Genomic DNA, 142,468 nt, shown 5'->3' on the forward strand with positions numbered 1-142,468 from the left:
TCTGATTCTGGGCTCTCACCTCAGGGAAGCTGAGCCCACAATAAGCGCCAAAGAATCACAGAACTTCAACAGGGAAGACAGTCTAACCCAGGGTCCCCCAAAGAATCCTCTCTACTAGAACGTGTCCTTCCCATGGCCCCACCAGTATTGACCTTCCCCATCTTGTGTCGTCTTTATCAGTTTGCTAGGTACAACCTCATAGTTGTTTTCATTTGCATTTCACTTATTACTTAGTGATATGGAGCATTCTTTCATATGGCTGTTATCAGGTTGGAATGAGAACTACCTACTCAATAAAGTAAGACATGAGGTCATCTGCTGGAGTGAGGCTTAAGAAGGGAGAAGGTTTCCAAGAGCTACTGGGGCCATGAGGACACTGCTGATAATAGCACCAAGGGAGAAAGATGGGAGTATTAGCCTTACTTTATAAATGAGGACACTAGGGCTCAGAAAGCCCCAGAGTGGCTTGTGCTTGGGGATCACACGTAGCACATGAACCCAGGTCTTCCCAACTTCAAGTTCCACTCTGCCCACTCTCGTCCCATGACAAAGAGTCAAAAGAAATTTCAAAAGAAACTCTAACAATTTTCACAATCATCTGGCGCTGTTTACAGCACTTACCCAGTGCAATGGGATCATTGCTGAGGCCTGGGGTGGCTACAATGATCTGATCCAGTGATTCTTTATTCCCCAGCATCTTAAAAACCTGTCAAAAAGAAGATAGCTATGTGTTCCGGACATCCAAAAACAATCAGCAAACACCACCACCCTGCATGAGAACAGTCTTTTAACAATCTTGCTTTTTAAAAGTGGTTCTTGCAATAAACTCCATACATTATCTGATCTGAATAAGAGCCCAAGTAATAGCTCAGGTAGTGGCTGCAGCTTTCTCTTTTTTTCTAAGAGAAATAAAAGGTTGAGGGAGGAAGACTAAACAATAAGGAGAGAATGACCACAGTGGATCCCTCTGGTCCTGCCCCTAAATCGATACCTCTCTGGCGATAATGATGTCTGAGAACAAATGCCCTGGTTCCATGCCCAAGGACAAAAGCCTCATGCACACCAGAATTCCTTCTCAGTCCCCAGCCAGCTCTAACTGTCCATTTATAGAACCCTTTCTCTATGGGGAGACCTTTGGATTTAGATTTAATTCTGCTAATCTACCCGGCAGGCAGGATGAGGGCCATTATACAGATTAAAAAATGGGTCCCAGAGAGCTGAAGCAAAGTGAAAAATGAACACCTGGGTTTCTGCCCTGGAGACATGTAGCAATTCCAGTGGACCAAGGCTGGCACTATGTCATTAATGCTGACTCTGTGTAACTGTACCCAAACCTCTCTCAGGAACACAAAGGATCCCTTGATGCCCAAAGACATGCCAAGAACACCCCAAGCACAGTTTGGTTGCCATGACAACAGTTCCCAGATTCCACAAGCCTGGTAATCCAACAGGTGATAAGAAATCCCAGATTTGAGCCTATGCCTCATACTCACTGCATCTCGGTAGGCAGGACTGCTATGCAAGGCAGTATGCAAAACCCGGAACTCCCTCTGGGCAGCCACTTTGTCCACAGGCTCTAGGGATGAGAAGTCCCCAACAGACAGATCAGCTCCAGGCAGAAGCACAATCATACAAGTTTAGAGCAGGGCCTCAAAGAACATTCAGTCCAGCCCTTCATTTGAGATGAGGACCAGAGAAAGGCAGGATCTGGTTGAGGTGACAGGGCAGTGTGCTCACCGCCCTCCCTCCCTGGGGCTACTCTCTCCCAGAGTGGGCTGGGGCTTCAATTATTATCACTCAGGATCTCAGTTTCATCCTTGGTTACATTCTTGCCCACTTACATACACAACCCCACACGGTCCTGGCCATGCTCATGATTCTTGGCCCTTCTTGACCTCTGAGAGACAGTCTGATTCCAGAAAGGAGAGGGAGGTATGGAACTCAGGGTCATTTCCCCATCACCCACCAATAAAGCAGATGCTTCTTTTAAAGAGTAAGTTAGGAAAACAGTCATCTACTAGCAGCTTATGAGAGCCATTAGTGGCAAAAACCTTGAAGATTTGGTAGATGGGAGTGTTGTGACAAGGAAGCAGACAGTGGTATCAGACGATACTGTCTCCTCTGCTGCAGGCACAGGAACAATCCTCAAATAGGGACATTGCTAAGCTCTAAGTGATATAACAAAAGGTTTAAAAACAACTATTCTTTCCATGTTTCTAATTTAATGGGTGGGAAATTTTCTACCCTTTACACTTAACATGAGTAAATTCATTTTAAGACCTTTGGCTCTTTAGGACTTGACAAAAAAAGAAAACATTTTTGCATCTAAGTGCACAAAGGGACTAGTTTTCCCCCTAAATGAGGAACTCCATTTAAATTTAAAAAGATTTTTTTTTCCAACATATGGAGGTCTAGAATCAGGAAAGGATGGAGGGTCATACTTTTCTATGGTTTCTTTTTTCTTTTTTTTTGGTGAGGCAGTTGGGGTTAAGTGACTTGCCCAGGGTAACACAGCTAGTAAGTGTTAAGTGTCTGAGGCTGGATTTGAACTCAGGTCCTCCTGACTCCAGGGCCGGTGCTCTATCCACTGTGCCACCTAGCTCCCCTCTATGGTTTCTTGAAAGGACATATGACAAGGATTATAAATTCACAATGTTGTCACAGTTTACTCAATTTGGTTTCACACATGTATTTCTGAAAAGGGAGATACTCATGTCAGACCCATTGGAGTAGTAGGGATTGTTTCATTTTTTTGTTTTTGTATCTGCATTGACCAGGAAATTGCCCAGCATGTGGTTCGTGCATCTTCAATGCTTGTTGAATGTTGGAGGAAATTCAAGGAAAACGGGCCCATTAAGGAATGCATGGATGACAGACCTGTGAAATGGCCCTACCATCCTGGAAAATGATTTGGATCCATGCCCCTAAAGTTACTAAACTATGTTGTATCCTGTGACACAACTATATAATTACTCAGCTTATAGTCCAAAGAGATCAAAAAAAGGGGGAAAGGTCCACATGTACAAAAAATATAACCAATCTTGGCCTCATAATCAAAAACTAGAAATTGGGGGCAACTAGGTGGCACAGCGGATAAAGCACCGGCCCTGGATTCAGGAGTACCTGAGTTCAAATCTAGCCTCAGACACTTGACACTTACTAGCTGTGTGACCCTGGGCAAGTCACTTAACCCCCATTGCCCCGCAAAAAAAAAAAAAAACCTAGAAACTAAGGAGATGCCCACATATTGGGAAATGGCTTAATTGTGGTATATGGATGTAATGGAATATTACTGTACCCTACCAAATAACAAAATGCATGGTTTTCAGAGGAAACTAGAAAAACCTTTATGTTTTGATGCAGAGTTAAATGAGACAAGCTAGGAGACAATTTATACCATGGCAACATTATAGAGAAAAACAACTTTTAAAGACTTTGGAACTCTGATTAATGCAATCCTTAACCAGGCCAGGGGACTGAAGATGAATCATACCACCCACTTCCTCCCAGAGATGTGATGGACTTAAAATCCAAAATGAGACATGCATTTTTGAACATAGCCAATGTGGGAATTTGTTTTGCTAGACCAGTATGTTTGTTGTGAGGGTTTTGTTTTTTGTTTTACTGCTCAATTGAGAGGGAGGGTATTCGGACTAAGAGAGAATGTTTTTAAAAATAAGCAAGTTTACAAAAACACTGAATGGGTGTTGATTGATTAATTGCCTGCAGAGAGGAATGAAGAGCCATAAATTTCAAGCTAATAACCATGCACTGTTACCACTGCAAAACAGTGTAAAAGTACCTGCAAAATGTGTTCAGTTTTAGACAAAACAATCTTGAGGCCCAGTATTTTCTAACCTTTTGGTAAATAAATTCTCAATAGATCCTAGTTCTATGGTAGCTACAAGTCAAATCATCACCTGATGGATGTAATCTATAGATATATTATGTTTATCAATGCTTTAAAAAAAGCATAGCTGTTAAAGAGTTCAAAAATGAATTCCATATTTTTTTTCTAGTGAGCATAAAACACAAAGACATGAAATCAAAACTAAGTTCCAGTCAACTAATCTACTTGCTGTTCCCCACCCATGACATCCCATTTCCTACCTCTGTGCTTCTGCACAGGATGTTCCACATGCCTGAACACCCTTCCTCCTCACTGCCACCTCTTCAAGTCCCCAGGTTCATTCAAGCACAGCTCAAGCACTACCTCCTCCAGGGGACCTGTCCTGATTCTCCCCCACCCCCAGGTATTGGAAATTCTCCCCTAGTCCCTACCCCTACTATTACTTTGAATATGTTTTGGTTTTACTTATTTCTTTGTATCCCTAGCACTTATCACATAGCAGGCACTTAAAAACTTGCAAAGTGATTTGAAATGTCAAGTACATACTTGCCCAAGAGGCCAGAAATTAGAGAAATGCAGAAAGGAATGACATTACAGAAAGAGACAAAGTCAATATGGTTTTACTCAGTGATGGGAAATTCAGAAGTGAATAACAGATAACTCTTGTAACAGTGTCATTAAGTGATGTCTCTAAGCCTCGACCCCATCAGCTAGCTCACAGCATGTTTCTTCCCTTACAAGATACAATTTCTGAAAATATGTCTGGCTTCCTGAGAGCACCAAATTCTCCCTCACCTGCTTTCTGGTCTGGCTCGGGCCATGACTTTCGCAGAACATGGACGGTGGATCCAGGCTGTATGCCATAGAAATCAAGGGTCTGGTCATCTTTTAACTTTCGGCCACAGTAGATTAGATCTGAAAAAGAAGGATTAGTAGTTATCCCTTAGAAGGACCAGAATACTTCCAAACAAGCTATATTAGCTGACACAGTACATTGTTTATCCATAAAGCAAAGAAAAGAGAGATAGGATGAAAACTTCTACTTCAAAGTAAGATTTTTTTATAAAATGTTCACGTCAATTGACATGCCTAGTCATTCAAGTATTATGCCTGTCGACTATTTTATTTTTCAGACTATAAATCCTTTCACTGATTTATGACTAAGATCTCAGAAGGAACAACATTCTATCATGAAAAGAGCATTAGATATGAAGTTGGAATTAATCCAAAGAGTTTGGTTCAAATTCTGGGTCTGCCGCTTTCTACCTGTATGACATTGGACAAGTCACTGCCCCGTCTGAGGTTCACTTTCCTCATCTATAAAATAAAGGCATTGGAATAATCTCAGCTCTAACTCCTATGATCCTAACAGCAACATCTATGGTTTATAAAGCGATACATATATGTAAGTCTCATTGTCATAAGTATATTTCAATTATGAATGGTAGCATGTATGAGATTTGTCCCACTGGACTGAGAGGAGTCCCTTGGGGACCCAGGCTCTTGAACAAAGCACAAATCTAATTAGATGATGTCACAAACACTGGGCACACAACTGAACCACAGAGCTAAATTTGGAAGGGATATCAAAGGTCCCCTGACCCAACATATTCCTAATGCTGAACTATGGGAGATGGACAGACAGCTTCAAAAACTCTCTTCTACTAGCTGTGTGACCCTGGGCAAGTCACTTAACCCTCATTGCCCCACAAACAAAACAAAACAAACAAAAAACCTCTCTTCTGAGAGAGACAACAACGGGATAGTTCAACATAACTTTGTGATCTGTTTGCCAGATATTATTAGGCTTTAATCTTCTGGAGAGTCTTAGGAGTCTCACATGATCCCTAGTTCTATTTCCTAACTATTCAGTTTACCCAAAGTAGCAGTACATCATTTCTGATATAAGAAGCAACAAACAGAATGAGTAGTCCACCTTGACATATCTGAGACGTTCAGAATCCTGGAATTGGATTAAATGGTTTAAATTGAGACTCACCAATCAGCTCCGGATCTGGGACTGACTCCTGCAGTTTGCCAGCAATGAGCTGCTTCAAAAATGATATGCTGTAGGCACCCAAGGAATATTCCCCCAGTTCTGTCTCTGGCAAACGAAGAATGGATTTCGGGGCCAAGGGCTGGTCAGCCAGTTTCACTGCAAGGTGCCAATCCGAGAGAGACATCCTCTCTCTTTCTCGTTCTCTCTTCCTCCCTGAAAGAAAACAAACTCTCAAACAAACACTTAGAGGCTGAAACAATAAATATTCATTTCTCTCTCTGCCTCTAACCTGAACAGGTTATCCCTGATACCAGGACAGTAAATCTAGATGATTCCTATTCCTTGTGGCCACCCTAGTTTCCTACCTAATCTGGTCATTATTATGACATCATTTCCATGACCTGTCACCTTTTTTTGCTAACGAGTCAGGATAGAACAATGGTGAAATCTGAGCCTGAAGTCGCTAATTTGCTCTGTGACTTTGGGCAAGTCATTCCAGCGCCTCTGTTTTCTCATCTATAAAACTGGGGCAATCCTTGTACTTTCCACCTGTACTATGTGCCTGACACACAGTAGGCGCTTAATTAATGTTTACTGGATTAAATTTAACTTAGTTTTAGCGAAAATGGGGAATGCTTTATAAACTACCTGTAAAGTGCACAGGGGCCTGAGAGTTCACGAAGCTCTTTGCTCTCATCATTATTATGACTCAGGAGATTACAAGGCTTCGGCCTGAGCAGACCCTCCCCTGGAGGGTTGGGCCTCTGGGATGAGCAGGGTGGGGGTCAGAGGGCGCGCCCTGGACCCCCGGCTCTCGGGTCCCTCTCTGGGCCGGTCTCTTCGGCTATGCCGAGGCCTCGGGGAGAGCCGATGACCGCCACCATCCAGCTTCATCTGTCCTGGGGCTCGAGGTCAAAGCCTTCCCCGCGGGGTAGGCCCCGCACTGGGCCCAGGCCCGCACCCCAGGAGGCCGAATGGTGTGCGAAAGGAGGAGTATGGGGACTGTCGTCGGTGTCACTGCAGAAGACGGATCCCAAAGCGCAGGACCCGAGCCCACCCGGGGCCCGTCCCCTCACCCGTCCCGCGGAAGGAGCCCGGCCGCGGAGGAGCCGGGGTAGACACTCACTCTGTCCCTCACGCCGGAAGCCGGAAGCTCCGCGTGGCATGCTGGGAATTGCAGTTTTCTATGTCCCCGTCCTCCCCATCCCCCCACCCTTCCCACTTATCCATGCATCCATCCACCCACCCCTCCGAATAGTCCCCCAGCCCGCCCCTTAAGGAACACGCTGTGCGCATGCTCACTCGGGCTCGAGGCTCCTCCTCCTCCTCTTCTGGGTCACCCGCGCGCAGACTCGAGCACGTGCACGGCCGCGAGCGCGTGCGCTCCAGGAAGGCGGGGCCGAGATGGTCCCAGCGCGGGTCCGTTTGAAGCCGGCCGGTTCGAGGGCCTGGAGAAAGGCCGAAGGGAAGGGAGGGAGGGGAAAAGAAGTGAAAGAAAGGACGGAGCGAGGAGACGGGTCCCGGCTGGGCAGCCCTGAGCTGAGCCGAGGGTCGGAGCACCGTCAGCAAGTTCTCAAGTAGCTCAAAGGCCCCAGAGCCGGGGAGAGGAGGGAATGAGGGAGAAGAGCGGGGGAGGGGAGGACAGTCTCGCGTCGGTCTCTCCAGAGTTCTCGCGAGATCAGCGCTCTGAAGCTGACTTCCTGGTGGGCCTCGCGCCTACCTCAGAGGGGGGCGAGGCGTCCAGCCTAAAGGACTGGGAGGGGAGGGGGAAATGCCTCGGGGTCTCGAGGCCACGCCCATGCCTGGGCCGAGAGCTGGTGGGCTTAGAGAGCCCCATTATGGTCTTTTTGTCCCTTGCTTCCCGTGTGACTTTGGGCAAGTCACTTCCTTGCCTGGGCCTCAGTTATGTTTGTCTGTAAAATGAATGAGGGCTTCAAATCCGGTCTCAGACACTTGACACTTACTGTGAGACCCTGAACAACCCTCATTGCCCCGCAAAAAATTAAAAATTAAATTTAGAAATTAAAAAAGCATAATGAATGAGAGCTTTGGAATAAAGGCCTCCGAGGCCCCTTCGGCTCTAGATCCAGGATTCAATTCAATTCAATTCAATTCGACAAACATTTATTAAGCCCTACTATATGCCAGGCACTCATCACCTAAGGTTCTAAAGAGGCAAAAGAATCCCCTCCCTCAGGGAGTTAGAATCTTACAGTCTGGGGAGGGGGATAGCTGCCGCTTTCCTGGGGGTGTCTGGAGTGGTCAGGGAAGACCAGCCCCGCCCTGGTGTGAGGGAGGACCCTTTTCTGGGCTGCTCATGTACCTTCGGTGTCTGCCCTCACCCAGCTCTCACCTGTGGCTCCAAGAAACTCAGGCAGCAGCCACACCCTGATAAAAGGGTCTCAGAGCACAGGCCTAGCCCAGGCTGAAGGTCACCAACAACCCCCCCCCAGTGAGTTAGGGGGTCGTCTACCCGTTGGAATGGGCAAATGAGAACGATTTGTTCCAACGGCCATGGAGGCATTTGAAGCAGGTGTGGGGGAGAGCTTAGAGCTTGGTCAGGTGTGCCTGACCAAAGAGATGCCCAGGTCACCCACTGCATCCTGGGCCATCGTCCCTGCCGCTAGATATAGATGGCTCTGGAAGAGAGAGTGAAGCCTACTATCTTGTGCAGTTATGCCTAGAATAAATCCAATTCACACCTAAATCAAGACATCACCCCATGATACCTTTGGTCCTCTTCAAAAATTAAAAACAAGGCTTTTGTCAAAAGCCTGAAACTAATTGGATGATAACCTCACACACACTCTTACACCCGCCCCCTGAAATACATTCTTTAAACATGAAAACGCAGGTCAGGGAAACCCAGATATAGTGATGCCCAATTGATTGGAGAGAGAATAGCTGAATTGTGATAAGATAATAAATAGCATTGCCCAGGAGCTCTCTGCCTTGTAGGCCTTCTGAGCTCTCTTGGGTCTCCTTGAGACCACATGCTATCTCTCTGAGAGACAGCATGGGTCTTCTGGGGCCTTTCTCCTGCTTGGGCTACCTGCCATGCTGAAGCTCTCTCCCTGCTTTCTCTACTATGTATGGCCTGAGCCGATAAGAAGTTGGGGAGACATGTGGTCAATCCTTTACTGGTATTATATTAATAAATATATGCTTACCCCAAACTGACATAGGAATAGTAATTATTTTTAAAAACACGGTTTTGGTCAACCACATTAAGGGTATTCAAAACCTGAAACTTCTGATTTTGCTCTTCAATCAATCTTCTGGCAGAAGAAACTGGAGACTCTAACGTTGTAAGTTTCAGAAGGTCAGGAGAGCTAGCCTCCCCAGATCCTGATATTCTAGTGTTCAGATTTTGCAACCATCTCCATTGATGCCCTGAGGAGCAAGCAGTGCCTTTTGTGACCCAGTCCAGAAGTAGCTGAGACAAAGACTCAACCAGTAGCAATGCCAAATTTAAATCTGAACTTGGTGGTATCAGTGCTCTGTAGTAATCGAGCCAATTCTAAGCCCACTTTCCCTAGAGACCAAGATGGGATAAGAGAAAATGTGCCCCTGAGGTGTTGGTGAAAATGTGCTTTTGGGGAAAGAATTCAAGAGGTATATATGTATTTATATATACACACATAAATATATATATATATTGCACACATGAGTTATTTAGGTCATTTATATAGTAATTATATTTAAACAAATTTGTCATATAAATTGATATGTATGTGTTATTTATAAAACAGTTATTTAAAGATTTTAAATAAATAAGTTATATGTATTATACATAGGTATGTCTAAATGTAATAATGTAAAAAAATTACATTATATATGTCATGTGTGTGTATATCTATGATATATGTATAAAATATAATTGTATATCACAAATAAATAAAATTTTAAAAACACAAAAAAGAAAATGTACTTTTATTATAACTATATTTTTGAAGTAAATATCCCTTTATAAAAATTAATTGAGGTTAGAGTAAATGGAACTGGGAAGCAAGGATGCTAGGAAGCCCAGAAGCTAGTTTTCCTGACCTTTCCACACTCACAAAGATGGAGCATCTAATACCTTCACTTAAAAATGAAATGAACAAATACATAGGAAAAGGAACAAGACCTATTTCACAGGATTCCATCAGGCCTTAAAAGCGAGAAGGCCCTCAAGCCCCTCCCCTTACAACACTCTTTCTCACCATACAAGCCATCACTGGAGCTAAATCAAGAGAAAGCAGCTGAAGATAAGGGCCAAGTCTGACTATGGCCACTCCCTGTGACACAGTCAATGAAATAAACTCCTCCTCACCATGTGATCAGCAGACCAGAACAGTTACAAAATGTGCACTCCAAGTCCTTTCCATTACACATTACCTCTACTGTCCTGGAAACAGAGGCCCCAGCTTCTTCACTTAGGCAGATGCTGTAAGAGGGATTCTGAGTATGTGGCAGTGCCTGATAACATAAATAGGTATTATTTAAGGTGCATCCCCACCTGTATTTATGCTATCAAGAAGCTAAGTGGCATAATGAATAGTTTACTGAACTTGGACTCAGGCAAATGAGTTCAAATTCTGCCTCAGACACTTCATTGGTAAGTCATTTAACCTCAGTTTCCTTTTCTGAAAAATGGGAGCAATAATAGTACCTACTGGGAGCAGTTAGGTGGCACCGTGGATAAAGCACAGGCCCTGAGGGGCAGCTAGGTGGCACAGTGGGTAGAGCACCAACCCTGGATTCAGGAGGACCTGAGTTCAAATCCGGCATCAGACACTTAACACTTACTAGCTGTGTGAGCCTGGGCAAATGACTTAACCCCAATTGCCTCACCAAAAAAAATATATAATAATAAAAAATTTTAAATAATAAAAAAATAAAGCACTGGCCCTGGATTCAGGAGGACCTGAGTTCAAATCTGACCTCAGACACTTGACACTTACTAGCTGTGTGACCCTTGGCAAGTCACTTAACCCTCATTGCCCTGCAAAAGAAAAAAAAAAACAATACCTAAGTAGCATGGTTGTTATAGGATCAAATGAGATCACATATATGCATATATAGTGCTCTGAAAAGCTTAATATACAATAAATGCATATATATAACCTATATCGGATTGCTTTCCATCTTGGGGAGGAGGGAGGGACGGGAGGGTGGGAGAAAAATTTGGAACTAAAAATTCTGTGAAAATGAATGTTGAAAACTATCCTCACATGTAACTGGAAAATAATAAAATACTTTTATTTTAAAATAAAATATAAATGTTAGCAATTAGTATTATTTGATAAATACTGAATTCCCACTTAAAATAAGTAAATAAATGAATAAATAAATAGATTAATAAATAAATGAATAAACAAATAAATAGCATTGCCCTGTAATGCAAGAAGACTAAGGAATTCAGAGAAATATGGGAAACCTTGTATGAAGCAATGCAGAAGGAAGAAAGACCCTGAACAACATTCAGAATTGATCAGAATACAGCAGCACAGGGATCATTTTAAACACCATGGCCGTTCTTGGTTCCAGGGGAAAGGTGTTAAAAGAGGGGACTGCCAAATGTATTGAACACTTCAGATGTGGCCACTGTGATATTAAGTTTGTTTTGCTTAATGGTTTTTCTTTGCCACAAAGAACTATACTTTGGAGGTGGAACAGGAGATAAACCTTGAAGGAAGTAGCTCATTCTAAAGTTGTGGGGACAGCCTGTGTCCAGCAAAAAGTCTTTACACAGTCATGCTAAAACACCCAGTTCTGTGATCCTGAGTCAATATATTGCCACTTTCTTTTTGATAGGTTAAACTTCGTAGTGTCAACACCTTACACATCCATTTTACAGTCTTTTCCTGCAGAAATGAGCAAGTATCTTCCTCCAAAAGTTTTTAATAGTTTTAAGTTAAGTTGTGGGGACAGACTGTGTACAGAAAGACAGTCACAAGTTATGGGAACAGGAAGTAGTGGTATGAAGAATGCATGAAGGGGAGTAATGTGAAATGAGTCTGGAAAGGCGGGCCAGAGCCAGACTGTGAAGGTCTTTAAATACCAACCTGAGGAAGGAGTTTCTATTTTGTCCTGAAGGCAACAGGCCAAGCCTTAAGATTCTTGAGCAGGGGAGCATGTCATTGCTTGTGCTTTAGGAATGTTGTTGGCAGCTATGTGGAAGACAGATTGGAAAGGAGATTGGAAGTATGTCAATTAAGAGGCTATTTAAAATTTCCAAGCAAAAGGTGTAGAAAGCGTGAACCAAGGGTGGTAGCTATGTAAGTGGAGAGGAGACAGATATAAGATATGTTAGCTGAGGAAACAAGAGTTTAACAGTCAAATAACTTATCCAAGGTCATAATAAATGTTAGAGGCCTTACTGGGATCCAGGTCCCCTACCTCCAGATGCAATGCTTTCGGCACCACGTGGTGCAGCATCAGGAAAGAAAACCACCAGGCATTTTCTTTCCTCCATTTCCACTGCTGCTGTCACTTCAGCCCCAACTCATGGTGCCTCTGAACTGGCTATCCTGCTTCCAGACTCACCTCCTCTGAGCCATCCTTCAGAATCATCTTCCTAAAACACCATTTTTATGATGTCACTCCCCCATCTCACTGATGTTTGGTTCCTCAGTCGCTACAGAATATCAAACCCTCCCCCCACCATAGTCTGTTCCCAACTTAGATGTCCAATCTTACCTCCCAATACTCTCCCTAAGGTGAACCCCACTCCAACCCAGTTGGTCTCAATGTCCTCCAAACCTACAATATTCATTCTTTTCTCAGTTATCTTGTTCCTCTATCCCATGTATTCTTTCATTTGTCTGTCCCTGCAACCCGCGGCCTTTCAAGGGAGAGCTATCATTTTAACCAAACCAAAACAAGCTCTTAAAGTGTTACATTGTATTACATCCATATGTATACCGATACATTTTTATACTGAACAATTATATTTTCTATTAGCATCATCTGTTTGATATCTAAAATGATTATTTAATTTTATTCACACAAGTTATTACAGTGTAATAGAAATACCAAGTATTTAATTTAAGATCCAGAATGCATTTATTTCTAGGCCTTTCTGTAACCTAGGAACTAATGAAGACTTCCTGTTGTCTTCTCTCAGAGTACATTCTTAGAATAAATCACAAAATCTCAGCAGAGGGCATCTAGTCCAACTCTCATTTCAACAGGAATGAACAAGGAGCCATCTAGTCTCCACTTGAAAACATCCAATGATGAAGAACTCACTATGATAGAAGCCCATTTTAACTTTTGAAATGCCTTATTTGTTAGGAAGATTTTCTTTCTATCAATTTGGAATCTGACTGTCTACAACTTCCACCCAGAGTTCCTGGTTCTTCCCTCTGGGGCTAAGAAAAATAAATCCAATCTCTTTTATAAGACTTTCCTCCAAAAAAATCAGAGTATCCTCATCATAAGGTTGAATCCCTCCAGTTTCTTTGACTTTTTTATATGATTTTTTTTTTGGTGGGGCAATGAGGGTTAAGTGACTTGCCCAGGGTCACACAGCTAGTAAGTGTCTGAATTCATATTTGAACTCAGGTCCTCCTGAATCCAGATCTGGAGCTCCATCCACTGTGCCACCTGGCTGCCCCTATGATATGATTTTGAACAACTCTACTGCATATATTCCATAATACTCCAGATATGTTTTGACAGGGGCAGAATACTGTGAGAACATCAGGGATCCTAGGTTTCTTTATATCTAGACTACTGATGTCCAACTCAAATGGAAATGTGACCACTAAACCATACATAAGCATCCCTGATAGCTGCATATTGACTTAGAAAACCAATGTTAGCTCTAAGAAATGATGAGCCAGATGATTTCAGAAAAACCTGAAAAGCCGTTTGAACTGAGGCTAATTGAAGTGAACAGGACCATGAGAACATTGTACACGGTGACAGCAATATTGTATGACAATCAACTGTGAATAACTTAGCTCTTCTCAGCAATACAAAAATCCAAAACAATTCCAAAGGGCTCATGATGGAAAATGTTCTCCACCTCCAGAGAAGGAACTGATGTCAGAGTTAAGTTACTTACCCTAGTCATGCAGGTGAGTGATAAAAACTAGCTAAATCAGGAAAACCTGAGTTTAAATCTAGCCTCAAATATTAGCTGTGTGACCCTAAGCTAGTGGCTTAACTTCCACCTCAGTTTTCTCAACTGTAAAATGGGGATAAACAGTGCCTACCTTGGGGGCAGCTAGGTGGCACAGTGAATAAAGCACTGGCCTTGGATTTAGGAAGACCTGAGTTCAAATATGACCTCAGCCACTTGACACTTACTAGCTGTGTGACCCTGGGCAAATCACTTAACCCTCATTGCCCCCTCAAAAAACAAACAAACAGTGCCTACCTCACAGGGTTGTTGTAAGTTTTAATGAGATAGGGGCAGCTAGGTAGAGCAGTGGATAAAGCACTGGCCCTGGATTCAGAAGGACCTGAGTTCAAATACGGCCTCAGAGGTTTGACACTTACTGGCTGTGTGACCCTGGGCAAGTCACTTAACCCTCATTGCCAAAAAAAAAAAAAAGGCAAAAAAAAAAAGATTTAATGAGATAATGTATAAAGTGCTTAGCACAGTTCCTGGCACATAGTAGTCACTTAATAAGTGCTTGTTTCCTTCCTTCCTTTGAATGCAAGTCTCCAAATTCATCATTCTTTCCACTATGCCACATTACCTCTGAATATTATACTTCTATTGATGCAGCCTAAAGTCATATTAGCATTTTTGGCTGCCATGTTACATTCTTGACTCATACTTAACTTGTCTTCCAGGCTTTACATATGGACTGTTGTTTAGCCATGACTCCCCCATCTTGTTCTTGTGCAGTTGAATTTCTGAACCTAAAAATGGATGTTGAATTTCTCTCTAAGCCCTAAGGATACAAAGAATGGCAAAAGAATCTCTACTCTCAAGGAGTTTACAGTTGAATGGGGAATACAACATGCAAACAACCGTGTGCAAACAAGATATATACAGGATAAGTTGGAGATGATCTCAGAAGGAAGGCATTACAGGACAAGCAAAAAAGGACAAGCAAAGGCTTCTTCTAGAATGCAGGACTTCAACAGAGACTCTAAAAAAGCCAGCAAAGCTGTGGAGAGAGAATTCTGGGCACTGTGGGTCAGTCAGTGAAATTGTCCAAGGTAGAAGGAGAAGGAGTATCTTGTGCCAGGAATAGTAGGTTGGCCAGTGTCACTGGATTGCAGAACACATGATAGTGAATAAGGTGTAAGAAGACTGGAGGAAAGATTTGTATTTGATCTTAGAGGTAATAGGGAGCCACTAGAGTTTATTAAAGGGGTGGGGACAGGTGACATGGCCAGACTTGCTCTTTAGGAAGATCAAATTGACAACTGAGGGGAGGATAGACTGGAGTGAGGAAATACTTGAAAAAGGGAGACTCACCAGCAGCCTATTTCAACAGTCTAGGTGTAGGGTAATGAAGACCTACACCAGGATGGTAGCAGTGTGAGGGGAAAGAAGTAGGCATATTCAAGAGATGTTTGAAGGGCTTGGCAATAGATTGGATATGGGATGAAAAAAGAGTGATTAGTCAAAGAAAATATCTAGATTTTGAGCCTAGGTGGCTAGGGAGATGGTAACAGAGAATAATAGCTATAGAAAAGTTAGGAAGAAGGAAGGTTTTGTATGGGAAAAGAATAATTTAAGTTTTGGACATAATTTAAGATGTCTACAGAACAGTCCAGTTTGAGATGCCTCACAGGCATGAGATTCAAGCTAAAGGTCAGGAGAGAGGTTATAAGCATGTCCTGTTCTGCCAGGGATTTAAGGCACTAGTGAGATAGTGTAACCAAAAAGCATGTCATAAAAATAAGCTAGTTAGGAGAATATGCCAGGATGGACCTAAAAAAAGAACCCTGGAATCTAACCATATTAGGCCACTTTGGGAGTAGTTGATACCTGAGGGTTGACTGGATAAACTTTCAATGACTACTCCTGAGCTAATTTATCTACAATGAAAACGTGAGTCAATAGATAGTAACAACCTAGAAACTGACCACCCAGGATTTTCAGGTTCTGACATCACCATGTTTTCCCACAGTCAGGATGTTGTTCAGCAAGTTACAGTGGGTTGTGTTCAATGTCTCACCTCTTTCCCAAACACTAGTTCTTTTTCTCTCATCTTTTAAAGGAAATTTCTATTTCCTCCTTGATATAGTTATACTGGCCATAAAAGTTGATTTAAGATTAACGAGATTATGTAATTTGTCTAGACTTAATTGTTCCAATCTGGCTACAGTTGATTTCCATTTGGAAAGAAGTATAACCAGTCCCTGGAATGTAACACCTCCCCGAACTCCACATTTCTGGCTGGCATTTTTCTCTGCAAGCTAAAAAAGAATTTGGTTTTTTTCCTTGGCATTGGAGTTAATCCACTCATCACCAGCTGCATTATAATACCACTTACTTCCCCCTTAGTAGATGAAATCACAGTTGAATGGAATTTTAAGGTTGGAAGGGCTTGTTAAGGGCAAACAACCAAGCGTTTGCTAGGATTTCTTAGGTGCCTACTTTGCCTGGTTTAGGCGTTGTTGAGACAAAAGTGAAAACAATCCATGCCCTCAAGGAGTTTACAATCTAGCCAGGGAAAACAAAAGGAGCCTGTGTAGATACATACAAAGAAGTTATAAAGTAGTTTTGATGGAAAGAGAAAACACTAGCAGCTGCTAGGGGAGGGGGAAATCAGGAAAAGCCTCTTGTAAAACATAATTTGACCTGAGCTTTGAAAAGAGGAAACTAGTTGGTAGAGTGGGTAAGACTTGCGTTCAAGTGTGACCTCAGACACTTAGTTCTGTGACCCAGAGCAAGTCACTTATTCTCTGCTTGTCTCAGTTTCCTCATCTTCAAAATGGGGATAATAACACCTACCCTACAAGGTTCTTGTGAGGATCAGATGAGATATTTTCAAATGCTTGACAAATTTTTAAATGCTACACAAACACAAGCTATTAATAACAGTAATAAAACTTGGGAATCTGAGAGACAGAGCTGAAGAAAGAATATATTTTGTACATCACATTGTCACCCCCCAGTAAAGAATCCCTCCTGGCACACAGTGGATGAATGCTTAATACATGTTAGTCAATTGATTGACTACAACATACAAGGGTCATCCAGCCTCTGATCAAAGACCTGCAATAAGGAGGAACCCACAGTGATGGGAACTAATCTATTCCACTTAGGGATAGCTCTAATTGTTGGGAAGTTTATCCTGGTGTCAAGACTACATTTGCCTTTTCTAAACTACTACCCATTTCAAAGTCCATTCAAAGAATGGGGCACAAGAAATGGTCTATGCATATCAATCAGTAAGTAAGCATGTATTTAATACATAATAGTTGCCCTGAACTGTGCTGGAGATACTTATGCAAAGATTAGAATAATTGGTACTCTCAAGGAGCTTACATTATAACAGTGGAATTAAAATACACCTATGAGTATATATAGAAGAAATCTAAAAAGAATAATTACAAATAAATACATTGGAATTAATATAATAAATACAAGATGAAAAGCACTAGCAATTGGGATTAGGACAGGCTTCCAGTAACAGGAAGTGCTTGAGCTGTGTCTTGAAATAAGAGAGCCACATTCTAGGAGGAGGAGGTGATGATATATTCACATACTTAGATTTCAATTGGGAAATTTTCTAGAACAGTGAGTGGCCAAACTATTCCTCTGACTCTATGTCCAGTCTGGACATTGCACTCCAAGGAAATTAAAGATAGTCTCTGTCCTGGATTCTCTTCTTTTTTCTCTCTTACTGACTTCATCAACTCTTTTTCTTTTTTTTTTTTTTTTGGTGAGGCAATTGGGCTTAAGTGACTTGCCCTGGGTCACACAGCTAGTAACTGTCAAGTGTCTGAGGCTGGATTTGAACTCAGGTCCTCCTGACTCCGGGGCGCCACCTAGCTGCCCCAACTTCATAAACTCTTAAAGATTTAATTATCATCTCTATGTAGATGACTCCCTGATCTTTATAGCAGTCACTCAACAAGCATTGATTAAGCACTCACTTAATTATCAGGCACTCTGCTAAGCACTATGTATACAAAGGAAGGCAAAAAGCAGTCCCTGCCCTCAAGTAGCTTATATTCTATCAAGGGAAATAATATAAATAAATAACTAAATGAAGAATGATGAATGAACTAATTAACTAATCAATCAATCAATCAACTAATTAAAATGAATGAGTGGACAAATAAATAGATAGATAGATAGGGGGCAGCTAGATGGTGCAGTGAATAAAGCACCAGCCCTCAATTCAGGAGGACCTGAGTTCACATCCAGCCTGACACTTGACACTTACTAGTTGTGTGACCCCTGGGCAAGTCACTTAACCCCAGTTGCCTCACCAAAAAACAAAACAAAACAAAACAAAAGGTAGAAAGGAACCAGCCAGGTCATGAAGAGTGTTGTGGCAAAGAACTTTTTTTTTTAAATCAATAATAGGAAGCCACTGGAGTTTTGTTTTGTTTAATAAGGGAGCAACCCAGTCAATTATATGCATTAAGAAAATAATTTTGACCGTTGAATGGAGGATGGATTAGAATGAGGAAAAGCTTAAAGCAGGGAAACCAATTAGAAGGTTATTGCAATAGTCCAGGAAGGAGGTGCTGGGCCTGAATTTTTGTCGTATTCAGTCATATCTGACTCATCATGAGCCCATTTGGAGTTTTCTTGGCAAAGATATTGGAGTAGCTTGTCACTTCCTTCTCCAGCTCATTTTACAGATGAGGAAACTGAGGCAAACAGGTCTGAATGAGTTGCTCAGAGTCACACAGCTAGTAAATGCCTGAGGTTAGATTTTTTGTTTTGTTTTGTTTTGTTTGTTTTTTGGTGAGGCAGTTGGGGTTAAGTGACTTGCCCAGGGTCATGCAGCTAGTAAGTGTCAAGTGTCTGAGGTCTGATTTGAACTCAGGTCCTCCTGAATCCAGGGCTGGTGTTTTATCCACTGCGCCACCTAGCTGCCCCTGAGGTTAGATTTTAATATAGGGAGATCTGCCTCCAGGCCCAGCACTTTAACCTCTGTGCCACCTAGCTCCCTAAGCCTGAATTAGGGTAATATATAAGTGAAAAGAACCCTAGTGTCTCTCCCAAACTACATTCTCAAATAATCACCTGTCTATTAGACATTTCTAACTAGATATTCCATTGGCATCACATTTAAAGCCAAGGGAGAACTCTATCTTTTCACCAAAACCTGGTTCTCTTCTGAATTTGCCTGGTACAACCATACTTTTAGCACTTAAGTTCTCAACTCCAGTGTCATGTTTAACTCCTCATTTACATCTCACATATACAGTCAGTTGCCAAATATCACTGTTTTTACTTCCATAGCATCTCCCACATCTGTCTCCACTCACCTCCCATCATCACCTCTCACCTGGACTATTGTGATTCTAAGAGGCAGATGTCAGGAAAGAGTAAATTCCAGCATGAGAGTCAGACATGGGAATGCCAGTAATACCACTACTAGGTCTATATCCCAAAGAGATCATAAAAAAGGGAAAAGGACCCACATGTACAAAAATATTTCTAGCTGTTCTTTTTGTGATAGCAATGAATTGGAAATTGAGGGGATGCCCATCAAATGGGGAATGGCTAAACAAGTTGCGGCATACAAATGAATGGAATACTATTGTGCTGTAAAGAAATGATTGTAACAATTGGAATGACGCCACCTGCTGGAGACTTACTATAGAAGAGTTCCACCCATGAAGTGAAGGTCTTTAAGGGCAAGACCAGGAGTCTTTTCTCTGGTGTCAGGAAGTGATGCGGGCTGGTGGGAGGAGGAAGGAAGAGACTGAGGACGCTGGTGGAGAGGGGAGCTAGAAATGTGCTCTCCCTTTAATAGATAGGAATCTAGGTCTTTTCTTCTCTCTTTAGCAAACTCTTATTCTCCTTAATAAATGCTTAAAAGTCTAACTCTTGCTAAAGCTTATAATTTATTGGCAACCACTCATTAGATATTTTACACAGTTTAGCTAGAATTTTAGCCCTTAACATGATAAGCATATGGATTTCAGAAAAACATGGAAAGAATTACATGAACTGATGCTGAGTGAAATGAGCAGAACATTGTACACAGGATCAACAACACTGTGTGATGATCAACTGTGATAGACTTAACTCTTCTCACCAATACAATGATCCAAGACAATGCCAAAAGACTCGTGGCGGAAAATGTTCTCCACATTCAGAAAAAGAACTATGGACTCTGAAGCATATTATTTTTACTTTTGTTGTTGCTCTTTAGTTATTGTTCTTGTTTATTCTTTCTTGCATTTTTTCCTTTTGTTCTGATTAATTTCAAAATATGTTTAACATGATATAGGTGTATAACCTATATCAGAATGCTTGGGGGCAGCTGGGTGGCACAGTGGATAAAGCACTGGCCCTGGATTCAGGAGGACCTGAGTTCAAATCCAGCCTCAGACACTTGACACTTGCAAGCTGTGTGACCCTGGGCAAGTCACTTGACCCTCATTGCCCTGCCCCAAAATAAAAAATTCTTTACATAAAATTGAGAAAAATTTAAAAGGAATAGGTATCAGGCACAGGATAGACGGCAAAGGATAGACTATCATGGGTGAAGAACAGCAAGGAGGCCAGTTTGGCTGGACTGAGGAAGTTGTGACAGTCATATATAATAATGTATACAATAAGGTTGAAAAGGAATTCAGTAACTAGATTAGTCTTATCCATCCGGCTTGGGCATTTTGCCATTTGCCTTGCTGTTTCTCTCTCTGTCTCCCTGCCTCTGTCTGTGTGTGTGTGTGTGTATGTGTGTCTTTCTCTCTGTGTTTGTCTCTCTCTGTGTCTCTGTTTCTCTGTCTCTGTCTCTCTGTCTGTCTCTGTCTCTGTGTCTCTCTGTCTCTCTCTCCTCCCCACCCCCTTGCCCTGGAACACCAGTACCCTTTGAACCTGACTTCCAGAGATTATTGAAGCATTTAATCCACCTAGATTTGGAACTCAGGTTTAGGACTGAGTTGTCCAGATTGGTGAATGAATGAATACAAATTTACTATCTCTAGTGATATACATTGGCTACAAACTGACTATATCTAGCTAGGCCCAGACCATGCTTTACATGTGTATCCACCCCAGACATCCCTCCAGGGGATCCTCCCTCCTCCACTCCTCCTTCACCTCATTACTCAGATCAGCTCTATCTAGCTTTGGGAAAAGTATGACAATCAACCACACTAAGGCTTCAGTCAACATTCTTGTGACTCCCTGAACCAAAACTCTCTTCACTAACCACCATTCCTTAATATGTATCCCTCCCACATCTAATTGGAATGTAAGCTCCTTGAAGGCAGGGACCATCTCACAGTAAGCATTTAATAAATGTTGTTGGGTTTTTTCCATTCCTTCAATGGAGTTGATATGGGGGAAATGGAGTATGGGGTTGGATTAGGGGTAGGGTTAGGGGTTCTTAGGAATTCCTCTTTAAAGAATTACACCCGGGGCAGCTAGGTGGCGCAGTGGTAAAGCACCGGCCCTGGATTCAGGAGTACCTGAGTTCAAATCTGGCCTCAGACACTTGACACTTACTAGCCGTGTGACCCTGGGCAAGTCACTTAACCCCCATTGCCCCGCAAAAAAACAAAAAACTCATGAAAGAATTACACCCTCTTGCACACAAAAGTAGTTAGAATAAGGTGATAGTTTATTTAGGGGCAAGGGAAGGGAAGGGGCGGGGGCGGGAAGGGAAACCATGAAAGAAATCCTTGGACTCTTCATGGGGAGATAGGCACAAAGCATGTGGCTCAGAGGTACCAATCTCCTCGAGCAGGAGACTGGCAGGTACTTTTATAGAGGACTGATGGGGGGAGGGGTGACCATTTGACTGTGGAAAGTTCTTTTAGTGAGGGAGGATCATCCCCCATTGGTGGTAGCTGGGGGAATTGGGTGAGGAGTGGAGGACCATCCCCCACTGGTAGTGACTAGAGGAATTGGGTAAGGGGTGGCTACAGATCTCTCTTTAGGACACAAAGGCCGAAGCCACACCCAAATTTATCTCCAGGGATAAGGGAGACCAGAATGAAGGGTGGAGGTCCCAAAGCTAGCTCAGTCCAAACTGGTTCTGCTTATCTCTCTAGGGTATCTGTCCTCTGGTTTAGTTTCTCAAGGAGAAGAATCCTTGATGTGCCCCAGAGAACTTCTGGGGTGCTCTGCACCCCAAGACAGAGTCAAGTTGTAAAAGGCTTTCAATGTCAAAAAAGAAGAGATTGTATTTGATTTTAGCAGTAATAGAGTCACTGGAGTTTATTGAGCAGAAGAGTGCTATGCTCAGACCTGTATTTTAGTAAAATTTCTTGGGCATCTGTGTGGAGACTTAAGCAGTTCCTGACACATAGTAGGTACTTAATAAATATTGCTTGACTGGAGGATGGCTTGGAGAGTGAAGAGAACTGAAACAATGACTAATTGGAAACTGTCAAATAGTTTGAGCAAGAGGGGATGAGTGAAATGACAAAAAAGAGGAATTTAGGAAAACATGGGATGATTTATGTGAACTGATGCAGAATGAAGTAAGCATCACTGAGAGAACATTATAGACATTGACTACAATGTAAATGAAAAGATCACTAAGAGGAAAATGAATTCTGAGTAACTAATAATATTCTCAAGGAACAAATAATGAAAAATGCCTTCCCCTCCTGGTAGAGAAGTACAAGACTATTGTTGTTGAGTTGTTTTAGTCCTGTCTTCCTCTTTGTGACCTCATTTGGGTTTTTGTTGTTGTTTGCAGAGATATTAGAGTGGTTTGCCATTTCCTTCTCCAGCTCATTTTACAGATAAGGAAACTGAGGCAAACAGGGTGAAATGACTTGCCCAGGGTCACACAGCTAGTGTCTGAGGCTAGATTTGAACTCATGAAGATTAGTCTTTCTGACTTCAGGCCTGACAATTTTTCCACTGTACCAATTACCTGCCCCTATTTGACAAATATTACCCTACAGAATAAAAGTCAAATTACTTATCTTAGTATACTTGAGTGCTTCAGGGGTACAAGGAAGTGTATGATAGGAACTGAAATTCTTTGTGTCAGAATGGAACAGCAGTAGTGAGAATGAGCAACCAGCCAGTTGACAAGCAGCAGAAAGACGGTCAGGACTAGGGGATATCAGCTCCTGTCACTCATTTCTCCTTTTCCCTGAGGCAGCTGAATTGTACTAGAATTGACACTTCTCTACTTTCTGCCCTTAGGCTACCTCCAGCTTTGCTTTCTGCCAATCCCATCTACCAGCTCTCAGCCTCAGTCTGCCAGGTCAACTAGTAGAGCCCTGAAAATGCAATGCTCGTTCCTATCACTTAGTCTTTGCTCACCTTCCTCTCTAGTTTCTTCCTTCTATGAAGCCCTCCTCATTCTTCTTTGTTTACTTCAATCATGGCATCTTCGAGAGACTAGCTCGAATCTCACCTCTTCTGTGAAGACTTCCATGGCCACAATAGACCACAGTGATCTCTGCCCCCTCTGGTTTTCTTTAGTACTTCCTGCTTACACCTGGTACTTGTCAAGATAGTATGATAAAGGGCTGCTAGGTGGCACAGTGGATAGAGCACCAGCCCTGGATTCAGGAAGATCTAAGTTCAAATTTGACACTTGACACTTAATAGCTATGTGACCCTGGGCAAGTCACTTAACCCCAATTGCCTCACTTAAAAAAAAAAAAAGTATGATAAAGCAGAGGAGAAGAAAAAAGAAACTTTTGTACAGAACGTTGGGCTTTTTAAAGTGCTTTCAAGTATATGGTCTCATTAGATCCTCACAACAGCTATGTAGACAGGCAGAGAAGGTCTGATTTTCTCCAAATACTTCAATGTTTTCAGTTATCTTTTAATTTTAGTGTATTCATTTAGTTTATAGCTTGGTGGATAAAGCACTGGACTTACAATCAAGAAGACTTGAGTTCAATCCTGACATGAATACTAGTTTTGTAATTACAGGAGATATTTTTGTGACATTACTTTCTCTTTATACACAGTAAGTACTTAGTAAATGCTTTCATTCATTCATTCTTCATTCATTCATTCAGCAGCTAGGTAGCACAGTGGATAAAACACAAGGTCTAAAGTCAGGGAGACCTGAGTTCAAATCCAGCCTCCAGACACTACTGTGTAACCCTGGGCAAGTCACTTAACCTTTGTCTGCTTCAGTTTCCTCAGTTGTAAAACGAGGGTGGTAAGAATACCTACCTTGTAGGGTTGTTGTGAGGAACAAATGAGGTAATATTGGTAAAACACTTAACACAGTCTGGCACATAATATGTACTTAATAAATGTTTATTTCCTTCTTCATTTCATTCATTCATTGCTTATTCTCCTACCTGTCTGACCACTCCTCACTTTCTTTTGATGGATCATCATCCCAATCATTACTTCTAACTATGGGCAATAATAATAGTACCTACTTTATGTGTATGAGTATATCCCGGGCCTCTGTCCTTTACCCTCTTCTCTATACTCTCTTTTACTGACCTCATCAGCTCATATGGTTTAATTAATCATCTCTATGCTGATTATTCAGATTTACGCATCTTAGCCCTAGTCTTGCCCCTGAGTCTTAGTCCTCACATCAATCATTTAAGTATTGAACATTTTTTTGTTGTGTTTATTGCGAGGCAATGAGGGTTAAGTGACTTGCCCAGGGTCACACAGCTAGTAAGTGTCAAGTGTCTGAGGCCAGATTTGAACTCAGGTCCTCCTGAATCCAGGGCCGGTGCTTAATCCACCAAGCCACCTAGCTGCCCCCAAGTATTGAACATTTTGAAGTAGATGTTTCATAGGCATCTCAAGTTCAACAGGTGCAAAATCTAATTTATTATTAACCCCAACCCCAACCCCTGCTTCCAAAACATGCAAACAAAGAAACAAAAAATCAAAGTCAGGGCAGCTAGGTGGCACAGTGGATAGAGCACTGGCCCTGGATTCAGGAGGACCTGAGTTCAAATCTGACTTCAGACACTTGACACTTACTAGCTGTGTGACCCTGGGCAAGTCACTTAATCCTCATTGCCCAGCCAATATATATCAAAGTCAAAGGAAAAACAAAAACTCCTCTCCTTTAGATTTTCCTATTTCTATCCATCCATTTCTAACCATCATTCTTCCAGTAACCCAAGTTCACCACCTCATTTTCATCCTAGACTCCTCACTATTACTCATCTTCCATATTCAATCTGTTTCCAAACTTGTTATTTCTGTTCCCTTATCTCTTATATCCATTCTTTCTAAGGGGAAAACATACAAGAGGAGCTGTGGAGGTCAGTATGGCAAGATTGAACAACTGACTGGACATGAGAAGTGAGAGAGACTTGAGGAGTCAAAAATAATGCTGAGGTTATGAACCCAGACATACTAACTTGGAAGTGTTCATTGAAATGTCCGTTAGGCAGTTGGTGAAACAAGACTGAAGCCCAGTATGGGAGAAATTAGACTTGTCCTGTTTGGCACAGGAGAGTAGAACCCAGAGAAATAGGTGGAATTTTTTTTGGCAGGGCAATGACAGTTAAGTGACTTGCCCAGGGTCACACAGCTAGTAAATGTCAAGTGTCTGAGGCCGGATTTGAACTCAGGTCCTCTTGAATCCAGGGCTGGTGCTTTATCCAATGTGCCACCAAGCTGCCCCCAGGTGGAAATTTTTAAGAGGAAAAGGTAGGCTGTATGTATAGAAAAGCCTCCTGGTTGAAACTTCCCCAGAGTGGAATGGGCTACCTTGGAAGTCTTCAAGTGGAAGTTGAGGGTCACCTGATAGGTATGGTGGGAGGTATAACTGATAGTAGAGTGGAAATTCATTTCATGTACAAGTTGGACTAGCTGGCTAAAGTCCCTCCCAACTCAAATTCTGTGATTCTATGAACCTAGAAGACTGGAGGGATGGTGTTGCCTTCAACAGTAATAGTGAAATTTGGAAGAGGGATAGCTGGGTAAAGAATTCTGTTTTGATCATGTTGAATTTGATCTCTCTCTATACTTCCCATAAACAGAAATATGATGACTCTAGTCAATGTTGTTTCAGAATCTTGCACGCCTTCCTTACATAAAAAGTTGAATATTCCTGCAGCTAACCAATTCTGATATGTATTACTTTATCGGTTTGGTTCTTTTAGCTGCCTTCTCAGTCTTTAAATGTTTGCAGAGTTATTCCTTAAACTATGTATTACCTGCATCATCTACAAAGTCTATAGATTCCTTCCCCACCCCCATTTTGAGGAACAGTGACTTTTCTATGACTCATAAGTGACATCTACAGGAAAAAATCCAAAGTGCTTAGTCTGGCATTCAAATTGTCTCAAGAATTGGTTCAAATCTCTCATTCTAGTTTCTTCTCCCACTTTCTAACATAAATCCTTTATTTCAGCCAGACTGGTGACTCATGATCTCCACCTTCATTCCTGTCTCATGTGTGACCCTACCCATTCATAGTCTTTTTTTTTTTTTTTTTTGCGGGGCAATGGGGGTTAAGTGACTTGCCCAGGGTCACACAGCTAGTAAGTGTCAAGTGTCTGAGGCCGGATTTGAACTCAGGTACTCCTGAATCCAGGGCCGGTGCTTAATCCACTGCACCACCTAGCCGCCCCCTATTCATAGCCATAAGGTCAGAGACTGGAAGGGATGTTAGAGGTCATCCAGTGCACCCCCCCCTCACTTTAGATGTGTGGAAATCAAGGCCCAAAGAAATTCAGTGACTTGGCTAAATTTACATAGGGGGTTGGGGTAAAGCCAGAACAAGAATTCAGGTCCAAATTCAGCACAATGTTCACTGCAACAAACTATATTCCATTAATTCACTTATTCATTCTTTCAACAAGTATCAACTGAGCACTTAATAGATGGTAGGCATTACGGTGATTCAAAGATAAATAAGACATAACCCTTGCCCAAAAGGCTGGTGCAGTCTAATGTGTGTGTGGAGGTATAGAATCGGTACAAAGTTCTTTAGCTGTTTAGAGGAGGGAAAATTCATATCTGGTTGGGCAGGATCATGAAGGGGGCAATTGGGCGAGGCCTAAAAGTATGGATGTGAACAACTTCAGTAGACATAAGAGGGGGAGAGACCACTCTAGGCAAAGGAAACAGCATGAGCAAAGGCATGGAGGTAGGAAAGAATGGGTTGTATTTAAGGAACAGGATGGACCAATTTGGCTTGACCACAGGATGCATAGATAGATATAGGGGACTCCCAGGGAGTTTAAGTCTAGTTAGGTATATTCTCTCACACTAACTAGATTATAAACTCTTCAGTGACAGGGACTACATCCTCCACATTCATTCCCCAGAGTGGCCTAGCACAAAGTTAAGTATATGAACAAATATTTGTTGAAAGAACATTCTGTCTTTGTGGACCAAGATATATTTCTATTCTCTCCATATTGAGTCAATGAGATAAATTGTGCTTTCTGTAATACATTGGTTTTTTGGGGGGTGGAGGGAGGATAAAAGGAGTGTCATTTGAAAGGTTTAGTTTGTAGAAGCTGTAAAGAATTGTTATTTGAGGTTTTTATGCCTCGGGGAGTACTGGCCTGGGGCTCCGAAAACTGCAAGGTGCTCCACCCACTGGTTGTAGCCGTTGCCATGGTGCTGGCACCTCATGTCATCACAACTCGCTGACGCCTACATGGGCTGGACAAAATTATAATGATTGGAAGCCTAGTGAGGGCAGTCATGTGACTGTCAGAGCGGCCAGACAATTGGTTGGGGGCTGTGTGGGGTTTCTGGGAACAGGAAGAATCCGCCATTCTAGCTGGAAGCTGGAAGGCGACAGTAGCGCTGCTGTGTATTCTCAGCTGATTCCTGGGCGGTGGTGTTATTCAGGTTGTACAATTTCCCTTTCCCCATTTTATTTCCTTTCCCTTGATCCTACTGATCCTGTTTGCGGTTTTTTTTTAAAGTTCATTCTTGTTAAAATAAATCCTATTCTGTTTTGAGGAAGGCTGCCGGTCTCCTTCCTTGCCCCAATATTGCAGCGAGCCACTTAGCTAACACTCCCCAATTAAAAATTGGTCTCCACAAAGCTTAAGGACAGACTCATAGACAATAATTGTCAGTTTCCTCATCTGTAAAATAAAGGGTTTCAAATGATCTTTTTTAGATTCCTTCCACGTCTAAATCTCATGATTTTATTTTCCTTAAAATGTTGGAGCAGGAAGGGACTTTAGAGAACTATATCATAGATTTAGAACTGGGAGATGACCTTAGGGGTCATTAGAGGTTAATCCTCTAATTTTGCTGATAAGGAAATTTTGCTCAGAGAGGTTGTGGCTTACCTATGAGGCACACACAGTAAGTGTCTGAGGCAGTGTTAACACTCAGGTCTCCTGACTCCCAGTTCAACCCTCATAGAATCATCATCCTACCCTACCTCAAAAGAGGGAATGGAGGTACAGAGAGAAAGGTGAAGCTGTTTAAGAAAACAATAGCTTCTTTCAAATGAAGGGCAGGGCTAATATTTGGAAGGAGTTCTGTGTTGTCTCTCACAGGAACAGAACTATAACTAATGAGTGAAAGGTACAAAGAAGCCGATTTTGACTTAATACAAGTATAGTAAGACTCTGGACTTACTCTCCCAACCAACTCAAGGTGGGTCCCCAAAGGGGCTGGCTACAGTTCCACCTTCAGCATCTAAGGGAAAGAACTTTCTAACATTTAAGGCTGCCACAAAAGGTTCTAGATTCTTTGTCACTGCAAGTGTTGATCAAACTACCAGTTAAGGAAACTGTTATCCAAGAGATTTCTGCATTAGGCAGGAAGTTAGACTATCACCTATCAGGAATGTCATAGAGAGGATTTACTGGAAAGTGAAACTAGACTACCTCTACAATGCCTTCCAATTCTAGACTGTAGGATTTGTGTATTTACTATGTGATAGATTTGACTTTCTTGTCTTTTTCCTCTCCTTCTCTGGTGACTTATCCCTCAGTCTCTGGGCTCTGACATCATATCATAAACAAAAAGGCCAATCTCAAAGTGACTCATTCCCTTTGGTAACATTCAGCTGCTTCATTTTTCTAATACTTATTTGAAAGATGTCTTTACAACCATCCAAATTTGTGTGAAAGTCTGTCTCAGTAGAATAGTCCTCTAGTCTGCCAAAGAGCAAGCGAGATGCTTTGGACCATGGGCTTCAGGACAGCACAGCTGAGTTTGTAAAGGCACTATTTATCAGGGCTCTCTTAAAGGCCATATGGACCTCTCTACCAAGAAAGTTATCATTAGCCATATGATTTCAAGTGTTCAGGAGGCCACAGAGCAAAAGCCCAAGCAGAAGCACATCTGTGTTTAGGTTGGCTCAAGTAGACTTTCTTGATTCTCTGGGAATCACAAAGCCAACTAATCTTTTTCCCACTCTGAACATTTATGAGTCCACAAACATGCCCAGTACATTATTCATCTTTATATTTGCCAAATACTCCTATTATATATTTTTCAACTTAAGTCTAGTCCTTAAAGTCGAGTTGTTGGGGAATAGGATTGTGAATATTCCTCCACTGGGTTCTCATCCTTTAGGGTGTTGAGCGTCTCCTGTCCTTAGTCTTGGATAGGACAGCTATGTATTCCAGCCGGAGAGGAAGAACATAGAGCTAGAACATTGTGGACACCAAGAGACCAATTTGAAAGTGGGAGTTCAGGACACTGGGGATGGTGGCAATTATAATTTCCTAAAAATGTTTGGAATTTAGAAATCGCTTTAATGTTGGGATTTTACTAATTCCCTGGCTTCTGCTTCTTCTTCTTCTTCTTCTTCTTCTTCTTCTTCTTCTTCTCTCTCTCTCTTTTTGTGGGGCAATGAGAGTTAAGTGACTTACCCAGGTTCACACAGCTAGTAAATGTCAAGTGTCTAAGGCCAGATTTGAACTCAGGTCCTCCTGAATCCAGGGCCGGTGCTTTATCCACTGCTCCCCCTAGCTGTCCCTGGCTACTTATTCTTATATGCTGCCTTTCTGACATTGCACAGCAGATAGATAGCTAAATGTTGTAGGTAATTCCGAGTTTTTTGTTCACAAAATATGATGGGCATCTGTAAGATTTTATATTGGTGAACTGCAATGAGTGACAATGGAACATAGTGGGTAGAGGGCAGCCTTGGACTCAGGATCACCTAGATTCAAGCAAGCCCCTGCTATACATACTGGCTATGTGACTATGTGTATGAGTCACAACTGTTCGGTGCCACAGACATCTAAGAATTGCAGAAGGTACTGATCTGCAACAAGAGAGTGTTTCCTTACCAGTTCTCTACACTGATGAAATCACAGGACCAGACCAAAAAAGAAAAAGCACAATGCCTTCAAAAGTGGGATGTTTGGAGCACTTCTAGTTCTGATACACTGGTCTATGGCAATGTATTAAATACTTGGTCTAATCTGTTGAATTCAAATCAAATTATCCAAAGCTCTTTTGTTTCCTGTTGCAATTATGTATACTTTTTTTTTTTTGGGTGAGGCAATTGGGGCTAAGTGACTTGCCCAGAGTCACACAGCTAGTAAGTGTTAAGTGTCTGAGGCTGGATTTGAATTCAGGTCCTCCTGAATCCAGGGCCAGTGCTCTATCCACTGCGCCACCTAGCTGCCCCTCCTGTTGCAATTATGGAGAAGAGAGCACCTCCCTTATGGAGTTAAGACTCAGTCTCACCTTTGAGAATTCTGAGGTCTTAAGTCTCTCCAGTCAGAGTGTGAACTAGGTAGCTCAAATGAAATCTTCAGGGTTTTGGAGTGTTGTCATTAACAGTAATAGGAAGGTAGATAACCAAGCTCAGGAATTTTTGAATCCTTAATTCCTCAATTTGAATTTCTCATTATTTACTAAACAACGAAGAGGCCTTTGCAAATGATATTATTTAGGCATTAGGAAATTGAAAAAAATCCGTCTTAAAACTGTGAACATGCCAACTGTTTACCATACCACACACTTTTTAACACATATTATCAAAACACTTATTGACTCAGCATCATTTCTCCTAGGATCTATTCCTTTTACAAACTACAGGCAAAGGGCAGAGTTTCAAATTATTTCAAGTAAATCAGTGAAAGGCCAGCATTAAATTCGTGGCCTGTATTCAGTACAAAGAGGTCAGACATGCTCCCTTTTTGAATGCATTCTTTCAGAGAACTGGCTATGGCATTTTAATACAATGAACAGCTTAGTTCAATGCTTTCAACTGAATTAAGATCGACAATGCAGAGGATACACAGAATAAAGAGCAATACAAAATGTCATCTTTAGCTAACTGATGATTCAATACCTTCCTGCCCCATGGGAAAGCCAAACTGCTTATTCCATTACTATAGTCATGAAACAGTTATTTCCTAATATGGACATAAAATGCTCATTTCTCATTGTTTTTGGAATTGAAGTGCTGGGAAAATATACTTGTATAAAGAGCCCCTAGTTTTTACAAACCTATATATGTTATGTCCATTGGTCCATCATGACTACCTAAGAAGTAGCATGCCACAGTGGAGGAATGGACTTGGGGGAGTCAGGGAACTTGGGTTTGAATATTGCCTTAGCTACTTCCTTCCTGTGAGACCACTGGCAAAGTTATTGAGCCTCTCTGGTTAAGAATAAACATAAAGATCAGGACTCAGAGGTGTGAATTTTTATTTTACTTACTATGTCAAATCTTGCTAATACAACACATTACAAAGGAAGATGCCATCTTAAGATAGTTTCACTGAAGACCAGAGACCAGGAAAACTTTCTCTGGGTCTGTTTTCTCATCTGTTAAAATGAGAGATGGAGAGTGGCTTAAGGGTTGGGCTAGTTGACCCTTAAGGTCTCTTCCAGCTCTAAATCTTAGTTTAATCATACCCTGCATGCTGCCCTGTGTACAGATTTCTCTTTTTTTTTGGGGGGGGGGGCGGCGCAGCAATGAGGGTTAAGTGACTTGCCCAGGGTCACACAGCTAGGAAGTGTCAAGTGTCTGAGGCTGCATTTGAACTCAGGTCCTCCTGAATCCAGGGCCAGTGCTTTAGCCACTGTACCACCTAGTTGCCCCGAGACTTCTCTTAATCAACTGGATTCCTGTGTCCCCTAAAGCCAGGTTGGTAAAATAGAATTGGTCTTGGAGCCAGGAAGATGGAGTTTTTAAGCTCCATCTGACACTCTAAAACTGAATTTTGGAGGTACTAATTTGCATTGATACAGGGAGATTCCCCAGCCCAGTTCTAGATAATCACAGGTAAAGACCCCACCTCCTTAAAACTCAATTCAAATCTCAAGTCCCATGTAGCTGTTAATGACTTGTTTTATCCACCTAAATGACTACACTTGAGGGCAGCAAAAACTTTGTTCCATTTAGCCTGGCATCAGTGTTGTTGCCTAGTTCAAAGCACGATGCATGCAATAGGTACTGAAATGTTTGCTCAAGGAATGAGACATACTATTCCTATTACTTTCACCTGGAAAATTTAAATGTATGGGAGAACTCATAACTTATCTCAAGTAGGACAATTTCCTTTGTGAAAATTAATCACATATCCTAGAGTTGAAAAATAAGGACAATCTGGAAGAATACTTTTAGCCTCATGCTCAGGCCTAATTTTATTTATTTTTTTTCATGCTTGTGTTTTATTTTTCTGTAGCATACAAAGTGTATCAAGAAGCTGCTACTCCAGTTATTCTGAGTCCTCTCTCCTGGAGTGTCTAGGTGTCTCCTGGGAACATCCAATGGTTGTTCTAGGTTTGCCCTAGCCATACTAGGTATGTAGAACACATCTGTTAAGAGAATGTGTTTTAGTGACATACTTTTTTTCCCTCTGCAGACACTTAATAGCCAGCTATAGAAATAATGCAGAAGGCATAGGACATCACATTAATCACTGGGCATGTGATTAAACACCACTGAAAATAACACCAAATTCCTCACAAAATTCATAGGGTACAAGAGAGCACCTGATATGTATTGCAGACTTAATTTTATATAAGGGTTAACACACTGCTTTTTAGAAATACTAATCAATATTTTTAAAGCCCATTACAGGTTCTAAGAATATTTTGTGAATCCTTAAAATGACTTTAGATTTTCATGTAATAAACTTTGTTTTTATAGGGGAAAAAAGTCTGTGATGCCCTGCTATAATGGTAAATGTTGGCAGAACAGTACTTCTTTAAGGTAAACCTAAGTTAGGAATTTGATTGGCAGGACACAACAGACCTTTCCTTGTTAAAAGGAAAGGTTAAGGAGCTAAAATTTACTAGCTTCTTACTTGCATTTATAGGGAAGCAGCTGAAGGAGTAAATACATATAATATTTAGAAAGGAATAGCTACTGTATCACACTCAGGGCACTTTCAGTGCAGGTGGTAACAATTTTATTTTGACAGATTTCTCTTTATAAAGGAATTAAAAGTAAAAACTTCAAGACTTAAGGTAGATCATGCAAAACTGTGATTTTTAATTGCAGAATTTTTATTTTGCATTAACAGAACAATGTTAATTACAGTTCTATTTAGAGCAATATTTACCATAGTCAAATCTAAGTTCCCCAAACTTCAGTTTGCCAGGAGCAATATCACAAGCATGTAACAAATTAACAATTATCAACAAGACACAAAAGTTAAACTTGTAGCTTAAATAATCTACCTGTATTGATGTACTAAATGTACTTTGAAAAAGTAAACAAACATCACAGGAAAGCCAAATAAATAAATAAATAAATAAAGTTAACAGAACAAGCTTTTCATGGGCATTTTCACTAACATTTGGTCCTTTTGTGGTCTATGTAAACATCTGACCTGGCACATTTACACCTGAAAGTAACAAGGATTAGGCAACCAATAATTAATTAAAAGCATTTCCTGTGGACAATAGAAGGACCAGACTCATCATATTCTTGCTTGCTGATCCACATCTGCTGGAAGGTAGAGAGAGAGGCCAAAATGGAGCCTCCAATCCAGACAGAGTATTTTCGTTCAGGTGGGGCAATGATTTTGATTTTCATGGTGCTTGGAGCCAGGGCTGTGATCTCCTTCTGCATTCTGTCAGCAATGCCAGGATACATAGTGGTACCACCGGATAACACTGTATTAGCATACAGATCCTTTCGGATGTCAACATCACACTTCATAATGGAATTGTAGGTGGTCTCATGAATCCCACAGGACTCCATTCCCAGAAAAGAAGGCTGGAAGATAGATTCGGGGCATCGGAACCTTTCATTGCCAATGGTAATGACTTGACCATCAGGTAGCTCATAACTCTTCTCCAGAGAGGAGGAAGAAGCTGCAGTGGCCATTTCTTGCTCGAAGTCTAGGGCAACATAACACAGCTTCTCTTTGACATCCCTCACAATCTCCCTCTCAGCTGTTGTGGTGAAGCTGTAACCTCTTTCAGTCAAAATCTTCATGAGGTAGTCGGTGAGGTCTCGACCAGCCAGGTCTAGACGCAGGATAGCATGTGGGAGGGCATAACCTTCGTAGATAGGGACAGTGTGGGTGACCCCATCCCCAGAATCCATCACGATACCTGTGGTACGACCAGAAGCATAGAGAGACAGCACTGCCTGGATGGCCACATACATTGCTGGAGTGTTGAAGGTCTCAAACATGATTTGTGTCATCTTCTCTCTATTGGCCTTTGGGTTCAGAGGGGCTTCAGTGAGCAGAACAGGGTGCTCCTCTGGGGCTACTCTGAGCTCGTTGTAGAAAGTGTGGTGCCAGATTTTTTCCATGTCATCCCAGTTGGTGACAATACCATGCTCGATTGGATACTTCAGGGTAAGGATTCCCCTTTTACTCTGGGCCTCATCACCCACATAGCTATCCTTCTGCCCCATGCCAACCATGACTCCTTGGTGCCTGGGGCGGCCCACGATGGAAGGAAACACAGCCCGAGGGGCATCATCTCCCGCAAAGCCAGCCTTGCACATGCCAGAGCCGTTGTCTACCACAAGGGCAGCAATTTCTTCATCAGCCATTTTGAAATGCACCTGTAAGAACTGGGGTAGAGACAGTGGAGAATGAGTCAGACTCAAGGCTGGAACCTGCTCATCCCCCACCCCGAGATAACTCGGCCTCCCGGATTCACCCCGCATCTACCCTGCCTACGTTAAGGATGCAGAGAAGGGCCCTACGGGCCTACTGGGGGATGCAGAGAGGAGACTCTGCGAAAGGTGGCCACGGATGGCACGGGGCCTAGCGTGGGCATTTCTCCAGCGGCAGCGCCGGGGGCCGAGCGGTCTACGGACGTCCGGGCCTCCGTGGGGGGGGAGCGGAACGCAGGCCTCAGACTCGCCAGTTCCTCGGCGCGGCGCGAGGCTGATGAGTCACCGGCTATGGCGAGAGGACGCAAGAGACCAGGCGCATCGGGGCTGCCCGTCCCCGCCCTCCACCCAGCCCTTCCCCTCCTTCCCCGGCCGCACCGCGTCTCAGCCCACTGCCGTTTACCTCAAGCTGGCACAGCCCCCGCTCTCTATCTCGTACCCGCCGATGACTGCGACTGGTATGTCACTCAGCTGGGGCGCGCGCCCCGCTTTTAAACTCACCGCCGGGCGCGCTCACACCGGAACCGGAATTCCATCCTACCCGGACCTCCCATTGGTCGAAGAATTTACCGTCCATTTCCGCTCCAGACCCCGCCCCCATGCCCGCTCCTCCCTTCCCTTTTTTCTTCCACTCCCTCCAGAGGAGGAGTCACTTCCGGCCAGGCCTCCCTCTGCCACCCCTTCCGGCCTCGGGCCCCACCTTTCCCCCTCCTCCCCCGCCCTCCCCCTTGCCCCGCCCCACTCCTCCTCCCCTTCCCTCCCCTCCCGCCCCTCCTTCTCCCTCCCCCGCCCCGCCCGTCGGCCCCGCCCCGGCCCCCCCCGGGGCCGCTTCCGGTGCGGGCCCCGCCTCGCTGCCCCAGCCGCCGCTGCCGCCTGCGGGGCTGGAGGAGGAGGCGGTGGTAGAGGCAGAGCCGGAGCCGCAGCGGTAGCGGCAGCGGCGGCCGGACCGGGGACCAGAACTGTGGCAGAGCAGGGCCGGGCTGAGGCCGGAGCCTCCAAAGGTAAAACCGCCCTCTCGTTCTCTCCCCCCCACCTCGCCCGAGGGACTCAGTTTCCCCATCTGTAAAATGAGCGATTGGGACGAAATCAGCCCTCAGTGGCCCCCGCCCCGCTGTGAAGAGGGAAGGAGAGAAGTAAAAGGCGGGGACCCAGAAGAGTTAATGGGGAGAGGGCGAGATGGGAAAACGGGGAGGGGGGGCAGGGGAGACGAGAAGAGTCACTGGGGTGGGGGCGAAATGGGAGCCCCGGGGGGGGGGGGCGGCCCAGTCACTGGGGAGTGGGCAAGATGGGAGAATCTGGAGTAGGGGGTCGAGAGGGGTCAGTGGGGAGAGGGCGAAATGGGAGAGCCTAGGGTGGGCAAGCTGAGTCAATGGGGAGGGGGCGAGATGGAAGAACTTGGGGTAGGGGGACGACAGGGGTCAATGGGGAAGGGGGGTACTATGGGAGGACCTGGAAGTTGAAGCAGGTTAAGGGGGAGGGAGGTGTAAATTGGGAGAATATTAGGGGTGGGGGGGGGGGGGAAAGTTATTGAAGGAAACCGAGACTAGTTAAAGGGGGTTGGGGGTAAGTCATGAGATGGGGCGGGGGGGAGCAAGTGAGAGAAATAGCCCACCAGAGTTGCTGAGTTAGGTTAAGTGTGTGTAATGGGGGGGGGGGTAAATTGTAATTGCCTGAGGAGTGAAGGGAAAGATGAGGGGATAAGGGTAGTAAATGAGGGGGGTTAAGGTAGGTTTAAAGTGGTCATTCTTGAAGTGTGGTCCTAGAGACAGTCTTTGAAGTCAAAACTTCATTAATACTCTAAAACGTCTTAGGTGTTTAGGACAGTGAATATCCGTTGATAACAACCCACGTAAACAGTAGTTCTCATGGTTTTTTGTTTGTTTGTTTGTTTTTAAGTATGTGAGGGGTCCCTAAGACCAAAAAGTTTTAAGAACCACTGGATTGAAGATTGGGGTTTATTGTATGGGGAGGGGTGTATTGTGAGCATTAGGGGTAAGGAGAAAAGGCAGTGTGACATGAGGAGAATAAGTGGGGAGCGGCTGATGTAAGTTAAATGTGGATTTAGCTATAAACTGTTGAGGGGGAAGATGGGGGGAGATGTAGGGTTAAAGGTAGGGAATGAGGGCTGTTAAATATGGGGAATCACAGTGGGGTGAAGATAAGACTGAGAGTCAAAGGAATAGGCAAAGTTTGGGTCCTGAGGTCAGAGTTTAGATGGTGTGAGGGTATTAAAATAGAGGAGGGCTCTAGGAGGTGGGCAAGATGTGTGTGTGTGTGGGGGGGGTGTCCAGAAATGCAGAGTCTCCCAATGGGCATGGCAAAAAGATAACAGAAAGTGGCTTCAGATGGGGGTTTCTGAAACTGGGGTTTGCAGAGATAGGGAGCAAGAGGGGACAGTGGAAGTGGGTCAATAGGATGTAGGTGAGATGTAAATGGGGGGGGGGGGGGTGTGAGGAGGGAGTTGAGAGAGATAAAGGGGTTTGGAAGGGCCTGATTGGGAAGGATAGGGGAGAGTTTGGGGAGGGGTGTTGCAGTTTAAGGAAAACATGGGGGGTGGGGGAGTAAGGGAAAGGGTGGGGAAAATCAGGCTCAAGAATGTAGTAATAAAAAAATCAGAGTCCAAAATTAGTGTGTGGGTAGCAGTTAGGGGTAAGGGGAAATTATGTGGAAATGGGGGTGTTCAGTGATATGGGAATGTATGAAGAGGGTTGGGGTTTTTTTTTAGTTTTTAGAGCAGGATGAGTTCCCTAAATACAAGCAATATTGTTTTTCTGGACAGACTGGTTGTTTTCTGTGTGAAGGCTGGTAAAGCCTGCAGGCATCACAAGGCAACTACATTTTTTGTAATGTGAAGTCCCCATCCATAGTCCCACTCTATGTAAGGTGGCAGTTGTTAAACCCTTAGTAAGAAGGAATAATGGGTGGCAAATAGGGGCACTTGCTTGATAGACAGTTCACTTGTAATTTTCTGTTGATTATTAAAAGGAAATTTTAAAACCACCAATTCCATTGACCCCTCCCCCATCCTTGAAGTTACTTCATTACTGGATATTAAATATCTTAAATCCTTTTTGTCTCCAGATCCTGATGGGAATAGAAAACTTAACAAGATTATTTTTTTAAGTGAGAAATGAAATCGATTGCATTTCTTTCTCTTTAAGTATCCAAAGCAATGATGGCAGTGAGAAACCACTTGGAATTTAAAAGTTCTGTAGAATGTAAGAAGCAAAGACGCTATTCGTAAAATAAACATAGAAAATGAGGATTCTTAATCCATCTCTAATCTTTTGCTTAGCTTTAAATATCCCCCTTTCTCACTCTAATCCATGAAGAATGTTCGGTGTCCAAACAGGCTTCACCATGAGGGTTGACTTTCTTCCCAGGGTTTTTGGGGGATGCTAAAGACTTTTATTGGCCTGTCTAGCCCCTCAAACATTAACATGTATCAAGTCATGACCTGTCCAGTGCTTACATATATGTGGAAGCCATAATGGGAGCTTCCATTTGCCTGAAATGTACATTTCATCTACTCACTTACCTAGGCTTAGGTGAAGCATTATTCCATCTGAGGCACATGAGCCTTTGTGTATCACCCCTGTAACCCATACCGTGTTTGTTGTGAGGATTGGCTTGGGGAACGGAGGGTGTGAAAGGGGGTGTGTGTTTGAAGAACGATTTGTAAGAGGAAGAATGCTGCCAAACCTGCCCCAGGATGCTTCTCTCCTGAAAGGGCCCTTCATTTTTGTGCCGGTCCTGCAGCATCAGAACAGATTCTCAAAGAAAGAGAATGTGGTGAGGATTACCTGGCAGTTATTTTTTAAAAAGAGGAGAAATTAGCCTGTGCTGTTTTTGGACAATATTGATATATTTGCTTCAGATTAATTAACTTTAAAATCGCCAGAGGAATTTCTCCTCGTTTGTTTTGAGTGATGATTGCAATTTGAGACCCCTGCATGTTTCTTTCATGCTGTTGAAATTGGATTCTTTTTAAGGATTTGGTTTAGTGTCCAGTTAACATTGCTCAGTCCTCTGAGCAAGCAGGCCATTGGATGGTGGCATTTTGTGAAGCTTAACCCCAAAGAGCAGCTTGCTTGGTTTTCCTTTCCTTCCAAAGGTGGGGGAGGTGGAGGGGGGAGGGGGGAGACCGAATTCTCTCTGCTTCCTCTCTATATATGTCCAACTTAGCTGAGACATTCCTAAGGTTTTTTCAATTCTCTCTTCTTCAGCTTGACCCACTGTTGCCCTTGTGATTCTGGTTTTAAGAGTCACAGACTTTGTATAATATAGGTCTAGTTGCATTTCTGCAAAATCAAAAATTAATATCTGAGAATGTTAAGGGGGGGAAGATCGGAACTCAGACATTAGGAGAATGGAGCCTTTCTAGATTGATTTATTTTTAAATGTTTAGAAGAGAACAACACCCTCTCTCCCTGCCCATTAAGTGCGTAATCTGAAATCTCAGCTCAAGACACTGAAAGTCTGCGTTTATATTTAGTGGGAGTTCAGAGATCAGAGCAGGCTTTGGTTTGTCATGACTGTTGGAGAAAAGGTAGAGAGGAAAGCCTGTCAGTCCATGCTTTATATGACTGTTTTTCCTTTTTAGCCATCCTTGAGACCTGAAGGATCCAGTGTGGATCCCGTGTGCTTCCTTGGCAGTGCCCCCCTTCCCAGCCATGCCAACCGGCGGATGAGACTTGAGGCTCTGATGGAGCAGCTGCAGAAGCAGCAGCATCCTGCTCCTGTACAAATGGATTCCAGGGAAAGGCAGGAGCGGCAGATGAGAGAAGCCCAGCTGCTGTATGCTCAGCAGCTGGCAGCCCAGCAGGCCAGTCTCACCTCCCCATCTACCAAGGCTTCCTCAAGTTCTGCTCTGGGGCAGATGGCCAGAATTCCACCAGCAACAGCAGCCTCTAGGGTCCTGAACTCGGAAGCTGATGAAGAAGAGGAAGGGCTACTGGAAGATGAGGAAGGGAATGGGGAAGAGGCAGAGATCCCTGAGAAAGAAGCCCAACGTTCTTCTAAATATTTCCACATGCAGAAAGTGACTCGTCATGACCCCAGAGCTACCCCTATGTCAAATCCTCCTCCTCTTCCAGCCCCGGGGCTACAGAGGGGGCTGCATATCAAAGAGGACCATGCTAAAGATGCTCCAAAAGCTTCCCCTTCTGTCTCAGCATCTGGCCACCCAACCTGGAACCTGGAGGAGCAACTTAAGCAGGTCAGTGTCTGTTCCAGTGATGCTATAAGCCTTCATTGAAAGGGCCTGAGATAGATTGATTGGGGGGCTCTGTTGCTTTCCTAAATACAGCCTTATTTTCAGATCTACTTTCTCACCTATCTCCCTCCATTGAGAAAGCAAGAAAAACCAAACCTTTAGTGACTCACTCTTTTTTTTTTAAGCTTTTTGTGTGTGGGGGGGTGGGGCAGTGAGAGTTAAGTGACTTGCCCAGGGTCACACAGGTAGTAAGTGTCAAGTGACTGAGGCTGGATTTGAACTCAGGTCCTCCTGAATCCAGGGAAGGTGTTTTATCCACTTCGCCACCTAGCTGCCCCCATGACTTACTCTTTAAAGGCAAAAGCAGCAATGCCAATTTCTTCTTCTTTGCCTTAGTGAACAAAGGCCTGGAAATGTAGGGGCTATCTATTCAAATCCTAAGTCTGCCAGGGACTTCCTTTGTGACCTCTCTTTTCCCACCTCAAAGAAGATAATTAAAAGTTATTGTAAGTTAAGTGACTTGTACTTTACAGGAGAAGGGAATGGGATAAGTGTTTGTATAGGGCCTGCTGTGCTAAGCACATTACAAATATTATCTCATTTGATCCTCACAACAACCCTGGAAGGTGGGTACCATTATTATCACTCCCATTTTACAGTTGAAGAAACTGAGGCAAACAGAAGTTGAATGACTTTGCCCAAGGTCACAGATAGGTACATGTCTGAGGTGGGGTTTGAACTCGGGTCTTTCTGACTCTAGGCCCCACTGTGCCTCCTAGTGGCTTTTAACAAGATATTCCATGATGAAAGAGTAATGTTAGCCAGGCCCCCCATTCTACTGTATTCTTCTTTTATGCACACTTATAGAAGCATACTCAGAGTTGGAAGGAACCTTAGCAACCATCTAGTCCACCCCTTTTATTTTACAGATGGGGAAATTGAGCCCATGGAGGCTAAATGACTTACCCAAGGTCACACAGTAGGACTCAGAGGCAGGATTTGAACCCAGCCCCCTTGAGTTTGGAGCCCTGGCTCTTTCTGCTATACCCCAGTGGTCTCAGATTGTCATATGTTGATGCTTTTACATTGGTCGAGAAGTCTGTGTCTTTGTGTGGGGCAGGGATAGAGCAGAGAGAGTCATAAAATCGGTTCCTTGGATCACAAGCTCTCCTGGAGTTGGAGATGACATCTTTTCCTGTTCCATGCATGGTCTGCAGGATCATAGAACCAGGAACTCTTCTTGTCTGTCGCCCTCATTTTTGGGGTGGCAGAATGGGAACCCAGAGAAGCGATGGGACTGATCCAGGGTTACACAGGTCGTAGGACCTGGGCATCCAGAGCCAGCCTTAACACTGCACCTGCCGGGCTATTGTTTCCTTCCCTTCGCCCACACACCATGCGGTGAAAATCAGGAAGGAACCAAGGTGCCGAGAGGCCAGCCCTCAAATCACTGAGTGATTCGGTAGCAGAGCTGGGCCCCGGGCCAAGGAGGCTCAGCTCCCACAGCAGCACCTTGGCCGCAAAGCCAGACCCTCCCAGTTGATTTAAATGTGATTTAGCACTCCAGGGTTGTGAATTGCCAGCAGCCCCTCCATTACCGTGTGGTTGGCAGAGTTCCATGTTGAGTCAGCATGAAAAAGGGATCCCTGACAGCCGTGGGGGGAGTTCAGGCAGGAGGCGACAGGGCCTTGGCGGCCAGCCAGCCTCTGCACACGAGCTCTTATTCCTCGAAAGTGAAGTTGTGTGTGAGGAGTGACTGGCGGCGCTTCCCGTTCCAGCCTGCAGGAAATCAGGCAGGTGCCGAGGTCAGGCCACGGGAGTTTTAGCAGAAGAAGGCTATTCCAAAGTGACTTGTATTGGCTAGAAGAATGAATCAGACGCCCTTATGACAGGCACCCAAGTGCACACAGTAGCCCTAGTCCGAGACCGGCGGTTCCATCGTGACCAAGCCAGAGTCTAGGCGGTCTTTGAATACTCAGCCACTTTTTTAATTAGCCACCCAGAAGAGGGAGTTCCTTAGACTAAAGTTCCCCCTTCCCTGGATTTGACAAAAGAATCAGGGAACAACAGTCTCACCCAGACCAGTTTTATTGATCCCTGAAAGAATTGCTGACTTTGAAAAACCCTGGTTTGTGTGTCTGGTGGATATAAACCCCACCTGTTTTCGTGTCCTTTCCCCTTCTCATTTCTGATGAGCTGAATAGAAATGGATTAGCACTGATGCTATCACTTGTACCCTGCCAGAAGGAGTGGGGGGGTGGGGGGGGGGAAGAGGGTGGGAGACATGATAGTTTGGGGATGTTTAGAAAAGAGGTGTGTTTCTTTTGTAGATCATTCAGAAAAAAAAACCCGCAAAGCTTTTTCTCAACTTGTTTCACAGAGACCAGTGGTGTTTTCTACAGTGTTGTTAATGATATTGGGGGGGGGGGGCTATTTGACCTTGCCCTCTCTGAACTTGTTTTCTCTTTGTATGATGGGGAGAGCAATGGTCATATTACCTACCTTCCAAGATTGTTGGGCAGCTCAAAGAAAACAACATATGGAAAATGCCTTGGAGAGTTTAAATCCTTGGGATGTCAGTTAACATGTTTGTGGAGGTTTTATTTCCTGGCTTTCAGCCAGGACGGTTTTTCCAAATCTGGCTCATTTTCTGGAGTGCCAGCCCAATTTATGTTTCAGGTAGGAAGTCAAACATAAAATCACCGTTTGTTTAAAAAACATGCAGAACGATCCACTTGACAAGTTGCTTGTGTCAGAACATTGAGTCATTTGGCAAACAGACATACCTGAACAAAACCTTTTGAAAAGCAAGGTACCTGCCATTCACCACTGAAGAAACCTTTGCAAAGACTGCAATTCTCTAGAGAGCATGATTCAAAGTGTCTGCTGGGGAGTTACGCTTATTTTTTCAGGTTTTCTTTGTTTCTCTGCTCCTAGAAAATATTTGCTTCTCCAGAGTTGGGTATTTGTAGGGTCCTGGTGTGTATGGGGCTGGGGTTGGTGGTGGTTGTTTTGTTATTCCCAATAACAGAGTGATAGGAAGATGGATGACACCATTGAGCCTGGCTTTCTGAGCCACATTGGGCTTGGATAACTGAGTAAATAATTGTAAAACCAGGCAACAGAGACAAAGGCCCTGAGCTGATTTTGATGACCAGAGGGGGAAACCTTGTCAACACACAGTGACTGGGAGGTGTGAACTGTTTGGGGAGAAGTTTCAGGCTACATTGTGTGGAGGGGAGAGAAAAGGCATAGGTGAGTCCTGGTTACGATGAAGGCATTTGCCACCATAGAGGCCAAAGTGGGAAGATCTGCGGCGCCTCCTAAAAGAACAGAAGAGAAATAAGATTTTCAGACTAAATGTAGCCGCTGCAGCTCTGTGTGAGCCAGAGTGTGTATCGAGTATTCTGCATACTTGGGCAGGCCCTGTGGTTACTGGGAGTGGGGAGTAGGCCGTGGTGGATGCTGACGGCCAGCTGCTTGTACTAGCTAGCTAGTCCCCTGGTCTAGGAATATATGGAAGAAGCAGGCCCAAGGACCTGGCAGAGAGCAACAATTGTACTTTCTCACGATCCCCATCCTTGTAGGGAACTTAAAGAGAAGCAAAGGCTACCTAAGGCTCAGAGGGGTTAAGCCGTGCCGGAGCTAGTCACTTAGTCCTCTCGGTCAGTCCACAACTCTTACTACTTTACCATAAACTGGATTTTGGGATGGGTGTTTAAATTCTCCACATTTGGGGGGGGGGTTGCGGTTTTGGGGGGCAGGGCAATGAGGGTTAAGTAACTTGCCCAGTGTCACACAACTACTAAGTGTCAAGTGTCTGAGGCTGGATTTGAACTCAGGTCCTCCTGAATCCAGGGTCAGTGCTTTATCCACTGCACCACCTAGCTGCCCCTATATTTGTGTTTTACTTTGCTAAATACTATAGAGAAAAACCCAAACCACCAACAGCCTTTTCTTTCTGTGTCCGTGCTAGGGAGAGCATGGTGGTTCCCTGGCTTCTCTGCTGACCTGGAAGAATACTTGAGAAGCTCTGGGATGGTTGGATAGACAGACAGACAGTGAGCTGAAGCGTTTGTTCAGTACTCGCTATTACCAAGCACGGCATTAAGAGCTGTGCATACAAAAAACAAGGAAACGAAACGGTTTTAAGTCTCAAGGAACTTACAACATTCTAAAGGGGTGAAACAGCACCTAAATAGAAGGTGTGGAGGGAGGTGGGAAATGGGGGACAAGGAGCCTCGTGGCCAGCGCTTCTGATGATGTGGCAGTTCTGGACCAGAACTCCCTGATCCTCTAATCAGCCCCAAAGTGAGATTATCCTCTGGGAGCCAGATAGTCAAAGGGAAGGGGAGCAGAGCAGATCAGAGAGTGAACTTAATTTTTTTTGACAATGTTTTGGAGATATGTGACTGCCTCTGTTTTATGTATAGTGGCTAATACTTAAAAAACAGTAGTGGCTGGAACAGGATAAGCTTCTTACAGGCACTGGCCCCATCACAGGCTGCTTTGGGATGCCTTGCCTCCTTTTTATTTGGAGCTCTTGCTTCTAGGGCATGGATCCCAGGAACAGTTTGAAGAATTGGATAGGCTTGTATTTTATTGCTGTTTTTGTTGACTCTCCTATTGAATTCATTTAGCAGCTTTCTTTTCTTTTTTTTTTTTCAAAAAACAAAACAGATTTATTAATGGGAACAAGTTCAAAACACAAGTGAGGTTAATAGAGCTAGGGAATCTAAATCTCTGGGGTAAAAAGGCCCCAGGCACCCCAAACCTTCCTCCAAAGAGCTAGCTTTGCCTCAAAAACACAAACTCACCAAACACCCAAAATCTGTAGCTCTAAGGAGAATTAGCTGTGTAGTCTCTTCTGTCTTTGTCTGAAGGTCAAACACCAACAGTTTCTCTGTCTCTACCTTCCTTCCCCATTTCCCTCAAAACCAACTCTCTAACTGCCTCTCAGAAAAACTCCCCTCACCCTCTTCCTGCAACTACCTCTAAATGTCTCTCCCACAGGAAGGGGCTGTTCTTAGTCATGCTGAATCTCCAACTGGCTCAGCATACCCACATGGGCTGTCCCCATTATAATCTGGCCAGGCCCATGTGGATGTAGGGGAGCTATTAGGGAGGGCTTAGTTACTTAATTTGATAATTTGACTCAATAAATGTTCCCTGTAGTCAGAGTTCCTCTTGTTTCTTCAATTATCTCTCAAAGTACACACCCACCTTCTCTTAGGCTTTTAAGCTTACATTTTTTTCAATCTGACTATAATGAAGCAAAGATAGGGTTATGAAAACCCCAAATCACAACTTTTCCCAGTGAACCAAAAAAACCCAAACAAACCCCAAAACAAGCAGAAAACAAAAACTGGGACTTAAATTCTAGCCTTTTACCTCCCATTTCATTGCTCAATTGACACCACATTAACATGAGCTTCATTTAACTGAAAAATTGACACACACACCCCCCATAGTCTCGAATAAATGCAATGTTATCATTCTTAGCAATTTCATTTAGCAGCTTTCTAAGTGAACAAAGAGTAGAAATGCTGAGATGTAGAACCCAAGAGATGCTATATTGGGTCAAACAAGGGGTCTTTCCATCCCAGTGTTCTGTCTTTGACAATGTGAACAGAGGGATGGTTTGGGAAAGAGTGTGGTTTCCCCTCTTGCAATCTAACTTTCTCCTAATAGAATACACCTAGAACTGAGCCTCCCCTTCCTTTGCCACCCATGTAGTTAACTTTGACTAAGTCGTGCCACCTTTCTGAACCTCAATTTTCTCATCTGTAAGAAGGGGATTAGACCAGATTTTCACGGAGGACTTTCTACCTCTGGAGCCTTAACCCCTTGAAATCTGGCTTCTGACCTGGCCACTCTCTAAAAGGTCACCAAAGAGAACTTATCATCATTGGCTTTTTGCAGTCCTCATCTACCTCCTTTTCTTTTTTCTTTTTGTTTTTTTTGTTTTTGCAGGGCAGTTGGGGTTAAGTGACTTGCCCAGAGTCACACAGCTAGTAAGTGATAAGTGTCTGAGGCTGGATTTGAACTCAGGTCCTCCTGAATCCAGGGCCAGTGCTCTATCCACTGTGCCACCTAGCTGCCCCTACCTCCTTTTCTGATGATATTTGACACCTTGGATAATGTCTTCCTCTTGGATGCTGTTCCTTTGTGTACTACTAGCCTCTCTTCTTGGCTGTCTGACCATTCCTTACCCTCCTTTCTTGGTTCATTTAGCTCTTCCTACTGTCCAAGGGTGGTGGGTGTTCCCAATCCTTGTCTTAAGCCATTTTATCTCTCCATCCTGTGGCAACAGAATCCATTCACACTGGTCCCCTTGGTGCAAAAGATGTCAATGTCTTCTGGGGATCCAGTCCTGCTTCTCCAGCTAAATCCTGGTGCACTTCAAACACAGCACAATTACAGATAAGAAAATACACCGTCTGTACAAATCAAATGTAAATAGAGGAGTGGTGAGGAAGTTCTTGGTGAGGATGTTTCCTTTAGGCTGTTGGCAGTCAGCAGACACAGCTTTAAGAATCACCTGCCTAGAGGTGGTAGTTAAAGGCATGAGCATAAGTGAGATTGCCAACAAAGTGAAGTACGGCCTGGGGAAGGTGGGGAGGGGGAGAGACTGAGACTGAGACCAGAGGAGCTCTTGCCTTCCTGGGCTCAGAGGGGAAGACATAGGAGTGAGTGTCACATGGGTAAAAGAACTACAATATGGACTAGAAGAATGGGCCATTTTTAAAGTTAAGGAGAAGGAGAATAGGGAGTGCCTGTGGTGGCCCTCCTAAGTATTATACAGAACTCTAACCAGCTCTCCTGACTGTAAAGGAAGGAGGTTTAGCACAGAAAACAGGATTTGTTGATGGGCTGGTCTTCCATTGTTATTGATTGTTCCATTGTTGTCAATTGGTCTTCCATTGGTTATTGGCCAAGGGGGAATTGGTGACCTTTGAGAGAGCAGTTTCAATGTAGTGGTAGGAAAGGAAGCAGGATTGCTGAGAATTAGAGATAGCCAGTGATTGTGAGGCTTTCATTTGTAAATTTATGTAAACCTTTTCTTTTTTTTAAGATAGGAAATTTTTGGCCTGTCTTGCTTCTGGATAACCGGTTCATATCATATAGTGGTAGCTTGCTTTGAATTTGAATCCGAGATCTGCTGTTTTCCACCACTGTGACCTTCAGCAAGTCCCTTCTCTGAACCTCAGTCCCCTCATTTATAAAATGAGATTGATGGATTGGATAATCTAGAAGACGCCTTTCAGTGACAATCCCGTGTGGGCTTCCACCCACTGAGTCAAGTAGTGCTTTCTATTCATTGCACTAAAAATTATTTTCCAAGCAATGCATTTTGTTGTGGAATCTTGGAATTTCATGGAAATTCCAGAAATTCTTTCAGTCTAGTCATACACATCAAAATTTGATAAGCTAATTTTTCAGGACTGATAAAAAATTGAACTCTTCAAACTGATTTGAAAATACCTCACTCTTTATTATAATTACTCTGCTACACCTGTGGTTTATTTGGTACAAGGAATTTTGAGGAGGAAACTCTCCCTGTCAACACTTGCAGGAGCCCTGAGAGGTTAAGTGACTTACTTAGGGTCACCCAACCAGGATGTGTCAAAGGTGGTACTTAGCCTAGGTCTTCCTGACTCTATGGCTAGTTCTCAAGCCACTCTTCCCTTCCTTCCCTCCATCACTCACTGACCCTCTTCTTCTTCCCTCTGTCTGCCCTAAATTGATACCTTGAAAAAAGTTTTATTGATGCTTTCACAGAAATCAGTTGTTTCTGGAAATAGCCTTGTCTGTCTCCACCCACCCGCATGCATAGTTCAAACCTTCCTTTGTAACAAAGAAAATTCGTTACAGGCCAACAGTGCAGTGACCACATGTGACACTGTATGCCTCATTATGGCCTTATACTCTCCCCCCCTTTGTCAAGAGGAAGTCAGTATGTTTCAGGATCAATATTGGTTCTTCACTTATTCAGAGTTCAGCTTACTTTTAGTGGCTGATTTGATTTATGTGGTTGTAGTCATTGTGTATATTGCTCTCATTTCCTTATTTTGTGTTGCATCAGTTCATACAAATCTCATGTTTCTCAGAATTTCTCATGTCTGTCTCTTAGAATCACCCAGTACTACATTATTTATATTCACATACATTCAGCCATTCTTCAAATTAAAAAAAAAAGTTAACATCCTTTGTTTTTATATCACCTTTATTTTCCCTTCCACCCAAGGAAGCTACCCCTCATAACAAAGAAAAGGGCCTAGGGTAGGAGGTGCAAACAGTTCAGCAAAACTGTCCAACTTGATCCATCTCGTCTGAGAGCAAGGCAACTGTCCACCTGCCTGGTGTGGTACAGAAGGAAGGAAGTGCCTTTTAACATCTCTGCTTTACATCTTGGTCACTGTGGATATTGTCTTTCTGTATCTGTTTACTTCACCCTTTTGGGGGGGGGCAATGAGGGTTAAGTGACTTGCCCAGGGTCCCACAGCTAATAAGTGTCAAGTGTCTGAGGCTGGATTTGAACTCAGGTCCTCCTGAATCCAGGGCTAGTGCTTTATCCACTGCAACACCTACCTGCCCCTACTTCACCCTTCAATTCATGCGAGTCACCTCATGCTTTTCTAAATTCTTCACATTCATCATTTCTTACCATAGAGTGAATATCCCATTCCATTCATGTCCTGCCTTTGGTTTAGCTGGTCCCTAATCAATAGATATTTACTTTGTTACAATTCTTTACTCCTGAAGAAAAGGGCTGCTATTGATTTATGGGGAACCTTTTGGTCTTTGACCTCCTGGGGATATAGGCCTAGCTGAGGGTTTTCTGGGCCAAGGCATATGGGCATTTTCATCACTTTCTTAGTACAATTCCAGATTGCTTTCCAGGATAGTTGGGCTGCTTCACGGCTGCACCAACAGTAAACTTGTGCTCCTGTCTTTCTGCAGCCCCTCCAAGCCTGACTATTGTATTTTGTTATCTCTGCCAATTTGCCACTGGGCAGGGAAACTTCAGTCAGTGTGAGCACTTTAGGCTAAAATCGCTGTCTGAATTTATGTCAGTTGCCCAGTTCTCATGTACCTACTCCATCTAAAACATGAAATTTGTAGCATGCCAAATAATGATCAAGAAATCCAATGAGAAACCACTAGTAAGGGCTTATTGCCCCTCCAAACTGCACAAAGGTCAGCCTACGGGCAATATGAAAGAGCCTTCAGCAGGGTTAGCATAGGCAAGCAGCCATCAGCTTCCCATCTTGTCCTGAGATGGACCAGAGACATATGTACCCTAGAGGGCTTCTGCCTCTGCAGGCAGCAAGAGCACAGTTTCCTCAACAAAGTCCCAGGATGCTTAGCTAAGCTCTAGTGTGGCTCTTGGAAACCAGAAGAGCACGAGGACTGGGGTAGCAAGGCACCATTTAGACCAGGACAGCCCAGGTGCATGGGGGACTCTCAGATCCCCACCATTCTAAGGTCCAGTGCTCTGAACTTTAGAGACCCAGGAGATTCCAGGCCCAAGAAGTAGAGGGCAGCTCAGGGACTCGGGGCAAGACTGCTCAGTGGGGGCTGAGGCGGCCCCAGCACAGAGCCTCAATTCAGGAGCGAAAGCTGGAGAGAGGAATAAATCAAAGAAGAGACTGACCAGCATAGATAATTATTGTAGATCTAGAGGTGGCCCATAATCCAGTCTAGCAAGAGACAGTAACCTTGTGACAGCACAAGCCAAGACTCAAAGACAAAGGTGTGTTTTAGGCAGCACCAGCCCCGAGTCAGGAGAGCCTGCTGACTTCCCTGGCCTCCCTTAAGCCCCAGCTCCAATCCCACCTTCTACAAGAATCCCTTCCTGAACCCCCTCAATGCAATATTAGCCCCTTCCCTTGGTCAGTTATTTCCTCTTGGCCCTGCATGTATCTTGTCTACAGATAGTGACTTTCATGTTGTCTCCCTCATTAGAGGATGAACTCCTGAGAGCAGCCAGAGTTCAGCACAGTGCCTGGCAAATAGTAGGTGCTTAATAAATGCTGAGTGACAAACCCACCAATTAGTTGGAGTCTTATCTGAAACAGAGGCAGAAAACTAAACATACACACGGTTTGGTGTAGAAGGAGATCAGATTCCACAAGTGGGATAAGGAAGGGTGGTTTACTGGGAAGGAGCCTTCAAAAACAAAAAAAACTTCCTGATCTCAAAGGGGGAATGAAAAAGGAAAAAAAGAAGACAAAGAACTAGCCTCTAACCCGTTGCTCATCCAGTAGGGCTGGCTGGACAAATTAAGTTATGTGAATAATGCAAGATTATTGCACTATAAGCTTGGATAAAAGATGGTTTCAGAGAATCTTGGGTTTCATGACCTGATACAGGGTGAAGGGAGCAGAACCAGAACAATTTCTTTTTTCTTTTTCTTTTTCTTTTTTTTTTGCAGGGCATTGGGGGTTAAGTGACTTGCCCAGGGTCACACACCTAGCTGCTCCCCAGAATGATTTCTACAAAGACCACAATATTGTCAAGAAAAACAGCTTTGGGGGCGGCTAGGTGGCACAGTGGATAAAGCACCGGCCTTGGATTCAGGAGTACCTGAGTTCAAATCCGGCCTCCCATACTTGACACTTACTAGCTGTGTGACCCTGGGCAAGTCACTTAACCCTCAATGCCCCGGAAAAAAAAAGAAAAATAGCTTTGAAAGACTTGAGAAAGAGCTCAGATGGGCTAGGCAATCAGCCTTGTCTCTGCAGGACCCAGGATGAAGCAGGCCACCCATCTCCTGATGGGATGGATTCAAGGTGCTGAAAAACTAGATGGTTTCGGACATGGCCACCGTGCTCATCTGCTGCTTCCTCTTCGTTTTTAATTGGGAGTGAGAGGGGAGGCTAGCCACAGTGATGATTTTTAAAAAAGGAAGGCCATTGAAACATTTTTTTAAATGCACAGAAGAGAAAAGAAGTCAAGAAGGAAGCACAGACAAGCAGGAGAGTTTTGGAAATAATGTGTGAAATGGATTATATATTTTCTTCACCAAACAAATGAGTGAAATGGAGATTATGGTTTTATGTATAGCCCTCTTTTGTATTTTTCTTTTCTGGAAATGCATATTTGGGGGGGGCATTTAATTTCCAAGTAAAAAAAAAGTGGGAAATAATTTTCATTCAATCAACAAGCAATTATTAAATACCTGTTCTATGCCAGAATGACTAGTAGGATCCTTGACAGTATGTGAATAATGCAAGATTATTGCACGATAAGCTTAGATAAAAGCCCTCCGAAGAGGGATGAGTTTGTGGGGAAAGATAATGAATTCTGGTTTGGACAGTTTGAGATGGTTCTGGGACATGCAGTTTGGAAATGGAGAAAGAGACACAAACTGCTAGACATTAGGCCTCCATCTACTATACCTTGGGATCATCCGAGTGAGAGAGTGCAGAGAGAGAAGAGTTGAGTGCCCAAGGCAAAGCCTTGAGGTCCATCCACAATGAGTGGCCATGATGTAAATAAAGATGGAAGAGCAGACAGGTAGGAGACTAAGAGTAAGCATAGATCAGAAGTTTCCCTTACCTCCATTGAGAGTATTCAGAAGGTGATGGTCAGCAGTGGCAGGGGCTGCTGACGTCCAGAAGAAAGAGCATTGAGAAAAGGTCGTTCAGTTTGAGTCAGGAGAACAGGGGTCACTTTGAAGAGAGCAGCGTCAGTGTGCTGTTGGGGTTGGAAGCCAAATTGAAGAGGGTTTAGAAGAGAGGGAAAGGATGGCAAATGATGAGCATGGAGAGCTTTTCCCAGGAGTTTAGCGAAGAGGGGAGGAAAGAAGGACAGTGGCTGCTGGGGATCTTTTTTAATCACTGCAGTAGTTCCCTGTCGAATTAAGGTGGTTTCCTTCAGTTACTGGTATAAATTTCTCCCAAATCTTCTGTTTTTAAATAGCTGTTTCTTATTTAAGGGAGAGGGTCTGAACCTGTGATTTCCTCAGTATAGGAAAACTCCCAAATGAGGAGATTCTTTTCCTGTGTAGGTCACCACTTTTTCTGCAGTTTATAGTCTTAGGAAGTTGCCTGAAGCATTGAAAAGTTGTGACTTTTGGGGCAGCTAGGTGGTGCAGTGGATAAAGCACAGGCCTTGGATTCAGGAGTCCCTGAGTTCAAATCCGGCCTCAGACACTTGATACTTACTAGCTGTGTGACCCTGGGAAAGTCACTTAACCCCAATCCCCTCACCCCCCCCCCAAAAAAAAAAAAGTTGTGACTTTCACAGGGTCACTTAATCTGTATATGTTAGAAGTGGGCTTTGAACTCAAGTCTTCCTAGCTCCGTGGCCAGGTCTCTATCTACTATACCATGTTGCCCCAAATGTATTTGCTTTCAGGTAGAAATCTGCCATTTCTTTGTCTTTTTTATTTTTACTTTTTGGCCTTTCTCTTGACCTATTTCCAGAGAGTCACCAGAATTGCATGCAGCAATCCAGGTGTAAAACTCACTGAGTTAGCTTGTGTTTTCTGATGTTGCCTGGAATTTCCTTTGCTTTCTTGGCCATCCCACTGGACTGGGACCTTTAGGGAGTAATTCATGGTGCCTCCTGTATCTCTTTCCTGGGTCATTACAGTGTCTTTTGAGCTCATCTGCCTCTAAATAGTCTGTTATTTTTTCCTAAATGCTTCATCCTGTACTTGCAGGTGTTGAAACATTAAAACTCTTGAAGGTGAGTTGATTCCTGGTCCTACCATTGGTTCACTCAGTTGTTTTTTCTTTAAACTTTTTGAGTTCCAAATTCTCCCCCCCCCCAATTTTGTTGTTGTTGTTTGTTTGTTTTGGGGGGGGTTGGGGGTTTTTTGTGTGTGAGGCAATTGGGGTTAAGTGACTTGCCCAGGGTCACACAGCTAGTAAGTGTCAAGTGTCTGAGGCTGGATTTGAACTCAGGTCCTCCTGACTCCAGGGCTGGTGTTTTATTCACTGCAATACCTCCCTCCCTCCCTCTAGTTCTGCCCACCCCCATTGTGAAGGCAAGAAACGTGATGCCCATTATACACACGAAGTCGTGTGAAGCATAATCTCACATTAGCTGTGAGCAACAGTGCCTTTGAAACAGTTTACTGTATTGAACCTCTTACGCCAGCTGAGAAATGAGGGGATTGTCCCCAGTGTCCTCTGAGACCCTGCTTCAGGTCTGTAACCCTCTGGTCTCTGAGCTCCTTTCCACCTCTGAAGTCTTTGTTGTGTGAAGTGTCCTGTGGTTGGTAACTTAATGAATGGGCAGCGAACTCTCATGGAGCAGCAGTGCTTTTCTTGTGTGTGTGTTGAGGCATACACATCATAGATGGAGATCTATGGCTATTTCTTTAACGGAGTGGCCATGTCCTGCTTCACTTCTCGGGGTTTGGCGTTAGCCCCAACCCATTCTCTGGACTTCACACCCAGACTCAGAGGAAGCTCCTCACTGCAGTCTTAAATGGATGAAATCCCAGGCCAGGCCCCTTCCCTCTTTCCATGTGGGGATCATCGAAGAGTCCTGTTTAACCTGGAAAAGATGACGTGATAGCTGCATTCAAGGATTTGAAGGGGGTTGCTGTGGAAGAGGGAGTAGACTTACTTGATTTATCATCAGGGAACAGAACCAGGAGCCAGTGGGTTCAGAGAAACAAATTTTGGTTGGACATAAGGAAGACAGATTCATGGATTAGAGTTTGTCCAAAAGTGAGATGGGCTCCCTAAGGCTGGAGGCCTTCAAGCAGAGGCTGGGGGACCACTTTCCAGGGGAATTCCTTTGGGGTCTTTGTTGGCCTAGATGCCCAGCGAGGTTCTGTGATGAATGTTGCTAGGGTGCATAAGGGCAGGGATTGCGTTTTATTTGAAGAACAACTTCTCTGCTCTAGTACTGGCTAGGGTTCTGCACATGGTAGCTAATTAAAAGTGTTTGCCACCTCTGTAGATTTGCCTGAGTAAAACGGAAGTGTTTTAGAAAGGCTGTTATCATGTAATCAAAATACAGGTTGTTTGAGCTGCCTGCCTTCCTTCCCCAGCCCCCACCTCCTCTTCTCCCCCTCAATTTGAGTTGTATTTCCCAAGCTACAGACTTTGAATTGATCTCTTACTGGTCACAGGTAGGCAGGATTGTTGCTAGTTCCTGCTGGGGTTACCTGAAAGGAAGGTGTGCATCTGCTAATTATGACTCCCGGGTTTACAGTGCTTCACTGCCTGCAGCACAGCACCAAATCCCGACCTTATCACGAGGGTTTGGGAGTTCTCCAGTGTTGGGTATATCAGCATCTGTTTCACTTCCTGGGTCTCCACTCCACCTACAGAAGGAATTTCTGCTGATTCTCCTGTAATCCCTGCCCTGGCCCCTTTATACATCTCATTCACTCCAACTGTTTGTGGTTGGAGCTGGTGGGAGAGCAAAGAGCATTCTTGTTTTTCTCTTCACACTAAGATTTGCAAAATGGACTTTTGACATTGCAACATCAGACCAAGCCTGGGAGAACTGTAATCAGTTAGAATTGCAGAACTGTGTGCCTGGCTAAAGGCAAACTAGTCTCTGAGCATCTCTACAAATCCAGACATTCATCTAAAACACTAGGGAGATTTGAATTTCAGAGCAAATACTCATCTTTCTAAGCTTATAGGGTGTCTCAGCCTAATAGAAACCCAGAAATGTTCTCCCTTCCTTCTCTCTAAGGGAGACTGTCCTATAACTGTGAGGCTTAATGCCCAGGGATACTTAAGAGCCTTTATCACAGGGTTTAAAAACTGTCTGAAGGACATAGGAAGGAAGAAACTAAACATTATGTGTGATGACTTTTTCAGGACAGGCTGAGCTCATAGAGGGTGACAGACTAAAAGGGTATGACAGAACACACAAGCACCTTGACTTGGTGACCCGTTCCTTGTATTATCATAGAATTCTAGAACTAGAAGGGACCTTTAGAGAGATATACCTTCACTGAGAGGAAATCTACTTGCTGAGGGGTCAGCCCATTCCATTCATCCTTAGACTGTGCTAATAATCACTGAACATCTTTATCTTTACAACGACCCCCAAAGCAATCTTATTGCTATTCCTTGTTCTTCATTCAGGAGTCAAGTGGAAAACTACTAACCAAGCTTACAAATGCCAGTCCTTTTTAATACTAGGAAGAGGTGGATTGGGTCACCTCTGACTTCTCCCCTCCAAACCAAACATCCTTTTAAGGAAAGGGTTAACTCTGGCTTTGGGGAGAGGTGGGTGGGGAATGAGAAGCTCAACTTGCTTTGGACATCTGAGCTCTGCTTTAATAAGATATTTCAGGTGGTCAGAGAGCAATCCTAAAATAGCCTGGATTCTGAATTGCTTTTAAAGTCAGGGCCTCTGGTCTCCAGGGAGAGAGAACTCCAAGGAATATTGAGCTGGCTCCTGAGACTCTCAGAGCTATGGCGAGAATGCTTTTTAAAAAAAATCACAGGGAAGAGCAAGTACTGGAGTCATGTGGTCCAGCCCTCTTGTTTTAAAGATGGGGAAACCGTGTTCCATACAGCTGGAGTGACTTGTCCACAGTTGCTTGGGAAAGTGAGTTAGAGAGCTGAGATTGGAACCCAGGGCCATTAGCTGGCCTCAGGCTGGCACTCTTTTCACTGCACCAAGCTCTTTTTCCAGTGGAAAGATTAAAGAGAGGACTCCCCTCCTATCACCTTTTCTCCCCAATGGAGGGCTGACCCAATGAGGTTTTCAGTTCTCCTGCCAGACCCTTTCCTGAGCCAGATCTTCAGCTTCCCTTAGGGCAGTGGGATCAGCCTCCTCCTCTCAGTCAGACAAGCACTGAATCGGGAATGCGGATGTTTTTTCCTGCCAGTGGCTTCCTGGCTGAGCCATCTCTCCGTTTTCCTATTTTGGTCAGGGCCGGCATCTTCTCCCAGAATCTGCCCAAGGCTCTAAACCTGGAGTGATGATTTACTCTGCCCTATTCATCATCCCTCTCCCATCCCTCCTTTTCTTTTCCCATTATCACTGTTGTCCAGATGATGACCTTTTTCCTGGATAGCCTCCTGATTAGTCCCACTGCCCTCCTCCCTCTCCCTCCTACCACCATAAAAACCATCCCCCCCATTCATCTTCCATAGCAGTTATTTCATCATGTCTCGAGTATACACACACACTCAAACACACTCACTTACACACACACACACACACACACACGCACACGCACGTGCGCGCACTCTCTCTCTCCCTCTCTCTCCCTCCCTCCCTCCCTCTCTCCCCATCCCCTAGAAATCTCTACAGCACCCTCAGTACTCCCCACTGAACTCAGCTCAGCTTCTTGGTGAATGTGCCAGGCCATTTGTCTGATTGTAAGCCTTCACATTGTGTCCTGCCCCTCCCCCCCCTCAAATGACAGCCCAAACCCCTAGTGAGAGGAGGTTCTTGTGGCTAAGGGGAGCTCACCTTCCTGGGGTGGTGGGGCCCTAAGAGGCCATCCAACCCGGTCCAGAGCTTAATGGGGATTTCCTCTACAGCAGGTTTGCCCCCCTCCACATTCAGAGCTCTTTTTTTCTTTTTTTTTGGCAGGACTGGAGACTTAGAATTAGAAAACCTGAATTCAAATCCCAGGAATGTTGATTACTCCTTGTGTGACTTTGGGCAGGTCTGGAATCTCCCTTTCTGAAATCCTCTAGACCTTGAGGGAGAATCTATGAATCTAAAACACATTTTATCGATACCTTCTGTTTTTACACTGCCTAAGTTTCCCCCAGCATTCCTCCCTGTCCTTGTTCTCAGAGAACTATTCCTTTTAATAAAGACTTTTTAAAAAAAACAAATTAAGAGGAAAAAGGGAAAAAATCAGCAAAATCAATCTGTTCACTGAAAAAGTAAAACTACCTTCAGTGTTGTGTACGTCCATAAAGGGGTAGGGAGAGAGGTGTTTTCGTTGTGGCCAAGCTGGTTTTGTTGGCTTTTGCAACACTCATTTTCAGTTGTTTGGTGGTGTTGGTTCTTTGCACTTACATTCTTGTTGTCCTGACATCTCTCTTGTTTTCTCTGCATCACTTCATGCAGGCTTTCTTTCCATGCTTAGAAAAGCTGTTTTAATCAGGAGCAGTATTTTCATGAAAGATTCCCTTGACTAACTGTAGCATCATAATTAGTAAAACAAACGTTTGTACTTGTTTTGTTACATTTACTTTAAACACGTTTCTAACATGGTTTCTCAAACTGGGCCTCTCCTTGCTTGGTGGGTGGAAGAAGCATTGATTTCTCCAGTTCTTGCTGCTAACACAGAAACGTCCTCCCAGCTGGTGTGCATGGAATAATTGGACTTTCTTCCAGCAAAGTGGATTTCCCCACCTCCCAGCTATAAAGCATAGTCTCATGATTTCACTCTCCCCAGACAAGAATATTTGTCTTGTTGGGGTCTGGCAGAGGGGATTAAGGTTGGGTGCTGCTGAGGTAACTCTTGATCCCAAGCATTTCTTCACTAAAGGTTGAGTAAGAACCTTATTCCTGAAAGGGGTCTGGAAATTTAAAGAGCACTCAGGAATTGTAAATAATAGAAAGCTGGACTTCTGGATTTGGCCTGAGATTCATCACCTTTCTGGTCTCACATTCCTCATCTGATGAAGTAGACTGGATTAAATCAGGTGACCCACCAAGGACCATGCACCCTCTAATATTCTGTGATGTCATGATTTGAGCCACGGGATGAAAGAGACTCCCACTTAGAAACCTCTTCTGGTTTGAATATTTATTTTGGGCAAAAAGCTGTTGATTCTGACTCCTTTCAGAATGCATATAGTTCCCCCATATATGCATGAGTGTACATACACACACTTTCTCTCTCCCTCCCTCCCTCCTTTGCCACCAAGCCTTCTTTCTGCACCATTTTGGAAAACAGTTTGTATCTCCCCCTTGGTGGCAGTTGAGCTGAATGGAAGTACAGAAGCCAGGGCCAACTGCAGCTGGGGCCTGGGTGGGTATTTAGTGACAAACTGTCAGTTTCCTGTGGACTCCTGGTGAGATCAAAGATTTAGGAAGAGAGTTCTCAGGGAGGAAAGACTGAAGGGGTTGTAAATGGCAATAAGAGACCAATCGGTGCTGTTGTGGGCTTTCCTCATGCATTTCTAGGGTAATTCAATACTCTTGCTGACAGGGCATCAAAGACTATTTTCCCCGGACAGGTTATACCTTGTGCTCAGTGGCCAATTCAGCTACACTTGCTTTCTTTTAGACCCCTTGATCTTTAAAGTGTCCAGAGGCTTTTTTAGGTTGCTTTTTCCCAGAAGACTGAGTGTGAGGTGTTTTGTTCCCTCTGCCTCCACTACCCACCTGCCTCAGTCAGACTCATTATTCAGTATTTTTCTGAGCCTGTAACTTTCCAGTAATATAACCTGCAGATCAGCCCCTGTCAGTTCCTCTTGCTTGTAAAAATCTGCATTGCATAACTGGACCAGCTCTCATAAAAGTTGATCAGGGTGAAGAACCAAGCAAATACTTGCTAAAACCAGTCATCCAGAAGTGGGGGGGGGGGAGGGGAGGGAAGCAAACGTAGAGAAGCTTTGGTGGTGAGAAGATCCCAAGCCTTGTCTTTGCTCTTGGATGTCACTGTTAATCCTGAGCTAGAAAACAGCAGATAGTTCACTGAGAGTTAGAATTTATTCATATGCCGGGCTACCTCTGAGGAAGAAGTTACACCCCCCCACCCTTTCACCCTGAAACAGTGAAGTTGATGCATGGTGAAGATTTTCCCACCATTTGCATTTATAGTATTTGAAATTTGGTCATATATGATCTTAGGATTTCAACTGTCCATAGCCATGAGTAATTATTGGTCCATTTTTACCCTAGGCAAGGAGCAGCCTGTTTTTCACTTTTCCTGGATGAGGCAAACAGTGAGATCATTCACATAGCCCCACCTCCCATTTCTTTGCAGTTGTTTTCTGGGTTTTGATAGACTGATTCCTGAGCTTATTGGCATTTCAAGTTAAAATCCCATTGTGAAACAGATTTTTAAGTCTCGTAAGCAGTTGGCTTTTAGTGGCATGTATTCAGCAACAATACCATTCTTTTATTTTTTATTTCCTAAAAGTTTTCTGTTATTTTCTAGTTACATGTAGAGAGAGTTTTCAACATTTGTTTTCCTAAGATTTCTAGTTTCAAATTTTTCTCCCTCCCCCCTCCCCAAGACAGTAAGCAAGCCGATATAGTTTATATATATACAATCACATTAAATACATTTCTGCATTAGTCATGCTGTGAAAGAAGAATCAGAGAAAAAGGGAAAAAACCTCAAAAAAGAAAAACAAAAAAAAAGTAGAAATAGTATGGTTCAATTTGCATCTAGATGCCACAGTTCTTTTTTTCTGGATTTGGAGAGCATTTTCCATCATGAGTCCTTTGGAACAATCTTGGACCATTGTATTGCTGAGAAGAGCCAAGTTTATCACAGCTGATCAACACACAATGTTGTTTATACTATGTACAATGTTCTCCTGGTTCTGCTCATCTCACTCAGCATCAGTTCATGCAAGTCCTTCCAGGTTTCTCTGAAATCTGCCTGCTCATCGTTTCTTACAGAACAATAGTATTTCATTACATTCATATAGCACAACTTGTTCAGCCATTCCCCAATGGATGGGCATTCCCTCAGTTTCCAGTTCCTTGCCACCACAAAGAGAGCTGCTATGAATATTTTTGTACATGTGGGTTCTTTTCCCTTTTCAATGATCTCTTTGGGGACAAGACCATTCTTAAACAGCATCCTAGGTTTGGGTGGAGCCAAAGGAAGCCATTGACTCTTGAGGGTCCAGGTGTCCTCAGATTAAAGAATCTTCCCTTTCTGTGTCCTCTCTGCCGAGCCCTCTCACATGGGTGCTTGTTTTCTCATGAAGGCCTTCAGGTCTCGGTCATACAGACGTTTGTTTTTATGCACCGTCTCCTGCTGTTGAAAGCTAGGTAGAAATATTCCCATTTGTGTGTTCTGGTCCCTCAACCCAGATGAGTATTAAATGGGTTTCTAGGTGGGCATTTCAGAGCAGCTGGAAGTTACGGTAATTAACAAAAAGCTGTGTTTTAATCTCTCTTAGTGACAGCTCCAAAGAAGAATTCTCCTGTGAACAAAACCAGCGTTCAGATCTCTTGCTAGAGTGAGTTAGAAATTGACCTGCCACAATAAACAGCTGACATAACAGAAGTGGCAATAATCCCCCATTAAATGTCTTTCAGCTGATGGGGGCTCACAGGGTAATTGACTTTCCAGCAGGAATTACCAGCTCAACCAAAATTACTGGGCATTAGAGCAGCCCCCTGCCCTCCTGTGAAAGGCCTACTACTGCAGCTCAGCCTGCTTTTGCTGATGCTATTCATCTTTATCATTCATTGTGTTTGTTACTACCAGAGGACACCAGAATGCTGGGGACTCTGTGTGTGTGTGTGTGTGTGTGTGTGTGTGTGTGTGTGTGTGTGTGTTTATGGGTGTCTTCTTGCTTTGTCATTGTCTTTCCTGAGCTGATGGTGTTACAGTGGGGCTTATCACTAGGCCTAGCCCATCTGATGAGTGCAGTCAGCATTTCCAGAGCACTCTCGAATGTGCCCACTGCTGTACAATCCAGAGACGACGCCCTGAAGCACATTTCATTCTACCAAGGGTGGTATTTGGAGGACTTTGCCTCGCCGCCACCACCACCACCGTGCCAGAAAGTGCTCTAGTGTGTGGATGGGTGTGTACACACACACACACACACACACACACACACACACACACACACATCTCTGGATGTGTCTCTGTCTTTCTCTATCTCCAAATTCACTTCCTTCCAGGAGACCACCCCAGAGAGGTCACTGAAGCAGAGCATCACAGTGGGCTAGAATGTGATTTCCTGTTGAGCATCTTCTCTTCTCACTCTGGCTCAGCTCGTGGAGCTGATCTGTTGTCAGTGCTTGTTGTTCCCATCTTTATGACTTCTCTCCTTTCTGTGCCTTTCACTTACACAGACTCATCCTGGTTCAGGTCCTTGTCCCTCTCGCTCGGACTCTTTAGATAAAGAACCTTCTAATTAGTTAAACTCCCGCCTCAAGCCTTTCCCAGCCCAGTCCATCCTGATGTCCCAGCAGTACAGATCAGGCTGTGTGCCCCTCCTTCCCTCTGCTCAGTAAACACCACTGGCTCTCTGTTTGCTCTAGAATAAAATAGAAGATGTAATCTCTGGCTGCCATTTAAAGCTCTTTACAGCCTGGCCTCCCCCATCTTCTTACACATCTCCTCCCCATGGAGTAGCCATATGGGCTCCAACCATACGGGCTTGCTTGTTATTCCTTGCACACGGCACTAGCCCTTCCATCTCCAAGTGTGGGCTGGTGTGTCCCACTCCTAGGGGTCTTTCTCTCCTAACCTCTGCCTCTTTAGTCCCCAATTCCTGAAAGACTGCGCCTAAGCAGTGCCTCCTGTAGAAGGCTCTTTCTGCCCATGGTCTCCCCACTCCCAGGGTTACCCTGTGCTCTGTATGTATCAGTCTGTCTAGGTGTTCTCTCACCCATTAGAATGTAAGCTTCTCGAGGATGCAGCTTTCTCGCTTTTGCTTTTTCTCAGTATCTTTAGGACTTGGCACAGCACTTGACACATAGTAAGCACTGAAATGCTGATTGGTATTTACACTGGAGTTGTGGGTCTGAGCCCACTTACAGGGCATTAAGCTTCTCCTAGAAGATTCTGCTCCTTAGCAATAGATTGGATCCCAGGCACCAGCAGCAGTCTTACAAATGCGTGCCCGGAGTTAGTTAGGGGATGGAGATTATGAACTGGACAGGACGCAGGAGAAAGAAGGGGGACCCAAATTCAACTGATCTGGAGCAATCAGTCAGCAAATCTTTATTAAGCACCTACTGTATGCCAGGAATTGTGCTGGGGCTGGGGAATCAAAACAGTCCCAGCCCTTAAGGAATTTACGTTCTACCAGAGGAGACATGGGAGGGGGGGGTTATGTTGTATATGTATATATTAAACACACACACACATGCACATATATATGTGATGCATTATGGCGTGCAAAATACTTTACATATTTTATCTCCTTAGTTCCGTATGACAGCTTTGTGAGGAAGATGCTATTATCATCCCCACTTGACAGGTGAAGAAGCTGAAGAACAGAGAGGATGACTTGCCCAGGGTCTCCCAGCCTGTCTGAGGCAGCATTTGAACTCCAGGCTTTTCTTTCTCCTTCCAAATACATATAAAACATATTGAGACACTTAGCTGACAGAGTGGCCAAAGTGCTGGGTTACGCGTTACATAAATGTTTTCATTCCTCGTGGTTGTTCTTAATGACGATGAAGATGACCGTGATGATGATGCCAACTCCAGCAATTTTTGAGGAGTGTGCCCTAGCAGCTGGGGAGGGGGAGAGGGCTGGGGGAAGGGGGCAAGGGCCTGAAGGAGGGCGAGTTTGTGCGAGTGAAGAGATGGGGCCAGAAAGGGGAGATGTTGGAAAGGAGAAACAACAAGGTTTGACGACAGATTGGCCATCTGAGGCGAGCGGGAGAGAGAAGAGGAAGATGCTAAACCAGAAATCAGGTTCTAGCTCATCATGGTGGGAGAAGCCTCCTTGAGAAGGAGGTACCCGAGCTGAGGATGCAGAAGGGGCTTGTAGGAGGCAGCAGTGAGGAGGGGGCTCATTCTAGGAACAGTAAGAAGACCAGGGGGGCTGGACCCAAGAGGACACAAGAGGCAGTGTTTTGTAATACTGGAAAGGGGGATTGGGGCCAAGTGACAAAGAACTTGGAGAACCTTGGGTTTGGTTTTACTCCTACAGGCCCTCATTTCAGTGGCTTAGGAGTGAACAGCATGTTACCTTGTCACCCCCTTCCCCCACCCCTGCCCCAAGACTCAGTGTCCTCATCTCTAAAGTCAGAATCTCAGAGTTGGAAGGGACACAGTGGCCATCTAGTCCAACCTGTTTTCAAAAAACTATCTCCTGCAAGATACACGAGTGATGATCCAGCCCTTGGGTAAAGAACGCCCGTGAGGGACCAGCTGTCGCTTCCGGAGCCGTCCCATTCATGTCACCTTTGCATGGCTTTAATGTCTGATGTTAACTGTAAATCTGCCTCTTCACAACATCCTCCCATTAATGGCTCCTGCCTCCTTCTCTGAGGCTGAGCAGAACAAGCCTATCCTCTAGGTGGGAGGAATCTAGGGCTTGCTTTTCTTTAGTTGTTTGGACAACCTTCCTTGGCCTTCCTAAGACGAGGCATCCGGACCGGCTCACAGTGCTGTACGTGTGGTCTGAGGAGAGGAGTGGACAGTAGAATTGGGGCCCCCTTCTGGCTTCATGCAGCCCGAGGTCTCATGTGCTTTCTTAGCTGCTCAAAGTACACAGTTGACATTGAGCTGGCAAGCCACCAAAACACCAAGGCTTTTCCAAATGACCCCAGCACCCCCACACCTTGTACTTTTCAAGTAGACATTTTGAATCCAGTTTTAAGATTTTTTTTAAGTGACTTGCCCAGGGTCACACAGCCTAGTAGGGTTAAGTGTCCGAGGCCCGGATTTGAACTCAGGTCCTCCTGACGTCCAGGGCCGGTGCTCTATCCACTGTGCCACCTAGCTGCCCTAAGATTTTTTTAGACTGAGCCCTATTTTAAAGGTTTGATTCTGCCCCAGTGTTCTAACTTGTCAAAATCTTTTGAATCCTGACTCTTGTCATTCTGTGTATTAGTTATCCTTCCTTGTCAGGGCAGAATTTTGATAAGCAGAGTTATCTGTGTTTGTCCCTTTGTTTTTGAAGACATTATGGTTTTGGACTTGCTCAAGAAGTGGATTTAAATGAGGCAGAAGTGGCACAAAGGCAACAACTCATTCTCTCGTTCTAGAGTCACTGAAGTTCAGTGTCATAGTCTCTATACCTCTATCCAAGTCATTGTTACAGACTGGGCAAAGTACAGATCCCTTGAGCACACCACTGGAGAACCCGTTACCCCGGTACCGATGGTGCTACCTTGAACTCATTCAAGGACCACTCTTTGGGGTCTGGCTGTTCAACCAGTGTGAGATACCAACTTGTATGCCTAACTGGCTCACATTCTCTCTCTTTTCTATGAGAGATTGTTATCTCTTTTTTGCTAAGATGTCAGATTATACAACAAGTTTGTGTAACATTCTAATAGCTGTCTAGACAAAGTAATTGTCATAAAGAAATGGAAGCAGTGTGGCCTAATATCATGTATTCTGATTTGTCCCTACACTGGTTCCTTTTGGCGTATTACTGTTCTAGATGGACTTGACTATTTAAAAACTGGCATAGGGGCAGCTAGGTGGCGCAGTTGGTAATGCTCCACCGGGCCCTGGATTTCAGGAGGACATGAGTTCAAATGTGCCTTCAGGACACTTAACACTTACTAGCTGTGTGACGTGTGTACCCTGGGCAAGTCCCCTTAACCCGCATTGCCCTGCTCTCCCCCCCCCCCCCCCCCCCCCCCCCCCCCCCCCCCCCCGCCAAAAAAAAAAGCCTGGCAAAAGGATCTCTTACTGTGCCCTTCCTTTCTCTTAGGGGTCGGGGTCAGCTCCTTCTCAGTCATTTGGGTTGTCATTTTTCTGGCCCAGAAACCATTCTCCTTGGTAGAGAAATGAGAAGCAGAACTGGAGCCCCTTTGTCTCCCTGAGCTCATCTGGCCCTTCTTTGATACCTTTTCCCCTAATGTAGTTTTGGTTTTTAATCCCCTTTTCTCATCCTTGGCTCTCCCTTCCAGTAACTAGTCACATCCCATTTTTGCACTTACTCTTTCTAAAGCTCTCTTCATCCTCCTTAGCTTTCCTCACCTTATTCTGACCCTTGTGGCCCTGCCTTAAAAAAAAAAAATCTAAATTGGTTGGTCATTTCCCTGGGCAGCCACATTAGTCTTTTTACTGTAACTCCCCCTTTTGCCTATCAGAGTTGTGTCTTCAAATGTTCATCTTTTCATACTTTCCCAGGCTGACATTTTCTCCATCTCTGCAGTCACTTTTAGCTTTAAGATCCTGTGATATAAAGAGCTTATAAACTTATGGGTGTGTAGGTCTGTAGATAGACAGACACCATTATTTATAGACTGCCCATATACAAAAGACGGCGATTTAGTCAGGAAACATTTATTAAACACCTCCTGCATACGAGCCACTGTGCTAGGTACCAGGGGACATAATAGAATTTAGAAAAAACTCCTTATGAATGGGGATTTTTTTTTCATTCGTTGTATTTTACAGCATCCCCAAGTGCCTAACTAGTCTGGAACATAGTAGGTGTTTAATAAATGCTTGTTGTTTAATTTGTGACCATGAAGTAAGGGAATAAAATGCTTATACAAATAACTATAATGCCCAGTAATGTTTGGTAGGTGCATTAGAGAGGTACAAACAGTGGTTTGCGAGGTCTAGTTCAGTTGTTCCTGATCTCCCTTCCCTTTGCTACCCCACCCACACATCCCCAAACTTCATTAAGAACAAAATAACACAATTTATGGTACTCTGTAATTGACGATTGTCAGCATTTTAAATAATCTAAACAAAAATCGCCTCTAACTAGTTTTCTTTAAACTACAGAAAATAGAAAATGGATTTCAGCCTTACTGGCAGCACACAAATCTATTGGAAAATGTAATGTATATTTAAATACTAACTGCTTGGAGGATAGGTTACAGCCTCTGAAATCACAAGCTTTTTTCTTGAGTAACCATTCCCTCTGCTGTGGCCAGTTCCATGGTCCCCTCCCTCAAGAGTCTCTTTTGCTTCTTTTGAGATGCTTTGTAGCCTCCTCCACGAGCCACTGTAAATAACTCTGAAATTTCCATATCCTTTCAGCAGGAATTGGAGCTATCGATGGATTAAGTCAACTAATCATGCAGTTGTACTTTCCCTGTCTCTTTGAAAATGCCATTTCAAGCATAGATACACATCAGCTTGGAACTGTAAGGTGCCTCAGAGGTCATGTGCTCTACCTTAGCGCCTGGACAGCAATCCAGTCCCCTGCAGTTGGCCAGCCGGCTTTAGTTTACCCTTGAAGTGACCTTGACACACTAGTTCTTCCTTTTAGACAACTAAGCATTAGAAACATTTTCTTTATAATGGAGGGAAATTGATGCTTTGCCACCCATACACCATACCAGTTGCTCCTCTTGTGTCCTCTGAGGCCAAGTAGAATAAGTCTTATGCCTTTTCTACATTAATAGCCCCCTCTGCATTAAAAAGCCCAGATGGAGAGCTTTAGGGAAGCATCCTGTGGGGCTGTGACCTTCCATCTTCAAGATAGTCGGTACAAGCTGCCTGAAACCTAAGCTTTTGGGGCCCACCATAGCACACTGCAACTCAGCTAGGAGTTCACTAAAACCCAAGTATTTTGTCATAAGCTATTGCCTCGCTGTGTCTTCCTCATCTTATACCTGTGTGGTTGGTTCTTTTATTTTTTTTTGGTGAGGCACTTTGGGTTAAGTGACTTGCCCAGGGTCCCACAGCTAGTAAGTGTCAAGTGTCAGGCCGGATTTGAACTCAGATTCTCCAGAATCCAAGGCCTGTGCTCTATCCGCTGTACCACCTAGCTGCCCCGGTTTGGTTCTTTTAAACCCAAGTATAGGATTTTACAGTGTCACCTGTTGGATTTAGCCCAGTATTCTAGTCTGTCAGGATATTTTTGGATGCCTCAGGTCCCTCTATCACATTAGGCTGTTTTCCCTGCTGTTTCAACTAGGAGGATTGACCAACAGCTTCCTTGAATTATAGCTTCTTTAATGAGAATATGCTTTTTCTTTAGCAGCAAAGGCCTCTTCTTTAGGTAATGTCACTAGAAACTTCATACTCTTGGGAATTCTGGGCACTTTGCATCAAGGACCTGTGATCCTGAAGTTTTGACAGGTCAAGTCTGAAGAGAGATGCTAGATCTAGGTTCCTTTACCCTCTGGCCTTTTTTCTCTTACCATCTTTGTTCTTTTACAGAGATGGGGTAGGTCAAAGTGCATATTTTCCCAGGCTACAGGATGATGGTTTTATTGTGATGGTTTATGACACAATCAGGCCTCAGAGGGCTGGTGATGGGGAGAACAACTTGAAGATGTCTGGCTTCTCTTCTACATTTATCTGACTGGTTTTTGCCTTTGTCTTTGAGAAGTCTCAAGACCTTTGATGAAGTCATGTGCTACATCACTCCCCCACTGCAGTTAGAAATCATTCTTCTCACTTTACTCTTTCTTTCTTTTTTTTTTTTAATTATGCTATGAAAAATAAAATGACAACAATATCAGACTTGAATGAGGGTCTGTTTTGGATGCTTTCTGACCCGTATTTCATGTGAGCCAGAATCACTGAGTTTCAGGTGACCTTTTTATCCTTACCTTAAATTATTCCCTAGCTCACTTCCTACTTGTCATCTTTCCTTCCCTTTCCTTCATGAATATGTCCTCTTTCTTCCTTTTCAGAATGGCGGTTTGACCTGGGATGATGCCGATGGAGGACGGGGAAGAGAGATCTCGAGAGATTTTGCTAAGGTCTGTGCTGTTTTGTATGGTGGCAAAGATCCTTTGGGTTTAAAAAAGAAAGTTTATTTTCATGGATCATTTCTCTAGTATCATTCCCACCTCTCTCAAGGTCAGGTCGGGGTGGGTCACAAATCCTAATTAGGAGGGTCCCCCAAATGGAGGTGGGGAGCCTTTTGTATCCATGGTGTTGTTCCCCTAGTAGGATGGTATTTAACCTCATTTCTTTTCTTGGGGTTGGGGTCTGCAGTTGTATGAACTGGACAGTGATCCTGAGCGGAAAGAGTTCCTGGATGACCTTTTTATCTTCATGCAGAAGAGGGGTGAGTACTCACATGTTAACCAGCCTCTTTCTAGAGTCATGGCCCCAGTGCCACAACATCAGGGTCTTGCTGATGGACTCTGTGCAAAGCCGTGAAATCTGCAACCAAAGTGAGTAAAGAGGAGTTTTGGAGGTCATACAATTCCTTCCCTGTCTGTTTTTACTCCAATTAACTGGTCTCAGGAGTCATTTCAAAATCAAATGTTGCCTCCATTTTATCGTCCCAGCTGCTCTGTTGTTCACTCAGACTATTGCCAGGGCCCCCTGCAGGGTCTCTCTGACATCCTGGAGAGTGAGAAAAGTAAATGGAAGAATAAGAGCCCCGTAAGATTTGTAGCAAAGACCTGAAATAATCCATGCAAAAGAGAGGCCAGCCCTTTTCTCTGTTCTCCAATGGCTCTTTGATCCTTATTTCCATTATCTTGGTTAGCACATTGTTACAGTTGAGTTGTGAAATGTGCCAGACTCTCCCTGGCTCTTTATTCCTCCTTGCTCTCCATCCCTCCCTGCCCCCTCCCATGAGGAACCATGGCGTGACTGAGCCTTGAGCCTAGGGTGTTTCCTTCCTGCTTTACATCCTGTTATAGGAGCTGGGTCACTAATAAGGCCAGCGCTCAGGAAGCACGGGCAGGAATCATGAACTCCACACCATAGAGCTCCTCAGCAGCCCTTGCACCAGCCTCAGTTGCTCAAAGCCACAGGAAAGATTTGTGTCTCGCACGTTTCTTCACAGCCCCTTGTTTCGTTGCCTCTGCTGGGGTTCCTTCATCAGTCCTTTCGTGGGCAGGGAAATCAGCATTTTCTGAAAACAGGAGGCTAAGGTACTCTGGTTCAGCCTGGGCTAAGATGTGGGCCGTCCTCCCCAGCTACCCAGAACGATTCTTCTCCCCATCTTTTGGCTTATAAGAGCCTTAACTGCCTGGCTGGCATGTGCAGAGCTATTGGATTGTTCATGGGCGCTTGAAAGCTTTGAGTCCCATTTTTCCCAGCCATCAATTTCTGCAGAGATAGGGTCTAGGAATTGGTTTACACGTATAACCGTTATCTGGAGCTACACATGTCAGTATAAGTGAAGAAAGAAGGGCATAATCCTAGAAATGTATGTGACTGCCAGCAGAAAACCTCCCGCTTACCCAGAGAGAGAGATCCACTTAATACTTTGGTCTCTCCTTCCAATTACCTTTTAATTATTTACAAGCTCCACAAGCCCAGCTGGTGCAAGCCAGGAGCTGATCCTGGCTCGAAGGGGCTGCCATAGCAATATAGATTTTAATCAGCAGTGTATTTCCACTGTTTTATTTTCTTCTTTATTGCTGTGCTCATTTCCCAGAAGGATTTTAAAGGGAAATGGAAGAGTAGTATTGGGCCTGCCAAGACAGAAAAACAGGGCAGCCTTACTGAGCTACAGAGAGGCTGAGTGGGGAGACTGGAGAGCTTTGGCATGTGGGCCTGCCTTAAGCCAAGCCCGAAGGCAGCAGTGAAGAGCGAAGATTGGGCTCTACTGGATTTCAGCTGTCACTTGGCCACCAGCTTCATTGCTGAGGTGTTTGGGCTCAGAGGGAAAAATGGACAGGGCAAAATCTCAGCTACAGTGAGAGGTGCCGGGATTGTCTGGGAGCTGAGGCAGCCCAGGACAGACTCATTTGTGGATTCCATCTGTTCAGCCAGTCAGTGTTTATTAAGCACCTGTTATGTGCAGAGCACTTTGCTAAGTGCTGAGACATAGGACGGTTACATAACAGAGAGTCTGTGCGGATCCAGGTCGCTCATTTGGAGGCCAAAGGCCTGGGCTGCTTCAGTCTCCACTCGACCACTCACTCGATCCGACTGTAGCCTGGGATGGACCTCCTGTGTGCCAGGCACTGTCCTAGGTGCTGGGGATGGATGCAGACCAAAACCAATCCCTGCTGTCCAGTTGACTTTCTATCTGAGGAGACGTGTGTGTGCATGCACACGCGTGCAGTGTACGTAAAGAATCAAGATAGAGGGCATGTTCCCAATGTCCAAAACTGCACCAAGACATCTGGGACAGCCCATATAGAATAAGTACAAAACACATACAAGATGATTAAGTACAAGGTAGTGAGGGAGGGAGGAGACTAGCAACTGGGAGGGATCAGGAAGGGCTTAATGAAGGAGATGATGCTTGAACTGTTTCTTGAAGGAAAAGAGGAACTTTGAGGCAGAGAGGGAAGGAGAGAGGCGATGCAGCCGCAGGGAATGGTCAGGGCAGAGACGGCTAGGAGTATGTGAGCTGTCTGAGTCACAGAGTGCAGGCTGGGGAGTGTAGTGAGTGCCCAGTGAGTCAGGAAGATTGATTGGGGCTTCCAGGCTCAACTGGAGATGACCATTTCTCCTAGAGGAGACTGGGATTGATTGAGATGGGGAATAACATGGTCAGATGTGTGAGGAAGGGAAATCATGTTAGCAGTTGTGTCACTGATGGATCGGAGTGGAGCGAGGCCCTCGCCGCTGCCCAGTGGAGCTGGTGCAGTCTGTGCAGATAGATAGAAGGGGGCAGCTGTGGCTGTAGGGATAGAAGAGGAGGTGTGGACCACCCTGATGTCATGGTCCTGGGTCTGTTGAGCTCACGCTGCCTTTGGAACATCCAGGCTGACATGTCCAGGAGACAGCAGGACTGCTGCCCAGCAGAGAAGACATGGGGTTCATTCTGTCTCGGCCCCAGGTGGTAGAACCGGCATGAAGGCCTAGGAGACCTTGTGTCAGGACAGCTTCCGAATGCCAAGAGTCGCCCTGTGTGGCCTGGCCCCCAAGAGGTGGCTCAGAGGGGGGATTTCTTTTGTATGTAGCTTGGACTGGATGACCACTGGTGTTTCCTCCAACTCTCAGATTCGGGGATTCTGTGAGAGAGATTAGGGCTGCACGTAGAGAGATCTGGAAGGTGTCTGCCCAGAGCTAATGGACCTCTGGAAGCTGCTGAAGGGACCTGAGGACAAGAGTGTCTAGGATAGGGCCCTGATGAGGGCTTGATGAACCAGCCCAGGAGCCGGAGGGCCCTAGGAGGAAACGCTGGCACAGAGAGCCATGGGACAGATGAGTTAGGGGAGGAGGGCAGGGGCGGCATCAGATATGGTGCAGGGACCCAGAAGGGGGAGCATTGAGCAGGGCCCCAGCTCCCCTGGGGGGTCCTTCCATAGCGATCTCCTCTTCTCTAAATCTGAACGCTTGTTTGTACAGCGCATGTGGAACTTAACCAAGGATCAAAAGATTCTCTTGCCCAGCATGGCTCCTGCCTTTGACCAGGCAAGTATGCTGGGCAGTGCTGCAGGAGCCGAGGGCAGTGTGTCTGACGGAGTTCCCTGCTCGGCTCTTTGTCTCCCTCTCTTCCCCACTTACAGCTTTTGTGTTGACGCTCCCTCCACCACTGTAATCTCTCAGGACCCCAGTATCTGCAGATTGTTAGGAATATCAGATGAGAAAATGTATTTAAAATACTTACTAGTCAGGTGAGCTCTCGTTTGGAAGGGCAGCACGGTTGTATTGGAAGGAATGTGAGACTTGGATTCATATGCCCTGGTCCGTGACACCTGCTAGCTATTTGAACATGGGTGAGTCCCTTATCTGAGACTTTTTTCCTTATCTATTAAATGGAAATTACAAAGATTGAATTGCCTGCATCCTAAGGAAGTGTGGAGGAAAGTACTTAGCAAACAGTGAACAAGAGCTGTTCTAGCATAGCATCTCTCTGATCCCCATTACCATAGGGAGCTGAGCTTTGACTTGATCAGGCCTTTTTTTTTTTTTTTAAACTAACCAGTGGTATAGAGAACTCCTGGTGGGGAAACTCCTTCCACCAGCTGTTGTACAGATTGTAATTGTGAAGATTTATCTGAGGCATTGAGACGTTAAGGGATGTGCTCAGGGTCTCCCAGCTGGTGGGGCAGAGCAGGGATGTACACGAGCTCTTCCTGAGCCCAGGTCTGGCTGTCATCTACTCTGCCCAGTGACCCCTCATGCCTTCCCAGCCCAATTGGCTGCTTTCCTGAAGCATCCCACCTGTTCCCACTTGTTTTACACTTTTGTTCTCTGTCCCCGTATCAGAACTGCCTCTAATTGCAAGGCGGGTGGTATGGCTCGTTTTATGGAGGAGGAGTCCACAACTCCATTCCAAGAAGGGGAGGAGATGGGGATTACCATTGTTCCCCTTTTTCAGACAGGGAAGCTGAGGTGCAGAATATGCAAGGGGGTTCTATATAAGGTGATGTATTGAGTCTAGAACTAGGAATAGGAGCAGATTCATTCATTTAGCAGATCATTTTTGAATCCCTGCTACATATGTGCAGAGCTCTCTGCTGTGTCTTTTGGGGGGTGGGTAGGGGCAGGGGTGCAGAAAACACATAATGCACAGTGATCCTTTGTTTGAGACATTAACATTCTAGGTAGGGAGATGAGGTATAGACATAGGAAAAGCAAAACAACATGAGACCTGGCATAATGAAAAAATAACTATATCAAAAGGCACAAGAGTTAAGTTGTAAACTCCACCACTTACCAGCCATGTGTCTTTAACCTGTAGAGACGCTTCAGTGGTCTTGCCTGTAAATGGGCCTGAGACCTCACTTACTCAAAGGCAGGGGCCTGGACAAGGTGATCTCTGGACTCTTTGGTTACGATATATATGAGAGCATTCTGTCTATTGATGGTGGTGTCTGATACCTCAGCTAGATTGTAAAGTCTATGAGGAAGGGGAATCATGTCTTATCTAAACTTGTATCTTCCCCAGCACCTAGTGCAGTCTTGGCAAACAGTAAGTGCTTAATATATGTGGGGTTTTTTTTGGGGGGGGTATTCTGGTTAGAGAATAGTAGCAGAGAAGGCTGGAAAGGAAGGTTGGCCCCACAATTGTGGCAATTCCTGTTGTATTTCATCTTAAAGGTAATATAAGTTGTTAGAAAATTTTGAATAGGGGACTGGCATGATCATTTAAAACTCTCATTTCTAAAACACTTTAAAGTTTAAAAAACAATTTTTCCCTCATAACAACCCCATGGGTCATTTTAAAAATAAGGAATTTGAAAATAAGAGAGATTAAGTGAGAGAATCCACAGGGAAGGCAGTGCTTTAGGGAAAATAATGAACAGGGGTGTAAAGGATGAATTTGAGTGGAAAGAGACCAAGGAATGGTCTCACTCATTCGTCAGGTCATTCCCACTATACTTGCAATGCCCACTTTTCTGGAGAATACTCTCATTCTGAAAGTCTGTCAGGGAGACTGGGAATTGATTGTGTATCTTAGATGTGTGAAGCCTGGAATCCTCATATTTCACATGCGAGTGAAAATAAGGGCCCCTGGCATTTCTGACTTTCTTGTCATTTTTAAATTGAACTTTCTGTGGTCCATGAGATAATGCCAGCTCATGGTAGCTGGGGTGGGAAGACAGCAGGACTGGTGACTAATGCTCTTAGGGCTGGTGTGAAGAGTAAATGGCAAATTTCACAAGAGTCTTCCAAAAAGGCCCTGAGCTTGAAAGGTCGTAGGTCCCAGTTGCTGGCGCCAAGAATGTTCTTCAGAATGCTGGGCCATCGTCTTAACGCAGGTTGAATGGATGAGGTTTATTTGCGGCGGGAGCACAGCAGGCTGTCCCTGAATGATTGCAGCTGCAAGTGATAAAATGACTTTCCCGTGGCCATAATGCCTGGGGAGGTAGTATGTGAGCCTCTCACAGCCTTTTTGTGTTCCTCTGTAGCTCTCCCCCTCTTTTAATTGTTTGGGTGAATTGACTTCAACAGAGGGGTTTTCCAGCCTGTAATCATTACCTTGGATTTCTAGAACACACTCGTTTCTGCTTGTTTTTTCTTTCCCTTATGCTTCTGGACAGCAAACTGAGTAGCCAGACTGTGGACCTTGCAGTGGTCATTCAGCTTCTAGCCCTTGTAGGGAGACCACATGCCTCCTGTTTTCAGCAGCTATGCCGTAGGGGAAGCAGCATGGCTTAATGTTTGGGGCGTTGAATTAGACTGAAAAGTAGTGGATTCTGGGAGTGGAGAATGGATTGGATCGAGGAGTGACTTGTGTCAGGGAGGTCAGCCAGCAGACTTCAGTTCAGGTATGAGGTGATGGGGACCTGCACTAGGGTAGTGGCACTGTCAGAGAAGGAGATGGATGCGAGATCTTACAAAGATGTACTTGATAGGCCTTGCAACACATCACGTGTTAGGGGGAGAGTGTGTGAGGAGTCTAGGATGAGATGTTGGGGGCTTGTGCAGGTAGGAGGATGGTGGTGCCCTAGATAGGAAGGAATAGGGAAGTTTGGAAGGGGAGAGGATTTTGGGACAAAGCTCATGAGTTCAATTTTGGGCATCTCTACTGGATGTCTAGTTGAAGATTTATTTATTCTTTAAAAGTTTCCCCGGCCTTGGACACTTGACACTTACTAGCTGTGTGACCCTGGGCAAGTCACTTAACCCCCATTGCCCTGCAAAAATAAATAAATTAATTAAAAAAAAAGTTTCCCCGCAATTACATGTTAAAACAATTCTTAACATTGTTTGGATTTTTTTAAGTTATGAATTTCAAATTCTACCCCATCCTCCCTTGCCCCTTCTCCTTGAGATGGCAAGCAATTTGATGATAGGTTATATGTATGCAGTCATATAAAACATTTCCATATTAGCCATTTTGTGCATGAACAAAAAAAAGGAAGTGAAAAATAGACTAAAGTCTGTATTCAGATAATCTTAGTTCTTTCTCTGGAGGCAGATAGCATGCTTCATCATGAGTCCTTTGGAATTGTTTTAGACCGTTGGATGGCTGAGAATCACCAGTTTAGAAATGATCATTGAATCCATGGGAACTGATGAGATTGTTCAGTGAAATGGGACAGAGGAAGGAGAGAAAGGGGACCAGGACTGAACCTTGTGGGACACCCCACATTTAGCAGGCATGACTTAGGTGAAGATCCAGCCAAGGAAGATGAGGAGCAGTCTGATGGACAAGAGAACCAGGAGAGAGCAGTGCCCAGAATCCTAGAGGGAAGAGCATATCAAGCAGGAAAGAATGATCAGCCAGGTCAGAGGCTGCAAAGAGGGCATGAAGGATAAGGCAGTTGTGACTTTGGAGGGGGCAGTTTCTGAGTGATGAGGTAAAAAATGCCAAACTAGGGGCAGCTAGGTGGCGCAGTGGATAGAGCACTGGCCCTGGAGTCAGGAGTACCTGAGTTCAAATCTGGCCTCAGACACTTAACACACTTAGCTGTGTGATCCTGGGCAAGTCACTTAACCCCAATTGCCTCACTAAAAAAAAAAAAGAAAAAGAAAGGAAAAAAAAATGCCAAACTGTAGAGAAGACATTAGGAGTAAAGGAAGCGGAGGCACTGATTGGAGAAGGCAGAGGTGAAGGGATGAAGGGAGGATGGGAGAGAAAAGGGCGTATTTGTAGGCAGTAGGGAAGCAGTCATTCAGTAAACATGCATTAAGTGCCTACTGTGTGCCAGGTACTCTGTTAAGTGCCAATAAATAGGGAGAAATTGAACTTAAGTGAAAGAATGAGGATGATAGAAGAAGCAATTTGTGGGAGAAGACAAATGAAATGGGGTCACTTGTGAGGAGAAGGGCCAGCTTGTTGTGTGAAATGGAGTGAAAGAAGATAGTGGCAGAAGGCATCTCGGTCATAGGAGATGAGGAGGGGAGGAGAGGAAGCTTTTGGCTAAGTTTTTCATTAAGGTATAAGAAAAGGTTCTAAGCTGAGGGAAGGTAGGCAATGGGAACCATGGGAGGTTTGAGGAGGGATGAAAACATTTGGAAAAATCACTGCAGTGAATGGGATAGTGAGTTAATTAGGGAGCTGTAAAAGGATTGCCTTGCAGCAGTGAGGGCCCAATTGAAGTCAGGCAAAATGGATTGGATGTGAAGCATGGTCTCTTCTGGTGGGATGGGGATAAATTATGTTTGTACTTACCAATTAAATTATTTTTTCTTAACAGTATTTTATTTTTTTTCCTATTGCATGTAAAGATAGTTTTCAACCTTTTTTTTGTTAGTAAGTGTCAAGTGTCTGAGGCTGGATTTGAACTCAGGTCCTCCTGAATCCAGGGCCATTGTTTTATCCACTGTGCTACCTAGCTGCCCCTCTAAACATTCATTTTTTAAAAAGATTTTGAGTTCCAAAGTTTTCTCCCTCCCTCCCCAAAAGGGCAAGCAATCTGATATAGATTATACATTACAATCATGTTAAACATATTTCCACATTAGTCGTGTTGTGAAATAAGAATCAGAACAAAAGGGAAAAACTGCAAGAAAGAAAAAACCAAATAAAGTGAAAATAGTATGCTTTGATCTGCATTCAAACTCCATAGTTTTTTTCTGGACGTGGAAAATATTTTCCATCGTAAGTCTTTTGGAAATGTCTTGGACCATTGTATTTCTGAGAAGAGCTAAGTCTGTCATAGTTGATCATTGCCCAATGTTGCTGTTACTGTGTACCGTGTTCTCCTTGTTCTGCTCAGTGAACTGAGCAGATTCAGTTCGTTGACCTCCTCTTTCTCTATTTTATTCATGTAAGCATTTAGAGATATAAAATTTCCCCTAAGAACTGCTTTAGGGGGGCAGCTAGGTGGCGCAGTGGACAAAGCACTGGCCCTGGATTCAGGAGGACCTGAGTTCAAATCCAGCCTCAGACACTTGACACTTACTAGCTGTGTGACCCTGGGTAAGTCACTTAACCTTCATTGCCCTGCAAAAAAAAGAACTACTTTGGCTGCATCTTATAAGTATTGGTATGTTGTCTCATCATTGTCATTCTCTTCGATGAAGTTATTGATTGTTTCTGTGATTTGTTGTTTGATGCACTCATTCTTTAGGATGAGGGTATTTAAGTTTCCAATTATTTTTAATCTATTTTTCCATGGCCCTTTATTACATGATCTAAAAAGGATGCATTTACTATTTCTGCTTTTCTGCATTTGGCTGTGAGGTTTTTGTACCCTAATACATGGTCAGTTTTTGTATAGGTGCCATAGACTGCTGAGAAAAAGGTAGATTCCTTTTTATCCTCATTCAGTTTTCTCCAGAGGTGTATCATATATAACTTTTCTAAAATTCTATTCACTGTTTTTACTTCTTTCTTGTTTATTTTGTGGTTAGATTTATCTAGTTCTGAGAGGGGGAGGTCCCCCACTAGTTTTTTGCTGTCTTTCTTCCTGTAACTCACTTAACTTTTCTAAGAATTTGGGTGCTATACCACTTGGTGCATATATGTTTAGTATTGATATTACTTCATTGTCTATGGTACCTTTTAGCAATATATAGTTTCCTTTCTTATCTCTTTTAATTAGATCTATTTTTGCTTTTGCTTTGAGATAGAGATGGGTACCCCTACTTTTTAAACTTCAGCTGAAGCATAATATATTCTGCTCCACCCTTTTACCTTTACTGTGTGTATCTCTCTTCTTCAAATGTTTTTCTTGTAAACAACATATTGTAGGATTCTAATTCTTAATCCACTCTGCTAACTGCTTCTGTTTTGTTTTTGTTTTTGTTTTTGTTTTTGCAGAGCAATGAGGGTTAAGTGACTTGCCCAGGGTCACACAGCTAGTAAGTGTCAAGTGTCTGAGGCTGGATTTGAACTCAGGTCCTCCTGACTCCAGGGCCGGTGCTTTATCCACTGCGCCATCTAGCTGCCCCTAACTGCTTCTGTTTTATGGGAGAGTTTATCCCATTCACGTTTGTGCTTATCAATTAAAACAACTTGGTCCAAGGCCAAAGCTGAGTAGATTAACTCCCCTACTAGCTGAGGTTATATTTTGGGCAGTCTAATCCAGAGATGTTTTTGCATGCAGGAAGAAATGGGATAGCCGCAAGTTGGATGGCAAGATGGTGGCAGGGGTGAGGAAGAGACTGGAAGCTCTGTGAGGTATAAAGAAGCATAACCTACTTGAGCATACATAGGTCTTTGTCATCATTAGCTCTGTCTCTAGGGGGAGCTTTGTTAGTAGATATCACTACTAAAATATGATCTGTGTTCAACATGCATTAAACGCCAAGGATGGGGCAGGTAGGTGTCGAATTAATTTTTTGGGAAGATTGTTGTTGGTTAACCCTATAGTGTGTGTGTGTGTGTGTGTGTGTGTGTGTGTGTGTGTAATTGGCTAACCAGTTCTATGTAGAATCCTCTCCTTAGTGGTTGTTTGTAAATTATTCCTTCTTTCTTTTCTTTTTTTTTTTTTTTTTGGTGAGGCAATCGGGGGTAAGTGACTTGCCCAGGGTCACATAGCTAGTAAGTGTCAAGTGTCTGAGGCTAGATTTGAACTCAGGTACTCCTGACTCCAGAGCCAGTACTCTATCCACTTAGCCACCTAGCTACCCCTGAGGATTTTCTTTTCTTTTCTTTCTTTCTTTCTTTCTTTGTATAAATTATTCCCTGATGAACTTCATCAGGTGTCTCAGGAGCATCCAGTATTCTTGTCCACTGACTGAGGAGTCCTCTCGACTCCAATGCCCTAAAACTGTTACAGACATAGAAACATAGTCTCATCTCCAAAAAAGAAAAAGACCTATTTGTACAAAAATATTTATAGCAGTTCTTTTTATGTTGGCTAAGAATTGGAAATCAAAGAAATGCCCATCAATTGGAGAATGGCTGATTCCCCAATTATATGATTATAATGGAATATTACTGTGCTATAAAAAATGACAAGCAGGATGATTTCAGAAAGGCCTAGAAAGACTTATATGAACTGATATGTAGTAAAGTGAGCAGAACCAGGAGAACTTTGTACACAGTGACAGCAATATTGTTTGATAAAGAACTGTGAATGTTAGCTATTCTCAGCAATCCCAAACAGTCCCAAAGGACTAATGATGAAGCATGCTATCTACCTCCAAAGAAAGAACTGATATTGATTGAACACAAACTGAAGCACGCTATTTTTCACTTTCTTTTGAGTTTTCTTACACAAAGTGACTGATATGGTAATGCTTTACATAATTGTAGATGTATAACCTATATCTGAATTCTTAACACCTCAGAGAGGGGAGAGGGGAGGGGGAGGCAAGGAGGGCTAGAATTTGGAACTCAAAAATGTAAATAAAAATGCTTATTAAAATTTTTTAAAAAGAAACCTAGTCTACCTCCCATAAGGGAAGAGGAGCCTGCTCCCTTGGCAGTGGAGCAGAGCCTCAGTGTATTCAAGAATCCTGAACTAGGGAGATGACAACTCTAGCCTGTTTCCTACCTCGGTGGGCTAATCCCAGGTAAATGATCTTAATGTTCGTACTTGGCCCCAGTGGCTGTGTGCGGCCTGTCAGCACTGTTTTTACCGCTCTTGGAGCAAAGGCCGCACTAGCCATCCTTGTGTACAAGGGAGGCATGATGAAGAAACCCAGAAAACATAATGAAATCTAAGCGTGCTACTGCATTTTATAATTGGGTTCCACCTACTTAAAGAAAAATGTGCCCTTTGCCCAAAGGTCAGAGCAGAAACATCAAAGGCACTGGCCCCTGTGCTCATGAGAAAGGCCAACAGGACTCTCACTGGCCCCCTCTCAAAGCCAGTAAGCTTTGGTATGATTCATGTTTGGCCAGCTAGCTCTGCAATTATCTCACAAGGCAGTGGGGACGAGAGAGTCCCCTCATTCTGTTCAAGGTTGCAGGCTGACCTTGGTTTTCCCAAATGGGCTGTAGGATCTGCTTTTGTTCTGTGTGTGGACTAAGGATTTACTGTGGGAAAGACTTGGCTACGGGTGTTTCCTTGCGTTGTGCGCTTATCTGCCCTTCACAGCCAAGGAAATGCTTGCACAGCTGGGGCCGCTGGGGTGGGAAGGTGCTTTGTAGTGTCCTCTCAGCCCCCAGCACAGCTCCAGCCTGGAGACCCATCAGGACAGCCCTAGAGCAGAGCCTCATCCTCAGAAGAATCCCCGAGTTGGGCTGTTCTGCTCTAGCTTCTCCTGAAAGTTTCCAAGCCAATGTTTGCTGCCCCAGGTCTGGGCCACTTTTCTGAGGGCATAAAGATCTCGACTCTTGACTTTTTACTGTTCTTCAGGAGACACAGCTGCTACTGACACATCATTTCTTTCTTTTATGTATTTAGCAGTCATTTGATATACTACAGCTAGCTGTCAGTTATCCTTGGTAATGGGAGAACATGGGCCATTGAAAGCCACAGATAATCGAAATGATTCACTTTAGCCATTAGACTCAGCCTTCTCCCCTTCCAAATCTTTTACCAGAGCTTGTAGCAAAGTAGCAAAATGGGTTCACTTGAGCTTCCTCCATCTCTGCCAATAATCTGATACAAACAAGGAGGAGGAGGAGGGCCAAGGGAGGGAGGATGAGCTCAGCAGCACTTGGTGAAGCCGACTGTGTGGACTGGGAATGGCATTCTGCTAGTGGCTTCCATTGGGAGATGCTTGAAAGGGAAGCGGTGCTTTGGGAGTCTGGATGTAGGTGGATGTTTGGAAACACAAAAGGCCACAATAACACGGGTAAGAATGAATGCTGGAGCTGAAGATTCCAGCACCCATCACCAAGGACTCTGAAGGCTGGCACTGGAGACTCCGAGACCCATGGCTCTGGGGTCTTCTGCACCCAGACCTGACAGTCAGCTCTGCCCTAGTAGAACAGATGATGGATTTGGAATAGGAAGGACAGGGTTCAGATCTCCACTTTCTTGGTCATTGGTTTTGTGACCTTAGGTAAAAATCCTTTGGGATTTCTCTGGCTCCATTGGTGGCAGCAGATAACAGAATGGATAGAGCTTTAAATTTGGAATTGGGAAATTGAGTCCAAAGGCTCCCTCAGACAGCTTCCTAGATGTGTGTAAGTCATTGAGCTTTTGTAAAATGGGGATAACAATAGTACCTACTGGGGCAGCTGGTGGTGCAGTGGATAGAGCACTGGCCCTGGAGTCAGGAGGACCTGAGTTCAAATCTAGCCCCAGACACTTGACACTTACTAGCTGTGTGACCCTGGGCAAGTCACTTAGCCCTCATTGCCCCACAAAAAAAAAAAAAAAAAAGAATAGCACCTATCTCCCAGGGTGGTTGTGAGGATCACACGAGATCCTATCTGTACAGGGCTTTGCACAACCAAAAATGCATTATGGAGGTTTGCTAGTCATCTCATCTGGAATGAGAGGCCAATGCCCACTGATGTCTCACTAAGCTTATGAAACTCTGGGGAGATGATGTGTACTTTATAAACTGGTCACCTTTCTCAATCAGAGATGGGGGGGGTGACTGACCTTGAGCAGCAGCATGTTTCTTCCTGCCTGTGCTTCTCTCCCAGATCCACCTTCACTCCCTTATGGAGAATTTGAGCCCTGTAGAGGTCATCCAGAATGATTAGTGGCCCCCTCCAAGGATGTTGCATAGGCTGGGGCCCAGAGCTTTGTCAGTTAGAGAGAATACCTTGTATTGATGGAACGCTCCCTCACAGGAGGCCCTTAGAAGCAGGTTTTGTGAGCAGCATCTTCCCTTTTTAAAAGTGATGAAACCAAGGGTCCCAGGAAAGAAGGGACTTGCCGGCTGGCCTGTGAGCTTCTGGAAGGCAGGACTATTTGTTCCTCCTTCTTTCTTGCTTCCCCCACCCCCTTTCATGTCCCCACATCTGAGCACGGGGGCCTGGCACAAAGTAAGTGCTTCATCAGAGCTCACTGATCCAACGCCTTCCCCACAGCACCACACAGTGGATCAGGATGGGGCAAAGCAAAGGGGCAGGGCGAATGATTCATGGACAGCCATCCCCACTTTGAGGTGGTAATTTATGGTCTGAGGTGTAAGTACTGGAGGACAACCTTCTTGGAATCAAGGAGGCACTAGGGTATTGGAGGAAGAAGTGCCTTCAGACATGGCTTCCAGCAGTGCTTTCAACCCTGTAGAGATGTTTCTGTTAGACATTTGCATCTTAATTGCATGCCCTGTCTCATGGAACAATCCACCTAGAACCGGCTCTGCAGACCACCTGACCCTGCAGCCCAGTTGCCTTCAGGAAGATATTTCCTCCCAGAACAGCTCATAAGGATGTCACGGGTCACCTCCCTGGCTGCTTCTAAAAACCAGGGTTTTGGCAATGGAAGGGTTACTCTGCAGAGGCACGGCCAGGAGTAGGGCCTGCCGTGGAGCTCCCCCCACTTCTGGGGCATGCGCTTCCCTAGCCTTCTAGTGGATCCGACAGTTTTTCTGCCAAAATGATTAATGATCCTTTCTGAGCCACGGAAAAACAGTAAGGGTCCCTGGCAGGGCCATGCCCTCAGTCCAAGACCCCAAGCCTTCAGTGGTGGGCATGGAGGCCTACAGCAGAATCCATTTGTGTTCTCTGCTCCTGGGTTGATTCCACAGTCCCTGGAATATGTGCACTCTCGGGGGCTGGAGGAGGGTGGGCTTCCCCTCAACATCTTGCTCTCGTCCCACTCTTGGTTCTTTCCCTTGGGCCAGCCAAAGGGAGCCATCTCCTTTCCTTCCCCCGGCTGCGTGACAGCTGTTTTTCAGACTATCTTTTTATTGGGGAATTGCTATCTCAGAGTATCCCTTTTACAGCAGAAGTTATCCCCAAAGTCTCGGGTGTGTACCGCATCTGCACTGGCCTCCAGTAGCATTCCTACTGCCAAGGGTTAAAAAATCCCGGCTTCTTTCAGTAGATTGTGGTCCCCATAAAAGCCTTTCACATGGCTGCCCCTCAGGCTGCCTCCAGCTTCCAGGCTGAAATCTGATAAGGGGCTGCTTTGTTGGAACTGTCAGTCTCCTTTATTGAGGAGGGAACCCGAGACCAGTGGCATTTCTCGGGGTACAGATAAGGCCCAGGACTCCTGTCAGAAAGAACATGATTAATTACCCTGGATCCCAGCTCCTGCTTTGAGGCAATGACTGACAGTCCACAGGCTTACACATCGGGTGCTGATGTCCCCCTCTGGGAGACATGATGGGGCAGCACTTCATTTTCCAGCTGGGGCAATAGTAGTGACCCTCAAGAGCACTCTGGATTTTTGTTTATTTCTTTCCCAATAGCTATACATGGCGGATTAACATCAATCTTAAAGGGACAAACCAGGCTGAGTGATGCGCCCCATAGGAGGATTCAGGATGGCCTGATGGGTCAGGCTAGATGGTGCTGAGGTCCTGTGATTCTGTGGCCTGGAGCTCATGACACACCCAGGCCCAAGGCAGAAGCTTTCTGGACCTTTGCTGCTGCCTATCCCGTGCTAACATACTAGTTCACCTCATAGGAGATAACTCAAGACCATTTGCCTCCTTGTCTTCTTTCTCATTTATTCTTCCTAGGCCACAGTTTCCTTATTTGAGGCTAAAATGAGCCTTCTGCCCTTTGGCCCCTCTCTGCTTTATTATAGTTTCTGTTTTGCTGTGATGTCAGGATTTTTTGTGGTTGTAATTTTCTGTAATTTGACTGACCAACAAAAGAGAAGAACGTAAAACCATTGGCTGTCTCTTAGCATCTTACCCTGTACCTAGGTCCATGTGGCAGAAAGGGAGATATGCCCCCGAGCCTATCTTTCCATAAATCTTCTGCATGATCCCTGTGGTTGGCAAAAGCTCCCATGTCCAGCAGGAACACTTAGCCCAAGCCTTGGTCACGGGGATAGTGCAGGTCGTGAGCTGTGTGCTCCTCCCAGCATTTCAGAGGAGCCCAAGAAAAGGCCCAGGCGTCCCTTACTGACTTCTCTAGAATTGCATTCATTAATCTGGACATGGGAGTTACAAGTGGCATGAAAGTCAGGGGAAGATGATGTGCATCATCAAAAGAAGAGAAACATTGACAAGCTGAGCCTGAGAATGGGAGGCTGGAATTTCAATAGCTGGCTTTCAGAATCAAAATGGATTTCTCTTGCTACTTTGAGGAAATAAGCTTCCTCCTAAAGGACAATCCTGTTCTCTAGTATGGCCCAGTGTCATAGAGTAAAAGTATACCAGAGCTGAGCTGAGCTTCCAGATATTTTATGTGTTTTATAGTTATTTTGAATGGAATTTCCTTTGCATGACTCTTGGATTTTGTTATTCTATAGAAATGCTGTTGGTTTTGGTAGGTTTATTTTGTAGCCAGCAGCTTGCTAAATACTATTTTCTCAGCTGGCTTCTTGGCTAATTCCCTGGGATTTTCTAGATGCACCATCATGTCATGAGCACATGGGCATAGTTTTGTTTCTACTTTGCCTATGTTTGTATCTTTCATTTCTTGCCTTTGACCTATTACTACTGCTAGCATTTATAGAACTGTATCAAATAAGAGTGGGAAGAGGAAACATTCTTGCTGTATTTGTGTGTTAATTTGGGGATAGGTTCTAGTGCATCCCCAGGTGGTTAGGGTATATAATACACAGTTTTTGGAATTACAGAGAGATGCTTATATGCCTACACTTTCGATGGTGGTTGTGTTTAGCATGAAATGAATGTTGAAATTTGTCACAGGCTTTGAGCCTAATCTACTGTAGATTGGTTGTTTTGGGATGTTTTTTATTTTTAATATAAATCATTATGTTGATAGTTTTCCTGATGTCGAGCCATCATGCATGCATCCCTGGTATAAATCCAGCTTAGTCATAATGGATGGTTTCTTGGATACATCTCTTGTCTGTTTGACAAGATTTTATTTAAAACTTGAGAACTGATATTCGCTTATGATCCTGGTCTCATCTCCCTGTGTGCCTTTATCTTTCCTTGGTAGAGGTCTTGGGAAGAATCTGCAAGCTGGCAGGGGACTTGAGAACTTGCCTTGTTCACCGTGACTTGAGCAGGAGTTTCCTTCCACGGCATCCCTGCCAGGTGGCCCCATCCTCTATCCAGAGAGCTCCAGGGGTGGGCTCTTCTCGGGGAACCCTCCTCTTTTAGGCAGGTCCAGTGTTTCTTCCATTATCTCTGTAGCTTCCAGGTGCCACCTCTCCCATTCCCCCTTCACTCCTTTAGGGGGCAGCTCTGAAATGAAGGGAGGGCATCCCCTCCAGAAGCCAGGGTACTCATTCTTGTGCTGCTGTCCTTATTCAGACCTCTTTTGAATGCTAGCCATGGAGGTCATTGACAAGATACACGAGCTCTATAGAATGTAGAGTTGGGAGAGATCTGAGAGACGGCCTTGTCTCAGCTCTCTCCTTTTACAAAGGAAGAAACTGAGGCCTAGAGAAATGGTGGAAATGACTGCAGGGAGTAAGCAGCAGAACCTGGGACCTGAACCCTGCTTTCTGACTATAAGTGCGTGGCTCTATCCACTCCACCACACTGCCTCTCGAAGCTCACTCTCATTTTTTGTTTTTGTTTTTTACTCAAAACCTTTCCTCTCAGCTGATTATACACTTTATTCACAAGTCTTGGTCCCAAATGAGCTGTTTCTAGAAGTCAGGCTTAGCCTCCGAGGATAACAGTGGCAGCCCACTGAGGATGTTCAGAACCCACTGGGGCCCTCTGAAGGCCCTTCCCCTCAGACTCAGTTGAAGAAAGAGAATGGTTCTTACCACATTCTAATCATGCTTTGTGCCTCCCCAAATTTAATCCTAATGAGCAGGAACACAGAAACCGTCTCTTGATTCTCATCCTAGAAAGAAGTGCTTCGTCTGCATCCAGTGGCAGACTAATGGCACACAGTGTGGCCTCTCTGTGTCTTAATCATGTTTCTGTTCCCATTGCCCCATGGTTTTCCCATAGGAGAGGTCAGTATTTCTGTACATCACTAGAGACCCACAGACAGGGCTCTTCCTTGAAACAGTGTCGGAGCTCAGTCCTAGCTGAGAGGGGGAAGGATTCTTCCAGAGTTCCCCCCAACACACACACACACACACACACACACACACACGTCTTCCCCCCCCCCCCCCCCCCCCCCCCCCCCCCCCCCCCCCCCCCCCCCCCCCCCCCCCCCCCCCCCCCCCCCCCCCCCCCCCCCCCCCCCCCCCCCCCCCCCCCCCCCCCGCTGCAGTTACTAAGAAATTCAAGCACAAGAACAGCCTCTAACCCCACTCCCACCCTCCCATTTCTTTGTGTAACTGACAGGAAAGCTTTCTCACCAATGACTTGAAGGCAGCTGGAGTTGGTTTTCCCAAATTACATGGGGAAAACACAAGCCTTACAGCGGAGTCCATTTTCTCTTTGTTATGTATGCTATTCCCGCCCAGCTCAGCTAGGCCTGGTATTCTCCTTAAGGCAGGGAAAGTGGCCAGGCCAAGTGCCCCATCTTCCCCCACCTCAGTCACTGAGCAGGCCCTGCCCAGTCCTCAGGAGAGGGAAGTCCCCTGCTCCTTGGGCAAGGAGCATAGACCCGGTGATCTTTCATCAGCCTCACAGCAGCCCTCCTTGCTTGCATCCCTTTCCCGTGCCCCTCCCTTCAAGCTGGGTAGTTGGGGAAAGTGATCACCATCAAGCCACCACCTGTGTGCAAGCAGACATCATCGGGCATCACCTGCAAAGAAGCAGAGAGCAGCGTGCCAGGCCTCACAGAGCTTCTACTGGGGAAGTGCTCAATGAAGCGTCAGTAGGCGAAGTGAGAAGGCTGAGGTGAATGTGGCTCAGAGTGAGGAGGAAAAGGCCTCCTGGAGGAAGAGGAGCCCCAAAGCTTGGCCTAGAAGGACGGTTATAAGTTGTGTAGGTGAACAGCACTGAATGAGAACCAAGTGAGCAGTTCATGGAAGAAAGAATGAGTGTGAGGTGCGAGGCCCTGTGCTACCAAAAAAGAAAAGGTAAAAACCACAATCCTTGCCCTCAGGAGCTCCCAGTCTGATGGGAGGGACAGCAAACAAATCTCTTTGAATAAAAGCTCACATGTTGAGTAATTAGGAAGGTCCTATCAGGGAAATGGGGGAGAGGGATGAGAGGCCAGAGGGATATGGGATGGCCTTCCAGGCATGAGACTCAGCCAATGCTAAGGCCATCAGGTGATGGAGGCTCTCCATGAAGAGCAGCCAGCAGCCAGATCATCAAGTACAAGGCTGCCTGGAAGACGGGAGGAATGTGAAGGGAGACTGGAAGGGTAGGAGGGGGCCAGGCGATGCAAGACTGTGAATGCCAGGAGAGCCGCTGGAGCCAAGGAGGGGCATGGTCAGGCCTGGGACAGCTATTTGGAGGCGTGAGGGGCAGTACTTGAGTCAGAGAGACCAACCAGCTGGTTATCGCCATGGTCCAGACAAGAAGCAGTGAGGACTGATACGGGTAGCTGGTTGGGGGGGGGGGCATACAAGGGATGCAGAAGGAGATTTGAGGACGTTGGATATGTAGGGCAAGTGTGAGTGAGGAATGAGGGGTGACACCAGGGTGATGGGCAGGGGAGTGTGTGGGAGGGGGGAGGAGCTCTTTCTGGGGCATTTGGAGCAGAAAGGAATAAAAGTCATGTAGAGATGGAGTGGGGCTAGGTTACAGGAGGATCTGAAAACCAGACATGGACACTGGTGGTGGCAAGTGGAGAGATTACTCAGCCTAGAGTTAGGGGGACCTTAGTTCAGATGAAGACTAAGGTGCTTCCTGGTTGTGTGACCCTGGCCAGGTCATTTGGCATCTGTCTCAGTTTCTTCATCTGAAAAATGGGGATAACAACACCCACCTCCCAAGGTGGTTGTGGGGATCAAATGAGATCATAATTGTAAAGGGATTGACACAGTGCATGGCACATGGTAAGAGCTGTATAAATGTTAGCTATCACCTTTATTCATATTATTTAGATCTGATGCAGTCTGCAGGGAACGGTGCAGCAGGTTTGGAGTAGGAAGATGCAGGAGAGGCTGTTAAAGTAACCCAGGTGCTTGGTGCGCTTCTGGGGCAGGGCCGGGGAAGAGAGGGGAAGAAATGTAGGAAAGACATTTCCAAGCAAAAATCCCAAGGACTCGGAAACTGCCGTATTTAGGAAGGAAAGAAGTTTCCGAGTCTAGGAACATTGGGAATGGGGGCCTGGCTGGGACTGGGCCACCACACCTCAGGGGGCAGGGAGCACCCCCCCTGCTGACGGCGAGGTGGGAGCTGCAGGCAAGGACTCGATGAAGCTGGGGAGGGAATGAGCGAAAACCTCTTCCACGTGCCATTCGGCCAGTTTGGATTGTTTGCCACTGTGAGCGATGCCCAGGTCAGACTGTCCTCAGGCAGCTTATGGGCACATCCCTGCAGTCCCTGCCATTGGCCCCATTATCCTTTAGGTTTGTTGGCTGCTGTGGAAAGGAAGAGGTCCCGAAGGTGTTTGCCGAGTGACCAGACCCTCACTGAGTGCTTACTCTGTGGAAGGTGTGCTCCTTAGAGCTGGGGCTGCCCAGATGAGCAGAAGCACCATCCCTCTCCCCAGATGCCTGTGGCAGCTACACAGCTAGATCTGGGGCAGGGGGAGTGTGATGGGAACAGGAGAGGCTCCCATTGGAGCATGGACAGACACGCTCCTTTGAGCTGATGAGGGAAAAAGGAGTGGGGAGGGGAGACATCGGCATCAGCACGGAGAAGGCCCATGATCTGAACGAATTGTATGGGCGTTTCCCAGTCAAAATAATTTTCAGGTTTAGTTTTGACCTCCCCAAAAGAACAAAGAAACATCTCTTGGTCTGCAGCTGCGTGCATTAAGGTCTCGTCTCCGCATCTCAGCCAAAGACCAGAGCCTCTTTACTGTCCCCTTTTTTTCCTTCAAATGCCCGAGACCCCCATCTGACTTGGATTAACCTGTTTGAAAAAAAACAAGCACCAGCAGCTAAGGTTGGTGGGGCTGAGATTCCAGGACATAGAAGGAAAAAGCTGTTCTCTTGGAATGGTGGGGGGGTGGGCTGGGGTGGGGGTAGGGGGAGGAAGCGGGGAGTTGAGACACACTACCCTTATCTGATCAGGACAAGACTTCCAGCCGACAGGGCGGCTGAATGCAAGATCTTAGCAAGATTTGGGGGTGGGGAGAAGGATGGAGGAGAGGCTAGCTTGTGTACAGTAAAATGAATTTGCCATCAAAAGGCAACAAGTCTTATACCCTGACCTGGACGGTGACCCTTCCCTCCGGAATTCTCCCCTCTGACCTCTGGATCATTAATCCCGAGTCTGCCAAATGACAGTAATCCATCATGCGCTCTGACAGGCATCTCGGCCGCCTGTGAAAGGATCCACTGGGTCCAGGCCCCTGCCCCCCTCCTCCCTGCCCCGTCCCCTGGTGCTCATTAGCAGCCCTTCCTGCCTGGTGCCAGGTTTCCTAATAAAGCCCCCGGCTCCTCTCTCTTCCCATCATGGCCACTTGGCGGAAGCTCGTCCAGGGGCCCGCAGGGGGCAAAGAGATTAGGAAGAGGGACCTCTTTAGCCGCTTCTCTGGTCTATCAAGACCTGCCGGTCAGGCAACTTCTTTAACATGCAGGGGTGTCAACAGGAATGCCAGAGGCATCTGGGAGCAAAACTGCAGCAGAACCAGTGTGAGAAAGGGCCAGGGGAGAAGAAGGGGTGCTACTCATTGTTTCCCATTTTGGAACCCAGGCAGTGGCCGTGAAAACCAGGCCCGCCCTTGGACTGAGTCTCTTCAGACCTTTCAAATTGTTGTTTAGAATCACAGAACGGTAAAAGTGGGAGGGCACTCACTCGTCCATTCCCACAATTTTACTAAAGGGGAAAGTGCAGTCAGAGAGGGGAGTGGCGTTTTTGGTGAGACATTAGGCACCTACTGGGGGCAGAATGTTGTGAGACATGAGACAGCTTGATAAGACACAGGCTGACATGTAAGGAGTTTAAGGGCTAGTTAAGGAAGGGACGGACGGACAGACACACACACACAATAGTTCAGGCAGAGAAGGGAGGTGAGAGCAGAGGTCGAGAGAGGCCTGGGAGGAAAGGCTCTCACCACACTGGGAAGGCTTCCTGGAGGAAGCCACATTTGAGCCGACTGCTGAAGGAGCAGATAAAATCGAAGGAAGAGACAGGGAGGGACCACAGACACCTGGGAGAAGGCAGCCAGTCCCCCTCGATGGGAGAAGTGAGGATAAGTGGGACAACCACAAACTGGAGGCCTCAGCCTCTGTGCCTGCTTACAGAGTTTGGACATGGCTCAGGAGTGGAGCGGGGATGGGTGGCTGGGCCTTGGGCTGTTGCTTATTTCTCCCACACCATGACCTGATTTAATTGGAATCGAATATCTCTTGGGGGCTTCTCTGTTCGGGCTCCAACTGTGTCCTCTCCAACAGAGTCTTCCAAAGCTTCACATGACTTTTGGGGTAGGCAGCACATGTGGGCAGGTTGTGCTCTCTCATCCAGGCCAAGGCCAGTAGCAGGATTGCTGGTTGTCCCTCCTGCTTCACTCCCAACAAGTCAGGCTGCCTTAAAGAAAAGGATCCTCCTCCCTGCTACCCAGCTGTCCCTCCACATTGGGAGAACATTCTGGTCACAGAAAGACAGGGAGCGTTCGATGTTTGTGGGGTCCCTGTTTCTTGCTCAGAATCTCAGGGTTTTATCCAGAAAGCAGAAGGACAAAAGGAGATTGGGTAGCTGTCCAGTGCATCTTGTCAAGGTCAGTGTATCTTACCAAGCTAGACCCTCGCAGCCTGGATGGTCTCCTTTGTCAGTCATGTTGTAGGGGCAAGGACTGTGTAATGAATGGCCAGGCTGAAAAGGACTTGGGTGATCATTTCATGCACATCTGGCCCAGGGAGGGGAAGGGTCACAGAGAAAAATCTGACACGGCTGCCATGCTGCTCTAAGCCCTTATCTATCACCTCTCATTTGGATTATTGTAATAGCTTCCTAGTTGTTCTCCCTCTTGCCAGTCTTCCCTTTCTGTACAGTTTTCCATCCGGTTGCCTGATTGTCTTCCCAACACACAGTTCCCTGCTCAGAAGAATGCAGGGGCTCCCATTGCTTCAGGACAAAATAAAAACTCCTTAGCTTGGCACAGTGTCATGCTCGCCTGCCTTACCCCCTTCAATACCCTGACCAGATTGGCCTTCTTGGGGTGTGCCCCTTGAAGCCAACACTTGCCCTCCTCTCTCTACCTCACAGAGGCAGAGGGAGTTCTCCAGGTGGCTTGGCAGAGTCCACTGGCGCTGGCCTTGGGTTTGACATGAGCTGGCAGTTGGACAAATGGCATGCTCCTTCTGGACCTCAAGCTCCTTCTCTCTTAAATGAGGCATTGGATTCAGCTTCTCGGGTCTCTTCCAGTGCTAAGTCTTTGAGCATTTTCCCAGCCCCTTGGGGGGGGGGCGGGGAGTGTTTTCTCACTCTTCCAGTTATTTGGTCTTTACTTCTCTGGGTACATGGTACCTGCCTCCCCAGTGGGGCAGCAGCACTTTAAGAGCAGGGACTGTTTCCTTTTGTGTTTTTTAATCCCAGGGGCATTGTACCTAGTTGGTGCTTAATAAATGCTTGCACAGTCAAATTGAATTGAGTAATGTTACCTTCCTATGTGATGACCAGCCAGCTGATCCCCTGAGGCTTCCAGAGGGACTGGATTTGGGACCCAAAGTGGATCGATTAGTCAGCATTTGTTCCTAATCTAGCCCAGTCCTCTCCCAGGGTTTTCATGTGGTGTTTTCTCTCTCCCTCCCTCCCTCCCTCTCTCTCTCTCTCTCTCTCTCTCTCTCTCTCTCTCTCTCTCCCCCCCACCCCCCTCGTGTCCTGGGGGGGTAATTTTAGGAACTCCCATCAACCGGATCCCCATCATGGCCAAGCAGATCCTGGACCTGTACATGCTCTACAAGCTGGTCACTGAGAAGGGGGGCCTGGTGGAGATCATCAACAAGAAGATCTGGAGGGAGATCACCAAGGGCCTCAAGCTGCCCACGTCCATCACCAGCGCGGCCTTCACCCTGCGCACCCAGTGAGTGCGCGGCCCCTCGGGGAGGGGGCCGGCCCTGGAGGGAGGGGGGTGGGCTCACGCTGTGGGGATGGACACAGTTGGAATCCTTCCGCCAGGTACATGAAGTACTTGTACGCCTACGAGTGTGAGAAGAAGGCGCTGAGCTCTCCGGCTGAGCTCCAGGCCGCCATTGATGGCAACCGTCGGGAGGGCCGTCGGCCCAGCTATAGCTCCTCCCTCTTCAGCTATTCCCCCACCACGCCTGCCGGGCCTGCCTCTCTGCTCTCCCCTCCAAAGATCCGCTTCCCCATCCTTGGACTCGCCCCCGGCAGTGGTGGGACTGGTAGCCCCCGGCTGCCCCCCCGCAGCAACTCTCAGGAAAGGTCAGTGGCTCCAGGGCCCCTAGCTTGGGGGAAGGGGGATGAGGGCAGGATTATAGAGCCTCTCTCCAAGGTTCGGGGGGTGGGGCGTGGTATGGATCTCAGGGCTCCCTCACCCATACTCTTATCCCATTGGCAGGTGATGGGGTCGCCATGACGGTACCCATGCCCAGCCGGCTGGCTGTGCCGGTGACCTTGGCGGGCAGCCAGCAACCAGGTACCCGCACCGCCACCCTGGAGCAGCTGCGGGAGAGGCTAGAGGCTGGGGAGCCTCCTGAGAAGAAGCCGTCGAGGATGACCGAGGAGGAGCAGCGCTTCATGCAGCAGGCTTTCCGTCGGAACCTGCTGAGCGTGGCCCGGCAGCTCCCCATGAAAGTAAAAATCAACGGCAGGGGTGAGGAAAGGCGAGCCGGGCGTCCTGCCCCTGAATTGAGGGCCTTGGGGGCAAGGATGCCAACTGTCGGGTGTGGAGGGAGAGGGGGTGACCGCCACTGCCCACTGGGGAGAAAAGCAGCAAGCTCCTTCCTGGCCTCTCCTGGAGAGAGCCCCACGAGGTCAGAGACACCCAGGCATGTCGGGCCACAAGGCCCCATCTCATCCTGCCCCTCTGGCTAACCCGGAAGGAGGAGCCGCAGACCTGCAGAGGCAGCAGCCGGTATTTCCTTCCACCCGTCCCTTCTGATCTGGTTAAATTAAAGGGCTCGGCCTTCATCCCAGATGGAGGCAAGACCAAGGCAGGTTTGGGGAGGAAGGGACAGCCATCATTATGGGGGCCCACTTAGGGGGTAGGGCTGCCTGAGGCTGGGCAGTTAGAAAGCTTCCTTTGCCGACAAAGGGGAGCCCACTGATAATCTTCCTAGATGACAGGAAGGAGGAGAGACACCTTTGGTGGCATAATTGATGTCCTTTCCTTCTTTTACTGCATTTCCCCTTGTGCCCCCATTCCTGTCATTCCCTCTCCTTTCCTGCTTGGTTCAGGAAGCCCATCTCTGTACCAAATGAGTCAATAATGTGCCCTAGAGGCCTTTGGGGAAAAGACAGAAGTCTGGAGAAACCTAGACCTTTCCAAAGAGCTCCCCTCTGGCCCAGAGTGCAGGACGTGGAGAAACAGACAGTGAGAAAGTGAAGAGCCAGGCCTCTTCGTTCTGGACGATCGGTTTATTTACCTGGGCCTTTGGACTTCTCTTTCTGCCTTGTAATTAAGGCTGAGCCTGCATTTGCGCTGCGCTACCAAACACTCCTCCTTCCCTTGCCCTTCCTGAGATAACTCTCCCAGGAAGTGGAGAAGACAAGGGGAGAGTTTGTTTTCAAAAAGTGGGGGTGGAGAAAGGAAGACTCCCCTGGCGGCATTTCTCAAACTGAGGGATAGAAGTAGGACCTGGTTTGTTAGGGGCCTGTGCAGAGAGCAGAGGTGCTGAGCTCTGTCAGACTCAAGTAGAAACGATCTGGGCTGCATCTTGACTTAGAAAACCACACATTGATGTCATCTATGCTATGCATTTCTTAATTACAGTTCAGTCTGGTTCAAGTTGACGCCTCTGCTCTAGGGGTTTAGGCCCCACACTTTAAAGGTGGTGATGGAGAATAGGCATCAGACTCCTTCGGGGGGTTCCAGAGGGTGGACCTTGAACCAGCGACTGAAAGTCCAGGGAGGCAGATTTGTGCAGTTAGGAAATGGAAGAGGATAGCCGGTAAGGTCTGGTGAAAGGGCTGCTGAGTACAGAGACGGCAGTGAAATGGCCCCTCCCCCCTAGAAGCTTACATTCTCTGGGAGAGACAGCCTGTACACGCACAAGTGTTTACATAAAATGGAAGGTGATGGGGAGCAAGGGGAGAGCAGACACGGAGGCCAGTTTGCCCTGGAGCATAGGTCCGAGGGGGGAGTCATGTATAAAAAGGACTGGAAAGGTGGGGGGTGTGCCGATCGTGAAGAGCTTTAAGTGGCTGATCTTTCATTCTTGGGGTCACGGGCCCATTGGACCTCATGGAGCAGTCGTGACCCAGTAAGATCATGCTTTAGAAACCTCCCCAGCTGGCTGGCCACCTTCATGGCCAGGCTGAATGACTCTGCCAGGTGTCAGAAAGGAAGGAGATTGCTGGGGAAGACTAAAATAAGTGACCCCTCAGGGTTCTTCTCAGCTGAAGGCTCTTGGAGATGACAGAAGCCCCACTCTCTGGTTTGGAGGTAGATGTGTTTGGGAGTCAGATCACCCAGGATGCCAGCATTCTGTAGTGTAAAGAATTAACTGCAGCTCACGTCATCGCCTCACGCCCACCAGAATGAGCTGACTCCTCCCTTCTCTCTATCCCAGAAGGCCCCTCTTCCACAGGAAATGGGGTCCACATACACACAGCCCCAAGCTAATTGGCTGGCAGCCCTGATGAACAGAATCAACAGGGGGCTGGATAAACACCAGCCGCCCTACTTGCCGGATGCCAGGGTCACCTGACTGCCCTCACCAGGCTTCTAATCATTATAATTTGGCCAGGCCCACATAGGTGTCAGTGTGAGGTGATGACGTGAGCTGCAGCGCCATGGATGAGGCACCTTGCCGAAGCGGAGGGGGCGGCACCTGAGGCCAGAGTGCGCCGGGGCTTCTAATTTTAGCCAAAAATGGGGTCAGAGAAACCTCAAATCACAATTATTTCTTTATATTTCCCCCTTTGTTTCATCAAGAAACACGGGGTGTTTCCTTGATGAAACAGTAGCAAGGGGAGATGTGTGTGTTCAGGCTCACTCCAAATCCTGGATCTTTCCTTTGTGGCCTCAGACTAACAGAGATCTAGGCTTCCGGCTGCCCACTTCTTTTTTTTTTTTTTCCTTTTGTGAGGCAGTGAGGGTTAAGTGACTTGCCCAGGGTCACACAGCTAAAAAGTGTCTAGTGTCTGAGGCCGGATTTGGACTCAGGTCCTCCTGAATCCAGGGCTGGCACTTTATCCACTGCGCCAGCTCGCTGGCCCTCAGCTGCCCAGTTCTTCCAGAAGTGCTGGACTATGTGAGTCCCTATGTCACCAGGAATGGGTTTGGGGTGAAAGTCTGTGCCAGGGAAGGAGGGGGTGTCATTTGGGTTAATTTCCCTTCTGAAGGGAGAAAACGAGAGCCCTTCCCGGTGACTGCAGCCGTACTGCAGGCTCATGGGAAGGGCTTTTTCACCATTCTGGCCGACCCCCAGAACAGATGGTGAAAGAAATCGCCCCAGGTAACCAGAAAGATGTTGGAAGGGCAAGCTGCAGCCTCACCAGGCCCCCCAATTTTTCCGTCTCTCCCAGCAGAAGATCGCTCTGAGGCGGCAGCGGCACTGAACTTGTCCATGAGCGGCATCGGCAGCATTAACATGTCTGTGGAGATCAACGGCACCATCTACGCAGGTGAGGCTCCCAGAGCTAGGTGGGGGGTCCTCTAGGCTCCTCTCCCAAGGCAGCCCCTTGGGCGTCCCCCGCAGAGCACGCAGGAGAGGGTACAAGATGACTGAGGGAGAGAGAGCTCACAGGCCTCGGTAACCCGGAGGCTTGGCTCCTCCTCAGCCGTTCCAGGGCTGATGTTTGCCAAACTCTTGGCTCCCAGGGTAGTTGGGAGGGAGAGGGCGGCCTTCCACTGAAGCCATGAGCATATTTCCAGGGCATTTGGGGCAGTAGAGACAGGTCCAGATTTCTTACAGTGGTCAGTGTTCGCCCCATCACTGATCACCAGCCTTCTTACCACTCTTTCTGGCTTGCTGTGGGAGGAGTAACGAGAGAAGCTTTCAGGGGAATAGGCCGGTCCTTCTGAGCCGCCCATGCAGGCCTGGACATGCCTATGGTCTCTTTGTGGCATGATGGGGGACAGAGTCTCCAGGACTGTGGGGTGAAGGAGGGCAGGCACCAAGTGGGCACCAGGACCTCGGGCAGCCGGGGAGGTGAAAGTCTGCTTTGGGTCGTCTGAGAAATCAAAAGAGCGCAAGTTGGGACTTTTGAGTTCTTGGTTTTTACTCTTGAGGTGGCCATGTCACTTCTGTCACCACTGAGGCAGCAGCCACCCCCCTTCAGGGAGCCCAGGACCCCCAGAATGTGATTGAAAGTGTGTAAAGCCAACTCTCCCGACATCTTTTCTTCCCCCAGGTGTGCTGTTTGCCCAGAAGCCTGTGGTCCACCTCATCGCCAGCCCAGCCCCTCAGAGTACCTGTAGCAGCAGCAGCAGCAGTGTCAGCTCCCACTGCTCGCCAAGTCCTACCTCATCACGGGGCACCCCCAGCGCAGAGCCCTCCACCAGCTGGGCCCTCTGACGGGTCGGGAAGCTCAGCTTCCCACCTCAAGAGCCAGGAAAGGAGCTGAACAGTTTTTACCTCATCTCCCAGCACCCACTTCCAAGACCATCCAGCTGGACAGAAGGGGCCCTGGCTGGCCCATCTGTCTGGTCCCGTTCAAGTCCTGCTGTGCCCTGGGGAGGGAAGGAGCTGGAGGGAAGGGAGGGGCAGTGCTGGCCAATCAGCCGATGTCTTAGTTGATGGGGAGGGGACGGGTGTCTCCCAACCTGGAGCAGCACAGTGTATTGACAATCTGAGAGCCGGCAGGGGATTGAATTCCCCTCATAAGCCTTCCCTTAATTTATTTCCCTTCCAACTTGCCTGTCATTGTCACACCATTTTCACTGACTCATCCTGCCAGCTCTGTCCTTAAGCTTTATCCCTCATCCCTCTCCCAAATCAAGTGGAAAAGATTTTCTCTAAGGAGGCCCTGTCACCTCCCCCTCTCCCCAGTGGGAGGGGTGGACACCTCCCTTAGATCCATTCCACCCACCCCACCTCCCGGAGGTCTTGGGTTCCCTGGTATGGCTCACATCCCCTGTAAGTCCCAGGGCTCTGCCTGCTCCCAGATGGGGCCTGGGGCCCACACGTAGCCTTGGGGAGCCCCAAAGCACTGCTGTGTTACTTCTGAGGAAAGGGGATCACTTCTCAGGGTCTTGTCCAGTCCAAGGTCACCCAAGGGTACTCCCCCCGTCCCATCCCATCCCAAAGAAAAACTGCCCTTTCATGATCCTTCTCCCCCATGGTCCTTCAAATCCACACACCCCACACTCCACTGGTCAGGCCATCTCTTCACTGTCCTCGCCTTCCCCATGGCCCTTCCCAGTCCCACATCTCCCTCCCCCCTCCATCCATCTCTAGGGGCCGAATCAGCACCCCACCCCCAGGTCCCCTAACCTGCCTGCATCGGGTTCTCTGAAATACCTCAGCTTTGTAATTGTTGATGTTTGATTCTTCAGGAAGTATTGGCATCTCTGAAATCTTTTTATATGTGTTTTGCTGACTCTGTTTTTTATTTTTATTATAATTATAATTATTATTATTATTGTAGCACCAAAGACAAAAAAAGCACCCCACCCCCAAAGCTAAGCAAATAGCTTGGTATCCCAGGCCTAATGGCCCTTCCTCAGGACTACGGAGAAGGGACCAGGAAGGCAAGAGGCAGATGACTCAGGGATAGGAGCCAGAGAGGAGATGGGTGGCTTAGACTCATTCCTCACACCAGCTCGGGTTTCCAGACTCTCCCCTCGGAGATCGAGGGCCCTCTCCTGCCACAACGGGGTTCATCATAACTTCCTCCAACCCCAATGCCATCCTGCGTTTGGGGGCCACACTCATGCCCCTTAAAAGGCACTGTTGAGCCTCTGGTCTTTGTTGCTTGGAGCCAGAGAGCTGAGTTTTCTAGCTGCCCCAGAGGTGAGTTAGGTCTCCCACTTGCTTCCTCCTCAGCCCGGGCCCGCAGCCTGCTGTCTGAATGTTGTGACAAGAGGCGCTTCTTGCACAGAGATCAGTGAACTTGTCTCCTGTAGGGGAGCGGGCACCTCCCATGCAGCCCTTGTCAGTGCTTCGTCACTCTAGACCGTGCCGGCTCTGGTGGAGAGCACAGACTACGATCTCAGTCCAACTCAGGAACGTGAGCGCACAGTAGATCCACGTGGCCCGGCCTCCTTTCCTCAGCCAGCTCCTCTCCTGGCACTCAGAGACCCGCCCACTGAGTCAGATCTCGTGCAGCTGGAGGTGGCATCTCTACAAACCAGCATCACCAAGATGGGAGTCGGGCTGAGGGTGGAGGTAACTAGGCCTTCCTTGCTGGCTTGTCCCAGGCCCCTGGCTCCACTCCTCGTGTAACCAGCCTGTCGTTCTCGGGTGTTCTGTCACATGGGATGGGCAGCATAGGATGTCTCTGCAATCACTCGGCCCCACCCGACGAGGCCAGCCTGGCCTCACCACATGTGAGCAGACTCCACAAGGGCAGCAGCAGCCTCCCAGCATGTGGAGGTGCACCAATGGAGGAGGACACAGGCGAAGGGCCCTGGCTCCAAGATCTGCTTCCCCAGAAAGGACGTTTTTTTTAACCAAACAGGGAGGGTAGCCTTGCTCCCTCTCACCCCCTCCCCCATATCTTATATATTCTAACAGAAAAAATGTGATAGCACATGGGTAGCCTAGGCGGTGGATGAATACCTCAGATGTCTTCTTACAGCAAGGGTCTGTATATGTTGTTGTTTTTTTCTATCTTACACGTTCTCTGAATGTTTATATTCCAATAAACTTCTACCTCTTCACATGAACGGGCCCCTGCCTGTGCTGCTGTTTCTGACAAGAGTATCATTCTGTTACTTGGTGAGTGGGTGGGTAGAGCTGAGGGCAACAGTCCTGCAACAGATGGTTATGACAAAAGAACAAAGCCCAGGAGCCGTTTCCTTCAACCCCAAGTTTAGAGGGAGAGAAATTCCTCCAGCTTTGACTTGGAGCCAGGTGCTGTCCCACCACCACGTTCAGTCTCCACCAATCCATGCCTCTGTTAGCTCCAGTTCTGAGTTCATGCCCTGCCTGATGATGCAGGGATGCCAGCCAAATTTTCTTTCAGTTGGCCAAGTCCATCAACAGACCAGGATTGGGGGGGGGGGGCTAAGAAATAAGGCAATAGCAAATGAGTGTGTTCTCACCAGTCAGCTGGGCACCAGTAATGTTGGCATTTGGAAACAGCAAATCATCTGAGAGCAAGTTCTAGTGAATAAGGGGAAGGGTCCTCTGGACATCAAGAGCAAAGAATGACCATAGAGCGACACATCTGCTCTCCATGGGTGACCCATCATTGGTCTCCAAAGGCCATCATCGAAAATTTTTCTTTCTGAGTAATGGCTTGGGCAGCTAGGTGGCACAGTGGATAGAGCACCAGCCCAGGATTCAGAAGTACCTGAGTTCAAATCTGACCTCAGACACTTAACACTTACTAGCTGTGTGGCCCTGGGCAAGTCACTTAACCCCAATTGCCTCACCAAAAAAAAAAAAAAATCTGGGTAATGGCTCCCTCATTCCAGGGATGAGAGAGCTCTCCAAGGGAGGCAACAGGAACTTGCCATGTGAGCCCCTGAATGAGGATTTGTAGAGAGACTTAGAGTACAGAAGACCAGCCTAGGGGGCCAAGTCGTTCATCTAACACATTGTAGAAGCCTGAGATGAGCATCATCATTCTGCTTGTGCAATTAAGAAATTGCAAGGTGGGGCAGCTAGATGGCGCAGTGGTTAAAGCACTGGCCCTGGATTCAGGAGTACCTGAGTTCAAATCCGGCCTCAGACACTTGACACTTACTAGCTGTGTGACCCTGGGCAAGTCACTTAACCCCCATTGCCTGCAAAAAAAAAAAAAAAAAGAAAAGAGAAAGAAATTGCAAGGTGGGGCAGCTAGATGGCACAGTGGATAGAGCACCGGCCCTGGATTCAGGAGGACCTGAGTTCAAATCCAGCCTCAGACAGTTAACACTTACTAGCTGTGTGACCCTGGGCAAGTCACTTAACCCCAATTGCCTCACCAAAAAAAAAAAAAGAAAAGAAAAATTGCAAGGCACAGGACCATAGATTTAGAAGTGGAAGGGTCTCTAGGGTCATCTATTGCAATCCCCTCATTTTGCTGTCGAGGGAGCAGGTCCAGAAAAGTTAGGGACCAAGACAACCCTCCCCCCTTGCTGAATGCCTCCTGGGCTTGACTCCAACACTGGGAGAAATAAGCCCTGAGCTTCCCCCTAAGCTAGTCAGTGGTAGAACAGTGAGATCTCAACAGAGAGAATGAGGAGTATTTGCAGACCTTGGCCTGCACCATAACAAACCCTTGCTGGCTGAATGGGCCCTTGATGCTCTCCAACTGCTCTGGGCGTAATGTGTGGCCACCAGGGGGCAGTCCAAGAAGTACCTCATGCAGTGATTTTTGTTCTAGGCTGATAAGCCCAGGAAAGCGTGTGATACGGGAAAACTTCAGTACCCTCGTCACCCCTTAGCACCACCAGAGCCCTGGCCTTTTGAACCCTTAGCTTCCTCCCGAAACTAATTTTCCCCTTCAAAGGAATATCTTTGTTCTCTCCCCCTCAGAGCCCAACGGAGGAACTGATCAACTACCCCTTGCTAACAAGTTCCTGATAGGAACATTCTGGTTAACTGAGGTGCTCATGGATGAGCACCAGAAGATAGAATGCCCTAACCCAAAGTTGTTCAGTGCCCCTTACATTACCCAAGAGGAATCCAGCGGTTCAGCCTCTCTATAAGGTTGGGGTTCATAAAACCCCTTGGACTCCACCATCTAACCTAGTTAGAATTCTTTTCTGATAACAGCCAGTATTCAACAGTCACTGGGCAAGGTGGAGATGGAGGTCTAGGCTTCATGCACATCGAGCAAGCTAATGCATGGGGGCGGGGCGCTGAACTCACCCTTGATTTTAAAATAATATAGTTCAGAGTGGCAGCCAGGTGGCACAGTGGATAAAGCACCAGCCCTGGATTCAGGAGGGCCTGAGTTCAAATGCAGCCTCAGACACTTGATACTAGCTGTGTGGCCCTGGGTAAGTCACTATAATCCTCATTGCCCCACAAAAATAATAATAATAAAAAATATAGCTCAGGAGCTCAAAAGGCCCTCGGAGGCCTTCAAGTCCAACCAGCTCCCTCTTTTTACAGATTGAAAAACTGAGACCCAGAGAATATTTCCAAGGTTACACATAGTATCAGAGGTGGATTTGAACTCACATCCTCTGACTCCAGAACAGTTCTCTTCCACCATACTATCTTGCTTCCTCCTCTGCCCCTGGACTGGGTGGTTCATACTTGAGGGTGGACACTCTTGTAATGGGTTTTACATGAAGCATTAGGTCTGCATCCTGGCTAATGCTGAGATTGGTGGCTGGAAGTGAGTAAGTGATAAGGGGAAATAGGAGAAGTGGAAAGGAAGGCAGAAGAAGGATCCAATGCCTACTAGGTCTCCCCAGCAGTGCTAGGCACTATGGGAGAGGCACAAAGGTTCTGGCCTTACCCAAGGAGGGCATACCTACAGTTAGAGAGACAAGAAGTAAAAAATAGTCTATCAGGGGCAGCTAGGTGGCACAGTGGATAGAGTACCGGCCCTGGAGTCAGGAGTACCTGAGTTCAAATCCGGCCTCAGACACTTAACACTTACTAGCTGTGTGACCTTGGGCAAGTCACTTAACCCCAATTGCCTCACTAAAAAAAAAAAAAGAAAGAAAGAAAGAAAAAAAAGTAGTCTATCATAACCTCCTCTAGCAGCTCAGTGGTAGGAAAAGTAGCAGATTTGAAGCAGCTAGGCAGTTCAGTGGATAAAGCACTGGGCTTGGAGGTAGGAAGAACTGAACTGGAATTTTGCCTTAGTCACTGACTGGGTGACCCTGGGCAAGTCACTTAACCTTTATTGACTTTAGTTTCCTCATCTGTAAAAAGAGGGAAATAATACTTCCTTTGGCTGTTGTGGGGCTTAAATAAGGTAATATTTGTCAAGTGCTTTGCAAATATTAAAGTGCTATATAAATGCTAGCTACTACAATTATGATTATTTGAAATCAGGACACCTGAATTCTGTTCTTGATTTTAAAATTCACTTACTGTATGACCACAGGACAGTTCATTTAGCTTCTGAGTCTCAGTTTCCTCATCCAGAAAATGGAGTAACAATACTTGCACTACCTACCTCACAGTGTTGTAGTCTGGGGAAACACTGTAAGCCTCAACATACCATCTAAGTGTGAATTATTATATATTTTTTTTTGATGAGGCAATCAATGTTAAGAGACTTGCCCAGGATCACAGAACTAATGTCGAGTGTCTGAGGCTTGATGTGAGCTCAGGTCCTCCTGACCCAAGGGCGGGTGCTCTAGCCACTGAAAGATAAAGCCTGAAATTTTCAGAGTCCCTGAAGCCCAGAGTTAGATGACTACAAGATCTCAGATCTGACTCAGTTTCTAATCACACCAGTTTTGCCAATAAAAGACCAGGTCCTTGGCTTCTTCGGGACTGCTTCAGGAACTGGGCTGACTAGTTCCTCCTTCAGCCCTGATCTTGGCACCCCTGATGATCATTTCATCCAATTAGCACAGCTTCCTCCCTGGTGTATACCAATCCCATGATAGGCCCTGGAGAGAATTGGGAGAAGGGAGAAGACCTAAATTCTCCCCTGGATTAAGTCATAGTCTAGTTGAGGAAATGAGACCCAAATGCATGGAAAACACTCAAGGAAAATATAGGACAGGTAGCTGATGACGAGCAAATGGGATTCATTTTGTAGCCTCTCTCCAGTTAGACAGAGGCTGGAGTGGGCCAAAGAAGGCTTCCTGGAGGGTGTGGGGACTTGAGTTTGGCTTTGAAAGATGACTTGGATAGATGGCGAGGAAACAAGATAGGGTTGTATCTAGGGGAGAAGCACCTGCTTTCTAGTCCTGGTCTGTGCTGTTTAAACAGATCACCTCCATCTCTGGGTTTCAGGCTCTTCATTTGTAACTTGAGGGGGCTGGACTAGATCAGCCTCTAAGGTTCTAACATTACATGAATCTGTGATCCTGGAGAGTGAAAGCAATGGTCCCTCTCCCTCTTTTTGACGAAGGCTGCCCTCTGAACGTGGGGTAAAGAATGCTAGAGCCTGAAGCAGTGCTTTACTTAAGTCAATCCTTTTATCTTACCGATAAGCAAAGACAGAGGAGTAAAAATCTTAGCCTATGTTTACACAGAGGCAGAGCTAAGATTTGAACCCAGATCTTCTGAGTCCAGTGCTCTGCCCATTAGACTAGTCCTCGCACAATTTAGCCCCTAGAAAAAAAAAGGGGGGGGGCACTTTTCTCTCCCAGGCAGCCCCGCCTCTAACCAGCCTCCGCCCTGACCAGAGGTGGGACTGAGCAGCAGCAGACTATCTCTGCTCAACCTTAGAATACACTCACGGCAGTGTATCAAACTGGTGCCAGCGGTTCAATCTTCTCTCCCCCTGCCCGAGGCAACGGAAAGTCAGGAGTATTTCAGCAGGTGCTGGGCAGGGCAGACTGTGCCTTTGACCACCTCCTGGAAACCTTTCTCAGGGCAGCCCCAGGGATGCCTCAGCTGTCCCTTGGTCTACCCACTCTGGGAGAATCATCCATGCCTGCAGCAGGGGGCTGGCCTCCGGCCCCCCAACCTCTTGGTAGTCCCCACCATGAACAGGAAGCAGGTAATTCTAAAATGGGGCTGGGGGGTCAGCACCTGGCCAGGGTGGACAGCGATTTCCTTGGCCTGGAGTGGAAGAAGCAGTCCATAGACTGAAAGACTGGGGCCAGGAGGGGAGAAAAGGACTGTTAGGGTTGGGCAACTGTAGGGATGAGGGGGTGGGAAATTCTAATACTAGGAGGTTGGATTCCTGGGTTTCCTCCTTTCTTGCCATGGAAGTTTCTTCCTTGAGCCTAATAACTCATTTTTTTTTTTTTGGCAGGACAATGGGGGTTAAGTAACTTGCCCAGGGTCACATAGCTAGTAAGTGTCAAGTGTCTGAGGCCGGATTTGAACTCAGGCACTCCTGAATCCAGGGCCGGTGCTTTATCCACTGCGCCACCTAGCCGCCCCCAATAACTCATATTTTTAAAACGTTTATTCTGAATTTTACAAACACCAAATGAAATGGGCATTTCCCTTTATAATATGAAGATAATTGCATACACACACACACACACACACACAAACACACAAAAGAAACAAACCCATATCTCAGTTATATACATCTTGCTTTTCTTTTTATTAAGTAAGTTAAATAAGTTCAACCAGTAGCTTTCAAAGCTGTCTTGCTGGTCAGTTTCTTTTTGTTCTCAACATTTAAAAAAAATCTGCAATGAACCTCTTTCTTTTTCTTCTTTTTTTGCTACCATACCCCTATCCCTCCCACGCCCATCAAAGCCACTGGGGGGAAAAAACGGTTTGTTCATAGGTACCAAGCTAAGAATTGTCAGAGCCAATATTCGAACTCAGCTCCCTCCTGACTCCATGTCCAATGACCTTTTCTCCATTTCATGCTGCTTTTCTGAGTTACCTACCCCCCTCCTGTTCCTGCCAGTCATGAGAAAATCGTATGCGTACAAACGCATTTACATACACAAACTTGTATAAATAGATAGAAAAACTCCTTAGAGCCAGCAGACCTGAGTCTTGTTTCTAGGTTCACCATTGCTGCCTGACCTGGAGTAAGAATTACCAACATTTTAATGTTGGCTTAGAGTGTTTTGCCCAAATTTCCTCCTGTGATTCTCATGACAACTCCATGCAGCAAATAGTTGTGGATTATCAGCATTTTAGAGATGAGGAAACTGAGGCTTAGAGTGTTGAAGTGACTTACCCAGGGTCACAAAGTGCTCAAGAACTTCCCTTTTCACCTCAGTTTTCCTCGCCTGAAGAATGGGGACAAGTCCTCTTGCTACTTTTGTGGGGGGGGGGGGGCAATGAGGGTTAAGTGACTTGCTCAGGGTCACACAGCTAGTAAGTGTCAAGTGTCTGAGGCCGGATTTAAACTCAGGTCCTCCTGAATCCAGGGCCGGTGCTCTATCCACTGCACCACCTAGCTGCCCGCCTCTCTTGCTACTTTCTAAGCAGAGTAAATGAAGCTAGTCAGGACAGGGAGGTAATGGGCAATAGAACAACAAGATCTGTAATGACAACGGGGTTCCAGCTTTCTTTCTGTCTAGCCCTTGAAGGGACAGGTCACATCACCTCTACAATCCAAACTCCAAAATTCAAGCAGTTTCCCAGAAAGTCTTTCATTTAGTCTTCTGCCTCCCTTGTACCTTAATCTGGGAGGGGGACCCACCATTCCTAGAACATCCACCTCATGGCGTCACCCCCTTCCAGCCACCACCATCCCTTCTCTGTTGGGTCCAGCCTATTTACTGTCCTGTGAATCCTCCTTCCTTCTGGTGACACTCTGGAGACTTGGAATTCATCTCTAAATAATCGCAGAAGTATTTTTAGGTCCAAGAGATCAAGTCCTCACCGGCAATCGCCCCCTCCCTTCTGACTTCTCACCTATTAACAATCATTTAAAAACTCTTTTGTCTTCAATTAAACAACTGGAGGGAAATGAGAGACTGAAGAAATAAACATTTAAGAATACTAAGAGGGGCAGCTAGGTGGCACAGTGGATAGAGCACTGGCCCTGGAGTCAGGAGGACCTGAGTTCAAATTTGGCTTCAGACACTTGACACTTACTAGCTGTGTGACCCTGGGCAAGTCACTTAACCCCCATTGCCTCACTAAAAAAAAAAAAAAGAATTAAAAAAAAGAATACTAAGAATATTTGTGGGAAATCTTGTCCCACCGACAGTTCTGGTCTCTAGCTCTTGGAGTGGAAATTTAGGGACTCAGCCTGGTTTCCTGGGGTCCCTCCTCACTTCCCCTTAGCTGGGCCCCTTCCCCCCTCCCCTGTGGCAGGGACTGGGGGTGCCTGATTGGGTGTTTGAGTAGGAACAAAGAGAATTGGGACACAATAACCTTCACTACCCCCAACCCCCACCCCACGTGGTAGACTAGATTAGATGGTAGTTGCTAAACCAAATGTAAATCACATGTAAATAGCTCCTCACCCCAGGCTCCTTTCCCTACCCCAAGTCCCGCCTTCAGATTCCCCTTCTTTTTTTTTCTTAATAGAATTTTCTTTTCCAAAATATATGTAAAAAATGTTGACATCAATTTTTAAAAACTTTGTGTTCCAACTCCTCTTCCTCCCTCCCTTCCCATCCCCCACCCCAAGAACTCAAGCAATTCAATATAAGTTATACATGGTTCACACTCCCTTTCACCCCTTGTGCTGAGGGCTCTGCCTCTCCCCCCTCTGGCTTCAGCTCTCCAACCCCCACCTTCCACACCCAGCCAAGACAAGGCCCTTACTGTTTATCCCAGGTTACAGCCCTGGCTCAGCCTCCTAAGCAGGAGGTAAGAACAGCCCTGAACAGGTGAAAGCTGCCGAAACTCCAACAACCCTGATTTTCTCTTGGCCTGTGGCCAGCCCCGCTCCAGCTTTGTGACCTGAGGAAGCTTTCTGAAGCCTTCTCCATTGGGACCTGGCTGCCCCAGGCAGTCCTGCCCATCATCCAGGCTGGATGGCCAAAGCACTGGAGAAAGTGAAGGGATATAGGGATCATCAAATCACTTAATTTAGAGCCGGGAGAGGCCTTAGAGTTTATTTAGCCCAACACCCTCATTCTTCTTTTCATTAAAAAGAGTTTTATCAACTTTATTTTTTAGCATCACTATCATTTTTTTTTTTTTGGTGAGACAATTGGGGTTAAGTGACTTGCCCAGGGTCACACAGCTAGTAAGTGTTAAGCGTCTGAGGCCAGATTTGAACTCAGGTCCTCCTGATTCCAGGGCCGGTCCTCTATCCACTGCACCACCTAGCTGCCCCAGCATTACTATCATTTAACAACTCAACTCCCTCACTAGTACCCTCCCTTGTAACCAAGAAATAAATACAAATTGAAACACAGACCATGTCTGACAACATATGTCTCAATCCACACCTGTAGCCCACCACTTCTGTACTAAGAGGAGGGAACATTAGTCTTCTGTGGTCAAAACTGGTCATTGCATTGATCTGAATTCTGATGTCTTTTTTAAAAAAAAAATACATGTTATTGATATCTCTTTTTTCTAATGACCTTAATTTCCCCCTTGATGCCACCCCTCTCTCCTCCCAGAGAGCCATGCCCATCCTACAGAACAAAGAATATCATTCTGGTGCCTTTTAATGTTGTTTTCCTTTACGTTATTATGTATTTGATTCTACTTGCCATACTCTGCATTAGTTCATACAAATATTATCAAGTTCCTTTAAATTCTTAATAGTCATCGTCTCTTAGGGAAAAACATTAATACATTACATTCACAGACCACCTTGGTGCAGTCATTTCCCAATCAATAGGTATTTGCTTTGTTTCCATCTTTTTGCTGCCACAAATATGTTCAACCCCCTCATTTTCCAGGGAAGAGCCCATGACTGCCACATGTCACTCAGGTAGTAACAAAGCCACAATTTGAACCCAGGGCCGTGAACATCTGGAGCTCAACCTAATGTCCTACATTGCTGACCTGACTTAGAAAGAGAACGGATGACTGAGGCCACAGTTTAATTTGAGAAGTGTTGGGGGAAGCCCCTCGCAAAAGAACCTGCCCCACAGGGTGCCTGAAGTTTTCTCATTAACATGTCATTTCTTTGGAGAAGCCCTTGCTCTGTCCTCTTTTCCAAAGTGCAAACGATTGACTCTCAGGCATCCTGATTTTCCCCTCAAGGGAAATTCTGTCACCTGGGAAGGTGTTTGGGTTTTTTTGTTTTGTTTTGTTTATGAAGCTTAGAGAGGCCTAAAGAATGGACATTTTTTTAATCAGGGGAGGGGCCAGGGTACTGTGGAGGAAGGCAAGCCAAGGTTGGGTACTCTGGTGAGCAGCGGGGCATGGGGAGTAAGTAATCTAGATGGTGCAGTGGATAGAGCACTGGTCCTGGAGTCAGGAACACCTGAGTTCAAATGTGGACTCAGACAGCTAGTGCTGTGTCACCCTGGACAGGTCACTTAACTTCTATTTGCCTCAGTTTCCTTATCTGTAATATGGGGATACTAATAATAGCACCTACTTCCCAGGGTTGTTGTGAGGGATTAAATGAAATAATAATTGTAAAGCACCTGGACCATAGTAAGTACTATATAAATTTTAGCTATTATCATTACTAGGTAAGGAGAGGGGGACAGCAAAGAACATCATAGTAAGTAGAACTAGGAGAGACTTGACACATATCTAGCCCAGGGGCCAGCAAACAATGACCCAAGGTCCAGATCTGAAAGCCTCTGTTTGTTTGTTTGTTTGTTTGTTGTTGTTGTTGTTTTGTATGAGCTAAGAATTGGTTTTTACATTTTAAAATACAATAGAATTTTATTTATTGAACTAGACCCTACTTTCACTTTTACAAATAGAGAAACTGAGAACCACAGAGGCAAAATGACCATGATCACCTCAGGTTGGTAAAAGAATTAGGAAAACCTGAGTTCAACTGTGATGTTTAAAATCTATGTGTGGTCGACAGGTAGTCTACTCTTAACTGAGTCCACAATGCCAATCCTCACTTGGGCCCACCAGCCCGAATTGAGGATCGAGCTGGCAGTCCGCCTCGAGGCGGACTACCTGGGGGCAGGTAGGTGGCACAGTGGATAGAGCACCAGCCCTGGATTCAGGAGTACCTGAGTTCAAATCCGGCCTCAGACACTTAACACTTACTAGCTGTGTGACCCTGGGCAAGTCACTTAACCCCAATTGCCCCACAAAAAACAAAACAAAACAAAAAACCAAGAGTATACTACTTGGTTATGATGATTGATTATAATGGCAAAACGTATGGTACCTACTTTGCTGGGCTATTATGAAGAAAATTCTCTGTCAAGTTTAAGGTACTATATACAGGTTATGATGAACAGGATGCTATCAGAAAAACCTGGAAAGACCCACATGAACTGAAGCAGAGAGAAATGTACTGTATACAAAATAACAGCATTAGTGTAAGATGATCTGCTGGGAAGCATGTGGTTATTTTCAGCAAGGCAATGATCCAATATAACCCTGAAGAACTTATGAAAATTGCAACCCATCTACAGAGAAAGAAGATAGTTTAGCCCTCCTCTGGCCCTCTCCAGTTCCTGGGAGAGGATGCTCAATAAACATTTCTTAAACAGCGGAAGTGGAGGAAGCTAGATGAGACCCAACAGTCTGAGAGAAGGAGAGTGCCTGAAACTTGCACCCAGTCAGGACAGTGTGGGCTGGGAGCTGTCAGACTTGGGGCACGGCTCTGTCTCTGTCACCTACTACACGCAATCTTCCTCAGTCTGCTCATCCACAAAATGGGGATGATAAACCCTCCCTCCCTCACCAATGACTTTGCAATCACTGAAGCATATTTAAAAATGTCACACTTGCAGAGGACTTTGTTATGTTCTCATCATTGTTCACACAACCAAACATTGGCTTATCCAGCTGATCAGTTCATTATGGATGCCCCTCCCGCTGGGCTCCCTCCATGGGGGCAGCCCAGCAAGTTCAACATAGAAGGGAAGATAGGTTAGGAAAGAGACCCAGCTCCCTCCTCCCCAGCCAAGCCTGCTGGTAAGGAGGGGGGGAGGTCCAGAGACTGAGTAGCTGGGATCCCACGATGGAATCATGTTATGGGCTAAGGACTCATTACTCCTGAGATAATGTACACAGAGTACTTTGTAAACCTTAAATGGCCGTTATTGTTATTGTTATGATTATTCCAGGACGTGCTCTTAGAGGAGGGACCTAAGAGGGCGAGGGTTCTGGGAGGACAGCTTGGCATTAGAAGAGAGAGAAGGAGGCAAGCTCTGAGGGAGGCAGAAGAGGCGGGCTTTCCCCACCCAGGCTTTGATGGAGGTTGGTGGCACCACTCCTCTCACATTACTGACTCCTGTTTCTTCCCAGTGTCCCCACAGATCTTCCTGGGAGCTGGATGCGCTGTCCTCTTCTCCAGCTTCCTCCTGGGCTGTGGATTCTGTTGGCTCTGGAGACAACGGTGGGCCAAACTTCCCACCCCAGCCACGGCTGTGGCCCTGGAAGCTGTGGTCCCTACAGAGCCCCTGGCTGTGTCTGTCCAGCCTCAATATCAGTCCCTCCAGGCCTGGGAGCCCCCTTCCCAGAGTCCCATGGCCCAGGTCTCTTCCTCTCTACACCCCCCTGAGCCTCCTAATTTCCCGTCCCCATTAAAGAGGAGGCAGAGAAAGACCATCGCCAGAGCCAGTTCCCTGGGGTGGCTCAGTTCTCCCTTGGCCTCTCGCAGCCTCCTTGGTCACCCCCAACCTCATCTCAGCTTCTCCCTGGGCTATTCACCAGTGGAGGAGGAACTGACCGTGACATCCATCCGAGTGTCAAAGCTATCCCAGGCTTTCCTGCCTGGCAGGGGATCCTATGTCAAGCTGCGCCTGGTCCCAAGCAGGACTGGGCACCAAAAAACAGCCCTGCAGCCTCCCGGCCCCACCATGGAGTTCTGTGAGAGGTTCTGCTTCCAAGGCTGCACCCCAGAGGTTGTGAGGGTCCTGGCTCTGCGGATGTCTGTCTACAGCCGGGACTTCCCCGGCCTCAAAAACAGCTTTGTGGGTGAAGTGCTCTTTCCCTGTGCCCAGGTGGCCTCCGATTCTATCTTGGGCTGCCTGGTCAGCTACACCCGGGAGCTGTCCACCACCAGGAGCAAACTGCAGAAGGTCAGGGGCCTTGGGAGCCGCTAATCAACAGCTTCTGAGAGCAGAATCAGCAGTCCTACTGAGCCAGAGGAGGGGAGGAAGAACAGCGAGCCGAGCCTTGCGCAGCTTAGGGCTATCTCGGAGTCATCTCCATTCCTAGGAATCCCGCCCCCCAACCTCGGAGATCACCTCTATTGCCTAGGCTGGCTCACAGTAACACTGTTACTTACCCCTCCCCCCATCCCTAGAACTCATCCCTCCTCCCTTCCTACACTGAAGGTACCCCCTTCCCACTCATTGAAACCTCCAATATTCCTGGTACCCATCTATCTCTAGCACTTGCCCTCCATCCCTGGCATTCAGATCGGCCTTCCTTCCCCTATTGCTGGTACTCACTCCTCACCCATCACTGATAAATTCATTCATTCATCTATTTATTTATTCACTTATTTATCCATTCATTCATTCATCTATCTATCTATCTAATTTAGGGGGAGCAATGAGGGTTAAGTGACTTGCCCGGGGTCTCACAGCTAGTAAGTGTCAAGTTTCTGAGGTCAGATTTGAACTCAGCTCCTCCTGAATCCAGGGTCAGTGCTTTATCCACTGCATCAACTAGCTGCCCCCTATCTATCTATCTATCTATCTATCTATCTATCTATCTATCTATCTATCTATCTATCTATCTATCTATCTACTTATTTATCTCTCTATCCATTCATTCATTCACCTATTTATCTATTTGTTTATTTGTTTGCTTATTTACTCATTTACTTGTTTGTTTGTTTGTTTGTTTGTTGACACCTTCATTTATGAAGCTCAGCTCCCATAACAAGAATTCACCTCTATCCTGGTACTCACCTCCATCTTGAATAAAAGATCCCTATCTATGGTACTTTCCTTCATCCCTAATATTCATCTTCAACATCTCTGGCTCTCATCTCAGATCTCTGCTACTTGCCCCACCATACTTGGCATTCAAATTAGCCTTCCCCTATTGGGGGTACTTAGTCCCCAGCCGTCACTGATATGCTCATTTCTGATTCTAGCCCATATCTAGTATCTACCTACATCCCTGGTACCCACTCCCCAAAGCCAATGCTTAGGGCTTCTCCCATCCATGGGAATCAGCCACCATCTTTGGTACTCACCATCCCATCCCTGGCCTTAGCAGTAACCCCACTCTTATCTGCCTGCCTCCCCTTGGGAATCTTTTTTTTTATTTTTTTGGGGGTGAGGCAATTGGGGTTAAGTGACTTGCCCAGGGTCACACAGCTAGTGCTAAGTGTCTGAGGCTGGATTTGAACTCAGGTACTCCTGAATCCAGGGCCAGTGCTTTATCCACTGCACCATCTAGCTGCCCCCCTTCTCTACTTTCTTTTTTTTTTTTTTTTGCAGGGCAATGAGGGTTAAGTGACTTGCCCAGGGTCACACAGCTAGTTAAGTGTCAAGTGTCTGAGGCCGGATTTGAACTCAGGTCCTCCTGAATCCAGGGCTTTATCCACTGCACCATCTAGCTGCCCCAGGAATCTTTTTAAAATGTTTTCAGCCCAGTCCTGGAAAAGGCACATTCCCAGAATCAGCCCGGAGCCACACTCTATCGCCCATCTTGCTCATGACTTATCTGTGGCCACACTTGCTCACCCTCTGCATTCACCTCCACTTACCCTGCCCACTGAGCCTCTCCATCTCCCCCACCATGAGAAGTGTGACTCCATGGACATTGCATTCTCGCATTGTCGGAGTGGTTCATGGCTTCCTCATACCCCCTCCCACTTGAGAGATTTTCACTGCTGTATTTCCAAATGAGGCAGGGTCCTGGGATTTGGGGTGTGACTCTGGGAGATAAGGATTTTGGTGGCATGGTCACCAGGCTATGGAATGAAAGGGCAGGCCCAGTAAGGAGGGGCTGTGGAGGCAGGGCCAGAGAGTTGAAGGATTGTGGTCATGCAACCTAGGGGTAGGGCTCCAAAGGGTGGGACTGGTGGTGAGATCGCTTAAAGCAGGGGCAAGGCTCACAATATCAATAGAAGATTCTGTGCTCCTTACAGAGCCTCAGCTCCCAGGACCTGCTCAGGACTCCCTGGATGAGGTCCCAGGGCCAGCTCTTCCTCCTTCTTCAGTATCAGGCTACTGCCAATCGCATCAAGGTGCTGGTTCGCAAGGCGGAGAATTTGTGCAACCTGGGTCGACTACCAGGACACCGGGGTATGAAGAAACTGGGAATGGGAGGGCAGGGACCCAGGTGGTAAAGAAAGGGCTGTGAATGAATTCACCTCATCACCTCCCCTGCCCTGGCCCAAGTCTACCTCTGCAGACCCCTCCTGATGATCTCAAGGGTTTAAAGAGAGACGAGCCAGCTAGCTAGCTGCTAACACAGCTAGCGGTCATTTGTTCAACCCGACAGGTTATGTTTAAGCACCTACTGTATACCTCACACTCTTTATTAGCTGATGATTCCTAGAATGGCTGAGTCGAAAGTATCTCTAGAAACCATCTAGAAGAGGTAACTGAGGCCCAGAGAAGAAGTGACTTGCCCAAGGTCACACAGCTAGTAAGTGTCAAGTGTCTGAGGTCGGATTTGAACTCAGGTCCTCCTGAATCCTGGGTCAGTGCTCTACCCGCTGCACCACCTGGCCGCCTCCTCTAACTGAAATTTAACATTTCCTTCAGTTACTTCAGAACAGGATTCTGATAAAGGAATCCGTGGGCTTTGCTAAGCTGCCAAGGGGGCCCATGGCACAAAAATAAATAAATAAAAGACCCTCCTCCCATCTCTAAGCACCCTTTCAACTCTAAAACCCTGAGATTGCTGTGAAAAACATCACCTCCAATTCCCAATTTCCCAGGCTTAAAAGCTCGTATTTAAAGGGTTTCTGACCTGGATTCTGAATTCCAGAGGCATTTAAATTGGCGGGGCGGGGTGTATATCTTAGGTTGCTGAGTGGGACCTTTCAGGTGAGAGCCTACTGAAGTGCTGTGAAGATGAGGGAGTAGGTTTGCTCTGTTGGCCTTGAGAGGGCTGGGACCAATAAGGGGAATTAACAAGGAGGCTGATTTTGGTGCAAAATGAGAACTTTGTGACACTTAGACTTGACAGGAAGTGAGCTCTCTGTCGCTGAAAGTTCTCAAATGGAGGCTGAATGATCACTTGTCAAAGAAGTTGTAGAGGGCATTCCTTCACTGGAAGAGAGGTTGGATTTGTTCACCTCTAAAGCCCCTTCTAGCTCTAGGATTTGATTTTCTAGCTTCTTGTTAATGCCTTGGCAGCTTAGAGAAAAACCTCAATTTGACCCAGGTCTCAGAGAAAATTGGGATGAGGGTCCAGAGTCCTCTACATCCCCCACATTCTTCCCCACCCGCCTTTGCTGCTCCATCTCTGTTCTCCTTCTCCTCAGAGCACTCCGTGGTGATCAACCTGTACCGGGCTGGCCAGCTGCTGGACTCCAGGGAGACTCGGGCTGTGGTGGGATGCAGCCCAGTGTGGAATGCTCCCTTCCTCTTCAGCCTCCCCGCTGGAGGCCTCCATGAGCAGAATCTCTTCCTGCAGTTCACTGTCACGCAGGTAGGGATAGGACTAGGGTCCGGGAACATGGGGAGAGGCAGCTTCAGGGCCCAGACATCTTGTGACCATGTTCAGGGTTTGGGGTCCTTTGTGAAGATGGGATCTCCTGCTGCCCACCTGTTACTCCTCAGGAATCCAAGCTCTCTCATGAAGGGATTTGTCCTTGGATTCCATAGGGTTGGTTTCCATTGTAATTCTAAGTATTTTATTTCAGGCATTTAAAATATTATTCTGGGGCAGCTAAGTGGCTCAGTAGTTAAAGTGCTGGCCTTGGATTCAGGAGGACCTGAGTTCAAATCCAGTTTGAGACACTAGACACTAGCTGTGTGACCTTGGGCAAGTCACTTAACCCTCATTGCCCCACAAAAAATTTTAAAATACATTAAAATATTATTCTGAGGAGTCCCTAGACATCCAAAGTTGACCACGACACAAGTTTAAGTAAGACCTCTTATTTCAGAGAGAGAGAGAGTATGGACTAGTGGGAAGAGCCCCAGATCTAGTATCTTCCGACTCCCAAATCTAATATCTAGCCATGGGATGTTGAGGAATTTGATTCCCCTCTCTGGGAGTCAATGTCTTCACCTGTAAATGGGAGATGATGATAGTCATCCCTTCTGCCTGGGGATGGGTAAGGATCCATGGGAAGATGCTCTGGCAAACTGCTAGGAATGATGGGAAACTCCTCTGGAATGCAGGTAGACACTTGTGCTAGATAGCTGTGAGATGTCACTATGGCTCCCTGCACATCTCTCCCTCTCCCAGCATCTCTCCTCTGGGTACAAAAACAAGGTACCTTAGGGCCCAAGGGACTCTTCATGCCAAGGGCGAATGGTAGCGAATGGTGCCGGGGTAGGTCTCCCTAACCCCGCCTCCTGTACTCATCCCTAGAGCCATCTGCTAACCCGAACTCTCCCCTTGGGTTGGGTCCGAATCGGTCCAGAAGCCCCAGCAGCTGGGCGTGCACATTGGTGGGACATGTGCCAGCATAGCCCCCGGGAATCTGCCCAGTGGCACCCCCTCTGCCCAGGCAAGCCGGACCCCCCAGGGCAGCAGCCTCTGGATCTGGGGCAAGAAACAGTTGATGCTGAAGAAGTCCCCCAGGCAGGAGGGGTTGGCCAGAAGTGACAAGGGATAAAGGACAGAGGTGCTCAGGTGGGGCTTTTCTGAACCTCTGACCAGTGCCTCAGTTGCTTCATCTGTGTGATGGAGTTATTATGCCCTGCCCTGCCTATCTCACTGGAGTCATTCTGAGGATCCGGTGGGAAAATGAATGTCAAGACACAGTCCTGGACTCATTTAAGGCCCTCAATAAATCCTTCATGATGGATTGAGTGGATACAATCAACTGTCTGGACTGGAGGGCTACGGAGCTGGGGGTTTTCCTTACTTTAGAGGTTTCACAGGATGACCATGGGGAAAACACTCTGTAAACAATTGGATGGAACTTCAAATCTAAGTCCCACCTTCTGCAAGAAGCCTTTGTGGGTCCCCAGCTTCTGTCTTCACCTCTTCCTTCTTCCTTCCCCTACCTTCCATCTGCTCTAATTTTGTATGTACCTAGTTACTTAGATGTGGTCTCCCCCATTAGACTGGAAGCTCCCTGAGGGTAGGGACGTGGTTTGGTTTTTTGTCTGTTTTTGCTTTTCTTTGTATCCCCAGCATTTAGCATAGTGCCTGGCACCTAGTGAGTGATTAATAAATGCTTGTTGACTGATAATTACTGTATATCTAAAACCACTTGAATGTGAATTACTAGTTAGTCCCTATTAACTTCCATCCTCTATCCAGACGTTATCTTGGTACCTTTGATCTTCGAGGCTCCACCTCCTTCCTTCTGCTAATCCTCACTCCTCCTCTTCTCCAGCGGAAGTGCTTAAAGGAGTGGAAGAGGGATTGGCTTTTCTCTGTTGCCCAAAGGGCACGATTAGGCATCGTTAGAATTTACAAACAGGCAGATTTAGACTCCTCTACCAGGAAAACTTCCTAGCCCCCAGAGCAGTCCAAAAGCAGAATGGTCTGCCTCCAGAGGGAATGGCTGTCTCGTAACTGGAGGTTTGCAGACCAAGACTGGGTGACCTCGCATCTAGCACGGGGGAGTGTCAATCTCAGTTAGAAATTAATCCTTGCCGGGCTGCAGACTGATTTAGAAAACCACAAATTAACATTGTCTATGTTCATCATTAAAAAATTCATTTTATGAAACATTTCTCAATTACGTTTTAATCTGCTTTGGGCCCCAGTTGGGAGTTTTACTGGCTGAGGTTGTGGGTAGGATTTTGGGGGCACCAATTAGACTGGATGGCCAGCAAGATCCCTTTCGATTCTGGCACACTGTGATTCCAGGGACCAGATTTTTCTCAAGTCTTCTCACTTCCTCAAGGGTGTGGGAGATAGCCAGAAGAGCTGGGGGGGGGGGGGGTTACTGAGGGAGGGGATGTTGGTCTCTAAAGAAATCTGGGGCAGCTAGGTGGTGCAGTGGATAGACTTGAAGTCACAAAGACCTAAATTCAAATCTAGCCTCAGACACTACTTAGTTGCTGGGTGACCTTGGACAAGTAACTTACTCTCTGTTTCAGTTTTCCTATATGTAAAAATGGTAATAATTATAGTACCCTTCTCCCGTGGTGGTTGTGAGGATAAAAATATTTGCAAAAACTTCACAAACCTACAAGTGCTATATAAATTCTAACTGTTGTTACTGTTATTATTAGGGTATTGGGATGGGGGCAGAAGAAGGGATGTCAGGGAGAAAGGATATTGGAGGGTGGACAAATAAATCTCCATGCATTTGGGACTGCACCTTTATGAGGACAGCCTAGACAAATCCTCTACAGGACTCATCCACCCCACCCTGGCCAGAGGGGCTCCCACCCCCACCCCCATCACTTCCATCCATATTCCAAACCTCTTCCCCCAAGCAGCAGGTTATTGGGACTCTGGCACCCTTCAAACCTTTCAATGAGGGTATTCGCAGGGTGCTAACTACCCTGGCACATTTGGGGGAGAGGTGCATTACTTTATTTGAAGACCAGAATTGGAAATCTCCCCACCCCCAATTGCATCACATAGCTGTTCTTGTGACCTGTAACGATTGCTGGGGGAACCCAGGCAACATGGTGGATTGAGCATGGTCCTGGAGCTAGGAATGCCCCTGGGCAAGTCACCTAACTTCTGTCTGCTTCAGTTTCCTCAACTGTAAAATGGGGATAATCTTAACATCTACCTTCCAGAATTGTTTGTAAAGCACTTAAGAAGTGCCTGGCACACAGGAGGCACTTAATCAATGTTTGCTCCTTCTTCCCCCTCCCACTTCTGCGGCCCCATGCATGGGGTTTTGTGTGGCCCCCTAGACTTCCTATACCTGAGACAGAGTCTGTCCCCCACCCCCACCCCACCCCCGCCCTGGCTGTTTCAATCCCAGAAGAACTTCCCAGTTTAGAAGAGAATCACAGGAGAGCCCATGGTTTAACACACCTCCAGGAAGCCTTCAGTCCACCTGGGGACTCCAAGCTCAGCTAGGATCTTGAACTACTACTACTAATAATAATAGTAACAGCCAACATTTCAAAAATATAGCACTTTGTTTGCAAAGTGCACCAGGCTATTCACTGGAAGGTGAAACACAGAAGCTTCAATACTTTGGCCACATAATAAGAAGGACTCATTGGAAAAGACCCAGATCTTGGGAAAGATTGAAGGCCAAAGGAGATGGAGATGGCAGAGGATGAGATGGATAGAGAGTGTCATGGAAGCAATGAACAGGAGCTTGGACAGACTTGGGGAGATGGTGGAGGACAGAAGGTGCGCTGTGGTCTGTGGGGTCAGGGAGAGTCAGTCGTGACTGAGCAACTGACCTGTGGGCCATTCAATCCCTGCTTGAAGAGCCTTTGCTGAAGATGCTATCAGAAAAACCTGGAAAGACTTACATGAGCTGATACAAAGTGAAAAGTACTGTATACAAAATAACAGCAATAGTGTAAGATGATCTGCTGCAGGGGGCGGCTAGGTGGTGCAGTGGATAAAGCACCGGCCCTGGATTCAGGAGTACCTGAGTTCAAATCCAGCCTCAGACACTTGACACTTACCAGCTGTGTGACCCTGGGCAAGTCACTTAACCCCCATTGCCCCACACACACACAAAAAAAGATGATTTGCTGCAGATAACTTAGTTATTTTCAGCAATGCAATGATCCAAGACAGCTCTGACGGACTTATGAAAAATGCAATCCATCTCCAGAGAAAGAACTGATCGTATCTGAATACAGGTGGAAGTATATTTGTTGTTGTTAGTTCCTTTTTCTAAAGTTTTTTTTTGTCTGCTATGTTTTGCATGACTGCACATGTATAACTTATATTGAATTGCTTGAGTTCTTAAGGGGAGTAGGGAGGGAGGAAGAGAATTTGGAACACAAAGTTTTAAAAATCGATGTTACAATTTGTTTTTACGTGTAAGGTGGGGGGAAATTCTAAATAAATACACGAATGAATAAAAGAAGAAGAAGAAAACCCTTTGCTGAAGGGACTCTCACTGCCTCAGGGGGTTCCTTTCTATCTTGGAACTTCTCTAATGGTTCAGGTTTTCATTTTGGCTTTTCTGACATCAAGCTTAAATTCGATTCTGCCCTCAGAGGTCAAGCAGACAAGGGCAGTCCCTCTTCCACATAAGAGCGAACGGTGCTTTTCTTCCCACCTCCAGCCCAGATCCTCACCAGCTTCATTCAACTGATTATGCCAGGGCGAGGGAAGGGGAGGGATGGGAACCCATTCTACTCCAGGGGCCCAAGGGAACTGAAGTGGATGGTAAGGGCTTCTGCCTGGGAAGGGCATCACTCCGACTGTGGCATATGTCCTGGAGGAATCGTGGAGACACAGGAGACACACAAAGAGGCAGAAACCACCTGGTTGGACAATGAAGACGTACTTCGTGGAGACCTTACTTAAAACATTTTTAATTGATACCTTTTGTTTTTACATCATCTTCTCTACCAAATAAATCCCTTCCCGCCCCCATCCAGAGATCTATTTGTAACCCCCCCACCCCCCCCACCACCCCCCCCCCCGCCAAAAAAAAAGATAATATTTTTTAAAGCCTTTCAGGAAATTAAGCAACACCTCAGCCAAGGGTAACAGTCTCTGCAGTGCCCCCACCCAGGGTCCCCTCCTCTGCAAAGGAGGTGGGGAGGGGCATTTTCCCCACTTTTCTTTTCCCTCAGGGACCTCTTCGCTCACGATCCCCAGCACGCACTGTTTCATTTTGGGGGTGTTTCCAGTCCCATTGCTGTAGCTGCTGAGTACAATGTTTCCTTCCTGCTGAGCTGATCAGTTCCAGTAAGTGTTCCCCTCACAGGACCCTGAAGTATTCTCCTGAACTGATCATCTCTTTTTCTTTGTGAATTCCGGGATGCCTGGGATGGCATAAGGGAAGGAGGGGCCGTTGCCAGAAATGATCATCTTGTTACTGCGTCAGCAGCAGAAGGGACCAAGTGAGTCTGTGGGTCCCTGCACCCAGGGCTCCAAGCAGCTCAGGGATGAAGAAGAGGCTCCTGTATGTGGCCCCGTTGTCTTCCTCTCTAGAATGAAAGCTTCTCGAGGGCAGGAATGATGTGACTAACACCTAGCACAGTGCCTGACACAGAGTAGGTACTTAATAATTGCTGGTAGTGGAGAGTTCAGTGGCATTGGGCTTAGAAGACCCGGGTTCAAATCCTGCCTTTTTCACCTTCCGCCTATGAGAGACCTTGGACAAATCACTGACCCTCTTTGAGACCTCAGATTCCTCAGCTGCAAAACGAGGAGATGGGTCTAGCAGAGGTCTCTCCCTTCCAGCTCTTAATTGGTTTTCTATGACCCTTGAGCCAGAGATGAGAGAGAAGAAAATTTTGTAACTGCAGCATGGAATCGTGGAAAGAGCTCTGGGCTTGGGGTCAGAAGATCTGCGTTCCAATCCTGCCTCAGACACTTACTAGCTGTGTGAGCCTTGGTTAATCATTTAACCTCAGTCTGCCTCGGTTTCCTTATCTGTAAAATGGGGATAACACCTCCCCCACCAAATTGTAGTGAAGAAAGTGCTTGGTAAATATTAAGATGATATGCAAACAGGTATTATTATTTTCACAGGGGATTAGTAAGAGAGAAAGCCCTGAGGCTGAAGGCAAACTCTCCTAGGACCATTTCCCGAGGATCTGGAGCCCTGGGGAGTTGAAATGGTCAGATTTCTGACCAAGTCCATGGCCAGTAGATGCCAATTCCACTCCAGACTACTCCAGTAAGACCCTCCAGGTGGGGAGGGAAAACCAACCCAGAAGCCAAGGCCTTTGGCTAGCAGCAGCATCCAGTCTGTCTTGGGGCCAGGGAAGAATGAGACTGAGCCCTTTCCGCAAACCCCACTGCAACTGAGGAAGGCTGTTGGGCTCCTGAGCTTGCCAGGTGCACCTCAGTTTAGCTGCAGGGAGAATGGAAGGAGGAATGTCACCAAGCAGGCCTAGCCTTCACCACTTGGCATGATTCTAGGAAGCCTGGGGAAGCCCCACCTCCTCCCCATCTTCCTTCTTGCTGGCTGAGGCCTGAGGTTGCTTCACCCCATGGAGAGAGCTGGGACTTGGAGAGCATATCCCCATGGGGGAGGGAACCAAGAGATAAGGAGAAACATCTAACAGAAGGGTTCTTAATCTGAGGCCCATAAATATATATATATATACATACATACATACATATATATATATATACACACACACATACATACACACATATACACATACATATATACACACATATTCATATATATTACATAATAGATATATTACATATATACATATAGAACGATCTATATATAACCATATAATGATAACTATAACTATATATATATATATACACACACATAACTGTAATTCAATGTAGTTGATTTTCTCCTTAACCCTTTGTATTTTATTTAACACAGTTAAAGCCCTAGTTCTGAGAAGGGGTCCATAGCATCCACCAGACTTGCCCAAAGGGTCCATGACATAAAAAAGGCTGAGAATCCCTTCCCCTACAAGGGGTCAGTGATGAACTCCTGTTCTGATGGGGGAGGGAGACAGAGAACAGAGTTCAAGAGGCCTGGGGGAAGGGAAGGGAAAGTTGTGGAGTAGAGAAAGAGGTGCACAAAAAAAATCTTAGCTTCCCAGTGGACCTCTGGAGCTGAGTTCTCACCTTCTTGATGCAGGTTGAATGTCCTCATGGATTGATCTGGCCACCCTAATCCCATCTCTCTATGATCTGGGGAGGTCTTCCTAAGTACCGTCATTTCCTGCCTCCCAGAATCTCAGGACCTCAAAATAGGATGAAACTTCAGAGGTGTTTTAATTTTTTTTTTTTTTGGTGGGGCAATGTTAAGTGACTTGCCCAGGGTCACACAGCTAATAAGTGTCAAGTGTCTGAGGCTGGATTTGAACTCAGGTCCTCCAGAATCCAGGGCTGGTGCTTTATCCACTGTGGCATCTAGCTGCCCCAAAGAGGTCTTTGAGTTAGGGGCCCTGTCTTCTTTGTCAATGACCCCTGGAACACTTTGCCCACGGAGTGGGCACCTTCATGGCACAACCAGCCCAGAAGAGAAGCAGTACAACCCATGGACAGCCCAGGGACAAGCAGAGGGTTGGGAATCACTGCCAAAATTGGGGGGGCCTTCCAGGGATGGGAGCAGGGTGGCCCCCAGAAGGGGGTGATGCAGTTGCTGATGGTCCCTGTTATAAGCATAATCTTTTACCGCTTCCTCCCCGTCCCCCAATCCAATCTGTTGCCAAGGCCTATGACCCTTCTCTCCTCTGACACAGCCCCAAGCCTGGTGCAGACCCTCATCACTCACACCTGGACTATTGCAGTAGCCGATGAGGGGTGGGGGTGGGGGGAGGGGCTGTCTGTCTCAAGTCAATCCTCACTCCAACCCATCCTCTATTCAGTCACCAAAATGATTTACCTATAATGCGGTTCTGATCATGTCACTCCCCTACTCAATAAACTCCAGTGGCTCCCTTTCACCTCCAAGATCAAATACATGATGCTCTGTTCGACATTCATAACCCAGCCCCCTCCTCTCTTTCCAGTCTTCTTCCACCTTGTCCCCCTCCATGATCCAGTGACACTGGCCTCCTGCCTGGTCTAGGTACCAAACACCCTGACTCTTGCTCTGGGCATGTTCCCTGGCTGCTCCCCAAACCCAGAAAGCTCTTTCTTCTCATCTCTGCCTCCTGCTTCTTTAAGTCCCTGCTAAAATCTCCTACAGGAAGCCTTCCCCCCCCAATTCTGCTGCCTTCCCCCTCCTAATTAATCCCTATTTACTTTATAGCTATTTGTTTGCTCGTTGTTTCCCCCATTAGACTGTAAGATCCTTGAGGGCAGGGACTGTCTTCTGACTCTTTTTGTATCCCCCGTGCTTAGCACAGTGCCGGGCACAAGGTAGGCACTTAATAAACGCCTATTCCCTGACTGGGAAGCAGCCCCCTCCATCCTCACACAAATTGCCCTGGGCACCAGGTTCACGGCCTTCTGCCTCCAGGAGACACCCCTGGACAAGCAACAGCGGAGAGGGCCGTGGACCCAGGCTCCGGGTCAGTGACCAGAGCTGGAAGTGACCTGAGAGGCCGTGAAGTACAAAAGGAGCAGAGGCCCAGGGAAGTTCCATCACCCGTCCTGGTTCCACAATGACTGATCGAGGATTGGGACCTGGCTCTGACACTACATCTAGCCATGTGACCCTGAAGTCACTTAACCACTCCAGGACTCAGTTTCCCCATCTATGAAATGGGGATAACAATACGCAGGCTTCACCTCATGGGGCTGTCGTGAGGCCCCCATGAGACAATGTGCAAAGCACTTCCGACAATCACTATGTACCTATTAATTATTATTTCATGTCAGAGAACCTGGCCTGTGCTTTGCCACTTTGGGGCAAGTCATTCCCCATTCTGGGTCTCACCTGCCTCGTCTGTAAAAAGCTTCAAGGATGGACCAGATAATATCGAAGGTCCCTTTTCTCTCAAAATCCTATCATTACGGCCTATGACTTGTTGATTCGGGATTAAACCTTGGTTTTTCTGCCTGACCTAGATCAAGTTTCCTTCCCTCCCAAGCAAGACCCCTGAATCTGCAGTTGTTTCTGTCCAGGAGGTCTCAGAAAATGGCTTCAGACCATTATTACAGTAGGAGGAGGCAAAGCCAAGATTGTGAAGTATTGGGTTTGGGGTGGGGCTGGGGAGGGAGACTGGTCCTCACCTGCTCCACTGGAGGCTTCTTGGCCCCCTGATCTCCAGAGCTTCCCTCCGGCCACTCCCTGGGGGGCTGCCCAGTTCTGGCCGTCCTCTCCCGCCTCTCCCCAAACAGATCCTGTAACTGAATTGTAAGAAAAGGACGGAGATAAATGGGGAGCTGCAAGAGAGTGGGAAGAGGGGGGCAGTTCAGAGCCCCTCCCTCCCAAGACCACCTCCAAGTTCCCCAACCAAGGAGCCACCCTATGAGGAGCCAGGATTTCCGGCCGGGGCGGGGGCTGACAACAGGAGACCCCACTGCGGGACTATTTGCAATCTACTTGTAGTCTCTGGGGGTGTGGGAGATGAGGTCACTGATTTCTTATTTCCCTCTCTGGGCTCTCTTTCAGTCCACCCCAGCCAGGGAGGCAGGTGGGTCTGATTGTCTCCTTCTTCGGAAGCTGGGAGGGGCTAAGTCTGTTCTCCCTCTAGGGAGCCTGGAAGGGCAACGCTGAACTGAGAAGGGTTGAGCTCTAATGGGGGCATTTCAGGCACTGTATCAGGTCTTTGGCGATGCTACTTTGGGATGTGTTTTCTCCATATGCCTCAGAATGACGCCATATAGTCGTCATTAGCGTCAGGTAAGGCAGCCTGAGGCCTCAAGTCCCTCCCAGAGAAAGTGCTTCCTTAGGTGTCGGGCCCTCTGCTCCCCCCCCCCCCCCCAGGCCTGTCTCGCACCTGCGCAGTCACCAGCCGATGCTGCTGCTTCACCCGCTCCACGTCCCTCAGGTCATTCCGGGGAGCTCGGCCCCTTGGGGCATGCTTGTTGGGGCCCTTGGGTCGCAGATCACATGATCACACATTAAAGCTGGGAGGGTCTCCCACCCTCCCATTTTACAGACGAGGAAACTGAAGCTAACAGAGGTGAAATGACCTGCCGGTGGTCCCATGAGGTACAAAGGACAGAGTCTGGGAGTCAGGAAAACCTGAGTTCAAATCCTCCCTCAGACTGTACTAGCTGTGTGGCCCAGGGCAAGTCATTTAAGTCCCTAGTCTCAGTTTTCTCATCTGTAAAATGGGAACAACAGCCGTGACCTCACCAGGTTGCTGTGAGGATCAGAGGAGTCAACTCATGTAAAGCATCCCAAGGTTGTTATTAGTAGTGATAAGGGTCTGAGGAAGGATCTGAGCTCAGCTCTAGCCTGACTCCCAGGCCATTGCTGCTCTAACCACTGTTATGCCCAGTCCCTTCTTGGGGAAGGAGTGGGGAGAAGATCAGTGAAGGGGGGGGTGCTGGGACCACCAAAGGCACTGGAGAGCCCTGCCACTGGTTGGGGTGGGGGTGGGGGTTCCCTCCCACCCTACCTCTGGCCCCTCCCTGGATCCTGGAAGGAAAAGTTTGAGCTTTTCCTTGGTCTGGGAGGAAGGAAGTGGGCAGGGGAAGAGCACTCACCTCCAAGACCTTCTGAAGCTGCCCCTCTGCCTGTGACTTCTCCTCTGCTGGTTTTGAAGAGGCTGCCCAACCTGGGGACACCCCAGGGCCCAAAGCCAGAGGCTCACGATCCCTCCTGGTCACCCCCTGTCCCTCACCCCCTCCCTGGCACTGACTGCTCAGGGGAGGGGCCAAGAAGAGATGTCCGGCCCCTCAGAGAAAAAAGGATCCTAAATGATCTTGAAAGGAGTGATGGAAGGTGATTTCTAAGTAATCTAAAAACAAACGTAGGAGGGGGCAGCTAGGTGGCCCAGTGGATAAAGCACTGGCCCCAGATTCAGGAGGACCTGAGTTCAAATTTGACCTTAGACACTTGACACTTACTAGCTGTGTGACCTTGGGCAAGTCATTTAACCCTTATTGCCCTCCAAGAAACAAAAACAACCCCCCCAAAAAAAAACCAAATGTATATTTGCAGATCATTTGCAAAGATGTGAGGTCTAGGGCCCATGAGCCACTCAGGAATTGGGGGTCAGGATGCTCATCCTTTTGACACGACCTTTCTGAGCTGTCTCAGACACAATCTCTCTGTGCCTCAGTTTCCTTAAAAAGCAGTTATCGCTGCTGTAGGACTACAAACCGCTTGCAATAAAACTGCTCATGAATCAGGGAGAACTCACCTTGAAGCACTCTGTCCAGTTGTTCCAGGAAGGCGTTACAGTGAGTGCAGTGACCCTGGGGAACACCCTCAGCCCGGGGTCCCTTCTTCTGCTCTTCTGGGGCTGAGTGGCAGGAGGCCCACCGGGAGTTAAGAGGCAGTTTCTAGACAGGAGGACACACGCCTTCCATGAAGCATCTTGTCAGAGTCACTCAAAGGAATGCCAAGTGTGCCATTTGAGTCAGTTTCCAATAACTCAGGAATTTGAGCCTGGGACCCAAGATCAATCTGGTTCCGAAAATCCTCTTCAGCCTGCAGAGGGGCTTCATCCCCCCCACCCCCACCCCTACCCAGCTCCAGTCCCCAGCCCTGCTCCCTCCCCTAGGCTGGTGTCCTTGGCAGCTACCTTAAGCAGGGAGGAGGGCATCATCTCGGTCTCCCCCTGCTCAGAGGCCCTGGGGGTCAGGAGCTCCCTCAGTGCCTGCTCCCTGTGGACATAGATTTTCATTTAAAATTTCAAATACCCAAGTGCTTTGGGAAAGACTCAGAGCCCTCCTCCCCACCAGGCTCTCTACATGGGAACTGAACAACTGAAGAATAACCAAGGAAACAGCACATCAGGCCCCGGGTCACCCTAAGGATCATTTCCGACAGTGTGATGTTAAACCTTAGAGATCACCCCTTACCCGCCTTGAAGACACAGAGTGCTAAACTCCATCCGAGGGCTGCCCCTGACCCCAGACACAGACAGACCCCCAAGTCCCTGTGACCTCTCTGAGCCTCTTTTTCCTTCTGTGTAAAATCGAGGGGGCTGGGGCAGCTAAGTGGCGCAGTGGATAAAGCACTGGCCCTGGATTCAGGAGAACCTGAGTTCAAATCCAGCCTCAGACACTTGACACTAGCTGTGTGACCCTGGGCAAGTCACTTAACCCTCATTGCCCCACAAAAATTTAATTTAATTAAATTAAAAAAAATCGAGGGGGTTGGGAGGGATGGCCTTGGAGCTCTGGTCCGGCACTAAATCCATGAGCCCACTTAGGTCACTTCCACCAGACAACGCCTTCTAAAAGAGGGAGTGGAGGGAGCAACAAGGGAGAGCTGAGAAAAATCTCCATGATTCCAGTCTCTGGAGCTGTCCTAGCAGGAGGGACACTATGAGCCTGCTGAACTCCCCACTCCGGGTCCCTAACCCTAACCCTTGTGTCTGAAAGCTGGCTGGATTAGTTAAGGATCACCTTGGGGCAAGGTGAAAGGTCAGTCTATGCCTAGGCTTAGGGGTCAGTCTGTGGATGGAATAAGGGCCGCAAAGTGTGTGGAGAAGCCGACTTTCTCACATGAGGCTGAACCAGAAATCACGCGCTAACTGCTGAGCTAACTGGTCCCATGTTTCATGGGGGAAAGCCATGCGTTCTTGGGAGCATGGGGGGACCTTGGAGGGGAGGCTGGGCCTGAAGACTGGGGAAGTGGGGATTCCGTGCATGTCGGGGCTCGAAGGCTGCTCTTCAGTCAGGTGTGAGGGGAGGAGGGGAGCCCAGGCTCTCAGGAAGGGTTGTTCAGACCACTGTCCCCTCTGAACCAGGTCCTTCCTGCCCCCTGCCCCTTCCCTTCAGTGTCTCTGGTGCCAGCTGCACAGTCGCTGGAGCTCTTGGCCTGACGCTCCTGCCAGGCAGGACTGCCCAGAGCCGGTTTGCTCTAGGCACAGGGGGAATGCAGACAGTTCCTTCTCTGTGCCTGGCACCCCCTGAGCCTACCCCCACCCAGGAGCACCCGGGACTTGCCAACTTGGCTGGAAAGGGCCCTTTTCTTTCCCAAGAGAGGCCTGGGGGCAAGGAGATGATGGTGCCTGTTCTGCAAGTGCCCGAGACCAAGAGCCAAGTTTTCCCCTTAGAATAGGAGCTCTCACAGGGCAGGGCCTGAGTCTCCAGGCCTCTTGGCCTTTATCCACCGTGCCTAGTCTGGGGTCCACGATGAAGACTGATGAAAAGCCTTAGCTCTCTGGCCATCTGATCCCCGCCCCACCTGCATTTCCTTCTCTGCCCTTGATTCACCTGGAAAGACACTTTTCCAGCCAGGCCCTCAGACGGGTGATGGAGCCGACGAGAGGCTGGCTATCATGGACAGTCCTCTGTTCCCACCAGCCCAGACCCCTGACTCTGCTGGGAAAGAGATTCTGCTCACAATGGTGTGCTGGGTCAGTCTGGGAATGAGTAGGTGCCTGTGGGACACGGCGGGGGTGTCTGCCTATGTCTGGAGTTGTGTGTGTCTGTGTCTGTGAGTATGTCTGTGTGTCTGACTATCTGGGCTTGTGTGTATTGTGTGTCTGTGAATATGTCTGTGTGTATCTATGGATGTGTGTGTGTGTCAGTTTGTCTGTCTGAGCATCTGGGGTTGTGTGTGTGTATATCTGTAAATATGTCTATGTGTGTCTATGGGTGTGTGTCTGTGAATATGTATCTGTGAGTGTCTAGGGCTGTGTGTCTGTGTCTGTGTGAGTATGTGTATGTCTATGGGTGTGTATATCTGTGTCTGTGTGTGTGTATGTCTGTGTGTCTCTCTGTGAGTGTCTGGGATTGTATGTGTCTGTGTGAGTATGTCTGTGTGTGAGTATGTCTGTGTGTGTGTGTGTATATGTATGTGGGAGGACACTGGCTTCTGAAGGGCATGGTTTCCATGCCCTTTGAGGATCGGTTAAGAGAACCGGGGTTTAGTGTTGAGAAGAGAAAACTGAAGTGGAATGAGTATTGGATCAAAGGGCCTGAGTTCCAGTCCTGCCTCTTCTGCATGTGGCCAAGTGTAACCCAAGGCCAAATTCTTGGCCCTCTATGGACCTAGGTTTTCCCATCTTTAAAATGAAGGGATTGTATTTGAGGATCCTTAAGGTCCTTCCCAGTGAGGGTCCTGTGACATAACATCTGCCTTCAAACATCTGGAGACTCTCAGCAGAGGGGAATGAGAGGCAGCAGGGAGAAGTCAGGAAGGAGATTTCGGCTAAAGATTTTAAAAATTAAATATGCTCCTAAGAATGTTGGAATTTTTTTTTTTTAGTGAGGCAATTGGGGTTAAGTGACTTTCCAAGGGTCACACAACTAATAAGCATCAAGAGTCTGAGGCCAGATTTGAACTCAGGTCCTCCTGAATCCAGGGCCAGTGCTCTATCCACTGCACCACCTAGCTGCCCCTAGAATGTTGAAAATTCTAAGAGTTACTCGAGTAAGTAACTCTCATCACTCTTGACTCATTGCAAGCAGAGGCTGGCTGAGCCCTCCTGGGAAGTCCCCAGAAGGGACAGGGACTGCCCTGGGTGGAGGCTGGACTTCCATGCCGGGATAGTTGTTGTTGTTTGTCCTTCCTTCTCAAAGAGGACTATGACATCAAAGTGATGTCATGACTTGCAGTGAATTGGATTGAAGTGAGGCAGGGCTGTGCAAGGTCACCAGCCTCACTCTCTCCTCCAGAGCCATCTGGGTCCAGTGGCAAGATAGATATATCAGGATGACTGGAGATGACTCCGAATATTTAAGGCAATTGGGATTAAGTGACTTGGCCAGGATCACACAGCTAGTAAGTGTCTGAGGTGAGATTTGAACTCAGGTCCTCCTGATGCCAGGGTCCATGCTTTATCCACTGCACCACCTAGCTGCCTTCCATACTAGGATACTGCTTTGGGAGAGGAGGAAAGACCAGGGGAAAGTTAACCCCCTCCTGGGCTCTTCTATTAGCAGAAGCACAGAGATCCTGGCCCGGAGGCATTGCTGAGAGAGTGAGGGAACACCCCAGTGGAGGGGAGGAAGTAGATGGGGTCTGACTGGTAGGAGCAGGCCTTGGCTGGAGGGGCATGGGGTGGCAGGGGCAGGGGAGAGGGGGAGCTGAACATCAGGCCCTTTTGTCTCTTCTTGCCTCCCCTGGCCTGGTCTTCCTCTCCTCCCTCCTGGGGGAGTCCATGACCCCAGCTCCTCCTTACTTCTCCTCCAGCTTCTCTTCCAAAGACGACACAAGGAGCTGCAGCCTTAGGTTCTCCTTCCTGATCTCCCTGAGCTAGAGAGAGGGAGGAAGGGAGGATGAATCAGAGATTCAGGGATGCCTATGGGGGCTCATGAGGAAGTGAGCTCTTAACCTTCAGGCCCACCCGCCTCTGCCCCCACTGTTACTTCCTGCCAGACCAGGTGCCAACTAGAAAGAAATGCCCCCCAAGCTCCTGGGCTCCCAGCCCTGGCGGGGAGCCTTGGAAGAAAGGAAGGAAGCTCTCACCCCCACAACCCTGGGAGGTGCCTTCAAGCACGAATGCCCCCATTTTACAGATGAGGAAATTAAAGCTCAGAGAATTTGGGTAATTTACGCCCAGATAAGCCCAGATAGTTGGCAGCCCAGACCCTGGGACTATAAAACCAAGGTTCTTTTCACTTCACTGAATTGTCTCAAGGGAACTTGAAGATGAGTGAGATCTCAGCGGGAGGAACAGGCAGGGATGATTCCAGAACCGGGGAGAGGGTTGGACTGACAATAGCTCTGATTTTTTTCTGGCCACTCACCTAATCCAGCAGCTCCCTCAGCCCTTCCTAACTGTCCCCTGGTTCCCCACCCCATCCCCCAGTCCCCTCACTTGGGTCTCCCAAAGGCCCAGCCAGCCCTCCCCGAGGCGTGGGACTACATGGATACCCACCTCTTCAGGGGAAGTCGTCCATCTGGAGAAAGACTTTGTAAATTCAGGGGCGTGGGGGGTGACTGCTAGAGGAGTCAGTACCTGACTCTCAGTGGTTTCCAGTCCCTGCTGTCCGGAGTCCTGGGTGGTGGGCAGACAAGCCTGGAGACAGACAGACACGGGAGGATGTGGCCAGAAGATAAGCTGACCCAGAGAGGGGACTGACTCTATCTGACTGGGGTTCTGCCAGGATCTCAGGCACTGATGAGAGGGAGTTTGTGGGGTGAGGAGGCCTTCTTGGTACCACTAGGTCTGCCCCCTGCCTCCCTCCGGATGTCTCCTCCCACTGATCCAGCTTTCTCTGAACTCCTGTGGGAACTTTTGGGTGCTCTCCTAGGTCCTAATAGTTAGGATTCTTGGGTTTGACTCCTTAACTTCTTCTTCTTCTTTTTTTTTTTTTTTTTGGTGAGGCAATTGGGGTTAAGTGACTTGCCCAGGGTCACAGAGCTAGTAAGTGTCAAGGATCTGAGGCCGGATTTGAACTCAGGTCCTACTGAATCCAGGGCCGGTGCTCTATCCACTGTGCCACCTAGCTGCCCCAACTCCTTAGCTTCTTGAAGAGACATCATGGTATAGTGGAAAATGTGTTAGATATCAAGTCTGAGAACCTGGGTTCAAATCTTGTCCTTGACACTCACTAACCGTGTGACTTTGGGTAAATTACTTAATCCCTCTGGGCCTCAGTTTCCCCATCTCTAAAATTAAAGTGGTTGGACAAGGAGGCTCTCAGGGTCCTTTGCAACTCTGAATATAAGATTTTATCTGAACTCCTGCAGAATATAATCAGATCCCCAGGTCTGAATTGTTCTCTCATTGATGGGGCTCCCCAACCAGATTGGGAGCTCCCTGGGAAAAGGAACCCTTTATCTCTTCTGGTCTCCAACAGGTGTAGCTAGTCTGGGGCTGGCCACACATCAGGGCTCAGTGAAAATGGGCTGAACTTGACTTTGTGATTGACGGAAGTTGGTAGAACTTGCACAGTCCAGGGTTCAGAGGCTCAGAGATTTGAGACTGGAGAAGGCTTTGGGCCTTGGTCCCTTCCCTAAGGGAGGCTCCAGAATTCATCTCTGTGATCCACCAAGATGGCCGCTGTGGACCGAGGCCTCTAGAGAGTCTTCCTCTGCCCAAGGTCCTGACTGTGGGTCATCCTTGACAGATTGTCTAGGATTGATTCATCTGTATGAAGATTCCCTGAAGGACTGGAGGGATCACCAGTTAGGTGCAGTGCTCCCCAGGAGGAATGCCCAGGACACGATGCCCTCTCACTTTCCCAGATCCCAGGACCCTACCTTGTGCTCTTCAGACTTCCTCAGTTTCAGCTCCTGCAGTTCCTGCAAAGAAGTCCTTAAGTTCTAGGGCTGGACTGGGAAGAGAGAACAGGGGAGGGACACAGACTCTGGACCCTGAAACTTCCATCCCCAGAGGTTGGGGCTGGAGACTGGAGGGGGTGGAGAAGGAGGAGGGGGAGACAGGCCAGCTGAAGACCAGTATCATAGGAAGAAAAAATCCTGCAGCCTGAGGCTGGGCTAGTAGGTGGGCAGGGTCCCTTACTGCGGTGAGGCTCCGAAGTAGCTGTTCCCGCTCCTGTCCCAAGGTCCTCTCCTTCTGCAGCTGCTGCTTTAAGATTTCTGCCTCTGACAAGGGTCCAGGATCTCCTGTTTCCCGGACCCCTCGAGTGTCTCTCTGAACTGGCCGAGGTAGCTGTGGCACCTGAGGACTGAGAGGTTGAGAGAGTTCTAGTGCCCTTCTCCCACCTGGCATTCGGAGACCCCCTGGGCTGGGTGTGATACGGATGATCCATTCTTCTTCATCTCCCTATACATACCCAGTGTACATGTGAGGGGGATGGGAAAGGGAGCCCCAAGGAGCTCATTTTCCACTGAGAGAACCAATGGACTCACTGGATGCTAGAGAAGGGGCCAGGTAGGTGGCCTGGAGTCAGGAAGACTCATCTTCCAAAGTTCAAATCTGGCCTCGGACACTTCCTAGCTGTGTGACCCTGTGCGAGTCACTTCACCCTGTTTGCCTCAGTTTCCTCATCTGTAAAATGAGCCAGAGAAGGAAATGGCAAATCCCTCCAGTATCTTTGCCCAGAAATGGGGGCAAGAAGAGTCAGACATGATTGAAATGACTCAACAACAAGAAGAGAAGGAAGCTTAGAATCATTTAGTCTAACTGCCTAGAGAGCAATGAATAGAAGCTACAAAGAGGCAAATTTAGGTTTGACACTGGGGGAAACGTCCCAACAATTAAGCAAAGGCCCTTAACCTAGGGTCTGTGAACTTTAAAAAAAAAGGATGGCTATTTCAATATAGCTTGTTTCTTTGATAATCCCATGTATTTTACAGTGTATATTTAATGACATGACTCAGTACAGGGGGCTGTGGGCTTTACCAGACTGCCAAAGGGCTCCGTGACACACAAAAGGTTAAACCCTGAATGTGAGTGGAATCCCAGAGTGGAAGGAGTGGCCTCAAGGGGTTGTGAATGCCTTCTCACAGAGGGGAGGGAGGCATCTCCAAGCAAGGGCTAGAGGATGACTTGGCTGATGTGACATTGAAGGAAGGGTCGTGCTAGAGGGTCCCTTCCAACCCCAACATCCTGTTAGGTGACTTGCTCAAGGTCACTTGGAGAGCTGGTGTGACCCTTATCCTCTCTTAGTCTCATTTTCCTCATCTGTAAAATGGGGGTTTGATACCCCCCCACCTTGGAGCAAGATGAGGAGCAAATGAGGTCATCTCTGTAAGGCTAAGAACAGTAAGGAGGGGAGAGAGGAGGAATGCAGACGTTCTTCACCTCTTCTGTCTCCTAGAACCCTTGGGCAGCACCCAGGGGAGTCCAAGGGCCCCTTCTCAGAATTGTGTTTTTAAAGGCATAAAATAAAACATGGAGGATAAAAAAGGCCAGTGAAGACAAGGACATAAATGGGTTTTCCATCCAGGCTCATGGACCTCCCAAAACCTGTCCAAGTTCACAGATCCCAGGTTAAGAACCCCTGGTCTAGGGGCAGCTAGGTAAGTCACTTAACCCCAATTGCCTCACAAAAAAGAACCCCTGGTCTAGTGGAGTGAATCCTGGGTCTGGGGGATCTGGCTCAAGTCTTGTCACTGATGCTTGCGGCCTGTGTGGCTCTGGGCAAATCACAGTCTCCCTTGGCTTTGGTTTCTTCATCTGTAAGTGAGGAGGGTTGGATTCTGAGGTGCCCTCCCGCTCTCTATCCCATGATGCCCAGCACATGGTAAATGTTTAATAAATGCTTGTTGACTGACTGATTGACCGGGGGCAAATCCCACCCCTCTTATGTATTGCCTTGGGAGAATGACTTCATCCCTCTGTGGGCCTCAGTTTCCTTGTCTGTAAAATGAAGGACGTGTACTGGATAGCCTCTAGCCCTCCTGGCCTCGATTGGGTTTCAGCTGTTGTTAATAGCAGAGTCAGGACCTCAGCTGGTGTCCCCTGGCTACCACCTGCTGGTCTAGGAATCCTTCTGCTATACCAAGCTTCCCCCTGGTGGAGATGTGGGGCAGTGCACATAATCCAGACAATTGATTCAAGGTCCATCATTCAGGATTGGTTGTGGAATGATTTTTACAGCTTCAGCAACAGCGGGTGGGATGGATGGAGGGGATGGAGGGGAGTGAGGGGTAGGGGGTGGGGAGTGGGGAGTTCAGGGTGGGGGGATTGCTAGGAGGGAGCTGGTAACAAAAAGCTGGCTAAGGGTTAAATGGCAAACACACGCTGTCTGCCCGGCACTATTGTTCAAACTCTTTCCTCTAGGCACAAAGGAGATGTTCTATAAATCCATTCCTTAGGGGTCTGAGACCCTGCTTCTCCAGCTTTATCCACTGCTCCCTGTCACATCCACTGTGAATCTCTTGGGGGGGGGAAGGGACACAGCCTCATCTGCCAAATGAGGAAGTGAGACTGAGGCAGTGTGAGACTTACAACAGAAAAGAATGAAGGCTGTGGAGTCAGGGGGCTGGCTTTCAAGCCCCAGGCCTGTCACTTACTACCTGGGTGACCTTGGTCAAGTCACTTACTCTCTATAAGCCTCAGTTTCCTCATCTGTAAAAGAAGAGTTTTGAGGCTAGATGTCCTTTGAGTCCCCTTTTAGTGCTAAATCTATGATCCTATGTGGTCAGAACAGCATGGCCAAGGCAAGCAGGGGACAGGGAGAAGGAGGAGCAATGGATAAAGACCCCCTTCTCCCATCCTATTTTCAATTATTACACCTGATTTGTGATTACTTGTATCCTGTGTTTCTAATGTACTTTTATTTTTTCACAAGTACTTTCAATTGATTCCCCCAGAAACTCCTGTGAGGTGATCAGGGCAAATTCTGTTGTCCTATTTTACAGATGAGAGAACTGAGGTCCAAAGAGAGGAAGAGACTGAGAAGCAAAGAGGAGCCTACCCTGGAGGGTACACTGTCATTGTGCCCTGTGGGGCCAGAAGGGCAGACAGGGAAAAAAATGGAGCCTCATATCTAAAAGAAGTTGGAATGGTGACTCTGGGTTAATCTAGAATCAGAATTTTCTAGAGATGGAAGGTATCTTCACCACCATCTAGTCCAACCCAGGACTGAACAAGAATCCTCTCTGCTACACACCTGCCAGGTGGTCATCCAGCCTTTACTTGCAGATCTCCAGTAAAGGAGAGACCCGTTAAGTCCCAAGGCATCCCTTCATATTCCTTTATGGACAGCTCTGATTTTTAGGAAAATTTCCCTGACCTCAAGCCTAAATTGACTCTTTACAACTTCTACCTATTGCTCTTGGTTCTGCCCTGTGAGACCAAGTAGAGGAGGCAGGTGCCATCGCTTCCCCAGAGTCTTCTCCAAGCTAATATTCCCAGATGCTCAAAGGGCATGAACTAAAGGCCTTTCCCCATGCTAGGTGCCTCTCTCTGGACAGTCTCCAGTTCACCAATGTTCTTCCTAAACCTTGGCACCCAGAAGCAAACACAATGCTCCAGATGGATTCCTACTAGGGCAGAGTACCATGGGACGGTCTCCTCCCCAGCCCTGGTGCCTTGCCTCCTTTAATGCAGTCCCAAATCACGGTTAGCTTTTAGACCACCATATTGCATCATCAACACATATTTGTTCCCCTCTGCCCCAAAGGCTTCCTGAAGAAGGTGGGACTGGGCCATTAGCTGACCAAGTGTTGAGGTATAGCCAACGGAAAGCAGGTGGGGTTACTTTGGTTGTAGGAGAACCAGGCTGGCCTAGGTACTCACCCAAAGGGGAGAGGGAACTAGCTCAGACAAAATGGGAGAGGAAAGCTTACCTTCCCAACGAAGATCCTTGAAGCTCCTGGGGGAGTCTCTGAGGCTCTGCTTTGGGCTGGCCCTGCTGAGAGAAAAGGATGTTGCTGGTTGATGACCCTATGGCTGCTGAGCTGGGACTAGAACCTGGTCTGGAGAGACTGGCCAGAGGGATGCCCAGGGCACCACCCCTACCCTTTAAGCCTCAAAGGGGCACTAATATGTATTCTTTCTTTTTCTTCCATGGTTTAGACTTATGATTTCAACTGTTTGAAAGGAGTTCCCCATGTGGAAACTCAGTCACAAGTCTGTAACTTAGAGTCATAGAGAATTTTCTGGGGCCACTACAAAGTTAAGTGACTTGCCCAGGGTCACATGGCTACTACGTGTCAATAGCAGAACTTCAGGTATTGCTGACTCCAGGATTTGTCCTTTATCCACTATGCTATGCAGATAGGGATTCCATTAATTTGGGAAATTAAGAAAACCCTTATGTACAGAGCCCTATTCTAGGTGCTAGAAGAGACAAAGGAAGGCGGAGAGCTGCAGGTATGAGGGGGAAGACAGCCACCTACCCTCAGGGAGCCTCCAGTCTGATATTGAAGACATAATCCTACCTCAGGGAGCCTCTACTGTGGCATGGGCTCAGAGGCTGCCTTCAGGGCTCTCCTGAGGAGGAAGGGGAGATCCATCCTACCACAAGAAGCCCCCACTTGGATGGGTATGACACAACTGCCCTCAGGGTCATCAGACTCCGCACAATCACACACAGGCATTCCCTACAGACTTTTACCGTGTCCCATTGGGGCTCTGCTTCCGTCCCCTTCAAGGTCCCTGGGCGGCATGGTCCTGTCTGCAGGGGCTCTGCCCCCTGTGGGGCACCCCCACCTTGCAGTTGCCGAAGTTGGTGCTTCAGGGTCAAGCACAAGTTTCGTTCTAGTTCTAGTTCCTGCTTACAGGCATCCAGCTCAGTCTGAAGCATTGGACCCTTGTCCATCTGGGGATAAAAGTGAAGGGAGACTAGCTGTGTGACCCTGGGCAAGTCACTTCACCCCAATTGCCCCACCAAAAAAAAAAGTGAAGGGAGGCACCAGTCAGGAGGTGGGGGCGGGGGGAAGGCTGAGATCTTGGAGGATCAGGGGCCTGAGAAGGCCCAGTTCTCCTAAGCCAGGAAGAGGGGATCCCAGACCCTTGGCAAAGGGATCATGGGAGAGTGAGAGCTGGGGCAAGGGAAGGGAAGATTCCCAGGGTAGGACTTTGTACTTCATTCATTATCTCATCTGAGCTTCTTTGAGAGAGGTCCATAGGAACTATTCTCATTTTACAAATTGGGAAACTGAGGTCCAGATTGGTGAAGTGACGCCCTCTTTTTTTTTGTTTTTAGGTGGGGCAATGAGGGTTAAGTGACTTGCCCAAGGTCACACAGCTAGTAAGTGTCAAGTATCTGAGGCTGGATTTGAACTCAGGTCCTCCTGAATCCATGGCCTTTATCTACTTCCCCACCTACCTGCCCCCTCAATACCAATGCCCTCTTCGTCAAACAACACATTTGTGGCTGAACCAGCACCAGACCTAGGTCTCCCAACCAGTGGCCTCTTCTATTAGAAAATGCTGCTACTCAGAATCTCCTGGACACCTGGTTAGAGAGATTCTCAGCCTTGGGGTGTGCAGGGATTCTGGATTTGGGGAACTGAGAGAGTCTCAGCCTTTGGAATCCTGCAGCCCAGACCACAGTTACCTGGTGATATAGTAGCCAGAAAGGATAGATGGCAGGACCCAGGTGGGTCCCTCTGCTAGGCATTGGCACCCCGACCCTTCCCACAAACTCTGCTCCCTTCAAACCCCAAAGGAAGATGGGAGTAGAGCCCGAGCTGTGGCCCTGTCGGCACCTTCCATCTCTGGATCACCAGGGCCATCTCAGCATGTTCCTGCTCCAGTATTTTCATCTTGTTTCTATTACAGAACAGAGGGTGAGGGAGAAGAGGAATAAGGGCTCATGAATGTGAACTTCTGAAGAAGACTCACCATCCCCCTTTCCCAGTCCTGAGATATCTTCTGTCTTTTGGGGGCCCTTGTTCTTAGTGACCTCAATTCCCCATGACTCCCCTTTCTTTTCTCCCCATTGCTGATCACCTATCCTCCATGTCATACTTACTGAAGATCTCTCTGATGCTCCACCTTCTCTGTTAATGAACTTGAGTCCTGGGAGAAATCAAGAGGAAGGTAGGACAAGTTGAGGCTGATTCCTCCTCCGGCTCCCTTCACCTCTTCACCCTGACCCCAAGGGTCTCCACCTCCACCCCTTCAGGCCAACACTGGTCCCCAGTGGAAACCCTAGCCTGAACTCTCACGGAGAAGGGGAGGTGACAAGAAGGGACAGATGCAAAACAAAAGTTTTAAGAGACCCCGATGCAGAGGATAACATGGGCCAGAAAGGAAACCAGAAAAAATGGGGTTTAATCAGTAGAGTAAGAAATTTGAGTTAGATACAAGGAAGAATTTTCCCTCAATGAGGGTTGTTAGATACTGAAGTCAAATCGAAGGGAGACAAAGAGAGAAACAGAAATAGAAGCAGAGAGCAGAAGAGGGAAAAGAGAGATAAGGAAAGAGTAGGAGAGAGAGAAAGAAGCCGGAGAGGACTGTGGGAAGCTAGAGGGGCAGAGGCAGAAGAATGCTCCTCTTTCTCACTTCCCCAGAAAGAGCTTGATGCATCTTCACCAGCTGGGCCCCTTCCAGCTCACTGGTCTCCTTAGCCCTGAAAGAAAGATACTGTCAGCTTCACACAGGGGTCAACATTAAGCTTTCCTTTCTCTTTCTGAGTCTTTTTTTTCTTCTACCCTCCACCTTCCTCTTCCAGGCCAACCTCAAGCACAATTCTGGTCCATAAGGCTCATGGAGACCCTTTAACCAATGTGGGGATTATTCCTGTCACCAGGGGAGGAAAGCCACCTGATCTCTTCCCTTCCTCCCAGACAGCTCCCAAATAAGTCATCCCCCACCCCATTCCCTAGAGAACCAAACAAGGGTCACCGACCTGTCCAGAGGGGCTTTCAACTCAGCCAGATCTTCCTCTTCCCCTGTGAGAAGCTCTTGGACCCAGGGGATCTGGGAAAGAGAAGAAAGGAAATTGGAAAAGAAGAATGGAGAGGGCAGGGTCGAGAGCTATTGAGAGTTAGGAGACTCCTGAGCATGGGAGAGCTAACAATGGCCAATGGAGTGGGTGAAGGGAAATGCTTGAAAGTCTAATTGGCACTGTGCCCAAAAGTGGGTTCATTAACATATACAATATGCATGCAATCTGCATGGCACTGGAGCCATGGATTGCTATAGTCTCTGAACAACTGAAGTTGAAGATCAATTGATCAGGTCAGTGAAAATGACTAGGCTGAGAGGGAATTGATTGTATCACATTATAAGTGAAGATTTCTCCAAGAAATCTATGTTCTGCAAAGAAAATGGACCTATTATATGAAGAAAGCAAAGTATAACCAATGGGTAGCCCATGTGTTCCATAGGCATCCTTGAGATGTCAAGAGAAAGTGAGGAAGATAATGATCTCCATTGGCCTGAGAGGAAACAGGTGAAATATGCCTCACTCCCTTCCTTGAGAAGTTAGGGAACTACAGATATGGAATATTGTATACACTATCACATGGGGTTAATGTGATGGTTAACTTAGCTAAACTGCTTTTTTTTCCTTTTCTTTTTTTTTTTGCCAATTTTTATTCTTTGTTTAAAGGAATGACTGGATAGAGGTAGGGTTATATTTGGAAATGAAGGTGATGTAAAAATAAGAAATCAATAGGATTTTTTTTTGGTGAGGCAATGAGGGTTAAGTGACTTGTCCAGGGTCACACAGCTAGTGTCAAGGGTCTGAGGATGGATTTGAACTCAGGTCCTCCTGAAGCAGCGTCAGTGCTCTATCCACTGTGCCACCTAGCTGCCCCAATAGGATTTATTTTTAAGTGAGGAAGGCTGCAGGGACATTGGTTTGGCCCAGTTTTGGTAAATTTATGGTATGGACATGAGCATGAATGGGTGGTTATTCATAGGAGGGAAGGGGCAGGTCCCAATGTAGAGACAGGAACACAAAGGATTCTGGGGAGTGGAGGAAAGGGGAGTATCTCAGAGAAAGTGGCCCAGGGTGGGAGAGCCACAAAGGGTGTGTGAGGAAAGCCCACCTTGCATGACCAGCCTGTCCTCTGTCTCTGGACCATCTCCAGTTCCTCCTCCTTGGATTTCAGCTCATCTGCCACCTGGCGCCAACGCGCTTTCCAATACTGAACTACCTCCTGATGGGTCCTGGGGCGTGGTGCTTCCTCCTCCGGCTCCTGCTGGGGGGCTGCCAACTCCTTCTGGAACCAGCGATCTCTGGGGAAGGAAGATGGACAGGGCATCCTCCAGGCCTGTCTCAGTGCTTGGGACCTGCTCCCTCTCCTTTCTTATCAGTTCACGTTGGTCATTTTCTGAAGCCGCCCCCTCAGCTCTCACCTGGGAGGACCGAGAGCCCTCTCCTCTGGGACTCCTGGTGATGCTTTGCTTGTCTGAATTAACCCTCTCTCTACCCTGGGCCTCTACCCTGATGAAGGTTTGGGCCATACCCCCCTTCCTCTATTGAAATGGGATACCTTTTTTTTTTTTTGGTGAGGCAATTGGGGTTAAGTGACTTGCCCAGGGTCACACAGCTAGTAAGTGTTAAGTGTCTGAGGCCGGATTTGAACTCAGGTCCTCCTGATTCCAGGGCTGGTGCTCTATCCACTGTGCCACCTAGCTGCCCCGAAACAGGATACCTTTTAAGTGGATCTGCAGTACTTGATTGGGGAAGCATTTATGTGGGACATCTGCTAAATAGGCCAAGAACATTTGGTCATTGGAAGGTCTCCAAGAGGCTTTGGGAAGGGGAATGTGTCTATGATATGACAGTCTAGATTAGGATTCACCAGACTAGATCCTTTCCCCCATTCTGTCCCCAGGCCTGCTAGGCAGGGCCCTCTCTTTTCACTGGGTCTCTCTTCTGTGATGGTGACAAACTGAGGTTCAGGTCTTAGAGCATTACAGCAAAGGGCTTTGAGATCCCTGAAGGGCAAGAGCCACTTACTTACCCGCTGGCCTCACCATTCTGCCAGGAATCGGGTCTGAGCTCAACGCCTGCCCCTCGCCCCTGAAGCACAGACAACAGTACCAAGTTTTCTCCCACCAGCTGGGCTCTCTCGGTCTCCAGAGCCTGGAGGCAGCTGTGAGAAATCTTCTTCTCTGCCTGCAGCTGGTAGAGCTGGTGTAGACAGGTCCTTAGTCGCTGGCGGCTCTGACCCAGCTCTGAGGAGAGCTGCTCATTCACCTAGGGAAGGCACCGCACCCACCCCAAGGAATGGTGGTCATTCCCCACAGCATCAGGGTCGGCCTCTCACTAATGCCACCCATGCCCACCTAACACCACCTGGCACTTAGGCCCAGCGCAATCAATCAACTGATTGGCTGGCTGGTTCTTAGACAAGAATGATGTAAAGCCAGTCACTGGGCCTGTGCTCCAAGCCCTTCCCTTCAGAGACTGTGCTCTGCCAGCAAGGCCTTGGGGACCCCAAGGTCACCTCCATGCTGTGACTAGGCATTTGATGTGGACTTCAGTGTAGGATTATCAGTTGTTGTGCTTTTTATTAATTAGTTCTTTATAGAATAATCAATAGATGCAGAATACTAGGTTTGGAGCCAGGAAATTTAACCTGAGTTCAGATTCTATCCCTGGCACTAGCTTGTGGCTCTGAGCAAGTCATTTAAACCTCAGGCAAGCCCCTAGGACTTTGGATTTGGACTGATGGAGTGAAGGCCCTTGAATATTATTATTAATATTAATAATATTATTCTTGTTATTATTAATGACATGGTAAAAAATTTAAGTTGAATGTTATGGACAGTATGATGGAGTAGACAGAGATGGCCTTGGTATCAGAAAGACCTTTTACTTAATAAGTCTCTGGAAGATCCTTGGCCCTCACAGCCACTTGTCCTCTTTATGTCCTGGCCCCCAGAGTTCCCTTCAAACTCATGTCCTCCAAGAAGCCTTTCCTGATTCCTACCTCCACCCCTGCACTTCACTGCAGAGTCACTCGGAATATTCTCCTTCTTTCTTGTACATAGCTCCCTGCAGCTGAAATTAGGTGATCATTTATATATAAGCCTCTAGAAGAGGATCTCCAAATCCAAGAAAAAAAAAAAGAACTGTGGAGTATAGATGCTGATTGAACCATACTATTTCTTTTGTTTTGGGTGCTGTTGGTTTTTTTTTTTCTATTTTGATGTTTTGCATCACTGCTCTGATTTTTTCTCTTGTAACAGGATTAATGCAGAAATAGGATTAATGTTATTATGTGTATATATGTATATGCATATGTATATAGATATATAGATATAACCAATATCAGATTACCTGCTGTCTAGGGGAGGGGGGAGGGAGGGAAGGGAGGGAGAAAAATCTGAAATTGTAAAGCTTGTATAAACAAAAGTTGAGAACTATCTTTACATGTAACAGAAAAAATAAAATATCTTATATGTAAAAAAAAAATATATATATATATATATGCCTCTATTGTGTGGTCAGGCAGCTAGGTGGTTCAATGGATAGAGCACTGGGTCTGGAGTCAGGAAGGCTTGAGTTCAAATCTGACCTCAGACACTTATGGGTGACCCTTTGCAAGTCACTTAGCTTCTGTTTGCCTTAATCCATTGGAGAAGGAAATGGCAAACCACTCCACTATCTATCTGTCTGTCTGTCTGTCTAGCTATCTATCTATTGATCTATCTCTGACCATCTATCCATCTCTCTCTTCATCCCTATCTGTCTCTAACTACCTATCTATCATCTATCTGTTTATCCACCTGTCTGTCTGTCTATCTTATATCTACTTTCTGTCACCCCCATTAGATTATAAGCTCATTGAGAGTAGAAGTTGTTTCATTCTTTGTCCATGTATCTCCAGTGCCTGGCACTTGTTAGTATTTAGAAGGCATTTAATAAATGTTTGTTGGTTGACCAGGTACCAAATAGGTTCTTTTTTTTTTTTTTAGCGAGGCAATTGGGGTTAAGTGACTTGCCCAGGGTCACACAGCTAGTAAGTGTGTGTTTTAAGTATCTGAGGTCGGATTTGAACTCAAGTACTCCTGACTCCAGGGCCAGTG

General features: G+C 46.7%; 5 protein-coding genes across 8 annotated transcripts in view; 2 read left to right on the forward strand and 3 right to left on the reverse strand.

Annotated features, from left to right (window-relative positions):
- UBL7 (ubiquitin like 7) overlaps positions 1-7,091 on the reverse strand; it is a 20,679-nt gene extending 13,588 nt beyond the window's left edge. Inside the window, exons 1-5 of one of the 3 annotated variants that reach the window (XM_043984529.1) lie at positions 6,976-7,091; positions 5,850-6,062; positions 4,646-4,765; positions 1,494-1,576; positions 622-706 (exon numbers count right to left, since the gene is read on the reverse strand). In XM_043984529.1, the coding sequence (XP_043840464.1) occupies positions 622-706; positions 1,494-1,576; positions 4,646-4,765; positions 5,850-6,062; positions 6,976-7,015 (541 nt within the window). In that variant the 5' untranslated portion in view covers positions 7,016-7,091. Of the gene's footprint in view, positions 1-621; positions 707-1,493; positions 1,577-4,645; positions 4,766-5,849; positions 6,063-6,497 lie in introns of all 3 variants that reach the window. The other 2 variants (XM_043984530.1, XM_043984528.1) reach the window with 2 other exon arrangements.
- A 26,190-nt stretch (positions 7,092-33,281) lies between these two features.
- On the reverse strand, positions 33,282-35,433 carry LOC122740880 (actin, cytoplasmic type 5). Of its 2 annotated transcripts, none has more exons than XM_043983708.1 (2): positions 35,292-35,433; positions 33,282-34,843 (listed from the first exon to the last, which is right to left on the reverse strand). In XM_043983708.1, the coding sequence occupies exon 2, from the start codon at positions 34,820-34,822 to the stop codon at positions 33,692-33,694; it is 1,131 nt and encodes a 376-aa protein (XP_043839643.1). In that variant the 5' UTR covers positions 34,823-34,843; positions 35,292-35,433; the 3' UTR covers positions 33,282-33,691. The 2 variants fall into 2 exon arrangements, with proteins under 2 accessions (XP_043839643.1, XP_043839644.1); XM_043983709.1 differs by lacking the exon at positions 35,292-35,433 and adding an exon at positions 34,953-35,099.
- A 304-nt stretch (positions 35,434-35,737) lies between these two features.
- ARID3B (AT-rich interaction domain 3B) lies at positions 35,738-98,509 on the forward strand. Its single transcript, XM_043989362.1, is given in 10 exon segments — positions 35,738-35,889; positions 39,492-40,106; positions 67,503-67,571; positions 67,810-67,882; positions 91,393-91,576; positions 91,672-91,912; positions 91,914-91,938; positions 92,075-92,329; positions 95,206-95,304; positions 96,034-98,509. Coding segments are annotated over 9 exon segments (1,641 nt in total). The 5' UTR covers positions 35,738-35,889; positions 39,492-39,575; the 3' UTR covers positions 96,198-98,509.
- Positions 97,334-115,105, forward strand: LOC122738250 (synaptotagmin-4-like). The gene is given in 8 exon segments (XM_043980304.1): positions 97,334-97,372; positions 97,797-98,009; positions 103,140-103,413; positions 109,701-110,476; positions 112,507-112,663; positions 113,854-114,020; positions 114,912-115,065; positions 115,068-115,105. Coding segments are annotated over 8 exon segments (1,818 nt in total).
- A 7,367-nt stretch (positions 115,106-122,472) lies between these two features.
- Positions 122,473-130,945, reverse strand: LOC122738253. The gene is made up of 9 exons (XM_043980305.1): positions 130,862-130,945; positions 130,073-130,132; positions 129,293-129,366; positions 125,738-125,819; positions 125,354-125,495; positions 124,695-124,765; positions 123,980-124,075; positions 123,270-123,386; positions 122,473-122,562 (listed from the first exon to the last, which is right to left on the reverse strand). Exons 1-9 carry the CDS (start codon positions 130,943-130,945, stop codon positions 122,473-122,475), a joined length of 816 nt encoding a protein of 271 aa, XP_043836240.1.
- Positions 130,946-142,468: the final 11,523 nt, after the last annotated feature.

The sequence above is a fragment of the Dromiciops gliroides genome, chromosome 2 (genome assembly GCF_019393635.1).
Source record: "Dromiciops gliroides isolate mDroGli1 chromosome 2, mDroGli1.pri, whole genome shotgun sequence".
Lineage (NCBI taxonomy): Eukaryota > Metazoa > Chordata > Mammalia > Microbiotheria > Microbiotheriidae > Dromiciops > Dromiciops gliroides.

Excerpts from the sequence above, each read along its gene's own strand:
- LOC122740880 (XM_043983708.1), bottom strand. The coding sequence starts at position 34,822 with ATGGCTGATGAAGAAATTGCTGCCCTTGTGGTAGACAACGGCTCTGGC.
- LOC122738253 (XM_043980305.1), bottom strand. The coding sequence starts at position 130,945 with ATGTGTGGCCAGCCCCAGACTAGCTACACCTGTTGGAGACCAGAAGAG. Across the intron at positions 125,820-129,292 it reads GAAGAGAAGCTGGAGGAGAA|GGAGCAGGCACTGAGGGAGC; the intron begins GTAAGGAGGAGC and ends CTATGTCCACAG. Across the intron at positions 122,563-123,269 it reads AGAAGCCTCCAGTGGAGCAG|GGGTGTCTCCTGGAGGCAGA; the intron begins GTGAGGACCAGT and ends TTGCTTGTCCAG.